General features: G+C 47.0%; 2 protein-coding genes across 5 annotated transcripts; one reads left to right on the top strand and one right to left on the bottom strand.

The window, feature by feature from the left end:
• Nucleotides 1-74,802: 74,802 nt before the first annotated feature.
• On the top strand, nt 74,803-79,765 carry LOC105493778 (TSR2 ribosome maturation factor). 2 transcript variants are annotated; one of them, XM_011761672.3, is made up of 5 exons: nt 74,803-74,946; nt 75,151-75,241; nt 77,855-77,946; nt 78,467-78,643; nt 78,874-79,765. In XM_011761672.3, the coding sequence occupies exons 1-5, from the start codon at nt 74,866-74,868 to the stop codon at nt 79,006-79,008; spliced, it is 576 nt and encodes a 191-aa protein (XP_011759974.1). In that variant the 5' UTR covers nt 74,803-74,865; the 3' UTR covers nt 79,009-79,765. The 2 variants fall into 2 exon arrangements, with proteins under 2 accessions (XP_011759974.1, XP_011759975.1); XM_011761673.3 differs by lacking the exon at nt 74,803-74,946 and adding an exon at nt 76,288-76,430 and having other exon boundaries at nt 75,157-75,241.
• A 157-nt stretch (nt 79,766-79,922) lies between these two features.
• On the bottom strand, nt 79,923-130,367 carry LOC105493779 (FYVE, RhoGEF and PH domain containing 1). 3 transcript variants are annotated; one of them, XM_011761674.3, is made up of 18 exons: nt 130,053-130,367; nt 105,589-105,762; nt 104,854-105,031; nt 104,287-104,728; nt 103,091-103,180; nt 102,086-102,234; nt 99,998-100,154; nt 99,753-99,891; nt 90,985-91,043; nt 90,696-90,842; nt 90,137-90,229; nt 89,893-89,972; nt 84,703-84,733; nt 84,098-84,199; nt 83,579-83,704; nt 83,242-83,403; nt 81,734-81,877; nt 79,923-80,864 (listed from the first exon to the last, which is right to left on the bottom strand). In XM_011761674.3, exons 1-18 carry the CDS (start codon nt 130,357-130,359, stop codon nt 80,559-80,561), a joined length of 2,886 nt encoding a protein of 961 aa, XP_011759976.1. In that variant the 5' UTR covers nt 130,360-130,367; the 3' UTR covers nt 79,923-80,558. The 3 variants fall into 3 exon arrangements, with proteins under 3 accessions (XP_011759976.1, XP_070945084.1, XP_070945085.1); XM_071088983.1 differs by lacking the exon at nt 130,053-130,367 and adding an exon at nt 115,170-115,266; XM_071088984.1 differs by lacking the exon at nt 130,053-130,367 and adding an exon at nt 109,166-109,273.
• Between the last annotated feature and the right edge of the window lie 12,466 nt (nt 130,368-142,833).

Below are 142,833 nucleotides of genomic sequence, written 5' to 3'. Positions count from 1 at the left end.
GCAATCTTTCCACATGTGCCCAGAGCATATATCAGGGGGCAATCTTTTTTTTTTTTTTTTTTGAGACGGAGTCTTGCTCTGTCGTCCAGGCTGGCGTTCAGTGGCGCAATCTTGGCTCACTGCAACTTCCGCCTCCTGGGTTCAAGCGATTCTCCTGCCTCAGCCTCCAGAGTAGCTGGGATTACAGGCACGCGCCACCACCCCCGGCTAAGTTTTGTATTAGTGGAGACGGGGTTTCACCTTGTTGGTCAGGCTGGTCTCAAATTCCTGACGATCTCGAACTGAGGCTGGGATTACAGGCTTGAGCCACCGCGCTGAGCCATCAGGGGGCAATCTTAAGGTAAATGCCTTTGCCTTGACAACTGACTCTCAGAATGCCTACAGATGACTAAGCCCACATCACTTCTCCAAAACTTGCAAAGTGTCCAAGATCTTAACTCCTCTGCAAAATTCCCATGTGGCCAGACTACAGAGCCTGAGTTGGGGTTGCTGTAACAGCCCCTCCCTCTCCAGAATAAGATCAGTTCTTTAAGAAATGTACAATCTGACATAGTATATTCTTTTGAGAATCAGAAACTTCAGTCTGCTGGGCTAACTAACCAGGCTTCATTTGCTGACCTGCCTTTCTTCCTCTCTCCCTCTCTCCATTCCTTCTACGGACTCTCTGCATCTATTCCAATAGTCTGTAATAGTCTTTCAAAACAGTCTTGTCACAAATCCCTCATGTAGCAGGTATGAATTGTAGTCTACCCACTAAGGTGTATAATAATAATAATAGTAATAATAATAATAATAATGTCAGCTAATAATCCAATAGCATTTACTATGTGCTTTATACAAGCCCATTGAATCCTATGAGGTAAGTGCCATTATTAACATCAGTTTTCAAATTAGTAAACCAAGGCACAAAGAAATTAAATAACTTGCTCACAGTAACACAGCAAGTAAGTTTCAGAGCTAGAACTAAACCAGTTAGTTTAGTTCAGAGTCCATGCTCTTAAACATTTTTTGTTGCATCTTTCTTGTCTATGATTCCATTTAACTTTTGACTCCAATATCCCCGATTCCTTGGGGTTGGAAAATAACCTGTATTATTCTTGATGTTCCTCCATCTCAGGTTCAAGCCACGGTGCTAAGACCTGGGAACAGAGGTCCATTAAATCCTTAATCATAGCCAGGCACTGTGGCTCAAGCCTGTCATCTCAGCACTTTGAGAGGCTGAGGCAGGAGGATTGCTTGAGCTCAGGTGTTCAAGACCAGGCTGCGAAATGAAAAAAAAATATTTTGGCTATGTGGCCACACAGGTTAGCAGTCAGAGGTTCATTGCCTTATCCCATAGTGTTCCTTTATGGTATGGCAGGCCCTTGTTACACTGGGTCCCTCCCAGTGGCTTGGGAATTTTTGTTAAAGTTGCCTAGAACAGCCTCTTTTCTCTCACGTTTTGCTGTCTACCCAGGGATGATGCCAGGAAGCAGGACACAGGTCCTTTCTACCTGGAACCCAAGGATCTCCCTGATAGCATTATATTATCCTCAGACCTAGCAGGTAGGAGGGGCTAGAATCTCTCTTTAGGGTGGATAAAATCATTCTCCCTTTATATTTTCTGGCCAAGACAATTTGACTACACACTAACCCTCTTCCCCTAAGGACTTGGGCTTTCGAAACACAAAAACAGAGATGGGCAAGTAAAATCTGCTCTTAGTCTCTTGCCACATCCCTTCCCCTAAAACAATAAAACCTGGGTTGGGGTTGGGGAAGAGGGTGAGGAAGATAGAGAAATTAAAAGCAATAGGCTGGGCACAGTGGTTCATGCCTGTAATCCTAGCAGTTTGGGAGGCCGAGGCCGGTGGATTACCTGAGGTTGGGAGTTCAAGACCAGCCTGGCCACCATGGTGAAACCCCGTCTCTACTAAATATACAAAAAATTAGCCAGGTGCAGTGGCACGCGGATGCGTGGCTGTAATCCCAGCTACTCAGGAGGCTGAGGCAGGAGAATTGCTTGAACCCGGGAGGCGGAGGTTGCAGTAAGCCGAGATCGCACCACTGCACTCCAGCCTGGGCTACAGAGTGACACTTCGTCAAAAATTAAATAAAAATAATAACTACAGAAAATATAAATAAATCTCAATTTCAATTATGTGCAAAAAAGACAGCTTATTTAATAAATGGTGCTTTAAAAATTGGTTATCCAGCAAGAAGTAAGCAAAACTAGGTTCCTACCTTATACTATATACAAATTAAACTCCAGATGAGGCCAGGAACAGGAGTTCAAGACCAGCCTGGGTGACATACTGAGAACCCCATCTCTACAAAAAAAAAAAAAAAAAATTAGCTGGTTGTGGTGGTGCTTGGGTGGCTGAGGTGGAAGGATTGCTTGAGCCCAGGAGGTCGAGACTGCAGTGAGCTGTATTCATGTCACTGCACTCCAGCTTGGGCAACAGAGAGGGGGGCTCTGTCTCAAAAAAAAAAAAAAAAAAATCCTGATGAATGTCCATTTTCCTGCATGCATCCATTACTGCTAGGAGTATGAATCACTATTATCTTTTTTTGTTGTTTGCAAAGTAATCTGGAAGAATCTAATAAAATTTAAAATCTATAGTATTAGTTCAGAATGGTTTGGGCTGCAAGCAACAGAAAATCTGACTAATAGTAGCTTAAACAAATAGAGGTTTGTTTTCTTTCTCACATAATAAGAAATCTAGAGGGACATTCTATGTCCCAATGCTAACATTGGATCAGCTGTTCAACAAGTTCATTAAGAACCTGGGCTTCACAAGACAATCCTAAGCAAAAAGAACAAAGCTGGAGACATCATGCTACCTGACTTCAAACTGTACTATAAGGTTGGCTGGGTGTGGTGGCTCACACCTGTAATCCCAGCACTTTGGGAGGCCCCGGGGCATGCAGATCACCTGAGGTCAAGAGTTCAAGACCAGCATGGCCAATGTAGTGAAACCTTGTCTCTACTAAAAATACAAAAATTAGTCAGGCATGGTGGTGCATGCCTGTTGTCCCAACTACTCAGGAGGCAGAGGCAGAAGAATTGCTTCTGGGAGGCAGAAGAATTGCTTGAGGGAGGCGGAGGTTGCAGTGAGCCAAGATCTCACCATTGTACTCCAGCCTGGGCAACAGAGCAACGCTCTGCCTTAAAAAAAAAAAAAAAAAAAAAAAAAAATCTATACTACAAGGCTACAGTAACCAAAACAGACATATAGACCAATGGAGCAGAACAGAGACCTCAGAAATAACACCACACATCTACAACCATCTTCAACAAGCCTGACAAAAACAAGCAATAGGGAAAGGATCTCCTATTTAGTCAATGCTGCTGGGAAAACTAGCTAGCCATATGCAGAAAACTGAAACTGGACCCCTTCCTTACACTTTACACAAAAATTAACTCAAGATGGGTTAAAGACTTAAATGTAAAACCCAAAACCATAGAACCCCTAGAAGAAAACCTAGACAATACCATTCAGGACATAGGCATGGGCAAAGACTTCATGACAAAAATGCCAAAAGCAATTGCAACAAAAGCCAAAATTGACAAATGGGATCTAATTAAACTAAAGAGCTTCTGCACAGCAAAAGAAACCATTATGAGAATGAACAGGCAACCTATGGAATGGGAGAAAATGTTTGCAATCTACCCATCTGAGAAAAGGTCTAACATCCAGAATTTACAAGGCACATAAACACATTTACAAGAAAAGAACAAAAAACCACATCAAAAAGTGGGCAAAGGATATGAATAGACACTTCTCAAAAGAAGACATTCACACAGCCAACAAACATATGAAAAAAACTCAACATCACTGATCATCAGAGAAATGCAAATCAAAACCACAATGAGATGCCATCTCACGCCAGTCAGAATGGCAATTATTAACAAGTCAGGAAACAATAGATGCTGGTGAGGCTGTGGAGAAATAGGAATGTTTTTACATTGTTGGTGGGAATGTAAATTGATTCAACCATTGTGGAAGACAGTATGGCGATTCCTCAAGGATCTAGAACCAGAAATACCATTTGACCCAGCAATCCCATTACTGGGTATATACCCAAAGGAATATAAATCATTGTACCATAAAGACACATGCATACCCAAAGGAATATAAGTCATTGTACTGTAAAGACACATGCCCTCGTATGTTTATTGCAGCACTATTTACAATAGCAAAGACATGGAACCAACCCAAATGCCTATCAGTGATAGACTGCATAAAGGAAATGTGGTACACACACACCATGGAATACTATGCAGCCATACAAAGGAATGAGATCATGTCCTTTGCAGGGACATGGATGAAGCTGGAAGCCATCATCCTCAGCAAACTAACACAGAAACAGAAAACCGAACACTTCATGTTCTCACTCATAAGTGGGAGTTAAACACTGAGAACACATGGACACAGAGAGGGGAACAACACACACCAGGGCCTGTTGCGGGGTAGGCAGTGAGGTGAGGGAACTTAGAGGACGGGTCAATAGGTGCGGCAAACCACCATGGCACACGTATACCTATGTAACAGACTTGCACGTTCTGCACATGTATCCCATTTTTTAAAATAAATAAATAAAAGAACCTAGGCTTCACCTCATACCTGTTAGAATGGCTATAATCAACAAAATGAAAGATAGCAAGTGTTGGAGAAGATGTAGAGAACAGGAACCCTTTGCACACTGTTAGTGGAAATGTAAATTAGTACAGACATTATGGAAAATGGTAGGGAGGTTTCTCAAAAAATTAAAAATAGGGCCAAGCACAGTGGCTCATGCCTGTAATTCTAGCACTTTGGGAGGCCAAAGCAGGAAGACTGCTTGAGCCTAGGAGTACAAGACCAGCCTGGGCAACATAGCAAGACCCAATCTCTTATAGAGGCAAAAAAAAAATCTTTAAAAAATTAAAAGCAGGATTATTATATGATTCTGTAATCCCATTACCAAGTATATATCCAAAGAAAATGAAATCAGTGTATCAAAGAGATATCTGCATTCCCATGTTCATTGCAGCATTATTTACAATAGTCAAGACATGGAATCAATCTAAGTGCCCATCAATGGATGAGTGGATAAAGAAAATGTAGTATATACACAATGGAATAGTATTCTTCCTTAAAAAAAACAGGAAACCCAGCCTGGTGTGGTGGCTCACGCCTGTAATCCCAGGACTTTGGGAGGCTGAGGCGGGAGGATCCCAGTTGCTCGGGTAACTGAGGCAGGAGAATCGCTTGAACCTGGTAGGCGGAGATTGCAGTGAGCTAAGATGGCACCACCGCACTCCAGCCTGGGTGACAGAGGGAGACTGTGTCAAAAAGGAAAAAAAAAAGGGATATATAATTCAAAAGATACTGCCATATTACTAGAATCTCATTCAATCATTAATAGTCAGTCTAGTTCATCATATTGTTTTTTTGTTTTTTTTGTTTTTTTTTTTTTGAGACGGAGTCTCGCTCTGTCGCCCAGGCTGGAGTGCAGTGGCACAATCTCGGCTCACTGCAAGCTCCGCTCCGCCTCCCGGGTTCACGCCATTCTCCTGCCTCAGCTTCCCAAGTAGCTGGGACTACAGGCGCACGCCACCACGCCCGGCTAATTTTTTTTTTTTGTAATTTTAGTAGAGATGGGGTTTCACCATGTTAGCCAGGATGGTCTCGAACTCCTGACCTCGTGATCCACCCGCCTCGGCCTCCCAAAGTGCTGGGATTACAGGCTTGAGCCACCGTGCCCGGCCTAGTTCATCATATTGTATAAATATGTCTTCTAGGGTGAGCTCACTCAGGTTTGCAGGCTTCCATTCGATCTTGTTAGGTTCCAAAAGCAGGAGTGGTCTTGGCAAACATAACTGTTTCAGGCATCTGGGGTAAGTGAGCTAGGAGACAATGTCATCTCTTGTCCTTCAAAGTGCTAATGTATCTCTTTTTTGTTGTTGTTGGTCTTGTATGTGACAATCAAGGTGTCAAGGTGTTAATGTAGTATTGGATTTCCCTCATTATATAACCCATTTATTTATTCTTTTAGCCCCAGCTACTATTTATCTTTCTCTTCACTTATTCCCAAATTTTTCCACCTTTGTGTTTTTTCAGTTATTTTCTTTTTTCTTTCTTTCTTTTTTTTTGAGATAGAGTCTCTGTCACCCAGGCTGGAGTGCAGTGGCACGATCTTGGCCCACTGTAACCTCCGCCTCCCAAGTTCAAGCAATTCTCATGCCTCAGCCTCCCAAGTAGCTGGGATTATAGGCGTCTGCCACCACGCCCGGCTAATTTTTTTGTATTCTTAGTAGAAATGGGGTTTCACCATGTTGGCCAGGCTGGTCTCTAACTCCTAACCTCAGGTGACCTGCCCGCCTCAGCCTCCCAAAGTGCTGGGATTACAGGCGTGAGCCACCATGCCCAGCCCAGCTATTTTCTTTTTACTTAATTTTTTTTTCTCGCTTCAGATCAACAACAGCTCATTTTTATTTATTTATTTTTGCATGACCATGGTTAATTGCAACCTCAAACTCCTGACCTCAAGTGATCCTCCTGCCTCAGCCTCCCAAAGTGCTGGGATTACAGGCATGAGCCACCATGCCTGGCCAAACATGAGGTTTCTTAGGAATCATCCCTACTTCTAGCATTTATAGTTGCAGACCTGGTCCTATGACCACTGCATCAAGGAGAGGAAATTTTTTTTTAAAGTTGAGGTGATATGCGGAAGAAAAAAAAATATATAGTTGTTATACCACTGTACTCCTCCCTTGGCAAGAATTGCATCGTCATACTGGGATCCTTTCCCATCCCCTCTTCCCCGGATCTACCAGAAAAACAGAAGAATCTCTAGTGCGGACACTCCTTTAGTTCCATTCATGCTGAGTGTGAGCACACACTCATGAAAGGCGTGTAAGTCAGCCCCTCATGCCTTTATCCCTCTCCCTTTTAGATAACCAATCTTTCGATTGCCAGTTCTCCATCTCTATGAAATTATTTTTTCTTCTAGTGACTTTGTTTTTGACTCTATCAAACTACTACTCAGAGGAGGGTGTCTCTGTGCCCATTGTTGGGCATTATGGGCTGTACAGTGTTCCTTGGGCTGAAGAAATGATGGATGGCCATCGAAATCCATGCAATATCTTCTGTCCTGGTTCTTCCATAGCACTCTGGGCATTTGCATATTCTACCAAGTAAGCAAAGTCCAACCTATCAGGATCCATTTGTAGCCCTCCAGGGCTACCAGCATTAGTCTGACTTGTCAACTATGTTCAGGGCCTTTTCACCAGGGAATCTGCCACATAGTCATTGGCAGTCTCTGTCTCTTTTGTGGCATACAGAACAGTTCTTAATTGGCATTATGTGCCTGAGAGGGTGCAAAAGGAATATGTCTCAATTCAGCCCATTTCTGCATTGCTATAGAATCCTGATATCCAATCATTTCTTGACCCAGGTGTTCGCCTTAAATGAGCACATAAGGATAGCTGCTTGATGATTCTAATCACGTTCCAAAACAAAAGGGAGTTATTGTGATGGCCATTGACATGTTCTACTTTTTAAAATCTTGTTTAAATTTAATTTAATTAATTTATTTTTTTAGACAGAGTCTCATTCTGTCGCCCAGGCTGGAGTGCAGTGGTGCGATCTCGGCTCACTACAACCTCCGCCTCCCAGGCTCAAGTGATTTTCATGCCTCAGCCTCTCAAGTAGCTGGAACTACAGGCGCCCAGTACCCCGCCCGGCTAATTTTTGTATTTTTAGTAGAGATGGGGTTTCATCATGTTGGCCAGGCGGGTCTCAAACTCCTGACCTCAAGTGATCTGCCCGCCTCAGCCTCCCAAAGTGCTGGGATTACAGGCATGAGTCACCACGCCTGGCGACATGTTCTACTTTAATGCACCCCTCAAATTTCCACAGGGCTGTGCCCCATGTGGGCATCCCCTTAATAGGCCACATTTCCATTGCCCTCCTGCCTGAGTATATAACCAGGCCATTGGACACTGCCCAGGAGTGAGTAAAAATCCAAACACAGGGGCTTTTATCAATGTTCAATTCTTCCATCACTGCTAGGAAAATAGCATGCAATTCAGCCCACATACTGGTTTGTTTTTACCTTCTTCGATCGTGGCATCCTCCCAAATAGGATGTTGTCTGTTCACCTTGGAACTGTCATCCACAAACCCAGCAGCTCTTTGTCAGTCAGTTGGGAGCTGTATATAGGGCACTGAAGAATCCATCTGCTTCTTACACAGTTCCAGAGTCTTCCCTAGGGGAAAAGAGGCCCCCTGCTCCTGAGTGTCTCCTCCTTGCATTCCCCAGGTAGCATCATCCTGTGTAAGCCATTTCCATTTCATTATGGAACTCTTCTGGATATTGCCATCCCCGTTGCAGTGTTTCTTTGACTTCACTTAAGACACCGTGGATATTTTAGGCTTCAAGATTTATGAGTGATACAGATGAAGAGATGCATAGGGTGAGGTATCAGAAGGGGCCCAGAACTTCCATGCCCTCTCCCTTTGCCACCTTCCATGAAACTCCAAGTGCTGAAGCTGTCTGGAAGCTCTCTGAATCTAGTCCGGCATGTTGCCTTTTTGTCCTTAGGCTTTTTACTTTTTATTTTTTAAAGTCCTTTTCAGGGTACTTGTCCCTAGGCTTTTTGCTTCATGCTTGCAAGATGGGCTGCTGAATCTGGAGATCATAACCACATTCAAAGGCAGTAAAGTGGGTGAAGGTATGGCAGTGGCCAGGGAAGCAAGAGAGATGCCACTCTCCTGTTTTCAGGGAAAGCCCTTTTTTCCAGGTATCCCTCAAGAAACTGGCCGGGTGCCGTGGCTCATGCCTATAATCCCAGCACTTTGGGAGGCCAAGACAGGTGGATCACCTGAGGTCAGGAGTTTGAGGCCAGCCTAGCCAACATGGTGAAACCCCGTCTCTACTAAAAATACAAAAATTAGCCAGACATGGTGGCACATGCCTGTAGTCCCAGCTACTCAGGGGACTGAGACTGGAGAATCGCTTAAACCCCGGAAGTGGAGGTTGTAGTGAGCCAAGATCGTGCCACTGCACTCTAGCCTGAGCAACAGAGTAAGAGTCTGTCAAAAAAAAAAAAAAAAAAGACACTTACCTATATATCTCCTTTGCCATAACTGATGACATTAGGCCAGGGAGTAAGACCACCTTTCTCGAGATCAGGGTTCTCTGCCTAATACCTGAACAAAATTAGCATTCTGTTTGCAGGAAAGGAGGGTGAGAATGCCAGCTGATTAGACAACCACTGTGTCTGCTACATATATTTACCCTCTGACTGAGCTGTTCGGAGTAAGGAATAAAAGTACTAAGAGGCCAGGCGTGGTGGCTCATGCCTGTGATCGCAGCACCTTGGGAGGCCGAGGCGCACGGATCACCTGAGGTCAGGAGTTCGAGACCAGCCTAGCCAAATGGTGAAACCCTGTCTCCACTAGAAATACAAAAATTAGCTGGGCGTGGTGGTGCATGCCTGTAGTCCCAGCTACTCAGGAGGCTGAAGCAGGAGAATTGCTTAAACCCAGGAGGTGGAGGTTGACGTGAGCTGAGATCATGCCACTGCATTCCAGCCTGGGCAACAGAGCAAGACTCCGTCTCAAAAAACAATAATAATAAAACAAAATGAAAAATAAAAGTACCAAGAAACCTGCATGCCCATCAAGAGGGAAATGGTTGAATAAATTGTGGTACATCCACATTAAAGCATATAAAATACGCTTAAAATTTTTTTAAATAGGCCAGGTGCGGTGGCTCACGCCTGTAATCCCAGCACTTTGGGAGGCTGAGGCAGGCAGATCACGAGGTCAGGAGATCGAGACCATCTGGCTAACACAGTGAAACCCCGTCTCTACTAAAAATACAAAAAAATTAGTCGGGCGTGGTGGCGGGCACTTGTAGTCCCAGCTACTCAGGAAGCTGAGGCAGGAGAATGGCGTGAACCAGGGAAGTGGAGCTTGCAGTGAGCCGAGATGTTGCCACTGCACTCCAGCCTGGGCGACAGAGCAAGACTCCGTCTCAAAAAAAAAAAAATTTTTTTAATAATGAGTTATATTTATACCTGTTATACCTGTTGACCTGAGGAAAATTTTGAGAGTCCACAGAATAATTTAAATAATGGTTAACTCATGGTTTGCACATGTTACTTCTGTAGCAAAAATTTTACCTAGCCAAAATGGAAATGGCATAATGAAGTCTTTTACCATAATTTCTTGAGAGAAAATTGCTTTTGATTTGCACGGTTTTAAGCCATGCATGCCTTTTCAAGAATACATCCTTGCATATGCCAAGGAATACGTGTACATTACCTCGGTAAACTATTTCTGTCAAGAATGCTGGTTAATGAGCTTCATGTTAGGGGTATGTTTAAAAAAAAAAAAGAGTGCTGGTTAAGTAATATAGTTTTTATTTTTATTTTTATTTTTTTATTTTTATTATTTTTTTTTTTTTGAGACGGAGTCTCGCTCTGTCGCCGGGGCTGGAGCGCAGTGGCCGGATCTCAGCTCACTGCAAGCTCCGCCTCCCGGGTTTACGCCATTCTCCTGCCTCAGCCTCCTGTGTAGCTGGGACTACAGGCGCCCGCCACCTCGCCCGGCTAGTTTTTTGTATTTTTTTAGTAGAGACGGGGTTTCACCGTGTTCGCCAGGATGGTCTCGATCTCCTGACCTCGTGATCCGCCCGTCTCGGCCTCCCAAAGTGCTGGGATTACAGGCTTGAGCCACCGCGCCCGGCCAAGTAATATAGTTTTTAAAAAGTATTGAACTGAGAATCAGGAAACCTGGGCAAAATAATTATACTAATGCTGCTACTTATAAGAAAGAGAAGCACACAAGCTGGGCATGGTGGCTCACACCTGTAATCCCAGCCCTTTGGGAGGCTGAGGAAGATGGATCACCTGAGGTCGGGAGCTCAAGACCAGCCTGACCAACATGGAGAAACCCCGTCTCTACCAAAAATACAAAAAAATTAGCTGGGTGTGGTGGCGCATTACTGTCATCCCAGCTACTCGGGAGGCTGAGGCAGGATAATCACTTGAACCTGGGAGGCAGAGGTTGCCATGAGCCGAGATTGTGGCATTGCACTCCAGCCTGGGCAACAAGAGCGAAACTCGGTGTCAAAAAAGAAAAAAGAGAGAGAGAGAGAGAGAGAGAGAGAGAGAGAGAGGAAGGAAGGAAGAAAGGAAGGAAGGAAGGAAGGAACGAAGGAAGGAAGGAAGGAAGGAAGGAAGGAAGGAAGGAAGGAAGGAAGGAAGGAAAGAAAGAAAGAAAGAGAGAAGCACGCAATTACAGTTTATGCCTTTGGTGGACTTAGAATGCAGATAAAGAGATAAGGAACAAATAAGTGAATAATAAATCAAGAATGATCATAAGGTACTGAACATCTAATTATCACATGCATGTTGCTGACAGTAAGTGCTACAGGCACTCAGGAATTTATTCATTCATTCATAGGGTATTAGTGCATAAGCTAAGATGTTAGACCCAGGCAGGGTCTAACATCTTTGCATCCTCCTTTCTCAAAATTGGTGTCTAAAATTTATTTCTCATCTGGTTTCCCAGTTTTGGTGATCTACTGGCTTGTTATCATCTATATAATCTGTTCTATGCATTGAACTGTGGGCTCAGCCTTTCTCTTACCTGTCCCCCTCCTTCTCAGAGACCAGTCCTGAAATCTGTTCTGGAATTAGATGAGTTTGTGCTTCTTGCTGCCAGATCTCTATGATGTTGCTTACATAGATCTAAACCACACCATAAAAGCCGGGCACCGTGGCTCACACCTGTAATCCTGGCACTTTGGGAGACTGAGATGAGTGGATCACCTGAGGTCACAAGTTCGCCACCAGCCTGGCCAACACAGCAAAACCCTGTCTCCACTAAAAATAGAAAAATTAGCCGGGCCAGGCGTGGTGGCTCATGCCTATAATCCCAGCACTTTGGGAGGCCAGGGCGGGCAGATCACCTGAGGTCGGGAGTTCGAGACCAGCCTGACCAACATGGGGAAACCTTGTCTCTACTAAAAATACAAAATTAGCTGGATGTGGTGGCACATATCTGTAATCCCAGCTACTAGGGAGGCTGAGGCAGGAGAATCGCTTGAACCTGGGAGGTGGAGGTTGCGGTGAGTGGAGATTACACCATTGCACTCCAGCCTGAGCAACAAGAACGAAATTCCGTCTCAAAAAAAACAATTACCCAGACGTGGTGGCAAGCGCCTGTAATCCCAGCTACTCAGGAGGCTGAGGCAGGAGAATCGCTTCAACCCCGGAGGTGGAGGTTGCAGTGAGCCGAGATTGTGCCACTGCACTCCAGCCTGGGCAACAGGGTGAGACTTTGTCTCAAACAACAACAACAACAACAACAACTAAATAAATAAATAAACTACACCATAAGGCTTGAGTGCTGCTTTTTTTTTTTTTTTTTTTTTTTTTGAGATGGAGTCTCACCCTGTCGCCCAGGCTGGAGTGCAGTGGCACAATCTCAGCTCACTGCAACCTCTGCCTCTCGGGTTCAAACGATTCTCCTACCGTAGCCTCCCAACTAGCTAGGATTACAGGCACTCGTGACTGCGCCCGGCTAATTTTTGTATTTTTAGTAGAGACAGGGTTTCACCATGTTGGCCAGGCTGGTCTCAAACTCGTGACCTCGTGATCTGCTCGCCTACGGCCTCCCAAAGTGCTGGGACTATAGGCGTGAGCCACCCTGCCCGGCCACAAATGAAGTAGTTCTATGATTGGCCCTGCTTACCCTTGGAGAGAGTTTACAGGCCACAGTGCAGATAGGGGGAATCCTTTTTATTTTTATTTTGTAAGACAGGGTTTTGCTCTGTCACCCAGGCTGGAGTGCAGTGGCGAAATCATGGTTCACTGCAGCCTCAACTCAAGGGTTAAGGCTTAAGCCTTAAGCCTGGGCTCAAGCAATCCTCCTGCCTCAGCCTCCTGAGTAGCTGAGATTACAAAAGTGTGTGCCACCATATCTGGCTTTTTTTTTTTCTTTGCAGAGACAGGGTCTCCCAATGTTGCCCAGGCTGGTCTAGAACTCCTGGTTTCAAATGATCTTCCCACTTCCACCTCAGCCTCCCAAAGTGCTGGGATAACAGGCGTGAGACACCACACCTGGCCAAGGGGAAATCTTAATGGAGCTCCCTAAGTTGAGGAGATGGAGCTAAGGATTCAGAGAAGCCACAATTGCTAGAATTCATAAAGTAGAATACCAAAGAAGGAAGAACTGCATGGAAAGTAGAGAGCTGAACAGAGGAAGAGCTCCAAAGACCTGCACGGAGTCTCCAGCAGTGTACTGATCAGCACATGTGTATGAGGATCTTATCCAAGGCAGAGGAAAAAGATCCCTGAAAAAAAAATTGATAAAAATTATTGGGGGTGATGCAGAGCTGGGATAATTATTATTTCCAAGAGTCAGAGTAGAAAAACCTTGTAATAACATGGGGCATCAGGAAAAGTACTCAGAGGCGGTATTGCTTCAGCAGTAAGGCAAAATTAGTCCTAAAGACTACTCTGGTCCATCTACAATGCTTGAAAACAAGGCTCAAATGGATAAATTGTTTTAAAGTACTTAATGGTATCCAAAAACAAGCTCAAAATAATTTAAAGGAATAAAAATAACTAAAAGCCAGAACCCAACATGGTAAAATTCATAATGTCTGGTGTCCAGTAAAAAATTATCAGGTCTGGCCGGGCGCGGTGGCTCACACCTGTAATCCCAGCACTTTGGGAGGCCGAGGTGGGCGGATCATGACCTCAGGAGATCGAGACCATCCTGGCTAACACAGGTGAAACCTCGACTCTACTAAAAATACAAAAAAAATTAGCTGGGCGTGGTGGCGGGCGCCTGTAGTCCCAGCTACTGGGGAGGCTGAGGCAGGAGAATGGTGTGAACCCCGGAGGTGGAGCTTGCAGTGAGCCGAGATTGCGTCACTGCACTCCAGCCTGGGCGACAGAGCGAGACTCCGTCTCAAAAAAACAAAAAACAAAAAACAAAAAAAAAGATTATCAGGTCTGGAGCCGGGCGCGGTGGCTCACACCTGTAATCCCAGCACTTTAGGAGGTTGAGGCGGGTGGATCACAAGGTCAGGAGATCAAGACCATCCTGGCCAACATGGTGAAACTCCAACTCTACTAAAAATACAAAAAATTAGCCGGGCGTGGTGGCAGGCGCCTGTAATCCCAGCTACTCCGGAGGCTAAGGCAAGAGAATCGCTTGAACCCAGGATGCGGAGGTTGCAGTGAGCCGAGATCCTGCCACTGCACTCCAGCCTGGGCAACAGAGCAAGACTCTGTCTCAAAAAAAATAAAAAATAAAAAAAAAAGAACTCAAAGCCAATATAACTAGAGGGCAAAAAAAGTAAGAAAAATGATGTGAGAGTCTTTGAATGAATAAACATTTTTTTAAAAATTATCAAGTCTGGGTTGGGGTTTTATATATGTAGCAGAGCAGCTCTCTTGTCGTGAGCTGTTGAAAGTCAGCCCTTGACACCTTTAAAATATAATAATTGGCCAGGCGCGGTGGCTCAAGCCTGTAATCCCAGCACTTTGGGAGGCCGAGACGGGCGGATCACGAGGTCAGGAGATCCAGACCATCCTGGCTAACACGGTGAAACTCCGTCTCTACTAAAAAATACAAAAAAACTAGCCAAGCGAGGTGGCGGGCGCCTGTAGTCCCAGCTACTCGGGAGGCTGAGGCAGGAGAATGGCGTAAACCCGGGAGGCAGAGCTTGCAGTGAACCGAGATCCAGCCACTGCACTCCAGCCTGGGTGACAGAGTGAGACTCTGTCTCAAAAAAAAAAAAATTAATTAATTAATTAATTAAAATAAAATAAAATATAATAATTAGGGCCAGGCGCGGTGGCTCACACCTGTAATCCCAGCACTTTGGGAGGCTGAGGCGGGCGGATCACAAGGTCAGAAGATCGAGACCATCCTGGCTAACATGGTGAAACCCTGTCTCTACTAAAAATACAAAAAGTTAGCCGGGCATGGTGGTGGGCGCCTGTAGTCCCAGCTACTCGGGAGGCTGAGGTGGGAGAATGGCGTGAACCCAGGAGGCAGAGCTTGCAGTGAGCCGAGATGGCGCCACTGTACTCCAGCCTGGGCTACAGAGCGAGACTCTGTCTCAAAAATAAGAGTAATAATAAAATAAAATATAATAATTAAATAAAAAGTATCAGGCAGCTGGGTGTGGTAGTGCATACCTATAATCTCAGCTACTCAGGAGGCTGAGATGGGAGGATTGCTTGAGCCAGGAATTCAAGACCAGCCTGGGCAACAGAATGAAACCCTGTCTCAAAAAACAACAAATTGGGCGGGCACAGTGTCTCATCCCTGTAATCCCAGCACTTTGGGAGGCCTAGGCAGGTGGATCACCTGAGGTCAGGAGTTTGAGACCAGTCAGACCAACATGATGAAACCCCGTCTCTACTAAAAATACAAAAAATTAGCCGGGTGTAGTGGCAGGTGCCTGTAATCCCAGCTATTTGGGAGGCTAAGGCAGGATAATCACTTGAACCTGGGAGGTGGAAGTTGCAGTGAGCTGATCGTGCCACTGTACTCCAGCCTGGGCAACAAGAGCAAAACTCTGTCTCAAAAAAAAAAAAAAAAATTATCAGGCATGCACAATAGCAGGAAAATGCAACCAATACTCCAGAAAAACCAATCAATATAAACAGACCAAGAAATGACACCTTAAAAAAAGTATTTAAATAGCTATTATAAATATATTTTACATGTTGAAAAAAGTAGAAGAGGAGTGAGGTGTTTTTTTGTTTTTGTTTTTGTTTTTGAGATGGAGTCTTACTCTATTGCCCAGGCTGGAGTGCAATGGCATGATCTCGGCTCACTGCAACCTCCGCCTCCCAAGTTCAAGTGATCCTCCCATCTCAGCCTCCTGAGTAGCTGGGATTACAGGTGCCCACCACCACGCCCACCTAATTTTTCTATTTTTAGTAGAGACAGGGTTTCACCATATTGGCCAGGCTGGACTCAAACCCCTACTGTCAGGTGATCCGCCCGCCTCAGCCTCCCAAAGTGCTGGGACTACAGGTGTGAGCCACCATGTCCGGTCAAAGAGTGAGCATGTTAAAGGAGAAACATGGAATATATTTTTTAAAGACCCAAACTGAACTTCTAGAGATGAAAAATTAATTGTCTGAGATGAAAAATATACTGGGGAAATTAACAGAAAATTATATGTTGCAGTAAAAAAGATTGTGAACTTGAAGACCTAGTAATAGAAACTATTGAAAGTGAAACACCCAGAGAAGAAAGGCTGAAAAAAATAAACAGAGCATCAGTGAGCTGTGAGACAATTTCATGGGGCCTAATATACATGTTATTGGAGTCCCAGAAAGATAGAAGGGATCATAAAATTATTTAAAGAACTAATGGCTGAAATTTTTTCAAATTTGTTGAAAATTTTGCCTTGCTAAGTAAAAATTGCCTTGCTAAGAAAATTAAATTTATGTTCAAGTGCTATTTCTTTGCAGCACCAGGGAGCAAGCATTCTGTTTCTAAATAAACATTTTACATATAACAGCATGGCATAATCAAATTGCCTAAAATCAATGATAAAGAGAAAAATTTGAAAGCAGTTTGTGAAAAAAGACACTTTCTGTATAGAATAATAATAAGGATGGGCCGGGCGCGGTGGCTCAAGCCTGTAATCCCAGCACTTTGGGAGGCCGAGGCGGGCGGATCACAAGGTCAGGAGATCGAGACCACAGTGAAACCCCGTCTCTACTAAAAATACAAAAAATTAGCCGGGCGCGGTGGCGGGCACCTGTAGTCCCAGCTACTCAGGAGGCTGAGGCAGGAGAATGGCGGGAACCCGGGAGGCGGAGCTTGCAGTGAGCCGAGATCGCACCACTGCACTCCAGCCTGGGCAACAGCGTGAGACTCCGTCTCAAAAAAAAAAAAAAAAATAATAATAATAATAATAAGGATGATAGCAGACTTCTTGTTGGAAACAATAATATAACCTATTGGTTACAGAAGCTGCCTTCACAAGTAAGCCTTACACTTGCCAGCCACGGTGGCTCAGGCCTATAATCCCAGCATTTCGGGAGGGCTGAGGTGGGCTGATCACCTGAGGTCGAGAGTTCCAGACCAGCCTGGCTAACATGATGAAACCCTGCTCTACTAAAAATACAAAATTAGCCGGGTGTGGTGGCGTGTGCCTGTAATCCCAGCTACTCAGGAGGCTGAGGCAGGAGAATCACTTGAACCCGGGAGGCAGAGGTTGCAGTGAACTGAGATCGCACCACCGCACTCCAGCCTGGGCAACAGAGTGAGACTCTGTCTCAAAAAAAATAACAATAAATAAATAACTGTTATTTCTCCCATGGACTTCAGCAAATATTTGTTGGATATTTGGAAAATAATAAGGTTCATTTATTCCTTAAACTTATTAATTTTTCAACTTGATATGGGAACCTAGGATAGAGGGTTAGCCCTAGTCCCAATGCTTGAACTCACAGGAGCTCAGAAAAAGATGTGTGGTTTTGTAATGTTTAACAGATTTTGAAAATTTTTGGCCAGCAGTTCTTCAAACATTTTTGGTTTTAATGTTTAGAAGAAGGACTTGGTGATAATTATTCTCAAAGGATTGAGCAGGGACTCTTCATGCGGACTTTGAGGTGTCTTTTTCACTCTCTTGACAAATTTGTCCAAATGAAATTAAACACCAGCCTTCTTTTTTGTTTGATAGCATTGTGTGTAAGAAGCTCTGCCCCAATCAATAGCTCTGTGGAGCTGTGAACTCATCTTTGATTCTGGAAGCCTGTATATATCAGCAACCTACTGATTCTCAGTCCAAAATGTAAACATTTTCTCCATTTCTTTCACCATTACATTGTACCTTTTTCTTGCTTTATTTTTTTGAGACAGAGTCTCACTCTGCCACCCAGGCTGGAGTGCAGTGGTGCGATCTCGGCTCACTGCAACCTCCACCTCCCAGGTTCAAGCAATTCTTGTGCCTCAGCCTCCTGAGTAGCTGGGATTATAGGTGTACACCACCATGCTGGGCTAATTTTTTTATTTTTTATTTTATTTTATTTTATTTTATTTTTTTGAGACAGAGTCTCACTTTGTCGCTCAGGCTGGAGTGCAGTGGGGCGATCTGGGCTCACTGCAAGCTCCACCTCCCAGGTTCCACGCCATTCTCCTGCCTCAGCCTCCTGAGTAGCTGGGACTAAGTGGAGGCAAACTTTGGAAGCTTGAACTTACTTGGGTTAGTAGGAAGAGTTCAACTTGGTTAGGTGCGGTGGCTCATGCCTGTAATCCCAGCACTTTGGGAGGATGAAAAGGGAGGATCCTTTGAGCTCAGGATCTCAAGACCAGCCTGGGCAACATAGTGAGACCTAAATTGTTTTTTAAGAATTCAAGTTTTCCTTATTCCCATCTGCTGTCAAAATGGAGGTATTGTGATAGGGTTTGAGGACGCATAATTGAACCACTTTCTTGGCAGTAGAGCTTTATCAGGTAATAACTGAGAGGTAAAAAGCTGTTGCTATGGGGATCTCTATTTTGGCATATCTGTATTTTCTTTCTTTTTTTTCATGTCACCGATTTGAAGCTCATTGGCATATCTCTATTGGCAATCTTGGCCTTCCCCTTGCTTGGACATCGTTCTCTAACTTGTTGGATTGTGCCTTTCCTCCTGTGCAGGTGGAGGAGTAGAAATGTCCACCTCTAGACCATCATTTCTTCACTGAGCAGACTAAGTGGGAACTTCAAGGGAGTCCAAAAGATTGGAAGCCTGGAATTGAGGGGTGAGAGTAAGGCATGTTCTTCTCTAAGCCCTCTAAGCCAAGCTTTCTCAACCTCAATACTATTGATATTTTTGTTGTGGGGCTTCCCTGTGCATTACAGGGTGTTTAGCAGCATCTCTGGCCTCTACCAAGTAGATGCCAATAGCACCCCCTGCAACACACACACACACACACACACAGAGTTGTGACAACAGAAAATGCCTCCAAGCATTGCCAAATGTCCTCTGGGCATAGGAGGAAGGGGACAAAATCCCTCCTGGTTGAGAACCACTGCTCTAAGCCTTATGAAAAGGAGCTCTGTTATTTGGGTTTGGTTTTCTCTATGCCTCCTACCACCATAGTCTGGGTAGTACAATCAAGAGGGACAGAACCCAGGTTATGAGCCCAGAGGGAAGTACCAAGGAGCTCAATTGTCCAGTCTCTATTTTTTAAAATCTTTTTATTTATTTATTTATTTGAGTCTGAGTCTCTCTCTATTGCCCAGGCAATAGAGTACAGTGGTGCAATCTCAGCTCACTGCAACCTCCGCCTCCCAGGTTAAAGAGATTCTCCTGCCTCAGCCTCCTGAGTAGCTGGGATTACAGGTGTCCACCACCACGCCCAGCTGATTTTTGTATTTTCAGTAGAGATGGGATTTCACCGTGTTGGCCAGGCTGATCTCAAACTCCTGACCTCAAGTGACCTGCCTGCCTCAGCCTCCCAAAGTGCTGGGATTACAGATGTGAGCCACCGCACCCTGCTGGCCAGTCTCTAGTTTAGACCTTGAGCTGGAAAGATTCATTCTTTTTAGGCTCCCTGTGGTGCATATATGCTTTAGCTCCTCTTCCTGGGTTAAGATTTGAAGATCTTCCTGATCCTGCATTGCAATGTTTTTCCTCAACACAATTAATATTTATTGTAGCTCAACAGCCTGTTATAGGCACACATAATATGGTGATGCCAATACCTCTGCTTACTATCTGAAATATGATAGTGAATGTCTCTCAATATTTCGTGGAGGTTTGGTGGCTGGGCAAAGATCATGGAAAGGGGCCTAATGATCTCTTTTGTGCTTAGGGAGATATCTGCCAGTTTGTGGATGTTGCTATCTGACACATCTCAGGGTGGGGAAAACCAAGGCAACCCTCAGCTTTATCTCAGCAAGAGCTAGGCCTCTCCCCTTCCTAAGAACTTCCCAAGGCCAAACAAAACAGCAGTGGTGGAAGATAGCCCACACCATAGCAACAGAATTAGGAATTTAGGCCACCATCAGGCAACCAGATGAGAGATAAGATGCCTGGATACATTTGGAGCTTTCATTTTCTTTTCTTTTCTTTTCTTTCTTTCTTTCTCTTTCTTTCTTTCTTTCTTTCTTTCTTTCTTTCTTTCTTTCTTTCTTTCTTTCTTTCTTTCTCTTTCTTTCTTTTCTTTTCTTTTCTGAGACAGAGTCTCGCTCTGTCACTCAGGCTGGAGTGCAGTGGCACGATCTTGGTGCCATCTCGGCTCACTGCAACCTCCACCTCCCGAGTTCAAGCAATTCTCGTGCCTCAGCCTCCTGAGTAGCTGGGACTACATGTGTGCACCAGCACACCTGGCTAATTTTTGTATTTTTAGTAGAGACGGGGTTTCACCATGTTGCCCAGGCTAGTCTTGATCCCCTGGCCTCAAGTGATCCACCTGCCTCGGCCTCCCAAAGTGCTGGGATTACAGATGTGAGCACTGGGCCCGGCCTGGAGCTTTAATTTTTTCTTGGGAAGAAAAGATTAACTTGCTCATGGAAAAGACGATATTATTAAATGTTATTGGTTTTTTTTTTTTTTTTTTTTTTTTGAGACGGAGTCTCGCTCTGTCGCCCAGGCTGGAGTACAGTGGCCGGATCTCAGCTCACTGCAAGCTCCGCCTCCCGGGTTCACGCCATTCTCCTGCCTCAGCCTCCCGAGTAGCTGGGACTACAGGCGCCTGCCACCTCGCCCGGCTAAGTTTTTGTATTTTTAGTAGAGACGGGGTTTCACTGTGTTACCCAGGATGGTCTGGATCTCCTGACCTCGTGATCCGCCCGTCTTGGCCTCCCAAAGTGCTGGGATTACAGGCTTGAGCCACCGCGCCCGGCCTTGTTATTGGTTATTGATTGTGATAAGTCATTGTAGTTACTTGAGACACATTGTGAAATCCAGTATGTAGAGCTGGGTTAGATAGCAGGTCCATTGTTTTCAATTGCCCTCCCCTATATTCACTTCTCACAGAGCCTTCGCATAACCCCACTGAGTGGGTAACGGGCCTTCGTTGTTACCTCATTCCCAGGCTACAGCTGAATGGACCAGGGTAGACACCCAACGTAAGCTGAGGAAATCATCTTCTCTTCCCTAAGAATTTGGAAGAGGACTCAGACACACTCCAGTTAGCTAGCTACAGGTACAGAACTGATAAGGATATAAAGTTGAAGTTTGGGGGACCATGTTTGGGCCACATGAACTGAATCAGCTAATAAGAAACCAAGTTTTCATCCAGTCTGTTTGATGTCTGTCTTCCCTACAAGATAGTAAGTTCAAAGAGCACAGGAATCATGTCTCTTTTGCACACCACCATAGTTCTAGAGTCTGGTACAATGCCTGATGCATATAGGCACTTAATAATATTAATTGAGTGAAATTTTGATCAGTGTCACCACTTAAGAATATAAATAATGGCTGTTTGTCTCCTTTTTTCTATTAATTGTTTAAGCATGCGTTGGCTTTTATTAATAGGAAGTTGTTTTCCTTTTGAGGCCTCTATTCCTCTTAACTTGGTAAAGAACTGTAGGTACTTATTCATTCCAGGATAATGAGTCTTATTTATAAACTCTATACAGAGTTTATAAAGTCTTGTGAGAAAGTCCAGTCATTCCACTAGCACTGCTGCTTTTCCTACAGGTCCTGCACAGTGCAAGGGTTTAGAATACCAAGGTTACAGCTCTTTAAGTTAATTCTTCATGCTCAGCTGTTGTTGATCCTCAAAATACACCACTGTACCTGCCAGGTTCTGTCCTGGTGCTTTAAACAGAAACATCCCAACCCCCCAAGAGCCCTTAGGCTCTAGTGTTGAGCTCAGATAATTAGCCCAGATTCTTGCTGCCTTCAAGGTAATCTTTTCTTTTCTTTTCTGCCTTCTTTTCTTTTCTTTTCTTTCTTTTTCTTTCTTTCTTTATTTTTCTCTCTTTCTTCTCTCTCTCTTTCTTTCAGACAGACTCTCACTCTGTCACCCAAGCTGGAGTGCAGTGGCACAGTCTTGGCTCACTGCAACCTCTGCCTCCTGGGTTCAAGCGATTCTCCTGCCTCAGCTTCCCGAGTAGCTGGGACTACTGGCTTGTGCTACCATGGCTGCCTAATTTTCGTATTTTTAGTAGAGATGGGGTTTTGCCATGTTTGCCAGGCTGGTCTCGAACTCCTGGCCTCAAGTGATCTGCCTGCCTCGGCCTCTCTCGCCACGCTGCGCCTCTTTCCTTCTTGTTTTTTTTTGAGATGGAGTTTCACTATGTCCTCCCACCTCAGCCCTCGCCTTGCCTCTTTTCCTTCTTTCTTTTCTTTTTTTGAGATGGAGTTTCACTATGTCCTCCCACCTCGGCCTCCCAAAATGCTGGGATTACAGATGTGAGTAACTGCACTCGGCCTAAGGTAATTTCTTCTTTGAGACCACTAGTGTCCTTTATTGCCACCCCAACAGATTTTCAAAACTTTATGTCTTATGGAAGAAGAGATTGGATTCTTGGCCCCTTCCTTCTCAGAAATCCTCTTGCTTTCTTACGCAAATTCACCCACTCTCTCCCCAAGACTCTCCAGAACTCTGAAAATTGCTATACAAAGGAAAAAGGGCCAGGTAAGGTGGCTCATACCTGTAATCTCGACTACTCAGGAGGCTGAGGTGGAAGGATTGCTTGAACCCAGGAGGCAGAGGTTGCAGTGAGCCGACATCACGCCACTGCACTCTAGCCTGGGCAACAGAGCGAGACTCTGTCTCAAAAATAAAAAGAAAACAAAAGAAAAAATTACAGTTATTCCTTGCCTGAGAGTGCCTTCTTGCCTTCAATTTATATAACTAAGAGAACTAGCCAAATGATTTTTCTTTTATTTTTTCTTTTCTTTTCTTTTTCTTTTTTCTTTTTTTTTTTTTTTTGAGACATACCTCTTTCAGGAATCTGCAGAGGTTATAGGCCAAGGATTTGGGTCATCTCATCTATCCCCTGAATTACCTAACAACATGTAAGGGCAAGAGAGAGGAGTATCCAGTTTGACCTCATCTTAACTTGATTACATCTGCAAAGGCCCTGTGTCCAAATAAGGTCACATTCACAGGTAAAGACAGAGAGGGGGTTAGGATTCCAACTTGTCTTTTTGCAGCGCACAATTCAACTCACAACAGAGGCCAACACTCACTAAACACCAGCATTTTGTCAAGGGTTATATCTCTTGCTGCTTTCAATGTTTGAGCTGCTAGAATTACGCCGTCTTCTGTATAGAAGTTCCACCTCCTCCACTTTTGTCCCCCTGTGCCTTATAGCGTCCCTTGTAAAATCAGCTCCTCATATTCTGCCTGAAACCTCTTTCTCTACAGGGTTCAGACACCAATCCACAAGGCTAATGAGATGACAGACAATATCTAAAGCAGATCAGGCGTGGTGGCACGTGCCTGTGATCCCAGCTACTTGGAAGGCTGAGGCATGAGACCTGCTTGAACCCAGGAGGCAGAGGTTGCAGTGAGCCAACATCGTGCCACTGCACTCCAGCGTGGGTGACAGAGTGAGACCCTGTCTCAAAACAAAACAAAACAAAAACAACAAACTCTAAAGCAGAGTGGTCAAGAGTGTGAGCTCTGCTGTTAGACCTTTTGGATCTACTAGCATATACAATATTTGTTAAACTATTTAATCTTAAGCCTTAGACTCCTTATATTGAAAGTTGAGGCAGGGCGCAGTGGCTCACACCTGTAATCCCAGCACTTTGGGAGGCCGAGGTAGGCAGATCACCTGAGGTCAGGAGTTCGAGACCAGCCTGGCCAACATGGTGAAACCCCTGTCTCTACTAAAAATACAAAAATTACCCAGGCGTGGTGGTGGGCACCTGTAATCCCAGCTACTCGGGAGGCTGAGGCAGGAGAATGGCTTGAAACCGGGAGGCAGAGGTTGCAGTGAGCCAAGATCACACCACTGCACACACTGGCCTGGACAACAGAGTGAGACTCCATCTCAAAAAAAAAAAAAAAAAAAAAGCACAAATCTTAAGTGGTGATTGATTCAGTGAACTTGAATAAATGTACCTGAATTTACCAAACCCCTATCAAGACACAGAACATTAACATCAACCCAGAAAGTTATTTCACACCTCTTCTCAATCATCCATCCCTAGCCAGGCATGGTGGCTCATGCCTGTAATCCCACCACTTTGGGAGGCGAGGTGGGAGGATTGTTTGAGCCCAGGAGTTAGAGGCCAGGCTGAGAAACATAATGAGACTTTGCCTCTACAATAATAATAATAATAATAATAATAATTGTTTTTTTAAAGACAGAGTCTAGCTCTGTTGCCCAGGCTGGAGTGCAGTGATGCAATCTCGGCTCACTGCAACCTCCATCTCCCAGGTTCAAGCAATTCTTGTGCCTCAGCCTCCCAAGTAACTGGGATTACAGGCGTACACCATCATGCCTGGCTAATTTTTGTATTTTTTTAATAGAGACGGGTTTCACTGTGTTGGCCAGGCTGGTCTTGAGTTCCTGACCTCAGGTGATCTGCCCGCCTCGGTTGCCCAGAGTGCTGGGATTACAGGCGTGAGTCACCATGCCTGGCCAAAAAAAAAAAAAAAAAGAATTATTGGGGTATGGTGGAGTATGCCTGTAGTCCTAGCTACTCAAGAGGCTGAGGTGGGAGGCCTGCTTGATCTGAGGAGCTTGAGGCTGCAATGAGGTGTTTGTGCCACTGCACTACAACCTGGGTGACAGAGCAAAATTCTGTATCAAAAAAAGAAAAATTATCCAGCCTCCGCCTCCAGCCCCCAGACACTGTGGGCAACCACTATTCTGATTTTTTTCCCACAAGAAATTAGCAGTTTTGTCTGTTATAGAACTTCGTATAAATCGAATCATATACTATGTATTATTTATTTAGTGTAAAACTTCTTGTTCTCAGTCTTTTTTTTTTTTTTTTTTTTCTTTGAGACAGGGTCTTGCTCTGTCACCCAGGCTTGAAGTATAGTGGTGTGATCTTGGCTCACTGCAACCTCCATCTCCTGGGCTTGAGTGATCGTCCTGCCTCAGCCTCCCAAGTAGCTGGGCCTACAAATGCGCCTCATGACGCCTGGCTAATTTTTGTATTTTTTGTAGAGGCGAGGTTTCGTCGTGTCACCCAGGCTGGTCTCAGACCCCTGGACTCAAGCGAATCACCTACCTTGGCCTCCCAAAGTGCTGGGATTACAGGCGTGAGCCACTGTGTCTGGCCCATTCAACCTTTATACTATTGGATAGTATTTTGTTATATGAATATACCATAGTTTGTTTATCTGTTCTCATATTGATGGACATCTAAGCTGTTTCCAGTTTGGCGCTGTTATGAATAAAGCTGTGTGGTAGGCAACCTTCAAAGTGGCCCCAAATGATTCCCGCCCCCTGGTATGTATGGCCTTGTAGATCCACCCCTTCATGCCTTCAGATCAGCCCATAATCCCAGATGATGCCTTGATTGCAACCCCGAGACACCTTGAAGCACAGGTATTCAGCTCAGTCATGTCTGGATCCACAGAAACTGTGAGATAATATAAATATTTGTTGTTTTAAGCTGCTAAGTTTTGGGGTAATTTGTTATGTAGCAGTGGATAATACAACAGCTATGAACATTCTTATAAGTCTTTTTCTGGACATGTGTTTTAATTTATCTTGCCATGGATCTAATTTTACTAGGTATTGCTGAATTAATCTCCAGAATGGTTGTACCAATTTATACTCCCAACATTAACATCTGAGTTCCCTTTTCTTCACTTTCTCACAAATACTTGGTATTAACAGAGTTAATTAATTTTTTTTTAATTTTATTAATTTTTTTTTTTTTTTTTTTTTTTTTGAGACGGAGTCTCGCTGTGTCTCCCAGGCTGGAGTGCAGTGGCGTGATCTCGGCTCACTGCAAGCTCCGCCTCCCGGGTTCACGCCATTCTCCCGCCTCAGCCTCCCAAGTAGCTGAGACTACAGGCGCCCGCCACCACGCCCGGCTAGTTTTTTGTATTTTTAGTAAAGACGGGGTTTCACCATGTTAGCCAGGATAGTCTCGATCTCCTGACCTCGTGATCCGCCCGCCTCGGCCTCCCAAAGTGCTGGGATTACAGGCTTGAGCCACCGTGCCCGGCCTAATTTTATTAATTTTGACTGGGCTCAGTGGATCGCGTCTGTAATCCCAGAGCTTTGGGAGGCCAAGGCGGGTGGATCACTTGAGGCCAGGAGTTTGAGACCAGCCAAGCCAACACAGGGAAACCCTGTATCCACCAAAAAATATGAAAATTAGCCAGGCATGGTAGCACGCGTCTGTAGTCCCAGCTACTCAGGAGGCTGAGGCAGGAGAATTGCTTGAACAGGGGAGGCGGAGGTTGCAGTGAGCCAAGATCGTGCCGCTGCGCTTCAGCCTGGGTGACAGAGTGAGACCCTGTCTCAAAAAAAAAAAAAAAAAAAAAAAATTAGGCTAGGCACAGTGGCTCATGCCTGTAATCCCAGCACTTTGGGAGGCCAAGGCGGGTGGATCATCTGAGGTCAGGAGTTTGAGACCAGCCTGACCAATATGGAGAAACCCCATCTCTACTAAAAATACAAAATTAGCTGGGTGTGGTGGCGCATGCCTGTAATCCCAGCTACCCGGGAAGCTGAGGCAGGAGAATCGTTTGAACCTGGGAGGCAGAGGTTGCAGTGAGCCAAGATTGTGCCATTGCATTCCAGCCTGGGCAACGAGAGCGAAACTCTGTCTCAAAAAAAAAAAATTAATTTTGCCAATATGATGGTTGTGAAATATTACCAATCAAATTGCTTTGAAGTGAGAATAAGTCCCATCTCCTTTACTCTGTGTCATTCTACTTTTAATTTTCCTGATTACTAGTAAGATTTACCATCTTTTCATATGTTTATTGGCTCTTTTGTGTTTCATTCTGTGTGCATTATCTGTTCATATAATTTTCCCACTCTTTTTAGACAGGGTCTTGGTCTGTTACCCAGGCTGGAGTGCAGTGACTCAATCTCAGCTCACTGCAGCCTTGGCCTTCTGGGCTTAAGTGATCCTCCCAACTCAGTCTCCCAAGTAGCTGGGACTACAGGCATATGCCACCATGCCTGGCTTTTTTTTTTTTTTGAGACGGAGTCTCACACTGTCACCCAGTCTGAGAGTGCAGTGGCGTGATCTCCACTCACTGCAAGCTCCACCTCCTGGGTTCATGCCATTCTCCTGCCTCAGCCTCCTGAGTAGCTGGGATTACAGGCACCCACCAGCCATGCCTGCGGTGGCTCACGCCTGTAATCCCAGCACTTTGGGAGGCCGAGGCAGGTGCATCACGAGGTCAGGAGATCGAGACCATCCTGGCTAACATAGTGAAACCCTGTCTCTACTAAAAATACAAAAAATTAGCCGGGCGTGGTGGTGGGCACCTGTAGTTCCAGCTACTCCAGAGGCTGAGGCAGGAGAATGGCGTGAACCCGGGAGGTGGAGCTTGCAGTGAGTGGAGATCACTCCACTGCACTCCAGCCTGGGCAACAGAGCAAGACTCTGTCTCAAAAAAAAAGAAAAAAGAAAAAAAAAAAGAAAAACAACAACAGAGGCCTTAAGACTGACAAAGCAGACTCTTTATAGCAATAAGATACCAACATGACAGATAGCAGGCTCTAAAAGAAATCAAAGTATTTCCCCACCAATATATTTATTTGACATATTTTGAAATGGCATGGCCCTGCAAAGCTGCTTCTTGTGGGGACAATCTACCTACTGTAGTGAATCCTCTACCCTTTCTAGATCTTCTCCCGCCCATCCAGGAGACAATTAACTAAGAGTATGGCACCTCTTTAAGTCTAATAAGAAACATTTATAGTCTATTATCTCCGAAGCCTGCTACCTGGAGGCTTCATCTGCATAATAAAAACCTTGGTCTCCATAACCCCTTATCATAACCCAGACACTCCCATCTATTGATTCCAGGTCTTTAGATAGACTCTTTCAAGGAATTGCCAATCAGGAAATCTTTGAATCCATCTATGACCTGGACCTTCGACTTGTCCTGCCTTTCTGGACCCAACCAATGTACATCTTACATGTATTGATTGATGTCTTATGTCTCCCTAAAATGTATAAAACCAAGTTGTGTAGCTCAACCACCTTGGGCACATGTTCTCAGGACCTCCTGAGGTTATATTATGGCATGTCCTTAACCTTAGCAAAATAAACGTCTAAATTGATTGTGACTTGTCTCAAATACTTTTTGGTTTATGCTATGTTGCCCAGGCTGGCAAACTCCTGGACTCAAGCAATCCTCCTGCCCAGACTCCCAAAGTGCTGGAATTACAAGCATGAACCACCATGCCCATCTTAATTTTTTAATAAAATTTTCCCCCATACAGCTATGATCCATCCACTCATCTATATCCTTCTGGCTATTAGAATATATCCTATATATATACTAAAAAAATATATATATATAAAATAATACATATATGTTAGAATATATCCTATAAGATCATGAACACAGATGTAAAAAAAGAAAAAAAAAGATTATATCCAATAGAAACTTCACCAAGGCCGGGCACAGTGGCTCATGCCTGTAATCCCAAAATGGGAGGCCAAGGAGGGCAGATCACCTGAGGTCAGGAGTTTGAAACCAACCTGGCCAACATGGTGAAACCCCGTCTCTACTAAAAATACAAAAAAAGTAGCCAGGCTTGATGGCGCACGCCTGTAGTCCCAGCTACTTGGGAGGCCGAGGTAGGACAATCGCTTTAACCTGGGAGGCAGAGGTTGCAGTGACCTGAGATCGCACCACTGCACTCCAGCCTGGGTGACAGAATGAGACTCCATCTCAAAAAAAATAAAAATAAACTTCACCAATTGTTAACTCTGGTTACTCCTGGATGTGGGATTTTGGGGTTCTTGTTGCTTTGTTTGTTCTTTGTTGATTGACTTTTCTATAAAAAGCATATTTGATTTTTTAAAAGCAATGAAGTCAGCATTTCCTGTTTAGTTGGAGGTGTGAATTGAGAATCTGGAGAATGAGAAAAGAAAGAAAAGAAAAAATTTATTTGCAATTTGCTTGGAGGAGGGTGGGATTCGGAATCAAGCGAAGTTTGGTAAGGAGACTGAAACCAGTTGCTGTCTCTCACTTCCAGCTGATGTAGGGATGGAGCAAGTTTCCCAGTGAGTGGCAGGCCGCCACATTTCATAAAAACCTACATATGTGGCCCGGCGCAGTGGCTCATGCCTGTAATCCCAGCATTTTGGGAGGCCGAGGCACGTGGATCACGAGGTCAGGAGCTCGGTAACAGCCGGATCAATGTGGTGAAACCCCGTCTCTACTAAAGATACAAAAATCAGCCAGGTATGGTGGTGCACGCCTGTAATCCTAGCTACTCAGGAGGCTGAGGCAGGGGAATCACTTGAACCCAGGATGCAGTGGTTGCAGTGAGCCGAGATCATGCCACGGCACTCCAGCCTGGCGACAGAGCAAGACTCTGTCTCAAAAAACAAACAAACAAACAAACAAAAAAACGAAAAAAACCTACATATGTGCTCAGAATTCCAGTTAACAACATGGATGAGTAGTGACCAATCCCCCAGAAGCCCTTCTCATCATGTGTCCTCCCAGTCACTGCTCATCTCAAAAGTAACCACTATCCTGACCAAAGCTTAATTTTCTCTCTTTTAGAATTTTATATGAACGGAATCATACAGTATGTACAGTATGTACTCTTATGTCTGGCTTTTTTTTTGAGACAGAATTTTGCTCTTGTTGCCCAGGCTGGAGTGCAATGGCATGATCTTGGCTCACCACAACCTCTGCCTCCCGGGTTCAAGCGATTCTCCTGCCTCAGCCTCTCTCGTAGCCGGGATTACAGGCATGTGCCACCACGCACAGCTAATTTTATATTTTTAGTAGAGATGGGGTTTCTCCATGTTGGTCAGGCTGGTCTTGAACTCCCGACCTCAGGTGATTTGCCCGCCTTGGCCTCCCAAAGTGCTGGGATTGCAGGCATGAGCCACTGCGCCTGGCCTGTCTGGCTTCTTTAACTCAACGTTGTGTTTGTAAGTCTTCCATGTTGTTGTGTGTTGAAATAGTTTGCTTCTCAGCCTTTCGGCTAAGATCAAGTGTAGAAATATGAAGCATTGGTTTTAAGTCGTTTTGATTGGATTATCTTCACTTTCATTTTTGTATTCTGGATACAGATCCTTCCTCGGATATATGTATTTGAAACATCTCCCTCTCTGTCTTGCCTTTTCACTCTCTTTTGTTAAATAGTGTATTTTGTTAAATAGCAGTTCTTTCTTTTAATTTATGAAGAAAGAAGGTTTAATTGGCTCACAGTTCTGTACACTGTACAGGAAGCACAACTGGGGAGGCCTCAGGAAACTTACAATCATGGTGGAAGGTGAAGAGGAAGGAGGTAGTGTGTGTGTGTGTGTTTTCTTTTTTTTTTGAGACGGAGTCTCGCTCTGTCGCCCAGGCTAGAGTGCAGTGGTGAGATCTCGGCTCACTGCAACCTCCGCCTCCCGGGTTCACACCATTCTCCTGCCTCAGCCTCCTGAGTAGCTGGGACTACAGGCGCCCGCCACCACGCCCAGCTAATTTTTGTATTTTTAGTAGAGACTGGGTTTCATCGTGTTAGCCAGGATGGTCTTGATCTCCTGACCTCATGATCCGCCCACCTCGGCCTCCCAAAGTGCTGGGATTACAGGCGTGAGCCACTGCACCTGGCCAAGGAAGGAGATATGTTTTACATGGCCAAAGCAGGAGGAAGAGCAGTTATTCATTTCAATCAAGTCCAATTTATCATTTGTTCCTTCAATGGTTAGCACTTTTTTTGTCCTGTTTAAAAAATCTTTGCCAATTTGCAGATAATATTTTTAAATATTAGGCTTTTCTCCTCCCTGTATTTTACCCTTTCTTTCTCCCTTTCTAGCAAATAGCAGGCTCTGTGTTTTATTACCTTCTAGGAAGTATGTGACCCAGCTGAAAGCAGATTAGCTTGCAGGATATTTGAGCTTTCTTTTCTTTTCTTTTCTTTTTTAATGACACAGAGTCTCGCTCTGGGAGGCTGGAGTGCAATGGCATGGTCTCGGCTCACTGCAACCTCCGCCTCCTAGGCTCAAGTAATTCTCCTGCCTCAGCCTCCCAAGTAACTGGGATTACAGGCACCTACCACCGTGCCTGGCTAATTTTTGTATTTTTATTAGAGACAGGGTTTCGCCATGTTGGCCAGGCTAGTCTTGAACTCCTGACCTCAAGTGATCCACCCACCTCGGCCTCCCAAAGTGCTGGAATTACAGGTGTGAGCCACTGTGCCCGGCCTGAGCTTTCTTTTTCTTTTCTTTTCTTTTTTTTTTTTTTTGAGACAGGGTCTTGCTCTGTCTCCCAGGCTGGAGTACAGTGGCGCAATCTCGGCTCACCACAGCCTCTGCCTCCTGGGTTCCAGCAATTCTCTCCTGCGTCAGCCTCCTGGGTAGTTGGGATTATAGGCACACACCACCAGGCGTAGCTAATTTTTGTGTTTTTAGTAGAGACAGAGTTTCACCTTGTTGCCCAGGCTGGTCTCAAACTCCTGACCTCAGGTGAACCTCCCGCCTCGGCCTTCCAAAGTGCTGGGATTACAGGCATGAGCCACCGCGCCCAGCCCAATCTCTTTTCTAAAAGCCCAAGCACTTTAAGGAGAATTGGGTTTGAAGGAGAATGGGGCTCTCATCAGATTATAAAGAGATGTCCCTTGGGTTGCTGGGTGAAGGGGAGAAATGTCAGCTGGGGAACTGGACCTGACTTCTCACAGATTCTTAGTAAGGGCTCACAGAGGAATAGCTGCTTAATGAATGTGGGGACTAGGAATGCAAGGCCCGTGTTGACATGTATTGTAAGAAATTTCTGTGTCCCAAGCATGGCGCAGAAGCCACAGAGAGCCTACCAATCTAAAAATGCCAGTGAACAATGTACCTCAGTGATAACCTGTGAGGATAAACGATCCTCCTCAACACCTTTCCAAGGTTTGGCATTACATAAGACCCCAGAACCATTTAGGGAAGCCCCAAGAATTTAACGAAGATTGATTCCAGGCTCCTGCCCCAGCAGAAGTAGCTGTGTAAACTTCTTCTTTTTTTTTTTTTTTTTTGAGATGGAGTCTCACTCTGTCACCTAGGCTAGAGTACAATGGTGCGATCTCAGCTTACTGCAACCTCCACCTCCTAGGTTCAAGCGATTCTCCTGCCTCAGCCTCCTTAGTAGCTGAAATTACAGGCGCCTGCCACCATGCCCAGCTAATTTTTGTATTTTTAGTAGAGACAGGGTTTCACTATGTTGGGCAGGCTGGTCTCGAACTCCTGACCTCAGGTGATCCGCCAGCCTCGGCCTCCCAAAGTGCTGAGATTACAGGCGTGAGCCACCGTGACCAGCCTGTATCTACTTCTTTATGTGGCAGTTTCTGGCTTTTGAGATTGAATTGAGAAAGGGGATCATTAAAAACTATTTAAAGATGTAATCATGGAACACGGATGGAAATTACTTGATGTGAACTGCAGGTGAAAGTGTAATCTTCTTAATAAATTCCAGTTTCAGCCAGCATAGCTTCCTGAATGATCTAGGATTAAAATAATAACATGGTTTAAAATGGAAGGTTTTTTTTTCCCCCTTGAATTGTATTCCTTTTCTTGATCCTCTTAGGAGCTCACCAAACTTTTCTTCCTTCTGTATTTTTCCTTTCCATTAAAACTAAATGAACTTTGTTGCTTTCATTAGATCTAAAAAATGCTCTTAATTTTTATAATATGAAGTTTAAAATACTCGTAATTTTTTTTTTTTTATTTTATTTATTTGAGACCGGGTCTCACTCTCTTGCCCAGGCTGGAGTGCAGTAGCATGAACACAGCTTACTGCAGCCTCGACCTTCCAGATTCAAATGAACCTCAGACCACCTCAGCAGTCCCACCTCAGCCTCCTGAGTAGCTGGAACTAGAAGTGTGTACCACCAAGGCCAGCTAATTAAAAACTTTTTTTTTTTTTGAGACGGAGTGTCGCTTAGCTGCCCAGGCTGGAGTGCAGTGGTACGATCTTGGCTCACTGCAACCGCCGTCTCCCCGGCTCAAGTGATTCTCCCGTCTCAGCCTCCCGAGTAGCTGGGATTACAGGCACCCAACATCATGCCTGGCTAATTTCTGTATTTTAGTAGAGATGGGGTTTCACAATGTTGGACAGGCTGGTCTTGAACTCCTGACCTCAGGTGATCCACCTGCCTTGACCTCCCGAAGTGCTAGGATTACAGGCATGAGCCACCTCGCCTGGCCTAAAACAATTTTTTCTTTATTTTTTAATTTATTTTTTTGAGATGGGGTCTCACTATGTTGCCCAGACTGGTCTTGAACTCCCAAACTCAAGCAATCCTCCTCCCACCTAGGTGTCTGGAAGTGCTGGAATTACAGGTGTGAGCCACCATGCCTGGCCTGCTTTTTTTTTGAGATGGAGCCTCATTCTATCTCCCAGGCTGGAGTGCAGTGGCCTGATCTCGGCTCACTGCAAGCTCCGCCTCCCGGGTTCACACCATTCTCCTGCCTCAGCCTCCCGAGTAGCTGGGACTACAAGCACCTGCCACCACGCCCGGCTAATTTTTTTGTATTTTTAGTAGAGACAGGGTTTCACCACGTTAGCCAGATCGTCTCGATTTCCTGACCTCGTGATCCTCCCGCCTCGGCCTCCCAAAGTGCTGGGATTACAGGCGTGAGCCACCATACCCGACCAACCTGGCCTACTTTTTAAAATGTTTAAAATAAAATAATATTTGACGTATATGAAAGAATATTTGTAATTCGTTATTTAAATTATAAAGCTTAATAATAAACACTCATTTTTTTTTTTTTTTTTTTTGAGACGGAGTCTCGCTCTGTCGCCCAGACTGGAGTGCTGTGGCCCCATCTCGGCTCATTGCAAGCTCCGCCTCCTGGATTCACGCCATCCTACTGCCTCAGCCTCCTGAGTAGCTGGGACTACAGGTGCCCGCCACCACGCCCGGCTAATTTTTTTGTTTTGTTTTGTTTTGTTTTGTATTTTTAGTAGAGACGTGATCCGCCCGCCTCTGCCTCCCAAAGTGCTGGGATTACAGGCGTGAGCCACTGCGCCCATTTAAAAACTAGAAAATTACTATTAACTTGCATCTGTCTTTTTTTTTTTTTTTTGAGATGAGGTCTCACTCTGTCGCCCAGGTTGGAGTGCAGTGGTGCGATCTCCACTCACTGTGGGTGGCACAGTGCTTAGACAAAATTATGAAGTGACCTTGATTTGTCTCATTTTTTTCATGGTCTCAGAATAAACTTGTTTGAGGTTGATATTCTGTGAGATTGTTTATGTCTAAATAGGAGAATAACATAGCCTACCTCTGAGTGTTAAGCCAGTTTCTGAATATCAGGGGCTGCTATTTTTTGTTTCTTTTTCAAAGTTTTGCCTTTATTTTTAAGTGATTAAGAAGCATGGAGTTGGATTTTTGAACGACATGATATAGTTAGTGTAAGGATGAAATCTGATTTCTCTCTTTTTTTTTTTTCCAAGATAGAGTCTCGCTCCGTCATCCAGGCTGGAGTGCAGTGGCATGATCCTGGTTCACTACAACCTCCACCTCTCGGGTTCAAGCGATTCTCATGCCTCAGCCTCCCAAGTAGCTGGGATTACAGGCGCCCACCACCAAACCTGGCTAATTTTTGTATTTTTAGTGGAGACAGGGTTTCGCCGTGTTGGCCAGGCTAGTCTCAAACTCCTGACCTCAAGTGATCCACCCTTCTCGGCCTCCCAAAGTGCTGGGATTACAAGCTAATTTTTGTATTTTTAGTAGAGATGGGGTTTCACCATGTTGGCCAGGCTGGTCTTGAATTCCTTACCTCAGGTGAGGAATTTTATCTCTACTAAAAATACAAAAATTACCCAGGCATGGTGGTGCATGCCTATAATCCCAGCTACTAGCGGGGCTGAGGCAGGAGGATCGCTTGAACCTGGGAGGTGGAGGTTGCAGTGAGCCGAGATCGTGCCACTGCACTCCAGCCTGGGCAAAAGAGAAAGACTTTGTCTCAAAAAAAAAAAAAAAAAAAAAAAAAAGAAAGAAAGATAAATGAAAACAGGAGAATGATTGAATTACCTAGATATCTGGTTCCATAATAAATGTTTACGTAGTATTTTTAATACTGAAGGACTAAATGGTGGGGAGGGAGGACAAAACATCATAGAAAGGGTTATAAGAATAGTTTTAGACAGATGTAGGTCAAATATAAAGAATCTGAATTTACTGTAAGTTGCCATTTAGATAGCTTGAAATTCAGTCTATGTTCTTAGATTTCTAAAAATCTTTCGTTTTTGACTTTTTTAAAAAATCATTTTATTTTTTAACTACTTTATTGAAGTGTAATTGACGCACAAAAAGCTATGCATATTTAATGTATACAATTTGATGAATTTGGAGGTAAGTATACACCTGTGAAGCCACTACTGCAATCTATGCCATAAACCTATCCGTCATCTCTAAAATCTTCCACTCACCCTCTTTATAATGTTTATTTATTTTTATGTATTTTATCTTGATTTTTAGTAAAGACGAGTTTTCACTATGTTGCCCAGGCTGGTCTTGAATTCCTGAGCTCAAGTGATCCTCCTGCCTTGACTTCCCAAAGTGCTGGGATTATAGGCATGAGCCACTGTGCCCGGCCTGCTTTTTTGTTAAGTAAATTACCCATGATCATTCAGGGCGTCTGTGGTAGAAGTAAGACTAGAAGCCTGCCTCCAGGACCTCAATCCAGAGACCTATCTGAAAGGTAAAAATAAAATTCTAATCAGATTTACCTTTTTAAAAAGCACATATTAAGAGCCAGGCACTGGGCCGGGAGAAGTGGCTCATGCCTGCAATCCCAGCACTTTGGGAGGCTGAGGTGGGCGGATCACGAGGTCAGGAGTTCAAGACCAACCTGGCCAATATGGTGAAACCCTGTCTCTACTAAAAAATACAAAAATTAGCTGAGCATGGTGGTGCGTGCCTGAAGTCCCAGCTACTCAGGAGGCTGAGGCAGGAGAATCGCTTCAACCTGGGAGGCAGAGGTTGCAGTGAGCTGAGATCGCACCACTGCACTTCAGCCTGGGTGAAAGAGCAAGACTCTGACTCAAAAAAAAAAAAAAAAAAAAAAAAAAGAGCCAGGCACTGTTCTAAGTATGTCATACAGACTAATTTATGTATATCTCACAATAACCTATGTTGACTTTATAAATTAAGAAACTGGTGCACAGAGAGGGGAAGTTATTTTCCCAAGATCATACTACTAAGTACATACTTACAAGTACTAAGTTAGAACTAGAACCAGACAGTCTGACTCTGAAGTCTGTGCTCTCTTGCCAGGTGTGGTGGCTCACACCCTTAATCCCAGCACTTTGGGAGGCCAAGATGGGATGTTTGAGCCCAGGAGTTTGAGACCAGCCTGGCGAACATGGCCAGACCCCATCTCTACAAAAATTAGCCAGATGCGGTGGCGTGTGTCTGTAGTCGAAGCTACTCGGGAGGCTGAGGTGGGAGGATCACTTGAGCCTGGGAGGTTGAGGCTGCAGTGAGCTAGGATCACACCCCTGCACGGAACAAGACCCTGACTTAAAAAATAAAATAAAATAAATAAAATAAAGTCTGTACTCTCAATCTGTATGATATTCTACACTGCCACCCAAGAAGAAACAAAGATCTTGGCTAATATACACTAACATACCGTAGTTCCAGGTGGGGTTGTAGGATTGATGTCACATTCCTTTTTTTCCTCAGCTCATGCTAAGTAGATGTTGGCCCCCATCCCTTCACTGCAATTTTTCTTGGCAAATTCACCAGTGATCTCTAGGTTGCCAGCTACATTCACTGCTTCTTTATCCTCATTTTACTCAACAATTTACAAACATTCAGCAGAGTTGATTATTTCAGTCTTAGAATACTTTCTTCTCTTAGTCTACATGACACTGAAAGCTCATGGGGTTTGTCTTTTTTTTTTTTTTTTTTTGAGACAGGGTCTTGCTCTGTTGCCCAGGCTGGAGTTTAGTGGTGTGATATCGGCTCACTGCAACCTCCACCTCCTGGGTTCAAGCAATTCTCCCACCACAGCCTCCCGAGTAGCTGGGACTACAGGCGTGCATACCACTATACCGGCTAATTTTTTGTATTTGTTGTAGAGATGGGGTTTTGCCATGCTGCTCAGGCTGGTCTCCAACTCCTAGGCTCAAGCAATCGGATCCTGCCTCAGCCTCCCAAAGTGCTGGGATTACAGGTACGAGCCACTGAGCCTGGCCTCATGGTGTTTGTCTTATCTCAACTGGCTGTTCCTTTACACCGTCTTATGCTGATTCTGGTTCCTTTAATCAGCCTCTGAACTTTGGAGTGTTTAGGGCTCAGTCCTTAAACATAAAATTTTCCAGGTAATCTCCTGCAATCCTAGGACTTTAACTACCATCTATATACTGATTACTCCCAAATAGGCACTCCTAGCTTTGACTGAATGCCACACATGTGTCTGTGTGTATGTATGTGTATGTATATATATGTATGTATATATACATACATATATACACACACATACATATACACACACACATACATACATTTATACACACACATACATACATATATACACACACACACACATATATATCTCTCTCTCGGCTCACTGCAATCTCTGTTTCCCAGGTTCAAGCGATTCTTGTGTGGCTAATTTTTAAAAACTTTTAGTAGGGACAGGGTTTTGGCTTTTTTATTTGTTATTTTATTTTATTTTTGTTATTTTTATGTTATTTTATTTTATTTTTTTAAATTTTATTTTATTTTCTAATCTTTTGAGACAGAGTCTAGCACTTGTTGCCCAGGCTGGAGTGCAATGGCACGATCTCGGCTCACCGCGACCTCCGCCTCCCGGGTTCAAGCAATTTTCCTGAGTAGCTGGGATTACAGGTGCCCACTACCACGCCTGACTAATTTTTGTACTTTTAGTAGAGATGGGATTTCACCATGTTGACCAGGCTGGTCTCAAAGTCCTGACCTCAGGTGATCCGCCTGCCTTGGCCTCCCGAAGGGCTGGGATTATGGGTGTGAACCACCTCACACTTGTATGTTCAACTGCCTGCTGGAACTTTCCACTTGGATGTCTCATAGGCTTTCCTAATTTAGCATGTCTAAAATAGAGTCCTGATCTTCCTACTACCACAAACCTATTCCTCCTTCAGTCTTACCCAACCAGGTTAATGGCAACTCCATCCTTTCAGTTGTTTGAACTAAAACCCTAAGAGTCATCCTTAATACTTCTCTGTCCTTTGGACTCAAGTCTGTTATTAAAGCCTCTTACCCTCATCTCCAAAATATATCCTAAGTCTGTCCGCTTCTCACCATCTACACTAAGAAATCTTGGGAATCACTACTAAGAAAAGCAAGAGGAGAAGGAACATTTGTACTTTCCCAAATCAAGAGAACAGCAAGAGCCTGGCAAGGTGGCTGATGCCTGTAATCCCTGCACTTCGGGAGGCCGAGATGAGAGGATTGCTTAAGCCCAGGAGTTCGAGACCAGCTGGGCAATATGGCGACACTGTCTTTACAAAGAGTAAAATTAGCCAGGTGTGGTGGCATGTGACTGTAGTCCCAGCTACTTAGGAGGCTGAGGTGGGAGGATTGCTTGAGGCTGGGAGGTCGAGGCTACAGTGAGCCATGATCTTGCCACTGCACTCCAGCCTGGCGACAGAGTGAGACCCTGTATCAAAAAAAAAAAAAAAAAAAAAAAATACAGCCAGGTGTGGTGGCTCATGCCTGTAATCCCAGCACTTTGGGAGGCCAGGCGGGTGGATCACAAGGTCAGAAGATCGGGACCATCTTGGCTAATATGGTGAAACCCCATCTCTACTAAAATACAAAACATTAGCTGGGCGTGGTGGCAGGCACCTGTAGTCCCAGCTACTCAGGAGGCTGAGGCAGGAGAATCACCTGAACCTGGGAGGCGGAGGTTGCAGTGAGACAAGATGGCACCACTGCACTCCAGCCTGGGTGACAGAGTGAGACTCTGTCTCCAAAAAATAAATAAAGAAAGAAATGAAACAGCACTCTTCCTGTACCCTTGGCAGATCAGACAGGGGGTTGGGAGGAAAAGTATCGCAGTACTTGTTACTATTAACCATTGAAGTCCACAGTGTGATAGACTCACAATTCACTTTTTCATCTACTTATTCAAAGTAAGATTTTAAAAACTCTTCAAGGCCAGGCACAGTGGCTCATGCCTGTAATCCCAACACTTTGGGAGGCCGAGGCAGGTGGATCACCTGAGGTTAGGAGTTCGAGACCAGCTTGGCCAACATGGTGAAACCCCGTCTCTACTAAAAATACAAAAACTAGCCAGGCATGGTGATGCGTGCCTGTAATCCCAGCTACTAGTGGGGCTGAGGCAGGAGGATCCCTTGAACCTGGGAGGCGGAGGTTGCAGTGAGCTATCATGCGACTGCACTCCAGACTGGGCAACAGAGCAAGACTCTGCCTCAAAAAAATTAAAAATTAAAAAAATAAAAATAAAAACTCCTCAAGGGCATACACACTCCTTGCCTTCCAAGGAGCTGGAGTGTGTGCTTATACCTTTGTATATTTGCACACATTGTTCTCTCACCTGCAATTCCCTCTTGTCTGTTTAGCCAACTCTTAACTCCTCCTCAAGTCTTAGTCCAGATCTACATTCCTCTGATAACTACTTATTAAATGGTACCTATAGACCAGGCTGTGGTCTGAGGTGTTAGGGAGATGAATGAGACTGTCCATTCTCAAGTAGCTTCACAGGCTGGTCTCAGAGAAAGAAATATAAAGGAACAGATGGTGCAAGAAGTTACAGGTGCTATGATAGAGGCCTCAATGGATTTCAACATGGAAATGTCTAGTTCTACCTGAGGGCATCAGATGAGTCTGGAAAAATAAATAGGTGTTCACCAGGTACAGAAAGAAGCAAGAGAAAAGATACAAAGGTGTGAAAGAAAAACAAAAACAACCTAGTGAATATAAGAATGTTGAGCTGGCTGGGCACAGTGGCTCACACCTGTAATCCCAGCATTTTGGGAGGCTGAGGCGGGCAGATCACGAGGTCAGGAGTTCGAGACCAGCCTGGCCAACATAGCAAAACCCTGCCTCTCCTAAAAATACAAAAATTAGCCGGGCATGGTGGCGCACACCTGTAGTCCCAGCTACTTGGGAGGCTGAGGCAAGAGAATCGCTTGAACTCAGGAGGCGGAGGTTGCAGTGAGCAGAGATTGCACCACTACACTCCAGCCTGGGCGACAGAGAGAGACTCAGTCTCAAACAAAACAAAACAAAACAAAACAAAAACCCAGAATGTTGAGCCATTCAAAAGTGGTGGGGCATCAGGGTGGTAGTTTGGGTGGTTTATGAGATGAGGATGGTGAAATCCATAGTGGGTAAATCCCAAAGAAATGTGAATGCCGGGCTGAACAACTTGGGTATTTATCCTGTGGGAGAGGTAGAGTCATTGAAAGGTTTTGCATTTTTTTTTTCCAGTTTCATTCCACAGATGAAAATGGAAAGGTTTTTTTGTTTTGTTTTTTTTTTGAGATGGAGTCTCGCTCTGTCGCCCAGGCTGGAGTGCAGTGGCCGGATCTCAGCTCACTGCAAGCTCCGCCTCCCGGGTTCACGCCATTCTCCTGCCTCAGCCTCCCGAGTAGCTGGGAGTACAGGCGCCCGCCACCTCGCCCGGCTAGTTTTTTGTATTTTTTAGTAGAGACGGGGTTTCACCGTGTTAGCCAGGATGGTCTCGATCTGCTGACCTTGTGATCCGCCCGTCTCGGCCTCCCAAAGTGCTGGGATTACAGGCTTGAGCCACCGCGCCCGGCCGAAAATGGAAAGGTTTTAATCAGTGGAGTGACCTGGTAAATTTGCATGCTACAATAATTCAACTGTGTCAGTGATTTTTTGGAGCTGGCTTCTACCGACTCCCAAGAAAGACATTTGTTAGAATGTCAGGAATTTTGCAAGCTAACTGACATCATGTTAGTGGCTTGAAATTGGTCATAATGGGAATATTTACACCATGGAAATCAGCAAATGCTACAAATCAGGGTTTCTTTTTTTCTAGAGAGTTTATTAAACATTTACCAGGACACAGCTGGCAGTGGCCATTGTATCAGGTGGACTGGAAGAGGAAACTGGAGAGAGGCAAATGCAATAATCAAGGAGAGGTGGAAGTCATGCACCATGGCTGACACCCATAATCCCAGCACTTTGGGAGGCCAAAGTGGAAGGATCACTTGAGCCTAGAAATGCCTGTAGTCCCATCTACTTGGGAGGCTGAGGCAGGATGTTTGAGCCCAGGAGCTCAAGGCTGCAGTGAGCTGTGATTGCACCACTGCATTCCAGCCTCAGTGACAGAGTGAGACCCTATCTCTATTACAGTAAAAAAGGAAGTAAAAAGACAACTCACAGAGTGGGAGAAAATACTTTTAAATCACATATCTGATAAGGGACTAGCATCCAGAATATATAACAAACTCCTACAGCTCAACAGCAGAAAGATAAACAATCCAACTAAAAACGGGCCGGCGCGGTAGTTCCTGCCTGTAATCCCAGCATTTTGGGAGGCTGAGGCAGGAGAATTGCTTGAGCCCAGGAGTTCAAGACCAGCCCAGGCAACATAATGAGACCTCATATCTACATTTTTTTTTAAAGCTGGGTGTGGTGGCATGCACCTGTGATCCCAACTACTCAGGAGGCTGAGGTGGGAAGATCACTTGAGTCCAGGAGGTTGAGGCTGCAGTCAGCTATGATTACACCACTGCACTCCAGTCTGGGCAACAGAGCAAGACCCTGTCTCAAATAATAATAATAATAATAATCATCATCATCATCATCATCCACCTAAAAATGGGCAACAGGTTCGAATAGACAGTTCTCCAAATAAGATATATAAATGGCCAATGAGCACATGAAAAAATGCTCAACATCATCAGTCATAGGGAAATGTAAATCAGAACCACAATGAAATATTACTTCCTACCTACTAGGATGACCATAAAAACAAACAAACAAACAAAACAGAAAGCAACAATTTTTGGTGATGATGTGGAGAAACTGGAACACTTGTACGTTGCTGGTGGGAATGTAAAATGGCGCAGCCACTGTGGAAAACAGTTTGGGTTCCTCAACAGGTTAAAAAGAATTATCATATGTCCCAGCAATTCCACTCCTAGGTACGTACCCAAAATAATTGAAAGTAAGTGTTGCGCATGAATATTCACAGCAGCACTATTCACAAAAGCCAAAAGGTAGAAACATCTCAAATGTCTATGAACGGATGAATGGATAAACAAAATTTATGTCCATACAATAGAATATAATTCAGCCATAAAAGGGAATGAAGCACTGACACATGCTACAACATGGATGAACCTTGAAAACGTGTGACATGAAAGAAACCAGCCATGAAAGGCCACGTATTATATGATTCCATTTATATGAAATATCCAGAATAGGCAAACTCATAGAGACAGAAAGCATATTTCTGGTTTTAGCAGCTGAGGGGAGGAGGGAGTGGGGAGTGATTGCTTAATGGGCATGAGGTTTCTGTTTGAGGTGATGAACATGATAACGGTTGTACATAACATCACTGACCTGAATACTTTGAAATGGTAAATTTTGTGTTATGTGTATTTTATCACAAAAAATGGAAAAAAAGAGACAGAAGTAAATAAAAGGGTCTTGCGGAAAACAGCTTAAAAACACTGATGTATGTACCACAGACTGTTCTAAGTCATTTGCAAGATTAAACTAATGGTATCGCTATAGTAGCCTTATAAGGAAGGTGCTATTATTATTCCCTTGTGGTACCATGTCTAGGTTGATGATGAGACCACTAGCTAAGGAGTATGATTGTTTTAGCTTTCTTTCTTCCTTTTTTTTTTTGAGATGGAGGCTCACTCTGTCGCCCAGGCTGGAGTGCAGTGCAGTGTTGCGAGCTCAGCTCACTGCAACCTCTGCCTCCTGGGGTCAAGTGATTCTCCTGCCTCAGCCTCCCAAGTATCTGGGATTACAGGTGTGCACCACCATGCCCGGATAATTTTAGTATTTTTAGTAGAGATGGGGTTTTGCCATGTTGGCCAGGCTGGTCTCGAACTCTTGACCTCAAGTGATCTGCCCACCTCGGCCTCCCAAAATGCTGGGATTATAGGCATGAGCCACCATACCCGGCCTAATTGTATTAGTTTTCTACAGCTGTGTAACAAACTACCATGAAGTTTGTGGCTTAAGACAACACACATTTATTGTCTGTTTCTGTGGGTCAAGTTTCTGGGCACAACTTAGCTGGATTCTCTAGAGTCTCATGAGGCTGCACTACAGGTGCTGGCTCAAGGAAGAGGTCTCTAATCCCAGTCTTCTAAGGTGGAGTCATATATAATATAATGTTATGTTTTAAGTGACATCCCATCACCTTTGCCATATTATGTTACCTAATGAAAGCAGTGACAACCCATCAGCGTTTCCTAGTTCTATTGGTGAGAAGCAAGTCTGCCTATATTCAAAAAGAAGTGATACAAAAGCACAGACGTCAGGAGGTGGGAATCTTTGGAGGTCATCCTTAGGGTCTGTCTGCCACAATGATTGAGTGAAACAATTTAATTCTGGGTCCCTGAGATTCAGGATTTTTTAAAAATTTCTTTTTTTTCTTTCTTTTCATTTTAAAAACATTTTCTGGCCGGGCATGGTGGTTCATGCCTGTAATCCCAGCACTTGGAAGGCCAAGGCAGGCAGATTGCTTGAGCTCAGGAGTTTAAGACCAGCCTTGGCAACAGGGAAAAAACCCCATCTCTACAAAAAATTCAAAAATTAGCTGGGTGTGGTGGCATGAGGCTGTGGTCCCTCAGTTATGTGGGAGGCTGAGGTGGGGGGATGGCTTGAACCTGGGAGGCAGAGGTGGCAGTGAGCCAAGATTGCACCACTGCACTCCAGATTGAGTGACAGAGCCAGCCCCTATCTCAAAAAAGAAAAAAAAAAAATCTTTCATTTTTATTGTTTTTTAAGTGCTCTGCCCAAAGAGATTCAGGATTTTAAACAATTATTTTTAAATTTTTTTTTTTTTTGAGATGGAGTCTTGCTCTATTGCCCAGGCTGGAGTGCAGTGGTGAGATCTCGGTTCACTGCAAGCTCCACCTCCCAGGTTGATGCCATTCTCCTGCCTCAGACTCCTGAGTAGTTGGGACCACAGGCGCCTGCCACCACACCCGGCTAATTTTTGTGTTTTTAGTAGAGACGGGGTTTCACCGTGTTAGCCAGGATGGTCTCGATCTCCCGATTTCGTGATCCGCCTGCCTCGGCCTCCCAAAGTGCCGGGATTACAGATGTGAGCCACTGTGCCCAGCCAGGATTTTAAACAAATCTAAAGGTTTTTTTTTTTTTTTTTGGGATGGAGTCTCACTCTGTCACCCAGGCTGGAGTGTAGTGGCACAATCTTGACTCACTATAACCTCTGCTTCCCGGGTTCAAGCGATTCTCCTGCCTCAGCCTCCCGAGTAGAGACAGAGTTTCACCGTGTTAGCCAGGATGGTCTCGAACTCCTGACCCCATGATTCGCCCGCCTCGGCCTCCCAAAGTGCTAGGATTACAGGCATGAGCCACTGCGACTGGCCTAAATGATTTTTTAAATGAAAGAGCTTTAAAGAAAAATCCCCCCAGAAGAGATTCATCTTCAACTTGGTAGCAGATGAACTCTATAGCCTTCCTGCTTCCCACAAAGGACATAAACATTACTTAACCTTACATTGTATTAGGTATTTAAGTAAAAAAATAAGTAAATAAAAGTAAATATTACTTGACCAGCTTTAACACTCAATGTGTCTTTGGCTTTGCATTTCCTGCAGAGATGGCCATACCAGCCAATACCTTTAAGCATCCCCCTTCTACTTCCTCATGGAAATTGTCAAGTCGTTGCTTCAGACTGAGGCTCCCAGTTCATCGCCTAAAAACATGACAGTTGTTCTTTTTGGGGCTATCCAATTTCATACTTTCCACTGTGTGTAGTCTTGGCAAGAGGGGAATTCCTAACACCTGCTTCCCGCTGCTGGCTCCCATTACAAAAGCTGAAGGGGCCAGATCTTTTATTTACCTGATCCCTGGTATAGACATGGTATGGGCACTTGACCCAAATTTGGCTCACTCTTAGGACTTTGATGCAATGATGGAAGAAATTTTGGAAGTAAGACTGTTCCTTGCAATTTCAATGGTATCACAAACACTTTTTCCTTCCCATTCCTACAGATAAAGAATCAAAAGAACTTGTGCTCTGGGCTCTATTGTGGGACTCATAGAACCTAGGATATCCTAAGTCTGTTCCCTAAGTATCAGCTTTATTCCCCAGTGTGTGTGAGTTTATTGTAGGGGACCCCCTAGCTGAGGTTGCACTTCTGGTTATCAGAGAAAAGTCATAGATTCATTCATTCAACAAAAACTTCTTCAGTACCTGCTTTGGGTCAGGCACTGTTCTAGATACTGTGACACAATACTCTACAAGACAGACATATTCTTGGCTCTCATGAGCTTACATTTCACTGGGCAAGACAGATAATAAATAAACACACTCAGAGAGTAATAAGTTATATGAAGAAAATAAAACATGACAAAGTAATAGAGTGGTACATTGTGGGTGGAGTGGGGAACACAGCATTAAATAAAGAAGTTGGGGAAGGCCTATTTAAAGAGATGACATTTGAGCTGAGACCTGAAGCATAAGGCATCAGTGCTGTGGATATCTGGAGGAAAATAATTCCAGGCAAAAGGAAAAGCAAGTATAAAAACCCTAGATGGGATGAGTTTAATATGTTTAAGAAACAGAAACAAGGCCGGTGTGACTGGGATAGGAAGTCGTATTGGAGAGATTGCTTAACGATGGGAACACATTAAAGAAAAAAGAAAAGTTCAGAGAGTTATTGGGAGGCCAGATCATGTGTGATCTTACAGACTACTATAAGGACTTTGATTTCTTTTCTTTTCTTTTGAAATGGAGTCTCACTCTGTCATCCAGGCTGGAGTGCAGTGGTGCAATCTCAGCTCACTGCAACCTCTGCCTCCCAGGTTCAAGCAATTCTCTTGCCTCAGCCTCCCGAGTAGCTGGGATTACAGGCGCCCACCACCACGCCTTGCTAATTTTTTTTTTTTTTTTTTTTTTGTATTTTTAATAGAGACAGGGTTTCGCCATGTTGGCCAGGCGGGTTTCAAACTCCTGACTTCAGGTGATCTGCTTGCCTCCACCTCCCAAAGTGTTGGGATGACAGGCATGAACCACTGAGTCTGGCCGGGACTTTGATTTTGACTCTGAGTGAGGTGGGAGCCATAGGAGGATTTTTAACAGGGGAGGGATTTGATCGACTTTGCTTTACACAGGACACCTTTGGTTGCCTACTAAACTATAGGGGGCAAAGGTGGAAGCGGGAGCAGGGTTGCTTTAAGTGCTGTTTGTCTATCATTGTGTGACTTTGAAAAGGTGCTTCCTCTGGGTGGACATAGCCCCATGGTACTTGGCTTGGAAAGAAGGGCCCTTGTTGCCAGGGGCAGTGGCTCACACCTGTAATCCCAGCACTTTGGGATGCCAAGGTGGGCGGATCACGAGGCCAGGAGTTCAAGACCAGCCTGACCAACATGGTGAAACCCCGTCTCTACTAAAAATACAAAAAAAAAAAAAAAAAAAAATTAGCTGGGCCTGGTGGCATGCACCTATAATCCCAGCTACTTGGGAGGCTGAGGCAGGAGAATCGCTTGAACCAGGGAGTCAGAGGTTGTGGTGAGCCAAGATCGCGCCACTGCACTCCAGCCTGGTGACAGAGCAAGATTCTGTCTCAAAAAAAAAAAAAAAAAAAAAAAAAAGAAGGGCCCTTGTCTAAAGAGAAAGATACCTCTTCCTCCTGCAGATGTAGCCCCACACCGAGGTTCATGGCTTGGCACCAGAGTGCAGACTGGATTTCAGCCCCTACTGGGGCCCTTAACCAGATATGCACAAACCACAGAACTATCTACAGCCTTGATCACAGAGACTGGTAGAAGGCTGTTGTGGCAATGCAGACGAGAGATGATGGCTTGGATCAGGGTGGTAGCGGGGTGGAGGGAGGCAAATGCACAAGGGAAATGCTGAGAATATACTTAGCCCTGGGGCTCAGTCCTAGCCCTGGGAAAATGGAGTGTTATTGCTTCTCTGAGAACAGCTGTAACGTCCACCAAACATGTGGGCTCAGACTCATTCTGGCCCTAAGCAATTCACCCAAGGGAGAAGTTGGGGTGGCTACTCTGGGAATTGTGGAGAGGGTTTCTCTTCTCCTGGAAAGATGCTATAGCCCCCAGGAAGCTTTGGCTCCCAGGAAGGTTGGCAGCCAATAGGCTGAGCTCTCAAGGGAGTCTGGGAGCAGTTGTGCTTCTGTGTAAATTGTGCAATATGAGGATATTAATTTGTCGTAATGATCGAATATATGTTCCAAGCAGCTAGATTGGGCTTGGCAGTTAGTGGACACACAGAATTCTTCAGCCCTAGCCCAAGTTCCTCCGTGGACTCACTGAGGAATCTTAGACAAATTGTTTCCTTTCTGAGACATAGTTTCTTCATTTGTACCATATGAGTAATATTCCCTGCAGATAAAAGGTTTTTGGATCAAATGGAATGAAACCGTGGATGTGAGGGAAACTGTTGGAAAGCTGGCCATATAATTGCGGGTATGGTGATGTTGCAGTGCCTTTCTCTCCTAACTGTCCCCTTAGTCCAGTTCTCATCCTTTTTGCCAGGACTTCTAGAAGAGCTCCCAGCTTGTTGCTCTGCCTTTGGTCTCCTTGTTGCCTGACCTAGTCTTCCTGAACCTTAAATTTCCTGAAAAAAAAATTTTTTTTGGTGTTTTGTGTGTGTGTGTGTTTGAGACTGAGTCTCGCTTTGTTGCCCAGGCTGGAGTGCAGTGGCGCAATCTCGGCTCACTGCAACCTCCGCCTCCCGGTTCAAGCGATTCTCCTGCCTCAGCCTCCTGAGTAGCTGGGACTACAGGCATGTACCACCACCATGTCCAGCTAATTTCTGTGTGTTTTTTTTTTTTTTTTTTTTGAGACGGAGTCTTGCTCTGTCGCCCAGGCTGGAGTGCAGTGGCGCGACTCCGCTCACTGCAAGCTCGGCCTCCCGGGTTCACGCCATTCTCCCGCCTCCAGCCTACCCAGTAGCTGGGACTACAGGTGCCCGCCACCATGCCCGGCTAATTTTTGTGTTTTTAGTAGAGACAGGGTTTCACCGTGTTAACCAGGATGGTCTCAATCTCCTGACCTAGTGATCCGCCCGCCTCGGACTCTCAAAGTGCTGGGATTACAAGTGTGAGCCACCACGCCCGGCCTCCTGAAGCTTTAAATACGTTCTTCTCTTGCTCAAAACCTGCATGGCTCCCCCAGAGCCCCCCAGAATTTTTTTTTTTTTTTTTTTGAGACAGAGTCTCGCTCTGTCACCCAGGCTCTGGAGTGCAATGGCCTGATCTCAGCTCACTGCAACCTCCACCTCTCGGGTTGAAGCGATTCTCCTGTCTCAGCCTCCCAAGTAGTTGAGACTACAGGTGTGTGCCACCACGCCCGGCTGATTTTTGTATTTTTAGTAGAGAGGGGGTTTCGCCATATTGGCCAGGCTGGTCTCGAACTCCTGACCTCAGGTGATCCAACCGCCTCAGCCTCCCGAAGTGCTGGGATTACAGACGTGAGCCACCGCGCCCGGCCGAGCCCCCCGGATTTATAGGAGGAGGCAACAGCTAGGTGCATTGCAAGGATGTGGACAGAACAGAAAAGATGTTGTCCTAAGAAAGTTCATTTGGGTGGTACTCAAACCACTGTGATCCTTCCCCAGCAGGGTTACAGGAGACTGTTCCATCCACTTTTCTTTCCCCTTTCTTTTCTTCTTTTTTCTTCTGTCTCTCCTTCCCTTTGTTTTTCTCTAACCTTTCCTCCTTCCTCGCCTCCCTCTGTGCTGTCCCCTTTCTCTCTCTGTGTGATGCAGATTACTGCTTTGCTGTCTCTCTTCTCCCTCCCTTTGATGGGTTGGTTTTTGGTTCTGCCTGCTCCTCTCCTCTCTTGTCCCCTTGCCCCCCCTGCCCTGCCTCCAGTGCCCTATGGTTCCGTGTCCTCCTCATTCCCACTGTACCTTTCCTCCCTGACCCCACGTTTAAGGATGAGCAACCTCTCAGAGTCTGGAAGTCCCGCAGCTGTTCTGAGATGCTGGGGCCTCCCACCACTGGGGCCGGAAAAAGGCCGACCCTCTGGAGGGACCGAGAGGGAGGGGTAGCAGGAAAAAGGGGCGTTACACTTGCAGCTTTCTTTTTGGCCATTCATTTTGGAGGGGAAAAGTGAAACAAAGGAATTTAAAACTTCCTCTTTTGTCCTGCCCCAGATGCAACTAATGATGGTCTAAGAGCTTGGTTTGACTTTCTAGGAATGAAAACTGTTCTAAGAAACCGCATCTTTTAAACACTTGGTTTGCTGTGGACCACAGCATCTGATAAGACAATGAAAACAGAAAAGCTTTTAAAGCCAATTTAACCCACACACAAATGTGATTCTAATGAAGAGTCAATAGTCTGGTGGATCATTTTTCCTGCAACTCCTTGGAGAAGCTTAAAGAGGCTTTCAATCAGCGGGGTAGGTGGTGAATAAAATGTTCTTTTTGAAATGAATAAAGTTGATTTAAAGATGAAGATTAAGTAAATAATAGCCAAGGTGGCACTTGGTCTTGGAAAACATTCTAAGGTGGTTCTTCGCTGGCTGCTATTTAGGAAACACTGGTCTAATGAAATCAATATGTAATGTGAGGGGGGCAAATGCCTGCACAGATTCATCAGAACTATAAACACATCTGAAGGAAGGATAGTTCCACAAACAAGTGTGGCCAGCCTTGATTTTTCAAATTATTTTTTATTTTTGATGGAGATGGTGTCTCGCTATGTTGCACAGGGTGGTCTGGAACGCCTAGACTCAAGTCAGTCTTCTACTTTGGCTTCTCAAAGTGCTGGGATTACAGGCATGAGCCTCTGCTCCCAGCTGTGCCCAGCCTTGAAAAGGAGAGACACTGAATCAGTAGAGTGTGGGTAGGCCTATCCAGGCGAAAGGGATTTGATAACATTGCTTGTTGATTGTTGTTTGCCCAGATTCACTTCTCCCTCTTCCTAACCGTACCGTGGTTGCCTTTGTAGAATTCTTTCTGACCCCACTGTAGCAGGCCTTGTAAGTTACTCCCTTCTTCTAAGCTGTCAGCATCCTGCTTTGGTTCCAGTGCCCACCCTTCCCCTGTGGGATTCAGGACTAAGTCCTAATTGATTTAAACCAGTAGTTCTCCAAGTACGATCTGGGAATCCTTGGGGATCTACAAGACTTTTTCAGACTGTGAATTCAAAACTCTTTTCATGACATTGTTTGTCTTGAATTTTCACTCTCATTCTTTCACAAGTATATGGAGTTTTTCAGAGGTTACATGACATATGATGTCATCACTCTGACATTAATAGAATGTGTGCTTTTATTCACAATAGCAAAGACATGGAATCAACCTGTGTGCCCATCAACAGTGGATTGGATTAAAAAAATGCGGTACATATACACCATGGAATACTACACAGCCATAAAAAAGAATGAAATCATATCCTTTGCAGCAATATGAATGCAACTGAAGGACATTGTCCTAAGCTAATTAATACAGGAACAGAAAAACAAATACCACACGTTCCCAGTTATAAATGGGAGCTAAATGATGGATATTCATGGACATAAAGATGGCAACAATAGACACTGGGGACTACTAGAGGGGGGAGGGAGGGGGCAAGGGTTGAAAAACTAACTATGGGATGCTATGCTCAGTACCTGGGTGACAGGATCAATCATATCCCAAATCTCAGCATCACTAAATATACCCAGGTAAGGAACCTGCACATGTACTCCCTGAATTTTTATTTGTTTGAGCTAGGGTCTTGCTCTGTCACCCAGGCTGGAATAAAGTGGTGCAATGACAGCTCACTGCAGCCTTGATCTCCCAGGGCCCAAGCAATCCTCCTACCTCAGTCTCCCAAGTAGCTGGGACTACAGGCACACACCACCATGCCTGGCTATTTTTAAATAATTTTTTTGTAGAGATAGGGTCTCACTATGTTGCCTAGGCTGGTCTCAAACTCCTGGTCCCACATGATCTTCCTGCCTCAGCCTCCAAAACTGTGGGATTACAGACATGAGCTGTTGTGCTTGGCCTAAATTTCTCATTCTTAGTTTATTACAATATAAAAACTGGCAGCTATCACTCACACACACAAAAGCTCTTTTAGGTCCTCAATAATTTTTAAGAGTATAAAGATGTCCTAAAGCCAAGAAGTTTGAGAATTATTGGCTTAAGCAAATTATGGGGGTCCCATTCCTGTGGGGGAATGTGACACTGTCCTGACTCATGAGACAGAAATAGGTTCCTCTGGGGGATGGTGTTCTGGGAAATGTGTCCTTGATGTTAAAAAGAAACACACAGGGCCAGGCACAGTGGCTCATGCCTGTAATCCCAGCACTTTGGGAGGCTGAGGCAGGCAGATCACTTGAACTCAGGATTTCAAGACCAGCCTGGGCAACATGGTGAAACCCCATCTTTACAAAAAATAGAAAAAATAGCTGGGCATAGTGGCATGTGCCTGTAGTCCCAGCTACTCGAGAGGCTGAGGCAGGAGGATTCCTTGAGCCCAGGAGATTGAGACTGCAGTGAGCCGAGATTGTGCCACTGGACTCCAGCTTGGGGCGACAGAGTCAGACCCTGTCTCAAAAAAAAAAAAAAAAAAGGAAAACCCTGAGTAGGCAAGAGGCAAGATCTTACCTCTTCTCTTCCTGGTGTGTTGAGAGGAGCAGGCATATAACCTAAGGTTAGCCAACCAGATGCTATCTTTGAATCGTGAGCAAAGGATACAAGGATGGAGGGAAAGGTGTTAAGTTGTTCACTCTTCCCTCTTTCCTTCTTTCTTTCTTTTCTTTCTTTCTTTCTTTTTCTTCCTTTCTCTTTCTTTTCCTTCTTCCTTTCCCTCCTTCCCTCCTTCTCTCTCTCTTTCTTTCTTTCCTTCCTCTCTCTCTTTCTTTCTTTCTTTCTTTCTTTATTTCTTTCTTCTCTCTCTCTCTTTCTTTCTTCTCTCTCTCTCTCTTTCACAGGGTCTTGCTCTGTCACCCAGGCTGGAGTGAAGTGGCATGATCTCAGCTCACTGCAGCCTCGATTTCCCAGGCTCAGGTGATCCTCCCACTCAGCCTCCCAAGTAGCTAAGATTACAGGCACACGCCACCACACCCAGCTGATTTTTAAAATTTTTTGTAGAGATGGGGTCTCACTATGTTGCCTAAGCTGGTCTTGAACTCCTGGGCTCAAGTGATCCACCCACTTCGGCTTCCCAGTAGTGCTGGGATTACAGGTGTGAGCCACCGTGCCACGTCCAAATTGTTCATTCTTTATTCCTGCAGCTCCCTTTATTTCCTCCCCAGTCTGAAGCCTGCTCCTCCAGCCACACATGGGTTCTACAAGCACTTAATAGCCATCCAATAATTCTCTAGCCAGAGTTGATTTCTGCTGTTCACAACCAACAACCTTAATGGAGACGCAGGGTCAGAAACAGGAATATTCCAATCACCACTGTTTCATTTTGTTTCATCAAGCAAATAGCACTCAAGACTCTCCATCTTGGTTGGGCATGGTGGCTCATGCCTGTAATACCAACACTTTGGGAGGCTGAGGTGGGAGGATTGCTTGAGCTTGGGGGTTTGAGGCTACAGTGAGCTATGAGCTCTCTCTTGGCTCTGTTCCTCTACTCAACCAGGGAGCCACTCCATAATTAATTTAATGGCATATTCTTTGTGGAGTAATCAAGTGTACAGTTTGCTTGTGTGGCCCAGCTCTGAGTTGAATCAGCTCTGTGTGTTCTTCAAAGTCAGGTTTCTGGATCCACAAGGCTGAGGCTCACAGGCTCTGGATTGTAGAATGTGAGGAGCTTGCACCAGCAATAAGTAGGTCATCTATTCAGACAGTCAGCAAATGTTTACTGAGTATCTAACTGTTCCAACAGAATATAGCAGTAAACAAAATAGACACAGTCCCTGTCTTTGTGGAACTGACATTCTAGTTGGAGATATAAACATTAAATAATCAATTGTACAAGTATTTAACTGCAATAAATGCTAGGAAGAAAAAGTACAGGATACCATGAGAATGTACAGTTGGGCCACAAGCTGGTCTTTAGTGTCAGGAAAGGTTTGCCCTGAGAAAGGGACATTTGACATTAGGCAAAAGGGTGGGAGGAACATTTGAGGCAGAAAGAACATCTTATCAAGGTCCAGAGGTGAACAGTACGCCCAGGGGAACAGATTGTTCCCTGATTGTTGGGGAACAAAGTGAGGGGGAGGAGGCCAAATGAGGCTAGAGAGGTGGCAAGGGCCAGAAGTGGCTGTGTAGGCCAGGCTTCTTTAAAACTTTTTAAAATTGTGATAAAATACACATAATATAAAAGCTACCATTTTAACAATTTTTTTCTGTAAATTTTTTTTATAGAAGCATAGATTCAAATTGTCCTGAATATATACTCCCCCGCTTAACCATTTTTAAGTGTACAGTTTAATGGCATTAAGTGCATTCACATTGTTGTGCAACCATCTCCAGAACTATCTTCCTTTTATAAAACTGAAATTTTGTGCCCATTAAACAACTCCCCATTCTTCCCTCCCCCTAGTCCCTGGTAACCACCATTCTACTTTCTATCTCTATGATTTTGATTATTCTACGTACCTCATATATGTGGAATATGCAGTCTTTGACTTTTATTTTGTTTTTTTTTTAAGAGATGAAGTCTCGGCCGGGCGTGGTGGCTCAAGCCTGTAATCCCAGCACTTTGGGAGGCCGAGACGGGCGGATCACGAGGAGAGGAGATCGAGACCATCCTGGCTAACACAATGAAACCCCGTCTCCACTAAAAATACAAAAAAATTAGCCGGGTGCGGTGGCGGCGCCTGTAGTCCCAGCTACGCGGGAGGCTGAGGCAGGAGAATGGCGGGAACCCGGGAGGCGGAGCTTGCAGTGAGCCGAGATCGCGCCACTGCACTCCAGCCTGGGCGACAGAGCGAGACTCCGCCTCAAAAAAAAAAAAAAAAAAAAAAAAGAGATGAAGTCTCTATGTTGCCCAGGCCCGTCTCGAACTCCTGGCCTCAAGGGATCCTCCCGCCTTGGCTTCCCAAAATACTGGTATTACAAGCATGAACCACCCTGCTTGACTTAGTCTTTCTCTTTTTGTTACTGGCTTATTTCATTTACCATGACGTCCTCAAAGTTCGCTCATGTTGTAGCACGTGTTAAAATTTCCTTTGGGCCACTCTTTTATTTCTTTTTTTAATTTTTTTTTAATTTGAGACAGAGTATTACTCTGTTGCCCAGACTGCAGTGCAGTGGTGTGATCATGGCTCACTGCAGCATCCACCTCCCGGGCTCAAGCAATCCTCCCACCTCAGCCTCCCGAGTAACTGGAACTACAGGCAGAAGCCACCACACTCAGCTAATGTTTGCATTTTTTTTTTGTAGAGACAGGGTTTTGCCATGTTGCCCAGGCTGGTCTCCAACTCTTGACCTCAAGCTATCCTCCCACCTCAGCCTCCCAAAATGCTGGGATTACAGGCATGAGCCACTGGGACTGGTGGGCCAGCCCTTCCTAAACTGTAATGTTGTCGCTTCCTCAGACCTACCCTGATTAACAAGGTGGTAGGCCATGCTAAGAATCTCAGGATGAGATTTTGAAATCTTAATCTTTGTGCTGTCCTTTTCTGCCTTACCTTTCCTGGTTCTTCAATAGGAAACAAGGGCATCCATGTTTGTACTCATTTCCTAGGGCTGTCATAAAAAGAAGTACACAATTCTGGGGCAGGAGTGGGCATTAAAAAAAAGGTATCACAAACTGGGTGGCTTAAAACAATAGAAATTTAGGCCTGGCACAGTGGCTCACGCCTGTAATCCCAGCACTTTGGAGGCCAAGGTGGGCGGATCACCTGAGGTCGGGAGTTCAAGACCAGCCTGACCAACATGGAGAAACCCTGTCTCTGCTAAAAACACAAAAAAATTAGCTGGGCGTGGTGGCACATGCCTGTAATCCCAGCCACTCAGGAGGCCTAGGCAGGAGAATGGCTTGAACCTGGGAGGCAGAGGTTGCAGTGAGCTGAGACCACGCTATTGCACTCCAGAGCCTGGGCAACAAGAGCGAAACTCCATCTAAAAATAATAATAATAATAATAATTTTAAAAAAAAAAACCAAAACAAACAAAAACCCAGAAATGTATTCCCCATAGTTCAGAAAACCAGAAGTCCAAAATCAAGGTGTTGGCAGAGTTTGTGACTTAAGGAGGCTCTGAGGGAGAGTCTGCTCCATACCTTTTTCCCAGCTTCTGGTGGTTTCCAGCAATCCTTGGCTTCTACATGCATTACTCCAATCATTGCCTCCATCTTCACATGGCCATCTCCCCGTGTGTCTTTTTTCTTTTATCTTTTTTTTCTTTTTCTTTTTGAGATGGAGTCTTGCTCTGTCATTCAGGCTGGAGTGCAGTGGCGTAATCTCGGCTCACTGCAACCTCTGCCTCCTGGGTTCAAGCCATTCTTCTGCCTCAGGCTCCTGAGTAAGTGGGGTTACAGGTGCGTGCCACCACACCCCGCTAATTTTGTATTTTTTAGTAGAAATGGGGTTTCACCCTGTTGGCCAGGCTGGTCTCAAACTCCTGACCTCAAGTGATCCGCCTCGGCCTCCCAAAGTGCTGGGATTACAGGCAAGAACGACCGTGCCCTGCCTGTTTTCTTGTATCTTGTCCAAAATTTACTCTTTTTTTTCTTTCTCAGTCCAGGGCAAAGCTGAACAAAATCCACTCTTCTTACAAGGACACCGATCATTGGATTTATGACTCACCCTAATCCAATGTGACCTCATCTTAACTTGAATACATATTTCCAAATGAGGTCAAATTCACAGGTTCTGGGTAGACACACATTTGGAGGGGTCACTATTCAACACAATAGTACACTGTTGCTTCTACAACAAGGATTGTTTTTTTTTTTTTTTTTTTTTTTTTTTTGAGACGGAGTCTCGCTCTGTCGCCCAGGCTGGAGTGCAGTGGCCGGATCTCAGCTCACTGCAAGCTCCGCCTCCCGGGTTTACACCATTCTCCTGCCTCAGCCTCCCGAGTAGCTGGGACTACAGGCGCCCGCCACCTCGCCCGGCTAGTTTTTTTTTTGTATTTTTTAGTAGAGACGGGGTTTCACCGTGTTCGCCAGGATGGTCTCGATCTCCTGACCTCGTGATCCGCCCGTCTCGGCCTCCCAAAGTGCTGGGATTACAGGCTTGAGCCACCGCGCCCGGCCAACAAGGATTGTTAGAAAAGGAACGTAAGAGAAAGATGTAGATAATGTTCAGCTTTTGTTTTGTTTTGCTTCTAACTTAGGCTTTTGAACAAAAGTTGTTGCACAAAACGTACTTTGTGCAAAAGAGAAATCCTGGCCGGGCACAGTGGCTCACACCTGTAATCCCAGCACTTTGGGAGGCCAAGGCAGGCAGATCATTTGAGCTCAGGGGTTCGAGATCAGCCTGGCCAACATGGTGAAACCCCATCTCTACTACAGATAGAAAAATTAGTAGGGCACGGTGGCCACCGCGCCCAGCCCAGTTACATATTTTCTAATTCTCTGAATTAAATGAAAACTGGCTTGAGCCTTCAGAGGCCAGTGTAGCAATAAGTTTAGTACCACTTTCTGCCTGGGTGAGGTGGCTCACGCCTGTAATCCCAGCACTTTGGGAGGCCGAGGCAGGCGGATCACGAGGTCAGGAGATCAAGACCATCCTGGCTAACACGGTGAAACTCCGTCTCTACTAAAAATACAAAAAACATTAGCCGGACATGGTGGCGGGCACCTGTAGTCCCAGCTACTCGGGAGGCTGAGGCGGGAGAATGGCGTGAACCGGAAGGCGAAGATTGCGTCACTGCACTCCAGCCTGGGCGACAGAGTGAGACTCCGTCTTAAAAAAAAAAAAAAGTTTAGTACCACTTTCTTTGGCTCTTCTCTTCCTCTGGTTTATCCAGGAATTTACACAATCTGCAAAGGAGGTCGCCTTGATGTCTAACCCTCAGCGCTGCACAGGGAGGTGGGGTCAGGGGTTGGGGGTGGTGGGTGGGGGGTAGGGTAAGGCTGCCACTGCCATGCCTGCCATTTTGCCCCATTGCCACAAAATGTCGCTATTGAACACCAGTCTGCTTCTATCTGGTACTGCTGGTCTACCACAGAGCAAAGCTTTGCTGACCCCCACCTTCCAGTACAGATCAGTGAGGTCCTTCACAGGTTCCCCAAGAAAGTGAAGTTCAGGGGTTTAAAACGGAAGGCCTCTAAATCTTTGGGATGAATGACCCTGAGTGACCAGTCTTTCTGGGCATACACTCAGCTCTTCTCAGAGATCTCACTGTCTCAAAGGCACTAGGTTCAGATTAAGGCAATTGTTTGCCCATCATAGAACATCCCTCTTTCCATTCCCTAGGGATTCATCAAACAAAACAAAAGCAGACTTAACATCTCTGTGAGGGTTAATCTACATGAAGGCCCTGGTTCTCAGAAATGGAACGAATGCGTGGAGACACGGGCATCATTGTGGATGAGGCCAGCAGCTGAGAATTTCAGGAACTGTTGAGCTCCTATTTCTCCCAGGCAAGGTAACAGAACACTCAAGGAGTTTCCAACTGGGGCCTTATTGGGTATGAAGCAGATTACATAGTGGAGGAAACAAAAATCTGGGTGCGCTTTGCTTGGCCCCACTGTTCTCATAATAGGTGCTCCCAGGCTGGCCAACGTGTTATCCAAATGGCTTTGTCTCCAAGGCTCCAAAAATTTTCTGATAGCAAATAGTATATTATGTCCACTCAAACTTTGGTTTACAATGGGCTTATTATTCCATATCACATAGTAATTTATTTTTTTATTTTTGGCCAGGCATGGTGGCCTACACCTGTAAATCCCAGCACTTTGGGAGGCCAAGGCAGGTGGATCACTTGAGGTCAGGAGTTTGAGACCAGCCTGGCCAACATGGTGAAACCCCATCTCTACTAAAAATACAAAAATTAGCCGGGTGTGGTGGTGGGCACCTGTAATCCCAGCTACTTGGGAGGCTGAGGCAGGAGAATCACTTGAACCCAGGAGATGGAGGTTGCAGTGAGTCGAGATTGTGCCACTGCACTCTAGCCTGGTTGACAGAGCGAGACTCCATCTTGTAGCAGGACGAGCCACAGACAAAACTCCTCAGACACCGAGTTAAAGAAGGAAGGGGTTTATTCGGCCGGGGGCATCAGCAAGACTCCTGTCTCAAGAGCCAAGCTCCCCGAGTGAGCAATTTCTGTCCCTTTTAAGGGTTCACAACTCTAAGGGGGTGCGCGTGAGAGGGTCATGATCGATTGAGCAAGAGGGGGTACGTGACTGGGGGCTGCATGCACCAGTAATTAGATCGGAACAAAATAAGTTAGGGATTTTCACAGTGCTTTTCTATACAATGTCTGTAATCTATAGATAACATAACCCATTAGGTCAGGGGTCGATCTTTAACTACCAGGCCCAGGGTGTGGCGCTGGGCTGTCTGCTTGTGGATTTCATTTCTGCCTTTTAGTTTTTACTTTTTCTTTCTTTGGAGGCAGAAATTGGGCATAAGACAATATGAGGAGTGGTCTCCTCCCTTAATCTCAAAAAATTATTATTATTATTTATTTTTTTTGAGACGGAGTTTTGCTCTTATTGCCCAGGTTGGAGTGCAATGGCACGATCTTGGCTCACCACAATCTCTGCCTCCTGGGTTCAACCGATTCTCCTGCCTCAGCCTCCTGAGTAGCTGGGATTACAGGCATGCGCCACCACGCCTGGCTAATTTTTTGTATTTTTAGTAGAGACGGGGTTTCTCCATGTTGGCCAGGCTGGTCTCAAACTCCTGACCTCAAGTGATCTTCCTGCCTCGACTTCCCAAGGTGCTGGGATTACAAGCGTGAGCCACCACGCCTGGCCAAAAAAATTATTTTTTATGTTTATTTTTTGGAGACAGGGTCTTGCTCTGTCACCCAGTTGGACTGCAGTACCACAATCATGGCTCACTGCAGCCTTGACACCCACCCACGCCCAAAGCTCAAGTGATCCTCCCACCTCAGCCTCTCAGGTAGCTGAGATTATAAGCACATGTCACCAGGCCTGGCTAATTTTATATAGAGAGAGCGATATTTCTAACTATCTATCTATCTATCTATCTATCTATCTATCTATCTATCTATTTTTTTTTTTTTTTTAGAGATGGGGTCTCGCCATGTTGCTTAGGCCTCTTCTCAAACTCCTGAGCTCAAGTGATCCGCTCACCGCGGCCTCCCGAAGTGCTGGAATTACAGGGGTGAGCTGCCATTTGCCATTTCCGGCCCACATAGTAATTTAATACATCCACTCATAGCAAAACTTGAACCTGTAACACTTCATTAATTAGAATTCAGCATGTTATTCTGGGAAGCTTCCCTCCAAATCATTCCGGCAAGCTTAGCAGAAGTCCAGCCCAGCCTCATCTCCATATTTGTAACTGTGGGGTTTAGTCAGGATTCTTTGTTTGCAAGTAACAGAAAATGGCCCTGTCTACCTTAAGGAAGAAGGGAATTATTTCAAGGCTACAAGGAGAACTCACAAGATTAAAAGGAAGGTTGGACAGACAGAAGCCATTCAACTACCAAGGGAACTTGATAATAGTGAGACTTATTAATGAGTTTTCCCAGACACCACTCCTGAAATGAATGAATGGACTTTTTTTTTTTTTTATTTCAGATGGAGTCTCGCTCTGTCGCCAGGCTGGAGTGCAGTGGCACCATCTCAGCTCACTGCAACCTCTGCCTCCTGGGTTCAAGCAATTCTCCTGCCTCAGCCTCCCGAGTAGCTGCGACTACAGGCATGCACCACCACCCCTGGCTATTTCTTTTATTTATTTATTTTTAGTAGAGGCGGGGTTTCACCATGTTGGCCAGGATGATCTCGATCTCCTGACCTCCTGATCCGCCCGCCTCAGCCTCCCAAAGTGCTGTGATTACAGGCGTGAGCCTGTAAAAGGCAGGTCCCATCACCTTTTAACTAACTGCCCCTCAGTCCCCTCATGTCCTCACTTCCCTCCTTACCCAGTATGGTGGGCAGAATTATCTGATGACCCCCATAGTATCTCTACCCCGTTATTATGCCCTGTATAATCCCCCTTCCCTTGAAGGGGGTGGGCATTGTGACTTGCTTCTAACCGATAGAATATGGCCAGGATGATAGGATTTCACTCCTCTGATTTGCCCTGCCCCTACCTCTCTCTCTGTCTCTCTCTAGATACAGCTATGGCTCCATCTTGCTAGCATGCAAAGAACTCAAACTGATGGCCTTGAAGAGCCAGAAGCTGCTATGCTATTGTGTACTACCTATGGAGATGGCCACATGGCAGGCGGCTCCTAGGGTCTGAGGGCCTTAGTTCTACAACCACGAAGAGCTAAATTCTGCCAACAACCATGTGAGTTTGAAAGAGGACCCAAACCTCATATGACGCTGTAGTCCTGGACAACATCTTGATTGCAGCCTGTGTGACCCTGAACAGAGAATTCAGTTAAGCTGTGCACGGATTTCTAACCCATGGAAACTGGGAGACAATATGTGTGTTTTTTTTACAGCTGTTAAATTTGTGGTAATTGGTTATGTGGCAATAGAAAACTAATACACTCAGCTTAGATTTCATTATTCATCATTATAATCACTCTCTTGCAAACATCCTTACTATTCTAGCCCTTGTGGCCAACAGATGCTAAAGTGACCTCCAGTAATCCCCACCACCTGGTGCTTATGTCCTATGTAATCTTATCTTCTGGAGTGTCAGCAGAACCTGTGACTTGTTTCTAGCCTTCTAGAATATGGCAGGCCAGGTGCAGTGGCTCATACCTGTAATCCCAGCGCTTTGGGAGGCTGAGGTGGGAGGATCTTTTGAGCCCAGGAGTTTAACACCAGCCTGGAAAACATAGCAAGACTCTGTTTTTACAAAATAAATAAATAAATAAAAAACAATAGAATATGGCAAAGGTGATGGGATGTCAGTTTGCTGAGACTCCATCTTGGTATACTGGAGTTACAGAGACTCTCTTTTGTCAGCTTTGAAAAAATAAGCTGCCAAGTTATCAGAGGGCCACGTGGCAAGAAACTCATTACTTGCTGTTGAGAGCAAACTCTGGATGAAAGCTAGCAAGAAAATGAGGACCTCGGTCCTATAGCTTCAAGATTAATTCTTCCTTGATATGATACAGGAGATATTAAAGAAACAAAAGATGAATTATTCCAACAGTCTGAGGGAGCTTGGAAGCAGATATTTTCCCTAGTTAAGCCTCTGATGAGACTGTAGCCCCAGTTGACACCCACGATGCAGCCTAGTTAGACCCTGAAAAAGAGGACCCAGATAATTTGTTCTCTGACTCTTGACACACAGAAACTGTGAGGTAACACATGTGTGTTGTTTTATGTCTCTAACTTTGTGGTAACTTGTTACACAGCATAGAAAACAAACACAGCCCATCTGTCTCATCTTTATACTCATCTGGCCAAACACAACCCAGGTTACTCTCTACCTCTACAAGAGAGCAGCTGAATGCTGTTAGAGAAAACGAAACAAACAAACAAACAAACAAAAAACCAACACAAGCCAATGATTTCCACTATAAAGTATTGATTGCAGACCTCAAATAAGTATTAGTACCCGGGACTCATAGCAATCCTACTATGATCACCTCTCCACTCTCAGAGATAACTATTTTTTTTTTTTGAGACAGGGTCCTGCTCTGTTGCCCAGGCTGGAGTGCAGTGGTGCAATCTGAGCTCACTGCAACCTCTGCCTCCTGGATTCAAGCGATTCTTCTGCCTCAGCCTCCCAAGATGGGATTATAGGCACCTGCCAACACGCCCGGCTAATTTTTGTATTTTTAGTAGAGATGGGATTTCACCATGTTGGCCAGGCTTGTCTCGAACTTCTGACCTCAGGTGATCCACCCCCCGCCTTGGCCTCCCAAAGTGCTGGGATTACAGGTGTGAGCCACCGGGCCTGGTCGATATACCATCTTTAAGAGCTCCCTTGAATACCATGAGCTCTTCCTACTACTGCCTATTTCTCTGCTCCTCTCATGCAAACCTTCTCCAGATGTAAGCTACATATTACTCTCTCCACTTCATCTCCCACTCTTCAACCAACTGCAGCCTAGCTTCATACCACTCCATAGAACCTATTCTTGTCAAAGTCACCAAAGATGTCATGTCAAATCCAACAGACAGGTTTTTGTTTTTTTTTTTACTCATCCTACTTGTCCTTTCAGTAGCATCTGGCAATCAACAATCCCTCCTAGAAACACGTGTTTCTTCTCAGTCTCCTTTGCTGACATCTAAATGTTGAAGTTCTCTGAGCTTGTAGAACGAACTGCCTCCTTATCATCTATCTCCACTGGATTATCTCACAAGCACCTCAAATTGAACATGTCTAAAACAGAAATCTTGATATTCTTCCCCAAGTCCTTCCCTCCTCTCACCTTCTCCCATCTGTATAACCAGTAGTTACTGAACTAGAAAACTGAGAATCATCTCTTCTATCACCTCCTTTACACTCAACTTATTATAGAGTGCTATTGGTTCTACCTCTAAAATTTATCCTGAATTTGTCCATATCTCTCTGTCTCCACTATCTCTAATCTACACCAAACCACCATTGTCTCTTGTTTGAACTTTTTTTTTTTTTTGAGATGGAGTCTCACTCTGTTGCCCAGGCTGGAGTGCAGTGGCGCAATCTCGGCTCACTGCAACCTCTGCCTCCCAGGTTCAAGCGATTCTCCTGCCTCAGGCTCCTGAGTAGCTGGGATTACAGGTGCGCACCACTACTCCTGGCTAATTTTTTTTTTTTTTTTTTTTTTTTTTGTATTTTTAGTAGAGATGGGGTTTCACCATTTTGGCCAGGCTGGTTTCAAACTCCTGACCTCAGGTGATCCACCCGCCTCAGCCTCCCGAAGTGCTGTGATTATGGGCATGAGTCACTGTGCCTGGCTTGTTTCAACTATTATAGTAGCTTCCCAGTGGTCTCTCTGCTTCTACTTACGCCCTTCTATAATTCCTTCTCCATATAATAGCCAAAGTGATCTTTCAAAAATAAAAGTCAGATGTCTTCATTCCCTGGCATAGAAGATTTTCCATTGTATTTAAAATAAAATTCAAACTTCTTGCCTGCCTGTGGCATTCGCCTCATCTCCTGTAGCTCTTTCCCTCTCATACTAAGCACTATCACCCTGGCCTTTGTGTTTGCTCTTTCCTTTTCTTGGAACCTTCTTTCTCTGGCTCTACATCTAAGCACACCTTAAATGTTTTTGTTTGTTTGTTTGTTTTGAGATGGACTCTTGTTCTGTCACCCAGGCTGGAGTGCAGTGGCTTGATCCTGGCTCACTGCAACCTCTGCCTCCCAGGTTCAAGTGATTCTCCCGCCTCAGCCTTCCCAGTAGCTGAGATTACAGGCACAGGCCACCATGCCTGGCTAATTTTTGTATTTTTAGTAGAGATGGGGTTTCACCATGTCGGCTAGGTTGGTCTCAAACTCCTGACCTCATACGATCCACCCACCTTGGCCTCCCAAAGTGTTGGGATTACAGGCGTGAGCCACTGCGCCTGGCCTACCTTAAATGTTATATCCTCAGAAGTGCCTTCCCTGACCACCCTCCCTCCACCTTTATCCTCACTCAAATATAAGTCCTATGGAAGCAGAGCCTTTGTCTGTCTTATTGGCTCCCCAGTGCTTAGCACATAGTCAGCATTCAATCAATATTTAAAGAATGAGTGAATAAATCAGGCAGTTTCTCTGAGGATCTGAGTACAACATATCTAGGTGTAAAGATGGAGTCTGGTGGTGTAAAAGGTAAAATGCAGTGGACAATTGAGATTATTTTATTCAGGCTATTGCAATAGGGAGACCATACACTATTGAGAAGCATCTCAAAGAAAAGGAAGGGGACTGGAATTTTATGGAGGCAAGTAGACAAGGGTTGACAATCTAGGAGTCTTTTGGGGCAATGAGGAAGGATAGACAGGTCTTTTCTGAGTCATTGAGGAAAGGTGAAGGTGAGTCTTATCTTGGCCTATGTGGGAGTAGAGAGGTCCTCTGTGGTGAGCCCTTTCTGGAGAGCAAAAGGGTGGGGGATTTTTCTTATTTTTTTCTTATTTTATTTTATTTTTATTTTTTGAGACAGAGTCTCACTCTGTCACCCAGGCTGGAGTGCAGTGGCATGATCTTGGCTCACTGCAGCCTCCACCTCTCTGGTTCAAGTGATTCTCCTGCCTCAGCCTTTCGAGTAGCTAGGACTGCAGGTGCATGCCACCAGGCCCAGCTAATTTTTTCTATTTTTAGTAGAGATGGGGTTTCACCATGTTGGCCAGGTTGATCTCGAACCTCAAGTGATCGCCTGCCTCAGCCTCCCAAAGTGTTGGGATTACAGGCGTCAGCCACCATGCCCAACCTATTTTTTATTTTTATTAATCATTTATCTTTGTTTTGTTTTGTTTTCAGATACAGACCTATAGAAGGGTTGGGGAATTTTTTGACCATGGCTGATTTCCAGGAATACAGGGTTCAGATAAGTTTCAACATTGTCAGTGGTTATCTCAGTTTCCCGATAGGGGCTTCTTCTAGAGATTTCAACCTGGGGTATCAGTTTGGGGGCCTATTCTAGGCACTCACTCTGGAGGCCTATACTTGGGTTCAATCTGAGCAACCTGAGTGACCACTAAGGGCTGTTATTGTAGATCAGTTAGTCTGAGGTCCTAGCCTGAAGGACTTAATTTGTGACTTCAGTTTGGCAGATCAGTTTCAGAGAACTCTACCTGGGAATTTTAGTCTGTAGAACTCAGTTTGGAGGCTCTGACTGCGAGGGGTACTCTATCTGCTAGGCACAGTCAAGGGGCTCATTCTGGATATGACAGGTTGGTGCTCCATCCAAGGTTCATTCTAAGGTTGGTAGTATGACTTTCTTCTGCAGAGCTCAGAGTATTGCTTTAGTATGGGGATCTGAAACTTAATTCTGCAAACTGAGTCTGTTATACTCAGCTTGGGGAGCTTCTTCAGGGAACTCTGGGGAAATCATTTTAGGGGTTTGGTCTAGAAACTGTTTGGGCCACCTGCTTTTTGGTAGTCTGTTCAGAGGCTCAGGCACTGGTATACCTGAGATCAATCTCATTGTATTAGTCAATCAGGAGCTCTGTCTAGATCACTCACTGTTGGATGCTCAGCATAGGCATTCAGACTTTTTTGTTTTGTTTTGTTTTGAGACGGAGTCTCGCTCTGTCGCCCAGGCTGGAGTGCAGTGGAACGATCTTGGCTCACAGCAACCCCCGCCTCCCAGGTTCAAGTGATTCTCCCGCCTCAGCCTCTTAAGTAGCTGGGATTACAGGTGCACACTACCACGCCTGGCTAATTTTTGTATTTTTAGTAGAGACGGGGTTTCACCATGCTGGCCAGGCTGGCTTGAACTCCGGACCACAAATGATCTGCCCGCCTCGGCCTCCCAAAGTGCTGGGATTACAGGCGTGAGCCACCGCGCCCAGCGGCACTCAAACTCCTCAGAGAAGTCTGGGAGTTCCGAGTGAGTTCTCAGTGAGCTCAGGCACTGACTCACTCAAGAGGGCTCAGCTGGCATCAGATGTGATGGCACATAACAAAGAGACAACAAATAATGATGGCTTAAACAAGATAGAAACCTCTATTTTTCTATTTTTCTTTTCTTTTCTTTTTTTTTTTTTTTTTTTTTTTTTTTGTTTGAGACAGAGTTTCACTCTGTTTCGATCATTGCTCTCTGCAGCCTAGATCTCCTGGGCTCAAGCAATCCTCCCACCTCAGCCTCCAGAGTAGCTGGGACTATAACCATGTGCCATGCCAGTAAATTAGTCATATCTGCTTATTATTTTTATTTTTATTTTTTGTAGAGACAGGGTCTCCCTGTTGCCCAGGCTGGTCTCAAACTCCTGGGCTCAAGTGATCCTCCCACCTTGGCCTCCCAGAGTGCTGGGATTACAGGTGTGAGCCATCGAATCTGGCTCAAACCTTTTATTTCTCTTATGTGAAAGCAGTCCTGGCCGGGCGTGGTGGCTCACACCTGTAATCCCAGCACTTTGGCAGGCCAAGGCGGGGGTGGATCACAAGGTCAAGAGATCGAGACCATCTTGGCTAATATGGTGAAACCCCGTCTCTACTACAAATACAAAAATCAGCCGGGTGTGGTGGCATGTGCCTGTAATATCAGCTACTTAGGAGGCTGAGGCAGGAGAATCACTTGAACCCAGGAGGTGGAGGTTGCAGTGAGCCCGGATTACGCCACTGCACTCCAGCCTGGCAACAGAGTGAGACTCTGTCTCGGGGAAAAGAAAAAAAAAAAAAAAAAGCAGTCCTAAGAAACTGCTCCTTTCTTCCATTAAAAAGAATTTTTTTTTCAGATAGGGTCTCATTCTGTTGCCCAGGCTGGAGTGCAGTGGCAAGATCACGACTCACTGCAGCCTCGAACTCCCTGACTCAAGCACTCCTCCCACCTCAGCCTCCCAAGTGTAGCTGGGACTATAGGAGTGCGCCACCATGCCCAGCTAATTTTTTGATTTTCTGTAGACAGGGTCCCACCACGTTGCCCAGGCTGGTTTTGAACTCCTGGGCTCAAGCAATTATCCAGGATTCTTTGAGCCAAAGTTGCCAAAGTATCCCTGCTACACTCAGTTATTGGTAGTTTTTGGCACTCAGCTGATGATGGCAAGCAATGTCTGCGCAAATACGGGGGTGGATTTCAGTACAGCAGCTGGGGCCCTTGATTAATTTCATTCCCTGTAGCTTAAGGTCTGTGAGATGAAATCTCACGGCTACCATAGGTGCATACCGGCGGTTCTCTCTGAGGATTCCGTCTAGGGCTCATTTTGGGCTTTTTTTTTTTTTTTTTTTTGAGATGGAGTCTCACTCTGTCACCCAGGCTGGAGTGCAGTGGCACGATCTCGGCTCACTGCAACCTCTGCCTCCCGGGTTCAAGCGATTCTCCTGCCTCAGCCTGCCGAGTAGCTGGGACTACAGGCAAGCGCCACCACGTCTGGATAATGTTTTCACTTTTTTTTTTTTTTTTTTTAGACAGAGTCTCGCTGTGTCGCCCAGGCTGGAGTGCAGTGGCGTGACCTCAACTCACTGCAACCTCTGCCTCCCAGGTTCAAGCAATTCTCCTGCCTCAGCCTCCCAAGTAGCTGGAACTACAGGCGCCTGCCACCACGCCTGGCTAAGTTTTGTATTTTTAGTAGAAATGGGTTTCCACCATGTTGGCCAGGCTGGTCTCGAACTCCTGACCTCAAGTGATCTGCCCGCCTCGGCCTCGCAAAGTGCTCGGATTACAGGCATGAGCCACTGCGCCCGACCTTGGGCATGTTATTTCCAGGTTCAGACATTAGGTTTTCAGTCTGAGGGAAGCTGTTTCAGAACATGGGCTCAGTCTACACTTTCAGCGGGGAGGACGAGTTTGTGGCTTTAGTATGTGATGGGTCCTTCTGGGAACTCACCCTGGGCCCACTTGCAGGATATCAGTCCCAGTCCCCATACTCCTTCAAGGAGCTAAGTTTGGGGACTCAGTCCCATGGCTCTACCTAGAGGCTCATTATGGGCATTATGGGGACATGACTTTAAGGTTGAGGGTTTGCATGTTGATGGGTCACTCTTTTTTTTTTTTTTTTTGAGACAGGGATCTGGCTCTGTCACCCATGCTGGAGTGCAGTGCTGCCACCTCTGCTCACTGCAACCTCCGCCTCCTGGGGTCAAGCTGATCCTCCAACCTCAGCCTCCAGGGTAGCTTGGAGACCGCAGGCATGTCCCACCATGTCCTGCTAATTTTTGTATTTTTTTCAGAGACAGGGTTTTGCCATGTTGCCCAGGCTCGTCTCAAACTCCTGGACTCAAGGAATCTGCCCAGATGGTTCGCTCTTGAGACACTCATTCTAGTGTTTCAGTTGGGAGAAGATTTGATATGGGAGCCTGATATTTTGTCTGACATATGACTAAGCCTCTCACTGAGTAAGTGCCAGTTTCAGAGCTCAGTCTGCTCAGGTACTAGAAGCCCAGTCTGGAGATTTTAGCCTGAGGTCAAGCCTAGGAGATATGGATGTGATGGCCTCACCTAGGGATGTCTGTCTGGTGGGCTCTGTCTTGGGATCCCAGGCTTGGTCCTAATCTGAAATTTTCTTTTCTTTTCTTTTTTGAGACAAAGTCTCACTCTGTTGCCCAAGCTAGAGTGCAGCAGTGGTGTGATCTCGGCTTACTGCAACCTCCACCTCCCGGGTTCAAGAGATTCTCCTGCCTCAGCCTCCTGAGTAGCTGGAACTACAGGCACGCACCACCACGCCCGGCTAATTTTTGTATTTTTAGTAGAGACAGGGTTTCACTATGTTGGCCAGGCTGGTCTTGAACTCCTGACCCCGTGATCTACCCGCCTTGGCCTCCCAAAGTGCTGGGATTACAGGCGTGAGCCACTGCACCCGGCTGAAATTTTCTATCTGGAAGCATCCTCTGCACATTCAATGTGGTGGTTCAACCTGCATTTTAATCTTGTAGCTCAGCCTGAGGTGTCATACTGAGAGCTGAGTTTGGGATACATGGACTTATAAAGCATTATGCATAGAATTTTGGGGTGTCTGTATCTTTCTTCCCTCCCTCCCTCCCTTCCTTCCTTATTTTGTATTTTTTAATTTTTATGGATTCTCACTCTGTTGCCCAGGCTGGAGTGCAGTGGTGCCACGTCAGCTCACTGCAACCTCTGCCTCCGAGTTCAAGAAATTCCCCTGCTTCAGCCTCCTGAGTAGAGTAGCTGGGACTACAGCTGTGCACCACCATGCCCGGCTAATTTCTGTATTTTTAGTAGAGACAGGGTTTCAGCATTTTAGTCAGGCTGGTCTCGCACTCCTGACCTCAGGTGATCGCCTGCCTTGGCCTCCTGAAGTGCTGGGAGTACAGGCGTGAGCCACCGTACCTGGCCTGATTGCAATTTTAAAATTGGGAAACAAATATGCAATTTGGAATGGTGTTTTTGTAATATTTTGATAACTGTATTTTACCATACTTGACTTCCTTTGTGAACCTATATTTTATTGTATGCATTTAGAAACATTATTCTGGGCTAGGCTCATGCCTGTATTCCCAGCACTTTCGGAGGCTGAGGGAGGATTACTTAAGCCCAGGAGTTTGAGACCAGCCTGAGCAACATAGTAAGAACCTGGTCTCTGCAAAAGAATTTTTTTTTTTTTTTTTTTTTTTTTGGAGACGGAATCTGGCTCTGTGGCCCAGGCTGGAGTGCAGTGGCACGATCTCGGCTCACTGAAACCTCCACCTCCCGAGTTCAAGCGATTCTCCTGCCTCAGAAATTTTAAAATAAAATAAAAACATTCTGTGAAGAGTTATATTGACTTTACCAGATTGCCAATGGGAGTTCAAGTCACAAAAAAGGTGAAGACGTTTGGTACTTAGGATACTCGGCCTTGGACTTCAGTCTCAAAGCTAAATCTCAGGGTTCATTCAGAGGCCTTGGTTTGTTACAACCCGGAGAGGGACTCCAAGTGTGGGGATATCTAGCAGGCCTATTCTCTCTGTGTATGTTTGAGGCCTCAGACTGTGGGAACTTGAACTGAGGTTTTCAATATCTTCGTTTGGGCCTCTCTGAACTCAATCTATGTTGCTGACTCTACAAAAATTGAGTCTCTGGAGCTACTGAGGAGGCTATGCCCCTGAGGTTCTCAGTCTGGAACTACTCTAATTATCATCACATACCATGTTGCTTCCTGCCTCTGTGTATTTGCACACATTTTTTCCCCTGCACAGAAGGCTCTTTCTTCCTTTCAGTAACACCTTCCACCCCCATACACACACACTCCCCATCACCCAGCAAAATTCTACTCAAACTTTAAAAATCAGCACATGTGTCATCTCCTCCGAGAGGCCTGCCACAACCCCCAAGGCTGGGTCAGGGACCCTCTGCTGAACTCCCATGAGTCCCTGTGCTCCTTTCTCCCTGGGCATTGCACAGAGATAGATTTATTGTAGAACTAATCAGTCTTAAGCCTCAGGGCCCCACACTTGCACAGGCCACTTCCAGGTCTTTGGTTACTGAGCCTGGTCTATTTAAAGAGCGTTTAAGAGTTGTCACTGCGCAAGAGAAGTTAAAATAACCTGAAATCTTACAGCTCACATGTAAAAGAAACTAGAAATTTTCCCAAGTTTGACAAAAAGCTTAAAATGTACATTACTAATAATGAGTTGTGAAATTGAAACTTTTCTAAAATACCAATAATAAAAAATTTTACCCAACTGAATTGAAATCAATTGAATTCTTTGTGTTCTCTCTAGAAAATATAAAATACTTGTCATATGAAGAGTCCTATAAACTCTTTGATATCAAAAAATGTAGAAAAATTAGTAGAGAGGTGAATCAGGTAATTAATAAGAGTATTTTATTTTGGCCGGGCATGGTGGCTCACGCCTGTAATCCCAGCACTTTGGGATGCTGAGGCAGGCGGCTCACCTGAGGTCAGGAGTTTGAGAACAACCTAGCCAACATGGTGAAACCTTGCCTCTACAAAACAAAAACAAAATAACATTTTATTTTTCTGGGTTAGAAGATGTTTGTGACATTTGTCAGTTTTTAAAAATTTGTAATTTGTAAATTAGATTTCTAATTTTAAGGAAATACTTTCATCAATAAATCAACAAATAAGTAAAGTGTGCAATTCAATGGCTTTTAGTATAGTTTCTTCTGATTTGCTCCTTGGCTTTCTCCTTAGCTTTCTCACTGTGTGTTCACATAGTTGTCCCAGTGTATACACCTCTCTGGTGTCCCTCTTTGCCTGTGTCCTCATCTCCTCTTATTATTATATTTTGTTGTTTTTTTGTTTTTGAGACGGGGCTTGTTCTGTCGTTCATGCTGGAGTGCAGTGGTACAATCATGGCTCACGGCAGCCTCAATCTCCTGGACTCAAGTGATCCTCCCTCCTCAGCCTCCTGAGAAACTGGGACTATAGCCATCATACCCAGCTAATTAAAAAAATTTTTTTTTTTTGTAGAGATGGGGGTCTTGCTTCGTTGCACAGGATGGTCTTGAACTCCTGGCCTCAAGCAATCTGAGCCATTGCACCGAGTTCTAATCTCCCTTTCTTTATAAGGACATCAGTCATAATGGATTAGGGTCCACCCATACAACCTCATTTTACCTTAATTACCTTTTTAAAGGCTCTATCTCCCAATACGGTCACATTCTGAGGTACTGGGGATTAGGGTTTCTACATATGAATTTGGGGGGTGGTGGACACAATTTAGCTCATAACAGCAACCATTACCTCATCTAATTTTTAGAACACTTTCAACACCCCCAAAAGTAGCCCTGAAGCCATTCAGAAGTCACACTCTATTCTTTCCCCATCCAAGCCCTGGGCAACCATTCATCTGTTTTCTGTCTCTATAGATTTACCTATTCTGTATATTTCATATAAATGGTATCATACAATATGTGGTCTTTTTTGACTGGTCAGTAATTATACGTCCTCTTTCATTCCTGATTTCAGTAATTTGAGTCTTCTTTCTTTTATTTCTTCCTCAGTCTAGCTAAAGGTTTGTAAATTTTGTTGATCTTTTCAAATAACTGACTTGGCCAGGTGCAGTTGCTCACGCCTGTAATCCCAGGATTTTGAGAGGCGAGGCAGGTGGATCGCTTGAAACCAGGAGTTCAAGACCAGCCTGGGCAACAAAGTGAGACACCTCCTCCCAACACACACACACACACACACACACACACACACACACACACACACACACTACCCAGGCAGGGTGGCCTATTCCTGTAGTCCCAGCTAATCAGGAGGCGGAGGCAGGAGGGTCCTTTGAGCCCAGGAGTTTGAGGCTGCAGTGAGCAATGTTTGTGCCATTGCATTCCAGCCTGGGCAACAAAAAAAGACTTCATCTCTAAAAAACAATAACCACCCAGGTCCGGTGACTCACGCCTCTAATCCAAACACTTGGGAAGGCTGAGGTGGGCAGATCACTTGAGGTCAGGAGTTCGAGACCAGCCTGGTCAACATGGTGTAACCCTGTCTCTACTAAAAATACAAAAATTTTTAGTAGAGGGGCATGGTGGCATGTGCCTGTAATCCCAGCGACTCTGGAGGTTGAGGCAGGAGACTCTTTTGAACGTGGGGGAGGTTGTAGTGAGCTGAGATTGCACCACTGCACTTCAGCCTGGGTGACAGTGCCAGACTCCATCTAAAAACAAACAAACAAACAAACAAAAACAACAACTGACTTTTGCTTTCACTGTTTTTTCTTTTCTCTATTGTTTTTCAATTCTCTATTTCATTTATTTCTGTTCTAATATTTATTATCTCCTTTCTTATGCTTGCCTTGGGATTACTTTGCTCTTCTTTTTCTGGTTTCGTGAAGTGGGAGCATAGGTTATTAATTTGATATCATTCTTTCATTTTTATTTTTTTGAGGCAGGGTCTTGCTCTGTCCCCCATGCTGGAGTGCAGTGGCACAATCACGGCTCACTGCAGGCTTGAACTCCCAGGCTCACCATCCTCTCACCTCAGCCTCCTGAGTGGCTGGTACTACACGCATATGCCACAATGCTCATCTAATTTTGTTTGTTTGTTTGAGACAGAGTCTCACTGTGTCACCCAGGCTGGAGTGCAGTGGAGTGATCTCAGCTCACTACAACCTCTGCCTCCCGGGTTCAAGCGATTCTCGTGCTTCAGCCTCCCAAGTAGCTGGGATTGCAGGTGTGTGTCACCATGCCCGGCTAACTTTTGCATTTTTAGTAGAGACAGGGTTTGTCCATATTGGCCATGCTGGTCTCAAACTCCTGACCTCAGGTGATCTGCCCGCGCAAAGTGTGGGAATTATAGGTGTGAGCCACCATGCCTGGCCTAGTTTTCAAATTTATTTATTTATTTATTTATTTAGAGACAGAGCCTTACTCTGTCTCCCAGGCTGCAGTGCAACAGCACCATCTCAGCTCACTGCAACCTCCACCTCCCAGGTTCAAGCCATTCTCCTGCCTCAGCCTCCCAAGTAGCTGGGATTACAGGTGCTTGCCACCACGCCCGGCTAATTGTTGTATTTTTAGTAGAGATGGGGTTTCACCATGTTGGCCAGGCTGGTCTCAAACTCCTGACCTCAAGTGATCTGCCCGCCTCGGCCTCCCAAAGTGCTGTGATTACAAGCGTGAGCCACCACACTTGGCCTAATTTTTAAAATTGTTTTTAGAGATGGGGGTCTCACTATGTTGCCCATGCTGGTCTCGAACTCCTGAGCTCAAGTCATCCTCCCACATTAACCTCCCAAAGTGCTGGGATTACAGGCATGAGCCACCATGTCCGGCTCTTCTTTTTAAATATGCATGTTTACAACTAAAGATTTCCCTCTAAGTGTTGCTTTAGCTGCATCTCATGCATTTTGTTTTCATTCATTTAAAAGTGTTTTCTAATTTTCTTTGTGATTTTTTTTCTTTGACCCATTTGTTGCTTAGCAGTGTGTTAATTTCCACATGTTTGTGAATTTTGTAAGTTTATTTTTACTGATTTTTAACTTCTTTCCATTGTGGTCAGACAACATACTTTGTATGTTCAATCCTGTTAAATCTATTGAGGCCTACTGTATGGCCTAGTGTATGATCTGTTCTGGAGAATGTTCTTGTGCACTTCAGAAAAACGTACAGTTATCCCTGGGTATCTGTGGGAGACTGGTTCCACGACCTCCGGAGAACACCAAAATTCATGGATGCTCAAGTCTCTGATATAAAATGACATAGTATTTGCGTATAACCTATGAATATCCTACTGTGTGCTTTAAATTATTTCCAGGTGTGACTCATGTCTATAAATAATCCCAGCAATTTGGGAGGCCTAGGCAAGTGGATTAAGCCCAGGAGTTCGAGACCAGCCTGGGCAACATGGCGAAACCTGTCTCTACTAAAAACACAAAAATTAGCCGGGAGTGGTGGTGGGCACCTGTAATCTCAGATACTCCGGAGGCTGAGGCACGAGAATTGCTTGAAACCGGGAGGTGGAGGTTGCAGTCAGCCGAGATGGCGCCACTGCACTCCAGCCTGGGCCACGGAGTGACACTCAAGTCTCAAAAATAAATAAATAAATAAAAATAAATAAATAAATAAATAATTTCCAGGTTACTTATAATGCCTAATAAAGTGTAAATGCTATGTATATAGTTGTTATACTGTATTGTTTAGGGGAATAATATCAAGAAAAAAGTATGTACATGTTCAGTGAAGATGCATTTTTTTTCCTGAATATTTTCCATCTGAGGTTGGTTGAATTCACGGATGTGGACCGCCCCCCATAGGGAGAGCTAATTGTATTTTACTGTTGTTTGTCGCAGTATTCTATGCAGATGTTAAGATGCTTTTTTTAAATGCAGAGTTTTAAGGCTACACTCACTGAGTCCTCTGCCCCAGGGCCTAGAATCTGTATCTGTAATAAGTTCCCCACATATTTCCTCCGCAGTACCCACGGATCCGGAAACCATAGCCCCACACGTCCTTCAGGTCTGGTGTCCTTTGATTGAAGTGAGTGACTCTGGTGGTGTCATTGATCGCTCTGACAGATTTTTCTTTTGCTCTAGTCTTGCTGCTAGGTCTGCGGAAAAGAGAATCCTGTGTTCTCAGGCTCGGCTTGCGTCTCATTCTGCCTGGGCCGAGCTACGGAGGGATTGGGCCGCCGGGACGTCACGTGGACCGGGGCCGGATAATGGCGGGCGCTGCAGAAGATGCGCGAGCTCTTTTCCGGGCTGGGGTCTGCGCGGCCCTGGAGGCCTGGCCGGCCTTGCAGGTCAGTGGGACCAGGGCAAGGTCAAGGTTGGGGCCAGGGCAAGGTCAAGGTTAGGGCCAGGGGCAGAACAGGAGTTGGTTGGGCTAGGTGCCTGAGGCTTGGCTAGGCGGCGTAAGAGGAGTTGGCTGGGCGGCGTAAGCGGCCTCCAGGCAACTCCAAGTCTGCTCCCAAGTTGACGTGATGGGCTTGGACCTGTGTTTACAGATCGCTGTGGAGAATGGCTTCGGGGGTGTGCACAGCCAGGAGAAGGCCAAGTGGCTGGGGGGTGCAGTGGAGGATTACTTCATGCGCAATGGTGAGTGAATGTGAGGCGCTGCGACCCGCCTGTGTGGGGGTGTGGAGAGGAGCCCCATCCCGCAGAGCCTGCATTTCCTCTCGAGCAGTTGTGGATTGGTACCTAAAGGCGAGGTGGAATGAATTCAGTTTTTGGAGTCAGAATCCTGAATTCCAGTGCTTTACGGGCTGTGCCACTGACTCGTGGGATTACTCTGGACAAGGCAATTTACCTCCCTGAGACTCCGTTTCCTTGTTCCTAAAATGCGTATAAAAGTATCCACCACAGCGCTGTACAGTAGAAATATTATGCTAGTCACATGTAATTTAAATTTTTTAGTAGCCACTTTAATAAAGCAAAAAGCAGATGAAACCAATATTGTATACGAAATATTTCAACATGTAATCAGTATAAAACATTGAGATATTTTACATTTTTTAGTATTGTTTTCAAAATCTGGTATTTTACAGTTTTAGCACATTTCGATTTGGCCTAGCCATATTTCAAGCCCTCAGTAACCACCTGTGGCTGTTTGGACAGCAAAGATCTTCACTGTAGGCTTGTCTTGAGGGATATACAAGAACAAGAGGCCCAGTAGAGGGCCTGTTGCATAGTATGGTTTTAAAAAAAAGCCTTCATTCAATTTCTAGCTTTGGAGATGACATTAGGCACAGTCATCTCTCTCAAGAAAGTATACTATCCAGTGAGGATCCACACACGTAAATAGTTACAACATTGATAGATTTTCTGATAAAGAGGAGCTCAGTGTGCATGGGGTAACAGGCTGGGGAGACAGGTTCTCAGTGGAGGTGGTGAATTGGGCTGGATCTTAATGAGAAGGAGTTAACTAGGTGGGGGAAGCAGAGAGACAGCAATACTCAAGTTCTGTGGCATGAGGGTATAATGTATTATATTTGGAAAGTAGCAGGGAGCTCAGTATTGGAGTATGGGTGTGTGTGCATGGGGGTGGGTGGAGGAGTGGTAGAGAATGAAGCTGGGGTATGGGAAGCCCCCCTGAAAAGCATAAGACATGGAAGCCCTTATGTGCCTTTGATTTTATCATTTAGGCCAGTGTTTGCCAAAATTCATGCTAACTAGTCCTGTTAGATGTTCAGTGAAGAAGCTTCTCCAGTCACGTTATGTAAGAAAAACTCTTTTCTTCTGCTCCCACTGAAAAGTCTCAACACTCATGAACATATTAAAGGCTTGGGTAAGAATAAGAACCACTAAAAAACCTGTTTGCTTTTGTTTCTCATTAGCTTTCTATGGATAGTGTCCCTTAAGACCCAGCAGAACAGATATTTCTCAAAGGCAAACTATGAAACACTGCAGTAGGTGGTAAAAATTTGTGGGCAGGTTCTAAGGTGAGAAATAGGGTGGGATTTGCTGGCTAGAAAGTTCAGGAAGTAATCAGTATGAAGCATAGCCTGGAGAGGGAAAGACTAATGAGAATGCTGTTTTTGTCTGGACACTGATGAGGCCTGAAGTAGGACAGTGGCAACAGGCATGGAAAAGAAGGGGTGGAATAGGGCCTTGGAGATTGGTTGGCTGTAGACAGGGAGGGAAAAAGAGGCAAGTTCCTGGTTTGAGTTGATGGGTGGATTAGGTGTCTTTTCACGGAGTAGAGGAACCCTGGAGGATGCGAAGCAGGTTCAAAGAGTAAGGTGATGAGTCTGGCTTTGGATATGGAGGATTTGCGGCATCTGTGAAATGTTCAGTCACAGAGTAGTCTCAGTTGGAGATAAATTTGGGGGATATTAAGTTTGAGTGGTAGGCAAAACCAAGAGTGTGGATGAGCTCTCCCAGGGAAAGCACATAGAGGGGAGAGGGCTAGGAGCTTTGTGGAAGACTTTCTTGAGATACTCTCTAATTCAGAAAAAGTAGAGCATAGGCCCATAGGTAACTGAAGCCCAGAGAGGAAGGTGGCTCGGTCAGAGTCACACAGTAGGATGTCAGTGTCAAGGCTATGGTGATTTCATCATTGGAATTACTATGTCCGTTTCTTCTTAACTATCCCATTGGTCTGTGGCTTCTTTTTATCAGTGGAACCACAGTTGTGAAGGTTCTCTACACTTCAAAAACTTCAGCTTTTACATGACACAAATTAACATGGATTATGGATCTTCACTGTGCTAGGCATTGTGTTGGATGGTTCCTCCTAACAGACCTTTGAGGAGGCCACCATTAGCCCCACTTTACAGATGAGAAAACTGAGGCTCAGAAAGAAGTAGCTTGCTCAAGGTCTCATAGAGGGAAGGCTAGTTAGAATAGGCCAGATGAAAGAGGGTGAGTGTAGGGCTAGGAGTTGTGGAAAGAGGCCTTGGTAGGAAGAGATTGGAAATGAGGTATTAATATTTAGTGGTTCTTTAAAAACTTATGTTAAAACCCGGAATGCAGAACACTTTAGCAGATAAAAGGCAGGATGGAAGAGATTGGAAATGAGGTATTAATATTTAGTGGTTCTTAAAAAATTATGTTAAAACCTGGAATGCAGAACACTTTAGCAGATAAAAGGCTTACTGTGCCTTTACCCACCCAAGTTGCAGATCCACCAAGTAGATATTGAAGAGCAGTGGGCAGGGGTGATGAAGTTGGCTGGTCTTTGACTCAAGGGCCCTGTCCTTTTCTACTTAGCTGACTTGGAGCTAGATGAGGTGGAAGACTTCCTTGGAGAGCTGTTGACCAATGAGTTTGATACAGTCGTGGAAGATGGGAGTCTGCCCCAGGTGAGCTTACCATGGGCACAACTGCAGTCTCCCTACCGGCAGTCTTTCTTCTCCCCAACTGTCTGTTTTGGGCCAAAACTCTTGACTGTGACTCTCTGTTGCCTAGAGGAACAAGTGTGGCCTTTCCAAACCCTGCCTTCTTTTATTTCTTTCTATACATCATTCCCATCCAGGCCTGTTCCTCACCTCCATCCCAAGGGCAGGTCAGGCCAGTCCAGATCCATTTTGGCTCCCCAATAAGATTACCTGCCCTTTTACATCTTCTTTCTTTCAAAGCCCAGTTCTAGAGCCTTCCCTGCTAGTTAGGCCCTCTTTTGCTGCTTTAGGCCCTCATGTCATGCGTTAGGCCCTCATTTGAGCCCTTCATATGTGGTTGCTTCATTGGTTAATTCCTTGGGGAGGAAAGAGCCCTGTTCTCTTCTGGAAATATCCAACCTACTCCCGACTGTTGCTTCAAAATGGGCTGTTTGTATAGTAGATTCTCTGGAAAATCCAAACTGGTTGAATATTTTCTTGGTAGGTGAGCCAGCAACTGCAGACCATGTTCCACCACTTCCAGAGGGGTGACGGGGCTGCTCTGAGGGAGATGGCCTCTCGCATCACTCAAAGAAAATGCAAGGTCACAGCCACTGCACTTAAGACAGCTAAAGAGACTGATGAGGATGAAGATGATGTGGACAGTGTGGAAGAGATGGAGGTGAAGTGGGTGCCCCCTGGGTTGGGGATGCAGATGTTTTCAATTTTCTGGGAGAGCAGCTAGATTCACAGGGAAGTGATAAGGGAATGGTGGTGGTTGGTGATAGTAGTGGTATCCAGAGAGGGCAGGGAAGTTTCCTAAAGTTACACAGCCAATCCTGGAAAAACTGGAGCAGAGCCTGGGTCTCCAGTGGCCAGTGTATTCAGCTCTCTTTTAAATCTCCCCTCCAGGTCACAGCTACGAATGATGGGGCTGCTACAGATGGGGTCTGCTCCCAGCCTGAACCCTCTGATCCAGACGCTCAGACTATTAAGGAAGAGGATATAGTGGAAGATGGCTGGACCATTGTCCGGAGAAAAAAATGAGTGGGCATGGTTGGAAATGGCTTTGGGCCCTTATTTGCTAGTTCTGAGAGTTGTCTGTAGGGTTTTTTTTTTTTTTTTGAGGATTGTAGACCTGTGGACTGGTTACCCCATCTCTACCCTCTCCCCTGTTCCCCTGTCTAGCTCCCTCCAGGGCAAGGAAACCCTAGGGTCCTTGGTCTTGGGGGTGGGGGGGACCTTGTCCAGCACATTCCCTTGGGCCTTTAGTTAACATCTGAGTGACGAAGCCGGGTTCCCCAGTACAGTGTCTTTTGGGTGCAGTCATTGTGAGGAAGGGGATGAGTGAGTGTGGGTGTGGCTGGAGGAGGATCTAGATGCCAGTGGACGGTGGGCAGGTGGATTTGGGGAGGACAGGACCAGCAGCAGCAGCAGTACTCAGTGATAGGGGGCTGGCTGGGTCAGGAATGTGAGATGAACATGCAAGTGGAAGGGAGAATAGGTGAAGATGTGAACGAAAGTAGCTCTGGAGCCTTTCCCTTACCCCACCCCCCACACACGCAACAACTCTGTACCCCTGCCCAGAACTTGGAACCTCCCAGGAATGCTGCCTTCCTGCAGCCCAGCCTCCAGCCCTGGGTTCCCTCAGGAATTCGAAGACCTTGGCTAGGTGGTGAGCTTGGAAGGGCTGGGCTTTGCTTTCTGTCTCCTGTAACCTCTTTCCTTACTCCTTATCCCATCCCATTTGAGTTCAGGAGTGAGGCTTAAGATCTTAATAAATAATACCTTACTGCTTAACCTGTGGCTTGACCTGTGAGGAGTAGCCTTCAAATCCACCTTCTGGGAGCTGAGCTTCAGAGTTTACAAGGGAGCGGTTTTCTGAGCCCACCCTAGCAGCCTGGTACTTCGGACAACCAAACAGATGGACGAACGGAGCACAGCAGTGCTATGAAAGTTACTGTAAGCCTGAAATAAACTGTATTTTTCTTTAAAAAAAAAAAAAAACAAAACGAGTATCCATTGTCTTCCCCCCGTTCCCCTGTCCTGCCCGGTGGCCCTGCCATGGGTCTGGACGATAAAATACTGGGTAGCCTTGGGGCCGGGTCGAAGCTGTAAGCCATGGGAGAGGCAGGAGAGGTCTGGTTGCCACCCCACGTGGAGTTGTACGTGTGAAGACACTGGCTGAGGAGGCAGGGGTGGGTCGGGGCCCCAGGGTCAGTGGCAGAGCTGGCAGTTGAATCCAGGTCTCCTACCTCTGGTGCTTTGTGGGGAATTGGGTGGAGGCAGGATCTGTGCTAGGGTATTGAGGGATGAGGGAGAAAAACGACCTAATTCAGGTGGGTCTAGCAATGGCTCCCACCCTCTCTGGGGACAGGGATTAATAAAAATTAACATCACTGTAGGAATATATTTTTTAAAAGCCCACGTTTTGTGAAAAGATGAATTAAAAAACCCAAGACCCAGCATTCGGGATTGAAAGTGCCCGTGATGGGAGTTCAAGTATTGACTGAGCTGGGAGGGAAGGGGCTAGAGCCCCCAATCAGACATGGGCAGCTAGAGTGTGGGGTGGGGGCTCCCAGTTTGCCCCAAACCCTCTAGGTCTTGTCTCGGGTCTGGGGGGATTCGGGGGGTTCAGCAGTGGCTCCTAAAGCAGCCACCGGTGCCTCCTCCATCTCCCTGTCCTCAGACAGTGTGGGCCCCGGGCAGAACGTGTCCCCTCGGCCTGCCCGGCCAAGCACAGCCATCCAGCGTCGCTGTAGTTCCTCTGTCTCAGGGCTGAAGTACCAGCTGAGGTGGCTCTGGGTAATCTTGAAGACATGCCTTCTGTCAGGCCGCTCCCCTGCCTCGGGTGGTCCCACCTCGAAGCCAATGAGGGGCAGGCTGCGCTGGGCTTTCACATCCTGCGGGGAGGAGGGACAGAGCTGGGGCCACCTTGGGGCTAGACCTTTCCCCCTGCCCCAGCTTCTAACTGGTTTTGCATATGCTCTTGTCTTCTTCCCCTACTCAGGAACCTTCCGTGGCTCCAGTGTTATCAACAGGAACATGTCAGAACTGGGGCTAAAATGCAGGCTGGTTTAAATACCTGTCTCCCCCCGCCCCTGCCTCTTCCCACAAAACTGCTGGGCTAATCTCTTTAGCATACCAAATAATGTTTTCAGGCCTTTGTCTATGCTATTGCCTCTATCTGCATACTTTTTATTTTATTTTTTTGAGACTCTTGCCCTGTTGCACAGGCTGGAGTGCAGTGGCATGAACTTGGCTTACTGCAACCTCCACCTCCCGGGTTCAAGCAATTCTTCTGCCTCAGTTTCCTGAGTAGCTGGGACTACAGGTACACGTCACCATGCCAGGCTAATTTTTGTATTTTTAGTACAGAAGGGATTTCACCATGTTGGCCAGGCTGTTCTTGAACTCCTGATCTCAGGTGATCCACCTGCCTCGGCCTCTCACAGTGCTGGGATTATAGGCGTAAGCCACCGTGCTTGGCCCCATCTGCATACTCTTACCCACTCCAAATTGGACCTAGCAGTTCCCCATCTCTACTCCTTCCAGGAAGCCAGGCCCACAACTCAACCTGGTTTTCCCTACATACCACAACCACTCTTTGTCTCTAGCCAGTCATTGTCTCTCAAGGGTTGGGGTTCTGATTTCCTCTTAGAGATAGTCTCACCTTATCTTCCAAAGCCAAGGAGAGGTCAATGACTGGAGGTAAGGGGGTACCCTGGCTTTGCCAGGTGGCTGAAAGGACCCAAAGGAGTAGGATGCATACCTGAGGGGCTCCGTAGATATACAGCACCAAAGGTTCATTTTCAGGGACCACGAACCATGCCTTGTGCCATCCTTTGCCACCCTTCTCCATGTAGTGCAGGAAGCTGCAGATGACACTGTTCTCCGCAGCCACCGAGGCCTGTTTCTGTGGCCAGAGACACAGGACATCGATGTTGACAGAAGGCCTAGCCTGGCTCCTCCTGGCTTTAATGCCTCCTCAGTGTAGGGACTGCTATTCCCATCTCAGATGAAGACGCTCAAGCTCAGGTGGCAGGAGTGATTTGTCCAGTGCCACCCAGTGAATCAGCTAGAGCTAAGATTCAAAGCTAGGTTTGTCTGCCTCATTTGGGCAACGGCTGCTGCCTCTACTGGCCAGTGGAAGGAGTGTGTAGATCTCAGTCAGGCATTCTTTCTTCAGTCAGGGCATTCATTCCTCAAGCCATTCACACATTTAGGCCTCATGTTTTCTTCTGTCTTTCATCACTCATCCATTTTCTACACTCAGTGAGAGGTAATCTAGCATTGTGGTTTTAAGGGGGTATGTGGGTGGTTAATGAAGTCTGGCTTAGAATCCCAGCTCTAGATGAAAATGTATTGACTTGGAAGGAGAGCAAAGAGGGCTGATGTGAGAATTAAATGAATTAATATATGCAAAGTGCTTAGAATAGTTGCTGGCACAGGGTAAGTACTCTTTTAAGTGTTAAATAAATACCTAGATTTATTTTTTAAAAACCTCCAAAATGTGTGTTTGTGCATATATGCCTAGAAAGATAGGATAAGCCCTAACAGTGGTTAACTTTTGGGTAGAAGGGATATGGTATTTTATTATTTTTTGTTTATATTGTTTTACTTACCCTACACTTTGTAGTAACAGAAGACAATTTTTAATTTTTTTTTTTTTTTTTTGAGACGGAGTTTCGCTCTTGTTGCCCAGGCTGGAGTACAATGGCGCGATCTTGGCTCACTGCAACCTCCGCTTCCCAGGTTCAAGCAATTCGCCTGCCTCAGCCTTCCCGAGTAGCTGGGATTACAGGCATGTGCCACCTTGCCTGGCTAGTTTTGTGTTTTTAGTAGAGACGGGGTTTCTCCATGTTGGTCAGGCTGGTCCTGAACTCCCAACCTCAGATGATCCGCCTGCCTCAGCCTCCCAAAGTTCTGGGATTACAGGCATGAGCCACCACGCCCGGCCAATTTTTTAATTAAAAAAAAAAAATCCAGTGCTGCCACTTATTTGCTGTGTAATTTGGGCAAATGACCCCTCTGGGCCTCAGTTTCCTCGTTTGTAAAAGAGAACAATAGCATGAGCAGATTAGTTACTGTGGGGATTAAATGTCTAAGTACTTAAAGATGACTGTCTTTCATTCGCTCTTGTCCTCATTTTACTCACTCCAAGCCTGGGTCCCTTGATCACTACTGTTTCCCAGCTACTCGGACCTCCTCAGTCTCACTGGGTAGAGTTGGAGCCCATTTGCCCACTGTGGGAGACTTAGTCAGGGGCCTGGCTCTTACCTCCAGGATGGACCTCCGGCGCTGGGGTGTGTGCTGGCTGCAGGCTGGACTGCTCCCAGGCACCCCGTGCAAGGCCACATAGCAATCAGTGCACACACGGTTGGAGCGGTTGTTGTCATAGACGAGGCGGGCCCGGAACTCGGAGCACTTCCCACAAACCACCTGGGGTGGCAAGTGGGCAAGAGCAGCCTGATTCCAGCGGGTCTTCCCTTCAGCATACCAACTCCCACAGCAGACTTGCGGCCTCCCACCACTTGGAGGGTACCCACTCTGCAGTGGGCCTTTGGGCTGCCAGGCTGTCCCCTCCCTAGCTCTGCCCCTGCCTCCCAACACTCACATGCCCGCAGGCCTTGCAGTGGTGCCTGCGTTTGGTGATAGAATTGAAGGGCTCCTGGCAGCGCATGCACATGGTGACTTCCTTTTCCCGGATGGGTGTAGGTGCCCGCTTCCCAAGATCCACGTTCTGTGGGGAGGGCCAGGTCTCAGGTCAGAGACAGCTACTCCCCAACCCAGTCCAGCCAGCCCTTGTTCCTCCTCCAAGGCTTGGATTATCATGGGGTGGGGATGGGCTGGGGGTAGGGGGAGCAGCCACATTCAGAAGACCTGCCTTTAAGTCCTGGCTCTGCTCCTAGCTACTGTGCTACTGAAGACAAGTCATTTCTATTATACTTTCTGGGCCTCAGTTTCCCCAATGATTTCTCTGTGGCCCTACCAATGGAAGACTGATTCTGAGGTCATGCATTGCCTCTCTGGTCATTACCCTCTGGGAAGGGGAGAGGATCATCTAAAGGTCAGGTGGGGATTTGAAAGTCTGGAAGGGGTCCCAGTACAGGGGAAAGAGGGCAGGGACTCTTACTGGAGAGTTGGGCGGGGTGTCCTCATCTTCCCTGTTTGTTGAGTTCAACAGTTTGAAGGTCTCCAGCGTCTGTTCATGCTTCAGGAGGGTGGAGTTGATGGCCTGGGGAGGAGGTTTAAGAAATGAGAAGTCAGATCACCCCACAAACCACCCATTTCTACCTTCACCTCACCTTCCTATACCCTAGCCTGAACTTAGAAAAGCTGGGTTTCAGACCTAGCTCTGTCGCTGGTAGGTGGATGACTGAACAAATCCCCTCCCAAATCCAGGTCTCAGTGTTACAAGTGTAAAATGGGGGAGGGGGAGTGGTGGCTGAAAAACCTCAGGTGGCTTTCTTGGCCACCTTCTGGGCTTAAGATTTTACAGAGCTTGACACCCTCACCTTACACACCCTCAGAGAAATCAGCTTCCTAAAAGAAGAGTTTGTGAGTTTCTGCTCAACCTCTGCACCTCAGTTTGCTTATCTGTAAAATGGGGATAGTAAAGTTTGTTGAAAGGTGTCTGGGACCATTCTGGTTAGATGTGAGTTTTGAGGGAGAATCCATCAACCCCTAGGAGATTGTTAATACTCTTCTAGCCCCCTACCACAGAACCTTGGATGTTACCTGGACCCAGTCTTTCTTCTCCTCCTCAGTCCTTGGGGTGGGGAATAAAAAAGAAAGATGTTTGGTTAGGCAGGCCCACAAAAAGCAATTGGAGTGGAAGAGCAGGTGTTTTGGAGTCAGAAAGACCTGGGTTTGACCCTCCTCTTCTTCACCTATTATTTATATGACCTTGGGCAAGTCACATAATCTGCCTGGGTTTATTTATTCAACGATTATTAATACTTTCCAGACCCTGTGCTAAGAACTTGAGCTTCAGAGAGGACCCTGCCCTCAAGAAGCTCATGGTCCAGTAGAGGAAATAGACAGGGACAATACAGGGAGATGATGGTGAAAATAAGGCCAAGGAGCCCAGAGGAGGGGACATGCCCCAGTCTGAAGTTTGGGTGAGGACTTTTCAAGTAGGTGCTAGGCCTCAGGTAGAGGGGTAAGGGTGAAATGTATGGGAGAGAATATAGAACATAAAAGAAACCATGTCAATAATTATCAGTTGGCCAGGTGTGGGTGGCTCACGCCTGTAGTCCCAGCACTTTGGGAGGTCAAGGCGGGTGGATCACTTGAGGTCAGGAGTTGGAGACCAGCCTGGCGAAATTCTGTCTCTACTAAAAATACAGAAATTAGCTGGGCATGATGGCTCATGCCTGTAGTCCCAGCTACTCAGGGGGCTGAGGCATGAGAATCGCTTGAGCCCAGGAGGTGGAGGTTGCAGTGAGCGGAGATCGTCCCACTGCACTCCAGCCTGGGCGACAGAGTGAGACTCTGTCTCAAAAAAGAAAAAAATATTCTCTGTTGCTGGGATGTCAAGTTTGAGAAAAGAGGGTAGTTTTTTTTTTCATTTGTAAAATGGAGATAATGATTATCACTCTCTGGGTTCTGAGCAGTAACTGAGGTAACGTGTACAGTGCTCAGCACAATGTCTGGCACACTCGATGCTCAATCAGTGTGAGTTCTCCTTCCCTTTGTCTTCCTTCCCTGACTCTTCTATCTGCTCTGCACTGCACTGCAATCACCTTATTCTGATTGTATTCTTTTTTTTTTTTTTTGAGACGGAGTCTCGCTCTGTCACTCAGGCTGGAGTGCAGTGGCATGATCTCGGCTCACTGCAACCTCAGCCTTCCAGATTCAAGCCATTCTCCAGCCTCAGCCTCCCAAGTAGCTGGGATTACGGGTGTGCGCCACCACGCCTGGCTAATTTTTGTATTTTCAGTAGAGACGGGGTTTTGCCATGTTCACCAGGCTTGTCTTGAAACTCCTGACCTCAGGTGATCCTCTCTCCTCAGCCTCCCAAAGTGTAGGGATTACAGGCATGAGCTACCGCGCCTGCCCTATTCTGATCATATTCTTTTAAAAAATTATTTTATTGGCCAGGTGCGGTGGCTTACGCCTGTAATCCCAGCACTTTGGGAGGCCGAGGCAGGTGGATCACCTGAGGTCAGCCTAGCCAACATGGCATGGCAAAACCCCGTCTCTACTGAAAATACAAAAATTGGCCGGGTGTGGTGGCGAGAGCCTATAATCCCAGCTACTTGGGAGGCTGAGGCAGGAGAATCACTTGAACCTGGGAGGCGGAGCTTGCAGTGAGCCAAGATGGCGCTACTGCTGCCACTCCAGCCTGGGCAACAAGAGAGAAACTGTGACTCAAATAAAAAATTATTTTATTTATCTATATTTTCTAATTTATAATTGCTTAGAAGTGAACAAGTGTTGCTTTTTATTTTTAAGAGCCACAATAGGCCGGGAGTGGTGGCTCATACCTGTTGTCTCAGCACTTTGGGAGGCTGAAGCGGGAGGATCGCTTGAGGCCAGGAGTTCAAGACCAGCCTGGGCAACATAGTGAGACCTCATCTCTACAAAAAATACAAAAATTAGCTGGGCATGGTGGCATATGCTTGTATTCCCAGCTACTTGGGAGGCTGAGGCAGGAGGATCACTTGAACCCAGGAGTCTCTTGAGGCTGCAGGGAGCCATGATCATGCTACTGCACTCTAGGCTGGATGACAGGGAGAGACCCTATCTCAAAAAAAAAAAAAAAAAACAAAAAAACACAAAAAACTACAGTAGTGTTTTTTTTGGCTGTTCATGCTGAGGTGTGTAGGGTCCTGATATTTGTAATTTACTTTAAAATGGTTCAGCAAAAGACATTTAATGTCAATAGTTGTTGACTCTTAAATAAGTGGTTGTACACCCTGATACACACATTAAAATCACCTGGGGACCAGGTGTGGCGGCTCATGCCTGTAATCCCAGCACTTTGGGAGGCCGAGCCGGGCAGATCACGAGGTCAGGAGTTCGAGACCAGCCTGGCCAACATGGCGAAACCCCGTCTCTACTGAAAATACAAAAAGTAGCCGGGTGCAGTGGCATGCACCTGTAGTCCCAGCTACTCAGGAGGCTAAGGCAGGAGAATTGCTTGAACCCAGGAGGCGGAGGTTGCAGTGAGCCGAGATCGCACCACTGCACTCTGGCCTGGGCGACAGAGCGAGACTCCGTCTCAAAAATAAATAAAAATTAAAAACTAAAATAAAATCAACTGGGGAGCTTTTAGAGCTCTCCATGTTCAGGCTATCCCCCAAGCCCATTAAATTAGAATCTCTGCAGATGGGTCCCAGGCATCCGTAATTTTTAAAAGCTCCCCAGCTGATTCCAATGGTTGCCAAAGTTGAGAAGCAGCTGTCTAAGTTGTGGGCATCTGGGTGCTTGTACTTATATTTTTCTGGATATTTGAAAATTTACATTAAATTTCTGTTTTCTTTTAAGGGCAGTAAAAGTGACTGCAAAGCAAAGCAAACCCTCCATGCCTTCCTGCGGCCACTAGGAGGAAATCCTACACTGCTTGGCTGCCCCTTCTGGACCCAGTGTCCCACTGCAGCCCCTTTCCTCTCTGAAGATGATGAGTCCCTGTCACGTGGCTTGTCACTCCCCTGGATGTGCAGGGCATGTGCTTTGCTCTCACTTTCCCTGCTGCAGGCCTCCTTGAGGCTCTCAATCTCCCCAAGCTTCAAGACTCACTTCATCCCCCAGGAGGACACCCTCTATCTCACATTCATCTCTCTCTCCCACCTCCTCACAGTCACAGCCAGTCATTTCTCACTTTCTCACAGCCTGTCAGAAGCAGGCCATCTACTGACATGAATCCATCCTCTGACCCTCACCATGACCCTGATACCCTTTCACCTGGGCCCTCAGAAGGCAGCATAGACACTGGTTAGGAACGTGGACTCCAGGGCTGGATGACCTGAGCTCCAGTCTCAGCTCTGCTCCTTTCTTGCTCTGGGATCTTGGGCAAGTACATAAATATTCTTTTTCTTTCTTTCTTCTTTCTTTCTTTTTTTTTTTTTAAGAGGCGAGGTCTCGTTATGTTGCCCAGGCTGGTCTCGAACTCCTGGCCTCAAGTGATCCTCCTACCTGAGCCTCCCAAAGTGCTGGGATTACAGGTGTGAGCCAGTGTGCCCTGCATGCAGAACTGTCCTACACCTAAGTTTCCCCATTTGTAAAGTAGATTTATGGTAACAGTAGCTACTTCTAGGGCTCTTGTAAGCTTTTGACTAATCAACTTAGACTTAAAATTTTAAGTTAACATTCACTCAAATCAGTACCTGGCAAAAAGCTAAGTCTTCAGGAAATATGAGCTATGATTATAATCATCCAAGTAGAAAATGGATATGAAAGGCCCCTCTGTTAAATGGCTGGCCATTATCCCATGCTATTATTTTAAAATGTTTGTTATAAAAAACTTCAAGCATACAAAAAAGTAAACAGGATAGCACAAGTACAATACATATCTATATACCCACTATAGAGATGCAAAATTTTTTTATATTTTGCCATATTTACTTCATATATATGTACATACAGTCACACGTCACTTAACCACGGGGATGTGTTCTGAGAAAGGTGTCATTAGACCATTTCATTGTTGTGCGAATATCAGAGAGTGTACTGACACTAGTACACTAGATGGTCTAGCCTATGACACACCTAGGCTATAAGGTACAGCCTATGGCTCTTAGGCTACAAACCTGTAAAGCATGTTACAGTTGTACTGAATATTGTAGCAATTTGTAGCACACTAATTATTTGGGTATGTAAACATATCTAAACCTAGAAAAGGTATAGTAAAGCCAGGCGCAGTGACTCATGCCTGTAATCTCAGCACTTTGAGAGGCCACGGCAGGCAGATCACTCGAGATCAGGAGTTTGAGACCAGCCTGGACAATATGGCAAAACCCTATCTCTACTAAAAATACAAAAATTAGATGGGCGTGGTGGCGTGCACCTGTAATCCCACTTACTCAGGAGCCTGAGGCAGGAGAATTGCCTGAACCTGGGAGGCGGAGGTTGCAGTGAGCTGAGATCACGCCACCGCACTCCTGGGTGACAGAGTGAGACTCTGTCTCAAAAAAAGAAAAGAAAAGGTATAGTAAAATATGGTACTTTAATCTTATGGGGCCACTGTGTATATATGCTCTGTCATTGACCAAAATGTTGTTATACAGTGCATGACTGTGTATGTGTATGTATGTATATGTGTGCAAATGTGTATGTATGGTTACATATGTATTTTTTGGGTGCTGAACCACTTTTAAGTAATTAACAGACATTGTGATACTAAGCCCTCAGCATGCACTGCTGCAAAACAAGGCCATTCTCCTGCATAACCACCATACCATTATCACACCTAAGACAGCAATAATTTCTCAATATCTAATGTTCGCTTTACATCCAAATTTTCTCTTATTGTCCCACAAATGTCTTTTAGGGCTCTTTATCCCAAACCAGTCTTCTGTCATGGACCAAGTACTGCATTTGATTGTTATGTCTCTTAGATCTCTGAATCTACAATAAACTGTTTGTGGTGGTATTATTCATGTTGGGTTTCACATCCCATTCTTCTCTCTCCTCTAACAAAATCCACCAGAAGAAATTCTTGCTTTAATTAGGGAGAGCTTATTCATTTTCCAAACGGTTCCCCCGGCAGGAGTGCCACATTTCCCCACATCGTGAAGTACTCACCCTGAATCTAAATGGCGTCTAACCCTTAGGGATCACCCCCACCGCTGAAGAGCAAGCCTGCATCTTTGGGGAAAGGTGCCCATCCTGTCTCTGGAACAATCTCTGGGCCTGGAATGCCTCAGCATAGCTGAAGAAAAGGGAGGTAGGCACTGGAGGAAAGGCATAGGCAAGGACAAGTACCTGGCCTGGAGCTCCAGGGAGCGCTGCTTTCCTGACACCAGGAAGGTTCGAGGCAGATTGAGGTTGGAGCTCTCCTTTAGCTGAATGGAGGGAGAAAGGGGCATGGTGAGGCCACTGAACTCCACAGGGCCCTAGCCCTCTGCACACATACACACACAGACTCGGGGTCAAAGCCAGTATCTTTGTTCCTCCCAACACCAATGCCCCACTCTAGGTTCCCATTTCCCACCTCCTGGATGCTCACCTCCATGCCATCTACATCAATGCGTGCCCGCACGCTAAACTTCTGGCCAAGGAGCCGCAGCCTGGGCACGCAGTAAAGGAGGCGGTCGTTGAACTAGGAAGGAAAAAGTTTGGGATGTATGTGCGGAGGGCCTAGTGGGGATGTGGCCCAGCTCCTTGCCCTGAAGCTTTACTGCTGAGGACTGTAGGCAATAGATGGAGAAAAGACAGCCCAAATTGGGCACAGGGGTCACAAGGAAAGAGCCTAGGCGTGGAAGACACTCCCTAGTGGGGAACCTTGGGCAAGTCACTTCTCTGCAAGGCTTAGTTACTTCATCTGTAAAATGGAGAAAAAAAATCCTAGCTAGGTAGTGAAAATACAGTTCATTACTAGAGGAGAGAATGGCTAGCAGGAGGTATAGTCTTTGTTTTTCTTTTTTTTCCTCTTTCAGGAATGAAAGGAGGTATAGTCTTGAGTGAGTACCAGGTCACTGTGTGTGTGTGTGTGTGTGTGTGTGTGTGTGTGTGTGTGTGTGTTGGGAGGGGCATGACCCACCCACAATTCCATGCCTGGCACTTACTAGTATGAGGTATCGGTCTTGAGTGGTCCCATTCTTTGCTGACAGCTTAAGGATGTGGCCTTCTTTTATGAGCTCTTTGGTGGGGCTGACAATGTCCTCCTCGCCCCCTAACAGCTCATATACTTTCAGCAGCTTATGCATTCGCTCCTGGCAGAAGACAGGGAACAAAAGGCACGGTTGGGGCGCCAGCCTCCTGTCAGATGCTCACAAGTCATGACACCCCCACCCCAGGATGGAGACACCACAGGTGGGTGGCCAAGGAAGGGCAGGGGCTAGAAGGGCCACTCACCATTTTGCGGATGGCAGCATTCGAGTGCTCTGCTGCTGTGGCTATCAGCTCCAGAGACTCTACAGGCACAGAGAGGTGAGGTCAGATGGGGGACTAGCAGAGAGGAGCCCTTCCGGGGCTCCTTTTTTTTTTTTTCTTTTGAGAGGGAGTCTCGCTCTGTTGCCCAGGCTGGATTGCAGCGGCATGATCTCGGCTCACCACAACCTCTGCCTCCCAGGTTCAAGCGATTCTCCTGCCTCAGCCTCCCAAGTAGCTGGGACTACAGGCGTGCGCCACCACGCCAGCTAATTTTTTATTTTTAGTAGAGGTGGGGTTTCACTATGTTGGCCAGGCTGGTCTCAAACTCCTGACCTTGTGATCTACCCACCTCAGCCTCCCAAAGTGCTGGGATGACAGGCGTGAACCACCGCACCCGGCCTCGGGGTTTCTTTCCTCCCTGAACACCTCCTCCTGGCTTGATCACACCCTCCCATCTCAGAAAGCTTCACTCTCAAAGAGGTCCACAGCAACATCATTTAAAATCAGATGTCCAATGTCACAATGCCAGAATCACAATAGATGGAATAGTTGGCAGCCAATAAAAAAATGCAAGCTTGCCAAGATTATTATTACCATTAATAATAACAATAAGAGTTACATATGTAACCAGAAGGAAGCATACCCATGTTGTCTCTGGACGGTGGGACTATGGGTGGTTTTTATTATCTTCTTTAGTTTTTCTGTATTTTCCATATTTTTGACAAAGAACATGTATTACTTTTATAATCAGAAAAAGCCATATAAAGAAACAATGAGATGATCCTGTTCTTTGTCTCAATGATTCTGATTCTGGGTATCTGTGCTAGGAAAATACACATTCTATACACAAACACACTTTCATCATATTGGTATTTACAACAGTTCCAAGTGGGAAACAAAAATGTCTATCTGTAGGGGAGCACACCCACCTGTACCTCTTCCCTGCCAAAAAAAAAAAAAAAAAAAGAAAGAAAGAAAGAAAAGAGGCCGTGCCTCTTCCCTGCCAAAACAAATGGCCACCTGTAGGGGTTCAGTTAAATACATTATGCTGTCTTCATATAATGGAATATTAAACAACCTTTACAAATGATCCTCATGTAGGGCTTTAAATAATCTGGGAAATGCTCAGGGTGTTTTAAGAAAAGGATACAAACATGTTTATATAGAATGATCTCACTTTTACAAGTATACATGTCTAAAAAACACCAGGAAGAATTTATGTCACAATGTTCATTGTGCTTATTCTCTGGGGGCTCAGATCACAGGTGATTTTTTCCCTACTTCATCTTTTTCTGTAATTTCCATATTTCCTATAGTGACCAGGTACTGTCAGAAAAAAAAAAAAAAAGCTGAAATAAGTCCCTGTACATCTCCACCCACTAATAAATCCCACCCATGCTTAAGGCCTGGCCACAGTCTCCGTGTACCCCGTTGGGATCTCCCCACTCAGATCAGCCTGTGCTGGAGGAGCAGAGGTGCTTCTGAAGAAGGTCCATATGGCTGGCCAACCAAGTCTTGTTTTCCTAAGAGGCTCTCTCTTCATGACCAAGTTTTGGTGCTCAAGGAGATCTATGGCCCCAGTCCCAGCTCAGGCGTCCACATGCCTTTCAGGGGCCGGGCTCTAATCTCCAACCCTTCTTCCGAAATCCTGGCTGCCAGAAGGAACTTTCTCACACCGTTTACTGCCACTCCTCTGCTCAAATCTGTCAGTGGCTCCCCTGTGCCTGCAGGGTAAAGACCTAGCCCTTTAGCCCAACACTCAAAGCCCTTGGTGAGGCCGGGCGCGGTGGCTTACGCCTGTAATCCCAATACTTTAGGAGGCCAAGGGGGACAGATCACCTGACTTCAAGACCAGCCTAGCCAACATGGCAAAACCCCGTCTCTACTAAAATTACAAAAATTCGCCAGGGATGGTGGCATGTGCCCGTAATCCCAGCTACTCGGGAGGCTGAGGCAGGACAATCACTTGAACCCTGGAGGTGGAGCTTGCAGTGAGCTGAGATCATGCCACTGCACTCCAGCTTGGGCGACAGAGCGAGACTCCGTCTCAAAAAAAAAAAGAGAAAAACTCAAAGCCCTTGGTGATGTGGCTTCTGCTGACCACTCCAGCTTCCTGCACCTCCCTAAACATGTCCCGTCTTACTTCATCTGGCCAACCGTCACTCTGTCTTCTGGATCCAGCTCACCTCCTCCAGTGAGCCTGCCCAGAGTTGCCGGGCTGGGTTAGGACCCTGTCTGGGTTCTCACATTCTCCTTTGCTCCCTTCTGTCCCACTAGTCACAGTGCTCATCGTGTATTTATACATCTGCATCCATATTCCTCAGTAGACTAGGAGCTCCCTAGGACAGGGCCAAGGTCCCAATGCCCTCTCCAGGCAGATGCTTTGGATAAATGAGCTCCTTCAACCCTCACAACAACCCTGTAACATAGGTGATTGTGCCCCATTTATCTAATGAGGAAATCAAGACTCAGGGAGAAGGTGGCCACCCTAGGTTGCCTACCTGGGTGGCAGAGTTGGCATCAGAGCTGGGAATGATCTCCCAGCTGCCTCTTTTCCTACACATCCTACATCTCCCCCACCCCAGGGCAGGGGGCAGGCTGAGTGGTAGAGGTAGGAGGTACCCAGGGAAGGGGATAGGAAGAAGACTCTGGCAAGTTGTGGGCACACAAGCTCAGGCCTGTGTAGGCTGATGGGCTCTGACTGGAGGCTTTGTTACAACGAGCTCTGCCTGGAGATGTCTCATGTGGAGTATAGACCGGCATTTCCAAGGATCCAGGGTGTACAGTCCTTATCTGGGGCCTCAGTGTGGGGATTTCAGCCTAGAATTTCACTTAGGGGTTCAGGCTAGGGACTGCAATCTGGGGGGCCTGATGTAGGGGCTTGGTTTGGAAGCTTTAGTGGGGCCTGGTCTGGGCTTGGCAGTCTAGGATCTTGGTTTGGAGTTTAGTCTTGGGCCCATTGTAGGCAACAGAGGCCAGGAGTTCCAGATGGCCTGGTCTAGGGTCCAGGCTCTAGAGTGCAGTCTGGAAAGTAGAAAGTGGGCAAGTCAGTTTGGGGAACCAGACATATGATTCTGTGAGGCTCAGCCTGGGGAATTTAGTCTGAGGGGTAAAAAATTGGGAGCTCAGCTTAGGATCTTGGGCTGAGAATCTTAGTGTGCATATCTCAGGTGGGCTCTCATTCAGAGATTCTCATTCTGAACAGCTCAGAAAACCAGACCGGGAAGTTGTTTCTGGGGACAAGTTTCATCTCTGGACTTGATGTGGGGAGTGCAATCTGGGAGGCTCCATTAGGGAAGCTCAGATGGCCAAGCTCAAGCTCTGAGGTTCATGCTGGGGCCTGAGATAGGGTTGGGATTGATACAAAACAGGAAACTCAATTTCTTCAACTCAGGCTGCTCTGCCTATGGAGTAGCCATTCTTTATTTCTTTACTTCTTCATAAACTTGCTTTCACTTAAAAAATAATAATAATAATAAAAGGCCGGGCACGGTGGCTCACGCCTGTAATCCCAGCACTTTGGGAGGCCGAGGTGGGCAGATCATGAGGTCAGGAGATTGAGAATATGCTGGCCAACATGGTGAAACCCCATCTCTACTAAAATACAAAACTTAGTCAGGCGTGGTGGTGCGTGCCTGTAGTCCCAGCTACTCGGGAGGCTGAGGCAGGGGAATTGCTTGAACCCAGGAGGCGGAGATAGAAGTGAGCCGAGATTGTGCCATTGCACTCCAGCCTGGCAAAAGAGAGAGACTCAGTCTCAAAAAAAATAAAAATAAAAATAGGCTGGGTGTGGTGGCACATGCCTGTAATCGCAGCACTTTGGGAGACCAAGGCGGGCAGATCATGAGGTCAAGAGATCAAGACCATCCTGGCCAACATGGTGAAACCCTGTCTCTACCCAAAATACAAAATTTAGCCAGGTGTGGTGGTGGGCGCCTGTAATCCCAGCTACTTGGGAGGCTGAGGCAGGAGAATTGCTTGAACTTGGGAGGCGGAGGTTGCAGTGAGCCAAGATTCCACCACTGCACTCCAGCCTGGGTGACAGAGGGAGACTCCCTCTTAAATAAATAAATAAATAAATAATAAAAAATAAATTTCTCATATTCAACCTGGGGCCAATTTTAGAGGGATGGGCATTAGCCAGCACATTTAGTAATAAAAGCAGCTAACATTTATTGAGCCTTTACCATGTACCAGGCATTGTGCTAGGAGCTTTACCCAGGTTATCTCATTACTTCTCAAAACAACCATATGAGGTAGGTATCATTGTCATCCCCATTCTACATGTGAGAAAACTTAGGCTGAGAGGCTGAGCAGCTTGCCCAAGGATACACAGTTGAGAAAATGGACTCTATCTGGAGCCCACTCTAGGTCGTTTTCATTGGTGGCTCACTTTGGGTCTAGTGCAGGGAGCTTATTTGGAGAATTTTCACCTGGGGATGTTGTGCTGGGGATCCAGTGTGAAAATAAAATTGCAGAACTGAGTCCTGGGAGCTCAATGTGGACCTGGGACTAGGCACTTAGCCTGAGTGGCTTAATTTGGGGGACAGTCTCATAATCTAGGGCATTAGTCCTGGAGCTCATCATGGGACTCTCCATCTGGTAAATGAAAAATAGGGGTCGTTGGCCGGGCATGGTGGCTCATGCCTGTAATTCCAGCACTTTTGGAGGCCGAGGCAGGTGGATCACGAGGTCAGGAGTTCGAGACCAGTTTGGCCAAGATGGTGAAACCCCGTCTCTACTAAAAATACAAAAATTAGCCGGGTGCAGTGGCGGGTGCCTGTAATCCCAGCTACTCGGGAGGCTGAGGCTGCAGAATCGCTAGAACCAGAAAGGCGGAGGTTGCAGTGAGCCGAGATCACGCCACTGCACTCTAGCCTGGGCAATGGAGCAAGACTCTGTCTCATAAAAAAAAAAAAAAAAAAAAAAGAAAAGAAAAAGAAAAAAGAAAAATAGGGGTCATCAGTCTAGGGGACTTGGGCTGGGGAGAACACAGCCTGGAATCTCTGTCTGGAGCTCAGTCTGGGCTGCTGAATTTCAGGGTTCCCCCTGGGGAACTCAAGGAATCCAGTCTGGGGGCACAGTGGGGCTTCAGTCTATAGGACAGACCTGGAGAGTCAGTCTTTTAAGTTCAGGCTGAAAGTTTCAGTCTGAGGGATACGAAATAGGAGAATTAATCTAGGGTGCTCAGTTGGCAATACTTGTCTATAGAATGGTGGCCAAGGAGATCAGACTGGGAAGCTCTTTTGGGGACCTCAGGCTGAAGGCTCTCACTGGGACCCCACTCTCAGGACGCAGGGTGGGAAGAGTATTCCAGGTGGGAAGAGGCCCAGTCTGGGGATCTTAGTTTGAGAAACCAGTGTTGGGATCTATAACTGGGACCTCAGACTGGGCTTAGTATGAAGGTTCAGTTTGGAGATGTCAGTCCATGGGGCCCATCCCAGGGAATCAGTCTGGAAGGCCCTTTCTAGAAGTTCAGGCTGGCACATCAGTGAGGGCTCTTTTTCAGCAGGAGGAATGAGGTACTTACTTATGCTGCAGATATCTGCTTGTAGAGCTTAGCTATTAAACTTTCTGGAGGCCTAGTTCTTTCTAGGGGTCCAGGCTTGGTAGTGAAGTGCCCCATCTGGCGGGGTGGAGGAGGCTTAGTATGGGAAGCAGACACAGCAGTGGACACAACTGTCCACTCCCCATTCTTTTTTTTTTTTTTTTTGAGATGGGAGTCTTACTCTGTGGCCCAGGTTGGAGTGCAGTGGCACGATCTTGGCTCACTGCAGCCTCGGCCTCCCAGGTTCCAGCGATTCTCCTGCCTCAGCCTCCAGGGTAGCTGGGATTATAGGCACAGCCACCACACTTGGCTAATTTTTGTATTTCTAGTAGAGACGGGGTTTCACCATCTTGGCCAAACGCCAGACCTCCTTTTTATTCAGGCTGGTCTCAAACTCCAGACCTCAGGTGATCTACCTGCCTCGGCCTCCCAAATTGCTAGGATTACAGGTGTGAGCCACCACACCCGGCCTCAACCCCCATTCTTATGGCTTTTAGGACCCCACACTTTCTTTGTTTTCTTCCTACCTTTAGGGCTCCTCCTTTTTTTTTTTTTTTTTTTTTTGAGATGGGGTCTCACTCTGTCACCCAGGCTGGAGTGCGGTGGCACCACCTCGGCTCACTGCAACTTCTGCCTCCCGGGTTCAAGTGGTTCTATTGCCTCAGCCTCCTGACTAGCTGGGATTACAGGCGTGCACCACCATACCTGGCTAATTTTTGTATTTTCAGTAGAGACGGGGTTTCACCATGTTGGCCAGGCTGGTCTCAAAGTCCTGACTTCGTGATCCACCTGCCTCGGCCTCCAAAAGTGCTGGGATTACAGGTGTGAGCCACCGCACCCAGCCTAGGACTGCTCCTTCTAAGTCTCCTTTGCTGATTCCACTTCCCTGAGGTTTGTCCTTGGCCCTCTTTCCCCTCCTTTTACACTTACTCCCTTTGGTGATCTCGGCCAGCCCTATGGCTTTGGAATACTATCTATGTGCAAATGACATCCAAATCTCTCCCTGGAATTCTAGATTCATCTAACTGCCTGACTAGCAGCTCACTTTGAACATGTCCAAAAACAGACTCCTAAGATCATCTTAGAAACCATCACCACCAGCCAAAAACCTACGAGTCATTCCTGACTCTTTCTCTCAAGCCCTGCATCCACTCCACCCTAGTCCTCTCAGTGCTGCTTCTGAAAAGAATATATCCTGAATCCAACCATTTCTCACAGATTCTACTGCTACTGTCCTCATCCAAGCCAACTTTTCTCACTTGGATTACTGCAAAAGCCTTCTAACTGATCTCTCAGCTCTCTCTCTTGCTCCCCAAGTGATCAACATCGAAACCTTCCCATGGCTACCCACCACACTCAGAATAAAATCCATCTCCTTATCTTGGCCTTCAGTCTTTGCTCCTCTCTCCAACCCCATTTCTACCATTCTACTCTCACTTGTCACGTTCAGAGATATGCAACCTGTCCAGCACCCCACCTCCTCTAATATCTCCCCTTGCCTTGGACACTATACTTGCTGTTGCCTCTGCCTGGAACATGCTCCACTCCAACAGGCATGTGCTTACCTTCTTTTTATTCAGGTTTTGACTCACTGTCTTCTAGTCAGACAGGCCACCCAATCTCAAGTAGGCTCTCCAGCCACTGTCATGCCACCCTCTTCTAACTCTCAGAATTACACTCAGCACCTATCTAATATTCTACTGTGTATTTAGTTACTTATTTATTTATTCTCGAGATGGAGTCTCACTCTATCACCCAGGCTGGAGTGCAGTGGCTCAATCACAGCTCAATGCAACCTCTGCCTCCCGAGTTCGAGTGATTCTCCTGCACTGGCATCCCGAGTAGCTGGAATTACAGGCACCCACCACCACGTCCAGCTATCTTTTTTTTTTTTTTTTTTGAGATGAAGTCTTGCTCTGTTGCCCAGGCTGTAGTGTAGTGACGCAATCTCGGCTCACTGCAACCTCCGCCTCCTGGGTTCAAGCAATTCTCCTGCCTCAGCCTCCCGAATAGCTGGGATTACAGGTGCCCGCCACCACGCCCAGCTAATGTTTGTATTTTTAGTAGAGACAGGGTTTCACCATGTTGGCCAGGCTGGTCTCAAACTCCTGACCTCAGGCGATCCCCTGGTCTCGGCCTCCCAAAGTGCTGGGATTACAGGCATGAGCCACTGCGCCTGGCCTCTACTGTGTGTTTATTATTTTTGTTTACTGTGTCTCTTGCTGACTAGAATATATGCTCCCTGAGATCAAGGACCTTGTCTGTTTTGTTCACCTCTATATCCCCAGTACCTAGAACAACGCACAAAAACATGGAGGTGCTCAGTAAGTAGCTGTTAAGTGAATGAATGAATGAATGAAAATAACAATCTGGGGAAGAGAAAGTGGGGTAGGCTGTGGGGAGCTCTATCTGGGGTATGGGGTTCAGGCTGATACTGGAGGAATCGGGATAGAAGACTTTTCTAGTGGTTCAATGTGTAAGGATTCAGTCTGGGGAGGAGGTATCTCAGCCTAGAGATCCAAATTTGAGAGGTGGAAAATTTGGGGTCCAGTCTAGGGTGCTCAATTTGGAGGTTCTTTTGGGAGGTTCATTCTGGGTAGTGGCTGATGGACATGGAGGAAAGCTCTAAATCTGGAGGATGGAAAATTGATGAGCCAGGGCTCTCTCTGGGTTGCTCAGCTGTGGAGATTCTGTGATGTGGGTTTGGCCTGAGAGGTCAGTCTGGCCTCTCAGCGTGGTGGCTCAGTCCCTGAAGTTTCAGGCTCAGTTTCCTTTCTCATTTGGTACAACTTCATTTGGGGGTGAGTCTAGGGGTCAGCCTTGGGGTCTCAATCTAGGAAATGGATGAGTTCCTTTAGGGGATCATAATAGGCATGCTCCTCAAACTCTGGGCTTCCAGTTGGGAAGTTCAGGTTGGGGGTCTCCTTCTGAATGTTCTCTTCGGGTATTCGGGCAGGGGTCTCAACTTGGAGGGCCCTGCCTGAATACCCAAAGAGAACATTCAGAAGGAGGATCTCATCCTGGGGTCTCACTTCAGAACCTCAATGTGGGCCTTTCAGTTTGGAGATCCTCCTCTGGGATCTCAATCATGAGGCAATGGAAGGCTGACCCTGTGAATTAAGTCTTGGGGTCCTGCCTCAGAGGTCTGGCCTAGAGTTATTAGTGTGGAGGAGTAGGAAGGGGCCTGGGTGCACACACTCACTTTGGGCATCCTTGCTGTCCGGGGAGCCATGGGGCAGCTTTAACAGATAGTCCTTGAGAAGAAGCTCATAGCGGGGGATGCGCTGCACAGGCTCCAGCATGTGGTGCTGCAATGTCAGGTTGCCACAGGCTTCCTCCTTCTGTGACAGGCAGAAGCAGAGGGGCTCAGATCTGGCTGCAGATCCCCCACCACGTCCCTGCAGACCTCTCCTCCCCCAGTCTGCTCCCTCCAGCTTGACCACTTACCTGCACCTCATGGATGATGACTTTAAACTGGGTGGAACGCTCTGTCCAGGTGTTGACCAGCTCCACAGCCCGGTCAAAGTTCTTCACATACTCACCATACATCTTGAGGAAGGGGGCCAGTTTCTGCAGGATGTCTCCAATGCGTGGGTAGCGGTCCCTGGGGTGGAATTAGGGGCTGATGTGGTCCTGCTGCTCTTTGCCCCTCAGAATCTTCCCCCACAGGTCTCCATATACCTTTCATCTCAGTCTTAGAAACCTACTTCTCAGCTAGTCTGCTCCTTCAGAAATACTGCTTACATTACAGGCCAATGAGGCCAAGAGGCTCGGCTTGACTTCAGACCACAGCCTGGGATGCCACCTGCCTCAATTCTGCCCTGCCCGAGTGCTGGTTGGAGTACCCACCCTGAGACCTTACTGCCAGGACCACTTCATATACTGATTATCAATTGTGTGCTGGGTGATGCTGGGGACACAGAAATGAGTCACACCCATTTGAGCCCTGAGAGGGTCACCATCTGGTAGGTAAGACAAAGAGACCAGGCCTGGTCTTACTCCTCATTGGTCAGTCTGGTGCAGGAGCAAAGCAAACCAGACCTGGTCCCAGCCCTCAGGGTTCACAGACTCGTGGGGAAATATAGGAACCAGGCTTCATGCTGGCCCTCTGTGGTCACAGTCTGGTGAGGGGGACACACTTGACTCTGTAGGTGTGGAGAATCTGTAGGTATGGGGAATGTGGACATGATTTTAAGCAGGGAGAGACACGGTCTGACTGTTGTTTAGAAAGACCATTCTGGCAAATTGTGTGGACTCTAAAGGCTGGATTGGAAGAAGGCCTGGAGCCTAGGAGGCTGCCTGTAAACCTTGCCCTTCTACCTGAGGACTCAGCTTAGGCATCACCTTCTCCCTGAATCCTTCTGTAATCTCCAAGCTAGGCTTGGTCCAGTTGTCTGGATTCCCACAGCCTCCCATTCTCTGCTCTATCATAGCACTGTAAAAATAAAAAAGGCTCACGTCCATTGAGCACTTATTGTATACACCTGGTACTGTTTTTTGTTTGTTTGTTTGTTTGCTTTTTTTTTTTTTTTTTTTTGAGACGGAGTCTTGCTCTGTCGCCCAGGCTGGAGTGCAGTGGCATGATCTCAGCTCACTGCAAGCTCCACCTCCCAGGTTCACACCATTCTCCTGCCTCAGCCTCCCCAGTAGCTGGGACTACAGGGGCCCACCACCACACCTGGCTAATTTTTTGTATTTTTAGTAGAGACTGGGTTTCACCGTGTTAGCCAGGATGGCCTCGATCTCCTGACCTCGTGATCCGCCCGCCTCGGCCTCCCAAAGTGCTGGGATTACGGGCGTGAGCCACCATGCCTGGCCTATACTGGTACTGTTCTAAGCTCTTTTATGTATTAAGTTATTTAATCCTTAAAACAACCCTACAAGGTAGGCCATTATTATTTTCCCCCATTTTATAGATGAGGAAACTGAGGCACAGCAACTTAAGAAACTTGCTCAAAGTTACCAATTGGCACAGCTGGAATTTGAACTCAGCCAATTTGGCTCCTAACCTAATACTCCTGCAGGCTATGCTATTCTGTTGTAATTTTCTGAGTTCTGGTCTGTGTTCCACATCAGACTGGGAGGTCCTGGAAGGCAGAGCTTGGGCCTGATTCTTTTTTCTTTTTCTTTTTTTTTTTTTTAAGAGTCTAGCTCTATCACCTAGGCTGGAGTGCAATGGTGCAATTTTGGGTCACCACATCTCTGCCTCCGGGTTCAAGTGATTCTCGTGCCTCAGCCTCCCGAGTAGCTGGGACTACAGGCACGTGCCATCAGGCCAGGGTAATTTTTAATATTTTTAGTAGAGACAGGGTTTTGCCATGTTGGCCAGGCTGTTCTCAAACTCCTGACCTCAGGTGATTCACCTGCCTCAGCTTCCCAAAGTGCTGGGATGGCACCGTGCCCGGCTCTGATTCTTTTTTCAAAAGTCACTAAGAGGAAGAGCAAGTAGCAATGAAGTCTTGTGTACACCTCTGGGTCTGGGCTCGGCAGGCAGGTGGACAGGGGAGTGGGCAGTCTAGGTCTAGGGCCCCTCACCATTCCTCCATGCGCTTCTCTAGCTCAGGCAGCAGGAACTGCTGGTGGAAGCAATAGATGGAGCAGATGTTAGAGAAGATGCCGTGGACAACGTCGGCCGGGAAGGAACTGCGGTTCCGAGCTTCTTCCAGCAGCCGGGCACAGAACACCTGTGGGGCAGGGCAGAAGCACTCAGCCCAGCTGGGCCTGGGGCTTGGCTGGTGAAGGGGCAGCTTATGGGTGAGGGCAGTATTTGTGGGGAGGCTTGTGGAGCTTTGGAATCAGCATTGGTCTTGAGACTGAGGAGACAGGGAATGGGGTTAGGGTTATATATTGGGGAGATGGATTTCAGGTTATTCCAGCAGTCCCTGGCTTTGGCCCCCACATTTGTGCTTGATCCTGGCAGAGCAAGTATTCTGGCTGAGATCTAACTCAAGTGCGAGGGTGCCTTCTGAAGAAATGTTAGGCTGCCCAGGCACAGAAAGGGGTCCCTGCTGCCAAGAGTTAGGCTTTGGAACAATTAGAAGTCAGGATCAAGGTTAGGCTTAGAATTAGATTCGGGTCAGAGAGAAAGTTGGAATTAGATCCGTTTATTTAATGAATATTTTTGAGTGTCTGTTGTGTGCGAGGCACTGTCACAGAGGGTAAGATAGAGCAGTGAACAAAGATAAAAATCTCTACTCTCAGGGATTCTAGTGGATTTGGGATCTGGAATAGGGCTAGGGTTAGAATGAAGTTCACAGCTAGGGATAAATTCAGGATCTGGGTCTGAGTCAGTACTAGTGTCAGGTCGCAGTCAGGGCTGGTATACCTGCCCAGCATTAGGAGTGAGGGTTGGTATCACGATCAAGCTTGGGGCATAATCAGAGTTGGCTTCATGGACAAGTTGACTTCAAGGTCAGAGAGGAGTCTTACCGCCTCTAAATTCTGGCCACAATGGTGGGATTGAACTCAGGCCCTATCACTTCCTCCTTGAAATGCACCTACAAGGTCCTGGGGCCCTGGTACCCGCAAGGGGTCACTCACCTGATCCAGGAGATGGAGCCTGGAAACGTAGGCCTTCTCAGTTTGCAGGAGCTCATTGGCAATGTGAAACACCTTTTGCTGCACAGTCAACTGGAAAGGAGAAACAGTAACCCCCGATCCATCATCCTCTATCCTAACCCTCATCCAAGCCCCCAGAATTCTTAAAACAGTTCCCATGCCACTCTAAGCCTAATACCACCCTAAGATAACCTTGACCCCCATCTCCAGATCTGTAAGTCCTTCAGCTTCATCCCTGACTCCCCAGTCTACCATAAGGCCTACCCCTCCATTCTGATGACATGCACTCCCTCACTCAACAATTCATTCACCTGCTCTCTCTATTCTGACTCAGCAGAGTGTAGTGGTTAAGCATTTTTGGGATGGTAAGTCAGACTTCCTGGGTTCAAATCCTAAGCTCTGCCATTCACTAGCTTGCATAACTTCTTTAACAGCTCTGTATTTAGGACGCCTCATCCATAAATACGGATAATAATAGGATCTATTTAACGTAGAGGCTGGCGAGAAACAAAAACAAAATAATAATAGGACCGAAGTCTATTGATAATGTATAAATAAAACACAGCAGACTACAGATTAAACGGCGTATAAATGTTAATTAATCATTTATTCACCTATTCAGTACACTATCAGCAAGGGCTTGCTGAGTACCTGGGGTGTGAGAAAAGCACAAAAGTATAAGAACGTATAAAACTCATTGCCTGTTGGCCCAGTTTCCTATTCGTTAGATATATTTGTTGACTACCTGCCATGCTGGCAGTCCCTGGCTTTGGCCCCCACACTTGAGCTTGGTCCTAGCAGAGCAAGTATTCTGGCTGAGATCTAACTCAAGTGCAAGGGTGCCTTCTGAAGAAATGTTAGGCTGCCCAGGCACAGAAAGGGGTCCCTGCTGCCAAGAGCCTTCATCTGCACAGCCTCAGGCCCCTGCAGGGCTCTAGCTCTTGCGCCCCTCCTCCAGCTGTGGAGAAGTCTCTATGGATGTAAGAGACTTTCCATTTTACAAATAAGGAAACTGAGGCTTATGGTAGGGGAGCGGAGGGGGAAAAGACTTGCCCAGTGTCACAGAGCTTGGAAACAAGGTCTTATTTCGAGAAATACTGAGCTAGGGGAAGAATCAAGCATAAAAGGCTCCCAGGTTCTCCACATGGTCCTGCCTCTCAGTGAACACAGGTCAGTACCTCCACAGACTCCTGTCTCTCCATCAGGGGCACTGGGATTTCTCTGTCCTTCTCTTCCTCCTCCTCCTCGTCGTCCTCCTCCTCCAGGTCACTGTCAACCTCTTGGGAGCCAGGCCGGTGGGGGTCGGCCAAGGCAACAGGCACACTAGCCAGGGCAGCGGGCCCAGGGCAGAGGCTGTGGCTGGGGGGCCCGTCATCACTGACGAAGCAGGTCTCCTCGCTGTTGGATGGCGAGCTGATGCTATCAATGCCGCTGTCCCGGTTGGGCACCTTCTCGCCGTCCCGGGGCCCAGGAGCCAGCAGGAACAGGCAGCGAGAGGCCTCACCCTCTGGGAGCTGGGGCACTGGTTGCTGCGAGGGTGGCTGTGGCAACATGGCTGGCTCTGGGGGACCTGGGCTGGGGCCAGGGGCTGGCCTATCCGAGGCGACAATCACAGGCTCTCTGAGGTGGGTGGTGGACACACATGGAGGCAGGGTATGAGCTTGACTGAGAGGCCTCTCCTGACTATCCTTTCCTGTCCCAGGCTCCCCCTTTCCCCTAGAGGGTGCCCTAGGGACCAGACTCACCTTTCAAACTTCTCAATCAGTGAGGATACTGCTGCAGAACTGGGGCTGGCCTCTGCTCTGGGGGCCAGGCCTTTGGCCACTCGGGGGTCGGCAGGCAGTGGGCGTGATGGTGGAGGGGGGATGGGCTCCAGTGGGGGTGGCATCCGGGGCATCTGCAGGTAGCTGGGCTTTGGGGGCACTGGAGAGATGAATAGGGAAGAGAGAAGGGAGACATCAGTGAGCTGGATTTGAGCCTGGCTAACATGGTGAAATCCCATCTCTACTAAAAATACAAAAATTAGCTGGACGTGGTGGCACGTGCCTGTAGTCCCAGCTACTTGGGAGGCTGAGGCAGGAGAATTGCTTGAACTCAGGAGGCAGAGGTTGCAGTGAGCCAAGATCATGCCACTGCACTCCAGCCTGGATAACAGAGTGAGATTCTGTCTCAAAAAAAAAAAAAAAAAAAAAAGCTGGATTTGGAGGTGGCTGGCTGTCATGGCCAGGCCACAACCCCCTCCACAAACCACAATCTGCACCTTTGCCTGAGGTAGACACAAAGGGGCTGAGGTGAGATCACAGTATGCACACATTAGCCTCAGGCCACAGCCCTCTGTGCACTAGGTAGGTAGCACTGCCCCCGGAGCACGGTGCCTCCCCATCCTTCTAACAAACCCTCTTCTCTGCCACTGGCTAACTTCTCCCTTCCTCTGACCCCTCCCCTGGGCCACTTCTCTGCTCTTTTCCGGGACCACTTACCCTGTGGCTTTGGGCCCGGTGCCCGCTTCAGTGGTGAAGGACGCTGGCTAGGGGTTTCGGTGGGGGGGCCTGGGTCTGAGCGAAGCCTCTGGGGACCTTCTGGATGAGGCTCTAGGCTCTGGCCAGGGTCAAGGGACAAACTTTTAACCAGGATCCGGTTTCCCTGGTGCAGCCCTGCAGGAAGAGAGAAAATGGGTGTGAAGTAACTGACTTTAACCCAAAGGGGAATGGGGTTAAAGTTAAGACTGGCATGTCTTAGCAGCTATCTGGGGTATTGGGTTTCTCTGAGCCCCTTTCCTGGCCACAGTGTTTTTCTGGGAAGCCCCTATCCTAGCCCTCAGATGGAGAGCCAGACCCAGGGCTGGGGCTGGCTGTTTTCATCAACAGATAAGAATTCTTTGTGACTAGTGCATTGATTCCATGTATGTCAGCAGGCAGTATTACTAGTGAGTTTAACCAGGCTGGGGGGTGGCTGTGAGCACCCTGAACTTTATATATGCATTTGCGGCCTTTGTTTATACAGCCACATAGGTATGCTGAGTATAAACCATTCTTCAACGTTTTTGTTAAGGTTCTGACAATATCTAGACTTTCTTGTTTACAATTTTGTGCAGCTAAGTATGCTTAAAAATGATGAAATTGTGTTTCATGAGCAAGTTTTGCTTCTTGAAATCCCAACTTCTGGCTGGGCACAGTGGCTCATGCCTGTAATCCCAGCACTTTGGGAAGCCAAGAAAGGAGGATTGCTTGAGCTCAGGAATTCGAGATGAGTTTGGGCAACAAAGTGAGACTCTGTCTCTACAAAAAATATAGAAGTTAGCTGGGCATGGTGGTGTGCACCTGTATTCCCAGCTACTTGGGAGGCTGAGGTGGGAGGATCGGTTGAGCCTGGGAGGTGGAAGTTCCAGGGAGCTGAGATCACCCCACCGCACTCCAGCCTGGGCAAAAGAGCAAGATGCCGTCTCAAGAAAAAAAAAAAAAAAGAAGAAGAAAAATGAACACAAAATCCCAACTTCTCAGCAATCTGTATTACCCTCCTCAACTTCCACATCTACACAGACCCACACGCATCTTCCACCCCTGCCACACACACACGTGCAGCATCCAGAGGTCAGGTCACAGAAATAACTTTAAATCAAGCAGCCAGTTCGGAAAAAGGGGAGGCCTTTTTGTACTGTCCCTCTTCCCTCACTGTATGTCCCCTAAAGCCACCTCTATCTTTGGCTCTAGAGGAGATGATGGTCATGCTTAGGAGAGAGGATTTGGTCTGGGAGGCAGTGAGGGATCCCCCACCCCAAAGAAAGGAATGTGGGGCTCATGTGATCCTGACTGGGCAGGGGGCTGTGGGAGTGCCTCAAATGATAGAGAGGTCAGGTGGGGCCAGAGAGGAGTGGGAAAGGCCTTGGATGCTAGGCTGACATCCATCCTGTAGCAGAAGGGAGCCACAAAAACCCCTTGCAGAGGGAGAGATGGAGGCAAACAGGTGTGAGGACAAGAGAGTAGTAGTCAAGAGCTCCCGGAGGTACCACCATCACATGGTGTAGGTTATGCTGTGCCACAGCCACATGGCCTCCCACTCAGCGCCACAGAGGGTCTGTTAGCCTATATCACACACAGTCTCATAAATGACTAGACACAAATGGGCCCACTCAGTCACAGAAACACTTGGTGTTATTTACACCATCTCACCCAACTGTAGGTGATCGCCCTCCTGAAAGCCTAGTTACACACAGTCACAAAGACCTGCGGTCACAACCTCACATACGATCACACAGCCTCGCGGTATCACACACACCTGCAAACATGGTCATGCAATCACAAAGACACACAGTCACACAATGGCAATTCTACCATCTCACACACAGCCTCATATAACCGCCCAGCCACATACGATCATATACCCAGCTAGACATTCTTCAAACATGGTTTCACTGAGTCACAAAGATGTACATTGTCATTTACACTGTGTCTCACAATTGCAGGGCCATGGAGTGTCATACACACCATAATGTCACACCTGCAAACATGGTTACACACAAACACTATAGGCACACAGAGTCAATTATACCATGTCAGACACAATCACATACAGTGGCAAAACAGCATAAAGTCACATGATACCACACACTCAGAATCACAAACTCACAATCAGACATGTGGCATACAGGTGGCCCTCCATATCCATTGGTTTTGCATCCTCGGCCTCTGCATGGAGGCTGATTGATCAAAAATGTTTGGGAAAAAAAACAAAAAATAGCAATACAACAATAAAAAGTATATAAATAAAACCCAATACAGTATAGCAACTATTTACATGGCATTTACATTGTATTAGATATTCTAAGTAATCTGGCGATGATTTAAAGTATACAGGAAGGGTCAGGTGCGGTGGCTCACACCTGTAATCCCAGCACTTTGGGAGGCCGAGGCGGGTGGTTCACAAGGTCAGGAGTTCAAGACCAGCCTGACCAACATGGCAAAACTCTGTCTCTACAAAAATACAAAAATTAGCTGGGCGTGGTGGTGGGTGCCTGTAATCCCAGCTACTCGGGAGGCTGAGGCAGGAGAATCGCTAGAACCAGGGAGGTGGAGGTTGCAGTGAGCCGAGATCACGCCACTGCACTCCAGCCTGGGTGATAGAGACTCCATCTCAAAAAAAAAAAAAAAAAAAGTATACAGGAAGATACACATAGTTTAGATGCAAATAACATGCCTCTTTTTTTTTTTTTTTTTTTTTTTTTTTTTTTTTTTTTGAGACAGAGTCTCACTCTGTCACCCAGGCTGGAGTGCAGTGGCCGGATCTCAGCTCACTGCAAGCTCCACCTCCCGGGTTCATGCCATTCTCCTGCCTCAGCCTCCCGAGTAGCTGGGACTACAGACGCCCGCCACCGCGCCCGGCTAGTTTTTTTTTGTATTTTTAGTAGAGACGGGGTTTCACCTTGTTAGCCAGGATGGTCTCGATCTCCTGACCTCGTGATCCGCCTGTCTCGGCCTCCCAAAGTGCTGGGATTACAGGCTTGAGCCACCGCGCCCGGCCAACATGCCATTTTATATAAGGGACTTGAGTGTTGGTGACTTTGGTATCTTCAGGCCGTCCTGGAACCAATTCCCCATGGAGATCAAGGGACAAATGTCATTTACTATGTCATACTCATCTAACAAACACATCCACAGTGTCCCTGGGTCTTAGCCTTAGGCCCAGGAATATACACACCTGTGGGACACTTGCCACCTCCTAAACAGTCACTATGTCACATGCAAACTGTTGTGAAAACACACACACACACACACACACACACACACACACACACACACACACACACAAAGACCTCTGCACCCTCCCCTTCCAGGGTCACACAGGCAGAAAGAGTCACAGGGGATTTTAGGTCTCCCAGTCCCGGAGGGAAGAAATAGCCCAACCCACAGGGTTCCAGCAGCTTCCCTAGGCCCCTGACCTCACCCCTGGCTACATCCAAGTCAGGTCCACCCCAGGGGACTCAGATCAGGGTCCTTTCCCAGCACTGAGGGAACAGGGTGCCCCAGGCCCCAGGCCGAGCGCCCCTCCCCAACTCTGTACCTTGCTTTGGGTGTCGTTCCTCACTTCCTTCCCCACCTAAGCTGGCAGGGCCTGGCCAGAATGGAGGAGGCGCTCCTCTCCGCTCAGCTGTGCCGCTTACCCTGCCCTGCTCAGCACATCCTGGCCTGGTCTTGCCCTGCCCTCCCCCTAGGCATGGGGGTGAGGAAGATGAATCACCTGGAGGGTGGCACAGGCGGAGACGTGGTTAGAGAGACACATGGCCAGAGCAAGGGAGAGAGATAGAGAGAAGCTGACAGGGCCAGAGATGCAGTGAGTAAAGCCAGGTACCCTGCCATGCAGAGACCCCTCCTCAGACATATACACATAGGTGCCAGGGTCCCTGGTGGCCCCTGTCTGCCTCCTTGGGCCTGGGGGAGCCCACTTATCTCCACACCTCAATGCAGGCAGGCCTCTCTGGGCAAGCCCTCCTGCCCTATCTGTAGCAAAGCAGCAGGGCCTCTGGATAAGGCTGCTCTCCTCCTGCTCCAATGCTGGTCCTCGGGATGGAGTGACCATACATGCCACTCTCCATGGCCCTGCCCTAGCCCACCCACTGCTCCCTCCTCACCCATCTCACCTGAGAGCCCACAGAAAGGCCTGCCTCTCCATTCTCTCTGCCTCCTTGCAGGCAGCCCTGCAGGAAGAGGAGGCCAAATGAAATGCAAAGATTCCCTGGAGTCCCAGGTGAGAGGAACAGAGATTATCAGCCCAGTTTCTAGTAAGGAGATAGGGTCAGAGAGAGAGGCAGTGACTTGCCCAAGGTCGCAGAGCAAGTCAATGAATGGCACACTTTCTGGCAGACTGGTCATGGACTGGATTCCTTCTTATTCACCCCACTCTCCAAGGGGAAGCTGGAAAAGAGGGGAACCAGGAGGGGCAGGGTGGACCCAAGGGCTTCAGAAAGTCACAAACTGCAGTGTAGCTAGTAAGAGGGACACCCCTCAACCCTGTCCACAGGGAATTGAACAGGGGTCCAGTTTAGGAGCCTAGGCCTGACCAAGAACCAGGCTAGGTTTCACCGAGCGGGGGAAGGTTCAAGATCCGTCCCTCTTGTTTCAGAACTCCCTCTCCCTTGTCTCTCTGCCTACATTTCCCTGTCTGCTGTTTTCCCTCAGTGGCCTCCTTGGCTCCAAGTCTTGCTCCCTCCAGGTGGCTGAATGAACTTTCTTACAGTCCAGCTCAGATCATGCCACTTACCTGCACAAGAACCTTCTGTAACTCCCCACTGTCCATGGGAAAATAGAAACTTCTCAGCTAGGCCGGGCGCGGTGGCTCACGCCTTTATTCCAATACTTTGGGAGGCTGAGGTGGGTGGATCACCTGAGGTTGGGAGTTTGAGACCAGCCTGACCAACATGGAGAAACCCGATCTCTACTAAAAATACAAAATTAGCTGGGCATGGTGGCGCATGCCTGTAATACCAGCTACTCGGGAGGCTGAGGCAGGAGAATCGCTTGAACCTGGGAGGCAGAGATTGCGGTGAGCTAAGATTGTACCATTGCACTCCAGCCTGGGCAACAAGAGTGAAACTCTGCCTCAAAAAAAAAAAAAAAAAAAAAAAAAAAAAACTTCTCAGCTAGCCCTCAGTGGCCCCTCATGACCATGCTGAACTCTATGGCTTTCCTTGGCTGAGTTTGGTCTCCAGAATATTTTTGAACCTAGCAGACCCTGTGCTTGGGGATGAGAAAATCCCATCCCTGCCCTTGGGGAGCTCCCAGGGTAGGCCCCCCTCCTCCTTCCTAGAAACCACAGCCCTTCCCACTGCCCCATCCTGTCCCTACCCAGCAAGGTCCTGGATTCATTTTCTCCAGCCCTTTTTTTTTTTCTTTTTTGGATACAGGGTATCTCTCTGTTGCTTAGGGTTAAGCACGGTAGTGTGATCAGGTCACTGTAACCTCAAATTCCTGGGCTCAAGTGATCCTCCCATCTCAGCATCCCAAGTAGCTGGGACTCCAGGTACTCACCACCATGCCTGGCTATTTTTTTTTTTGGTAGAGATAGGGACCTTCTTTGTTGCCCAGGCTGGTCTCAAACTCCTAGCTTCAAGAGATCCTCTTGCCTCTGCCTCCAAAAGTGCTGAGATTACAGGCATGAGCCAGTATGTGCCCGATTCCTGCCTATTTTTCTTGTGGTTGATAATCCACAACATTATCACACCTACACCCACACCTCCACACCTGACAAGATCCTCCACCAGCACTGCCCCTTCCATAAATGGATTTACAATTCCCCAGTAGAGCAGAGATCACCAAAGAGCCCCCCTCACACACATTTGGTCACACCACTAAATCTTTTTTATTTTTTACTTTTGAGGTGAGGTCTTACTATGTTGCCCAGGCTGGTCTTGAATTCCTGGGCTCGAGCAATCCTCCTGTCTCAGCCTCCCAAGTAGCTGGGACTACAGGTGTGTACCACCACACCCAGCGACCACCAAATCTGGTAATACTTTGTGGAAATGTATCCAGCCACACACCAACTGGGCACATCCCTCAAAGACCCAGAGAGAGAACCACAGAGCTACTTGTGTCTGTGCACCGTGCTTGGCACAACTGCACACACACAACCACCACTGCCACTTGGACATCTCTTGTCACCTACGGAAAGCATACTCTAGGTACCCCAGGAGTGCCACTGCACTGTGCCAGCTCTGCTATGGGGATGGGGGTGGGGTGTGCACCCTTCCTGCCCCACTCTCAAACCCCTGCCCCCCAGGCATTCATCAGGCCAGAAGGGCAATCTTGACTCTTACCCTCAGGGAGTTCCCAATCTCAAAGACAAAAGACTCTAACTCAGGAAAGGTAAGGAGGGTCAGCCTGTGGGGACTGGGGAAGCTCAGGGGAGGGGAACGGATAGGGTGGCCAAACTACAGGACACTCACTCAGTTAATTTTTTTGTTTTGTTTTGAGACGGAGTTTCGCTCTTGTTACCCAGGCTGGAGTGCAATGGCGCGATCTCGGCTCACTGTAACCTCCGACTCCGGGGTTCAAGCGATTCTCCTGCCTCAGCTTCCCCAATAGCTGGGATTACAGGTGCCTGCCACCACACCCAGTTAATTTTTGTATTTTTGTAGAGATGGGGTTTCACCATGTTGGCCAGGCTGGTCTCGATCTCCTGACCTCAGGTGATCCACCTGCCTCAGCCTACCAAGGTGCTGTGATTATAGGTGTAAGCCACCACACCTGCTCACTCAGTTAAATTTGAATTTCAGATAAACAAGGAATGTTTTAGTATAATATGTCTCATGAATACTTATACTAAAAATTTCTCAAGCTATACTTAAAAAATGACTTGTTGGGGTGGGCGTGGTGGCTCATGCCCGTAATCCCAGCACTTTAGGAGGCCGAGGCGGGTAGATCACGAGGTCAGAAGTTCAAGACCAGCCTGGCCAACATGGCGAAACCCCGTCTCTACTAAAAATACAAAAATTAGCTGGACGTGGTGGCAGGCGCCTGTAATCCCAGCTACTCGGGAGGCTGAGGCAGGAGAATGGCTTGAACCCGGGAGGCGGAGGCTGCAGTGAGCCGAGATCATGCCACTGCACTCCAGCCTGGGCAACAGAGTGACACCCTGTCTAAAAACAAAAAAAAAAATGACTTATTGTATATCTGAAATTCAAATCTAATTGTATTAAATAGTTTTTGAAGGCTAATTCTGGCAACCCTAGTCAGGGAAAGCTTCCAAATGAATGTGGCAGAGCCAGGCCTTCAAGACAGCACCTGGTAGCCAGAGTTCCCCCAGACTCTTGTCCACTTAAGCCTCAAGCAGGCTAGGGACTCTACCCAATTTTTTCTGCAATGGGCATCTGAATGCTCACGACAGTGCCGTTATTTCAGGGATGGCCTTGAATCTGGTCTTTTTTTTTTTTAAGTCACTAATTTAAAAAGCCATGATACTTGACTATTCCCAACAAGGGTGGTGTCATCATGATCACTGACTGGACTGCATGGATTGAACTGCTGCAGCACTTGTATTAGGAACAGCTGGCTTAGGACTTGCACAGACCTCAGTTTAGATTCCAACACTACCTTTTACTAGCTGTGTGGCCCTGGGCAAGTCTCCCCATCTACCTGAGCCTCAGTTTCTTTATCTGGAAAAAAGGACTATAATAGCAGTTCCTTGGTTTGGGGGAGCCTATGGGACAACGAAGGGAAAGAGCACAGTGACCCACCCTGCCACACACACACAGAGCGATATGGGTTAAACTTGAAAACCAACAGAATCACACATCACAAAGCCACAAAACTACACACATAGATACATAAGCCCACGGGCTGTAGGCTGCAACCCAACGTAAAACTGTGGATACACTGAGAAACACAAGCAAACTCAGCCAGAGAGACACAGAACCCAGCTCCGCTCACCAGGACAGCTCTGCAGATCAGGGCAGGATTCCTATGAGAGGTGGTAGGGCAGTGAAGACGATGGTGCCCTGTCCTCCCCATTCAAATTCAATTCAAAATACAAACCAGAAAAAAAATTGTAAAATAAGTGTCAAGAAGTGTAGCTGAGGTTTGAATTCTCCCATGACAACTTATTGTTGTTGAAATAGGAAAATCCTTCCAAAAATTGTTTCTGGTTGCTGCATGCCCCTGCGTGGCAGGTGTCCTGAGCACATGCTTCTGGGTTTACTGGCAGATAAAGTCCAGCATCTAGCTAAGTTTGAGGACAAGGGCTCCTTTTGCCCATTCCCACTGGAACTGGACCCTGCATCTCCCTCAGCCCTTCCTGGGAATTTCAGCTGCCAACTTTCCCCCTCCTTAGCTAATAGCAACCCCTCTTGCTTCTCCCAGCTACTGTAGCCTTGGCTTACTCTCAAGACAGCTATTAGGGCCCCTGACTGGACCCTGGTCATTAACTCCCTGGTGTCTTGGGGCAAGTGGTTTCAAAGCTCTGGGCCCCAATTTCCCCATTTGGGGCCCAGAGCTATGAAAGATCGCTCTGCAGAGATGCTAAAATGGGGAGAAATGTGTTCTGCTTGTTGTGAACAATCGGCGACGAGATCCTAGGGTAAGCAGAAGCCGGCCCCTAGCACACAGGCCTCCTGACAGCCCAGGCAAACTTCTCCCTACAGCCCTCAAATCTCTTCCTTTCCTGGCTGAGAGGTAGGCTCCAGGGACAGCTGGAATTCCTGGGGGTGGGGTGGGGAAAGGGAACAGAGGGAGTGGAGAACAGCAGAAAGGAAAGTGCCTTTTGGGAAGCCAATTCTGTGGGGCGAAGGGGCATCTCTCTGCTTGACAAAAAAAAAAAAAAACAAGAAAACAGCCATAACTGCCCCACCTCTTCCCAACTGCCCCTTGAATGTGAGCTGCAGGCCAGCTGCCCCACTCCACCTTCAAGGCCAGACTGCACCCAGACCTTGCCTGACCTAGCAGATGTTGTCTCTGAAAGTTCAAACTCAAAGCTCGGTCAAGTGTGAAATGTGCAGAAGGAGCTGTTTACAGGAACCCTGTAGGTAGCTCAGGGGTTCCTTCTCTGAAGTCCACTGTTCTTCTGAACATAAGGACTCTGCAGAAAAATGGAGGCACTTTCTATAGCGTGAAGACACTTTCAAGAAGTGGGGGCCATTCTGGCAAGTCAGGAGCTTCCTAACTCTTTCGAGTTTCCTAAAGAGCATTCTATCCTTCAAAATCGAGACACTTTCTGTGAAATGGAGGTCTCTTTAATAAATAGAAGGCCCTTCTGTAAAGGGAGGAAGTTTTTCCAAAAACAGGAGCCTTCTTCAAAGTGGAGGGACATTCTGTAAAGTGACAAGAGTTCTCTAAAGGCCCTTTTGTAAAATGGATGGCCTGTCTGTAACCGAAGAATTCTTAAGGATCATGACAAAACAGAAGACTGTTAAATAGGGGAACTCCTTTTTGTAAAGTGGGGCCCCTTCTTTAAAGAGAAGGATGTTTGTGTAAAGTGCGGACCCTAGTATAAACTGAGGAACTTTCTGTAGAGTGGGACAGTCTAAGGCCATAGGGAATGGTGGGGACTGGGTTAAAATGGAAAGCACATGCCTAACCTGAAGTAGAAACAGCAGCTTCTCCCCTCCACGCAGGTGTCACCTTGCAGTAATGCGGCCCTGTATTGTCAGGTCTTCCAATATTTCAAGGGAATTCAGAAATCCAGATTTTTCTTCTTCTTCTTCTTCTTTTCTTTTTTTTTAGACAGAGTCTCACTCTGTCACCCAGGTTGGAGTACAGTGGCGTGATCTCGGCTCAGTGCTACCTCTGTCTCCTGGGTTCAAGCGATTCTCCAGCCTCAGCCTCCCGAGTAGTTGGGATTACAGGTGCACGCCACTACATCTGCCTGATTTTTGTATTTTTAGTAGAGATGGGGTTTCACCACATTGGCTAGGCTGGTCTTGAACTCCTGACCTCGGGTGATTCACCTACCTTGGCCTCCCAAAGTGCTGGGATTACAGGCATGAGCCACTGTGGCCGGCCGGGAAATCCAGGTTTTTCATGTGAAATCCCTTAATTTTAAAAACTGTGGGCAGGCCAAATGAAACTTGTGAGTCAAATTTAACTTGTGGGCCATCACGTTGCACTGTCTGAGTTAGCTGATCCTGAAGGCTCATTCTACCCCTGCTGTTTATGCCTTGCCCTATCTCCCATGCTCTTGCCCTTGAGTAGAAGCCTTGCAGGTCCCATCTCCCATTCCCTGGAAGGGCCCAGTCTCCTCTGCGTCTGAGCAGGCTCAGGGAGCTGGCCCATGCATTACTTGTCAGAAGTTCCCCGAATTGGAATCTGCCTTTTGTTCTGTCTGACCCGGTTTACCTTCTGCCCTGTGCAGGATGCCTAAAGAAGAGAGAGCAGGAGATTGTAAGAACATGCAGAAATCTCTGGAACTCAAGCTGTTCACTTTTTAGCAGAGGATATAAGATATGAGGATTCAACTGCTGAACACCTACTCTGGGCCAGGTGGTGTGTTGATGCTCTCGTATGGCATCCTCCTAATGATCCGGTGAGCTATTACCCATTTTACAGATGAGGAAACTGACGCACAGAGAGGCAAAATAATTTGCCTGAGGACAGCTAAAAGTGGTTGAGCTGGGACCAGATCCCAAGTGTGTCTGTGTCCAGAGTCACAGAGCACATCTTCAGTGACTGCTGAGTTGAGAAAGAAATCACATTTGGAGCGGGGAGAAGAGAAGACTTCCTAAAGGAGGTGGTTTTTAGTTGCACCATCCAGGCTGGGGTGTGTTTTTTTAGGTATAGATGGACTGAGAATGGTTCTGCAGACAAGGGAAGAAGAGTGGGCAAAAGTGTGGATACTGGGTGGGGAGGTAGGAGTGAAGCATATATTTGGAGCACGTAATGTCCTGGGTTTGCAAGAAGGCTCCACAGCAGGAAGAAGGATTAGGAAAGGCCAAAAGATAAAAGCAAGCAGACACCCCCTTCCCTACACCACAACCACCACCATACACCTATAGGGGGCATGCAGAGACAGACACAGGCACGGGAACAGACACAGGTATAGAAACACAGACACATCCACAAGATCTAAGGAGACCCACATGCAGAAACATCTAGAAACTCCCATATGCTTAGTGCCAAGGTGACGTACAACCAGGCACAGAGGAGCACGTAACACATACAGACCCAGAGACACACATGGATCTATATACAAACACACAGATGGCCATACAGAAACAAGAACATTAAGACACACACACAAAATAGATCCACGGGGACAAAGAAGGCCAGGCACATGCACGCGCGCGCGCGCGCGCACACACACACACACACACACACACACACACACACACACAGAAACCAAGCAGCCACATGAGAGCATAAGCAGCCCATCCCTCTTCCAGTTGCTTGATTACTGTGAGGGCCCAGCCACCTCCTCCCTGCTTCTCTAGACTAGAGGCCAGAGGATAGGGGGCGGTAGCTCCACCCCCCACTCCTCCCCCCCCCCCCCCCCGGCCCCTCGCCCCGGGAGGAGCTGGGGACTTCAGAGGACAGGAAGGGAAGGGAGTGGAGCTGCAGCTGGGAGCACTGGGAGCAGTAATTACCCGATGCTGGGGCTGCCACGCTGGCTGAGATTCCCCTTCCCGTGAGGCAAAGCCGCTAGGGGGATGGTCCCTCTGACCCTTGCCTCAACCCCAGGGACCCCAACACCCACCCATCTCCCTTCCCATTCACCAGAAGCCTGACCAAATCTGAGAGTTGGAGACACAGACGGATCATGAGGGGAAAAGACAGATGATAAGAGAAAGACACTGGGACAAACACAAGGAGGGAGAGGACAGGAAAACCACAGAGACCCAGAGATGGACATAGAGGGAGATGGACAAAAGGGACAAGTCAGAAGAGAGACAAAAGACAGAAAGGTCCACACAGGGCATGGCAGTCAGCGAGGGATACAGGCCCAGGCAGAGGGGCAGGGACAAAAAGGGCAGGCCAGGGCCATCTGTTGAACGTGGTGACAATGTGCCATGCCAAGGGCTGTGGGATGGATCTGTGGCATTGAATCCTTACAACAACCCTAGAAGGTGGGAATGACAACCCCATTTTCCAGTTGAGAAAACCGAGGCTCAGAGGGGTGAGGTGACTTGCCCAAGGTCACATGACACTTCAGAAAGTGGCAGACCTGGGTGTGGGGGGCTCTCTCTGCTGCCGGCCCCTGCCAGAGACAGGGAGGCCCAAACAGAGATCCCTGAGGGAATTCTCCAGACAGAGAAGCAGTCAGCGAGCCTGGGAGATGCTCCCTAAGAGATGCGGTGAAAGCGACCCCAGCCTTCCCTGCCCCTCCCGCACCCGTGCGGTGTCTACACCTGGAATGCATTAGGTAGGGGGGCCCCGGCCTAGGGGAGCAGGGAAGGAGCCGGAGGGGAAGCAGGGAAGGCAAAGGCGAAGGCAAAGGCAGTGGTGTGGGCGGTGGCGGCCCAGGCCTAGCAGGCCCCCGGCGGGCCGGAAGGGCTTCTATGCCAGCTGCAGCTCCCAGAGGCCAGCCCTACCAGTCCCGCCTTTCCCGCTTTCCACAGGCGTCTTCCCTCCGCGATTTAACCCTTTCCCTGCAGGGGCCATGGGGAAGCGCCAAGGAGGGCTCTTACCTCTTAGTCTCAGCTACATAATTGTGCCCCTCACCCACCTGCCCTTACTCTGGGACCCAGATAGGCATGTCTGATGCCAACTGGGTGCTGTCACCTAGATGTCCTGTCTTCAGGCTCCTCAGCCTCAGCACATTGTGAACGACACTCCTACCCCAGCCCTGGTCTGCTTCTCCTCCTGCCTTCCCCATCGCAGGAAGGACAACTCCATCCGCCCAGCTGCCCAAGTCCTAGGCTTCTCCCTCTTCCTCAACCCACATGTCCAGCCAGGCCCCGAGTCCTTTAGATGCACTGTCCTCAGTTGCTCTAAAATCTCTATGCTTCATTCCCCATCCAGCCCCCTAACTGGTTTCCCTCCCATCTTCCGGGCCTCTACGAGGCATTCTCTACACCACTGCCAGCTTTTGGAAAACACAGTCCCCTGCAATCCCTTCAGCCTTGTGAAGGGCTCCCTTTGCCTTCGGGGGTGAAACTCCTGAGCACAGGGACAAGGAAGGCCTAGCTCAGGAACATTTCCCCGCCCCACGCCCCACGCTCCAGCCACAATGGCCGTTTGTCTGTTCCTCGAAAGTGCTCTCTTCCGCCTAGGGCTTTGGCACGTGTTGTTCCCATGACCCGAACTGCTAGTCTGCTTCTCCCTACCTCTGGACTCCTATTTATCCTTCAGGTCTCAACTCAAATTTATCTTCTTTGCCCTGTCCGCCCACTCCCCCCATCCTCATGTGTTCTTGCAGCATCTGCACTTGGAATTGCTTGTAGTGTGTCTTTCCTGCTAGATATCAGCTCCACCAGGACAGGGATAGTGACTGTCTTGTTGCCTACCTGGCACCTAGCACAGGGCCTAGCACACAGTAGGCACTCAACAGGTACATGTTAAAGAAAGAAATGCCCCCCTTGCTCCCCTCGTTCACTTTCCCTTCCCCTGTCACCTGTTTGCTCACCAAGTATTATTTACTGATACCACAATGACCAGGTCTGGGATATTACAAATAGGGAAACTAAGACCCTGAGAGGGGAAGGGAGGCCTGGAGGAATGGTGAACCAATAGCAGAGCCAGGAGTGCTGAGGCTCCCTCGGCTACTGCCCTGCAGCCTTGTCTCCGGAGCTGTGTGTGCTTTCAGACACTGTTTGGAGGTGTCACACCTTCCAGGTCCAAGGAACTGGGCACCAGAGCCCAGAGAGGCTGGACTCATTGCTCCAAAGATGTTTGCTCTCTCCAGATGAGGGAACTGAACTCTGTGGTGCTAGCCAATGGCAGACTGCATTTCCTGCCCTCATTCCAGACAGGTCCTAGCCCCACCCAGCCAGCGTCTGGCCAGCTCCACATCTGCCTAAGGCATTTAGCTAACTGGCCCCCAGAAGGCCATGGCTTGGGTTTGTCTGGGGCATTGTTAGCTGCCACTCCACTCTCCCTTGAGGAAGCAGGCAGCCTCACCTGGGCCCTCCCCCAGGGACAGAAGGGCCTGAAACGGCCAAGAGCGGAGTGCCAACCATCTGCAATTTGGAAGCTTCTATTCTTTTAGTCTTGTCTGGAGAAGTCCTTTTCCCAGCTACCCAGAGTCTTTACATTTTGTTGTGTTTGTCTGGAAGGCCCTAGTGGACTAGGAACCAAATCTGGTTATTTCCCCAGACTCTCCCTTGGAATCTCAAACTACTGCTCTCCAAAACTCGCCAGCAGACCCCACTACCTCCTCCTGTCCCAAGCCCTCTCTTCTCCTTTCCATAAGCAAACCCCCTCACTGCCCTCTCAGGATGCCCACAACAGAGAGAACACCGAGGGAAACCACACAAATTTACTTTACCCATGTTTGATTTGCTTTTCAGAAGTATTCCTCCCTCAATACTTTGCAATAGCCAGCTACCCTGGGTACATGAAATGGGTCTCAGTTTCATGCAAATATGCTTATTATTTTTTGAGACAGAGTCTCACTTTGTCACCCAGTCTGGAGTGCAGTGGCACAATCATACTCCACTGCAGCCTCAAACTCCTGGGCACAAGTGATCCTTCCACCTCAGCCTCTCAAGTAGCTGTGACTACAGGCATACACCACCATGCCCTGCTAATTTAAAAATATTTTTTGTAGAGATGGGGTCTCACTATGTAGCTCAGGCTGGTCATGAACTCCTGCCCTCAAGCAATCCTGCCCCATTGGCCTCCGAAAGTGGTGGGATTACAGGTGTGAGGCACCATGCCTGGCCTCAAATACGCTTTTTTTTTTTTTTTTTTTTTTTGAGACAGAGTCCCGCTCTGTCGCCAGGCTGGAGTGCAGTGGCAAGATCTCGGCTCACTGCAACCTCCGCCTCCCAGGTTCAAGCAATTCTCCTGCCTCAGTCTCCTGAGGAGCTGGGACTACAGGTGTGCGCCACCACGCCCAGCTAATTTTTGTATTTTTAGTAGAGACGGGGTTTCACCATGTTGCCAGGATGGTCTCAATCTCTTGACCTCATGATCCACCCACCTCGGCCTTCCAAAGTGCTGGGATTACATGCGTGAGCCATCGTGCCCGGCAAATTTTTATTTTATTTTATATTTTATTTTTTGTGAGACAGAGTCTCGGTCTGTCACCCAGGCTGGAGTGCAGTGGCACAATCTTGACTCACTGCAACCTCTGCCTCCTGGGTTCAAGCAATTCTCCTGCCTCAGCCTCCTGAGTAGCTGGGATTACAGGCGTGTGCCACCATACCTGGATGATTTTTTTTTTTCTTTGAGACGTTGTCTCACTCTGTCGCCAGGCTGGAGTGCAGTGGCACGATCTCGGCTCACGGCAACCTCCGCATCCCAGGTTAAAGTGAGTCTCCTGCCTCAGCCTCCCGAGTAGCTGGGACTACAGGCACGTGCCACCACACCCAGCTAATTTTTGTATTTTTAGTAGAAACAGGGTTTCACTATGTTGGCCAGGATGGTCTCAACCTCTTGACCTTGTGATCCACCCACCTCGGCCTCCTAAAGTGCTGGGATTACAGGCGTGAGCCACCACGCCTGGCTGATTTCTGTATTTTTAGTAGAGAAAACATTATGCCATGTTGGCCAGGCTGGTTTCAAACTCCTGGCCTCAAGTGATCCACCCGCCTCAGCCTCCCAAAGTGCTAGGATTACTGGCGTGAGTCACCGTGCCTGGTCGATTTTATTTTTTAAGACACAGTCTTGGCCGGGCACAGTGGCTCATGCCTGTAATCCCAGCACTTTGGGAGGCCAAGGTGGGTGGATCACAAGGTCAGGAGTTCAAGACCAGCCTGGCCAACATGGTGAAACCCTGTCTCTACTAAAAATACAAAAATTAGCTGGGCATGGTGGCTTGTGCCTGTAATCACAGCTACTGGGGAGGCTGACGCAGGAGAATTGCTTGAACGGGGACCCGGGAGGTGGAGGTTGCAGTGAGATGAGACTGCTACTGCACTCCAGCCTGAGCGACAGAGCAAGACTCTGTCTCAAAAACAACACAACACAAAACAAAACAAAGAAAACAACAACAACAAAAAACACAGTCTTGCTCTGTCACCCAGGCTGGAGTGCAGTCGTGTGATCTCGGCTCACTGCAACCTCTGCCTCCCGGGGTCAAGTGATTCTCGTGCCTCAGCCTCCCGAGTAGCTGAGATTACAGGTGTGAGCCACCGTGCCCAGCCCTCAAATATGCTTTAAAAACGGCTGGGTCTCAGCTTCATGAAAATATACTTTAAAAACTGCTTTCCCCCAAAAAAAGGCATTTCTATGGCAAAGTTCCAGCAGGTACTGAATAATTCATCTGAGTGTCACCCTGCCAACCTTACTGTCTGTCTTCAAGGATGGGACTGGCTCCCAGATCTATACATGGTATGCGTTGGTGGTGAAAACTCCCAAACATCACTGGCCCAGGCCTCTTTCCTGAGCTTTCCAATCTTACATCCAAACGTCTGCTTGCGAGATGACACAAACAAATGGGAAAACATTCCATGCTCATGGACTGGAAAAATCAATATCGCTCAAATGGCCATACTGCCCAAAGCAATTTACAGATTCAATGCTATTCCTATCAAACTACCAATGACATTCTTCACAGAATTTTAAAAAACTATTTAAAAATTAATATAGAAACAAGTGTCCAAATAGCCAAGGCAATCCGAAATAAAGAGAACAAAGCCAGTTGGGCATGGTGGCTCAAGCTTGTAATCCCAGCACTTTGGGGGGCCGAGGCGGGCGGATTACCTGAGGTCAGGAGTTCGAGACCAGTCTGGCCAACATGGAGAGACCACGTCTCTACTAAAAATACAAAAATTAGCCAGGCATGGTGGTGGGCACCTGTAATCCCAGCTACTCAGGAGGCTGAGGCAGGAGAATCACTTGAGTCCCGGAGGCAGAGGTTGCAGTGAGCTGAGATCATGCCACTGCACTCCAGCCTAGGTGACAGAGTGACACTCCATCTAAAAACAAAAACAAAACAAAAAACCCACGGTGGCTCACACCTGTAATCCCCAGCACTTTGCGAGGCCGAGGCAGGCAGATCACGAGGTCAGGAGTTCAAGACCAGCCTGGCCAACGTGGCGAAATCCTGTCTCTACTAAAAATACAAAAATTAGCTGGGCGTGGTGGTGTGTGCCTGTAATCCCAGCTACTTGGGAGGCTGAGGCAGGAGAATTGCTTGAACTGGGACCAGGGAGGAGGAGGTTGCAGTGAGCTGAGATCATGCCACTGCACTTCAGCCTGGGTTATGGGGTGAGACTCAGCCTCAAAAAGAAAAAAAAAAAAAAAAAAAAAAAGGCCGGGCGCGGTGGCTCACGCCTGTAATCCCAGCACTTTGGGAGGCCAAGGCAGGTGGATCACGAGGTCAGGAGATTGAGACCACCCTGGCTAACACGGTGAAACCCCATTTCTACTAAAAATACAAAAAATTAGCTGGGCGTGGTGGTGGGCACCTGTAGTCCCAGCTACTCTGGAGGCTGAGGCAGGAGAATGGCGTGAACCCGGGAGGCGGAGCTTGTAGTGAGCTGAGATCGCGCCACTGCACTCCTGCCTGGGCGACAGAGCGAGACTCTGTCTCAACAGCAACAACAAAACAACAACAACAACAACAACAACAAAAAACAAAACCAGAGGCATCACACTACCGACTTTATATTTACAGGGCTACAGTAACCAAAACAGCATGGTACTGGACAAAAACAGATACACAAACCAACAGAACAGAATAGAGAGCCCAGAAATAAGGCCACACACCTACAACCATCTAACCTTTGACAGAATTGACAAAAGCAGCAATGGGGAAAGGACTCCCTGGTCAATAAATGGTGCTGGGATAACTGGCTAGCCACATGCAGAAGACTGAAACTAGATCTCTTCCTTACACCATATACTAAAATCAACTCAAGATGGATTAAAGACTTAAATGTAAAACCTAAAACTATAAAAACCCTGGAAGACAACCTAGGAAATACCATTTTGGATATAGGACCTGGCAACTATTTCATAATGAAGGCACTAAAAGCAATTGCAACAAAAACAAAAATTGACAAATGGGACCTGATTAAATGAAAGAGCTTCTGCACAGCAAAAGAAGCTATCAACAGAGTAAACAACCTACAGAAATGGGAGAAAATATTTGCAAACTATGCATCTGACAAAGGTCCAATATCCAGAATCTGTAAGGAACTTAAATCAACAAGCAATAAACAAACAACCCCATTAAAAAGTGGGCAAAGGACATGAACAGATACATTTCAAAAGAACACATACATGTGGCCAATAAGCATATGAAAAAAATGTTCAACATCGGCCGGGCGTGGTGGCTCACACCTATAATCCTAGCACTTTGGGAGGCCGAGGCAGTTGGATCACCTGAGGTCAGGAGTTCTGGACCAGCCTAGCCAACATGGCGAAACCCCGTCTCTACTAAAAATACAAAAATTAGCTGGGTGTGGTGCCAAGCACCTGTAATCTTGCTACTTGGGAGGCTGAGGTGGGAGAATTGCTTCAACCTGGGAGGCGGAGGTTGAAGTGAGCTGAGACAGAGCCACTGCACTCCAGCCTGGGTGACAGAGAAAAAAAAAGAAAAGAAAAAATGCTCAACATCACTAATCATTAGAGAAATGCAAATCAAAACTGCAATGAGATACCATTTCGCACCAGTCGGAATGGCTATTACTAAAAAGTCAAAAAATAACACGCCAGGTTGCAGAGAAAAGGAAATGCTTATACACTGCTGGTGGGAATGTAAATTAGTTCAGTCATTATGGAAAGTAGTTTGGTGATTTCTCAAATAACTCAAGCAGAATTACCATTCAACTCAGTAATCTCACTATTGAGTATATACTCAAAGGAGTATAAATTGTTCTACCATAAAGACACATGCATATGTATGTTCATCACAGTGCTATTCACAATAGCAAAGACATGGAATTAACCCAAATGCCCATCAATAGTGGACTGGATAAAGAAAATGTGTTATGTATACACCATGGAATACTATGCAGCCATAAAAAAGAATGAGATCATGTCCTTTGTAGGAACACAGATGGAGTTAGAGGCCGTTATCCTTAGCAAACTAAGGCAGGAACAGAAAACCAAATACCGCATGTTCTCACTTATAAATGGGAGCTAAACATTGAGTACATATGGACACAAAGAAACAAAAAGCAGACACTGGGGCCTATTTGAGGGTGGAGGGAGGGAGGAGGGTAAGGACTGAAAAACTACCTATCAGGTACTATGCTTATTACCTGGGTGGTGAAATAATCTGTATACCAAATCCCCCTGACATGCAGTTTACCCATATAACAAACTTGCACATGTACCCCTGAACCTAAAATAAAAGTTTAAAAAAAGATTATGGTAAATCCATACAATGGCATATTATTACGCAGTCATTAAAATGTTCAAAAAAAGTTCATGAAGAGTTTTTAATGATGTTGGAAAAATACATTAAATGAAAAAGCATGATATAAAATTGAACATATAATATGATTTCAATTATGTAAAATACACACCAATATGTAGAAAAAGATCTAGCAGAAAACAGACCACAATATTAAAAGTGATCATCCTGGGTAGTAAAAAACAAAAATGAACCAAACCCACAAATGCCTGCTGGCCATCTTCACCTGCATGTACCCGCAGGCGTTTCGAATTCAACTTGTCTCAAACACAATTTACTATCTTCCCTCAAACCTCCTCCCTCTCTTGTATATAGATGGCCCCACCAACATCCACCAGGTCACTGCAGTTGGTTTCAGAAAACAACATGGAGCAATCTGGACTTTGCCTTCTGTCTCAGCCTCTACATCCAAGCTACTACCAAGGCCTGTCCATGCTAGCATCTAAATATCTCTCAGATCTTACCCTCCTTACCTGCCATCGCTCTAACCCAAGCTACTATCACCTCTCTCTGGGAAGACTGCAACACTCACCTGCCTGTCTCCCTGCTTCCACTCTTGCACCCCTTCCATCCATTCTCCCTATGCAGCTAGGGAGAGCTTCCAAACACCCCCATCTGAGCACATCATTCCCGTTAATAAACCCTTTGATGGTTTCTCTTCGTCCTCAGAAGAAAGTTCCTTCTCAGCCTTGTCACTCCACTCCTCCCAATACTAGCCCTATTCCCCAGTGCCCCATGTCTCACTGCCTTTGCTCCCACTAAACCTCTTACCTGAATTGTCCTCCATGTTCTTCTCTAGCTCTACAACCCTTTCTTGACACCCCTCTAGAGCCCTTTCTTAGGGCCAGACCCTGCACTGGGCACTGATGATGCCAGGGTTTCCTCTGCCTAGAGTCCCAGAATGGCAACTGCCTTCCAATTTGAACTGCCAAATGGCAGCCATTCACGAGAGCTGAGAATAAGGGGTAAACTGAGGCAGCCAGTGTTTGTGTGTATGAGGGCGAGAGGTTGACTCTCCCTTTGTGTTTAATCCTGTGCCTCCGTTTGGGGTTAGGAGTGAGTTAACAGAAGCCCACATGGGTCCCTGGGGAAAGGGCCTTAGAGGGGTAGGCCGATGTATTCTCCTGGCCCTAATGATGCTGACTCACTGTAGGACCATGGCTAAAAAAAATCACTACCTCTCTGAGCCTCCACTGCCCCATCTGGAAAACGGACTTAACTAGTGGTTCCCACTCTAAGCTGTGCATCACAATCACCTAAGGAGCTTTTGAAAATAGATTCCTTGGTTGTCAACCCCAAGATTCTGGAGCGCTGAGGTGGAGTGTGGAATCACATTTCTTTTTAAGGTCAACAAGAGATTCTGATGCTCACTCAGTTCGGGAAACCCAGAATGAGACAGTATCTAGGGTCTTTTCTAACTCCAATTTTTACTCTTGGAGACTCTGAAGATGCCTCAGGATCCAAATGAGAGTCAGCCCCTCCTCTTGCCCCCCTCAACTGGCTCAGTTTCCCCCATTACCCACAAAACGGCTCTAACATCAGGTACAACTCCTTTGACTTAGCTAGGGTCAGACACCAATATCCCCACAATCCCCGCATCTGGAAGGACATTCTAGGCCTCAACCCTGAGGAATAGAGCCGCCATCTCTGCAAACCCCTGCAAGCAAACCACTTTCTGACTCTCTCAAACCCCTCTCTGGCATTTCACTGGGTTTTCCCAGTGACCCTTCGGTTTAATCAACCTGCAAAATTGGCATAATAACAACTGTCCCTTTCCCCACCAAGAAGCAGACAGGATCACTAAAAGAGAAAGCACTTTGAAGCAATTCAAGGCTGTTCACATGGATAAGATACAATTATTATTTTTAAAAGCCTCCCCCCACCCCCAGGATGAGCCACTGAGCCCTGAAGATGGTGATTCAATAAAGGTCTCAGCAGTGTTAGGGAGGAAGTCAGCAGGCACACGGAAATCTTAACATGTGGACCAGAATGTTTCAACCCTTTAATTGAAGTTCAGGAAACTCTCTCTCTCTCTGGTACACACACACCCTACAACCACTAACCCTGCCCTCTTAGGGCCAATTATAGGCGAGTCCTGTGGAGAGAGAAGTCAAGTCACTTGTGCCTACCCCTGGGCCAGCTGGGCAGTGGGGGAGGCGGGCCTCTCACAACCCATGCTGCAGTGAATCACATGGCCCGGCGCCCACCTAGTCAGGGCCTGAGTAATTCCTCCGCCTCTTCTTCAGAAGGTTTTTCTCTTATTTTTTAACTCAATTTTATTTTTTTTTTAACTCCTGGTTGCTGAGGATTTATACCATGCTGCAGGCTTTACAACCATTAACTCATAGACTCCTCATTGCATTCTCTAGATGAAGAAACTGAGGTTCAGAGAAGGGAAGTCACTCATTCAGGGTCACAAAGTGAATTAGTTAGAATAGGAGGCCAGGTCCTTCCCTGACACTTGCCTTATTCGCAATCCCCATCTTGAATTAAAAAAAAAAAAAAAAAAGACACCCACTATGCAATTACAGAGGCAGGGACTTCGTTGGGGAAAAGGATCCTGGGAACTCTGTGTTGCCTTTTTGGGGAGGAGGAGAGTGGTTTAGGAAGGGTATTATGATTTGTAATTTGAATGAATTGGTGGATTGGGAAGGCATACTCAGAATCATCACCATGTATTGATTACAGAGGCCAGAGACTAGGGGTCCAGACATTGCCCAGCTACTGACTTTCAGATCAAGAGTATCCAGAGGGCAGGAATTTGGTGTCCTTTTTTTTTTTTTTTTTTTTTTGAGACGGAGTCTCGCTCTGTCTCCCAGGCTGGAGTGCAGTGGCACGATTTTGGCTCACTGCAAGCTCCGCCTCCCGGGTTCACACCATTCTCCTGCCTCAGTCTCCCGAGTAGCTGGGACTACAGGCGTCCACCACCACTCCCGGCTAATTTTTTTGTATTTTAGTAGAGAGGGGTTTCACCGTGTTAGCCAGGATGATCTTGAACTCCTGACCTCGTGATCCACCCGCCTTGGCCTCCCAAAGTGCTGGGATTACAGGCGTGAGCCACCGCGCCCGGTCTGGTGTCCTTCTTTTAGGCAGTAGTTACTGCGGGGCCTACTATATGCTTCTTTAGTATCTGTTTAGGCATTTATTTAATGAGGATTTATTGAGCAACTACCGTGTGTTAGGCACTGTGCTAGTTGCTGGGGATACAACAGTGAGCAAAAGAGATATAGTCGCCTTGCCCCCATGGAGCTCACATTCTAGTGAAGGAAGACAGGCAATAAACGAGTACACACATACAATAAGATAATTTCAGATTGTACCAAGCGCAAGGATGGAAGCACACTCACAGTCTCTGATGGAGGCTCACAAGTGGCCCTACCTAAAGTGGTCAGGGATGGTCTCTTGGAAGAGGTGACATTTGACCTGAGACATGCAAGACGAGGAGCAAGCCAGGTAGAGAGGGCTAGGGGAAGAGCTTCCAGCCAGAAGGAAAAGCCAATGCAAAGTCCTGGGGTGGGAGTGCTTGTGGCCTGTTTTGGCATCTGAAAAAAGGCACTGACTTTACACAGTGTCAAGGGGAGTTTGGAAAGCCAGCAGAAGTAACATGCAGGCCAGGGCGTTAAGGGCCTGTTGCCAGTTGGTTATCTTCAGCCCACACGGAAGGAGCCCCCTGAAATCTCCCATAGGTTCCATGCCTAGCCCAAGGTCATGACGGCAGCAAAAGGTACATCCTGCCCATGCCTTATACTTCACTACTGCTACCTGGTGCAAGGCCATGGTCCCAGAGATCTGTGGAACCTGAGGTGTGAACCCGGGAGCCCCCAAAGGCTTAATAACTCCTTCAGTCCCAGTGGAAGGCAGGGCAGATGTGCTGTGCTCTTCTTCTGTGGCTCCTGGGCTCAGGCCCATATGAGAATGTCCCCATGTGGGGGAGGTCCTGCTGGGCTCCTCAGACACTTAGGCCTGTGTAGCACAAAGGCAGTGGTCTGTGGCCTCAGCCTGACCTAGAGCTGCTCCACCTTTTCAAACCCAAGAAACCATCCTGATTTCACATCACAACCAACCTCGTGGCCCTGCAGCTCTCCAGCTCCTGCTACAACTGGCTTCTGCCTCTGTTGGCTTTTCTGCTGTCTCCCTACCTATCAGCCCCTCCAACCTTCTCCTCTAGCCTGACTCCCAAGGCCCACCTCTTCCACCTTTCTCTCTCATCAGCACCGTCTACTCCTTCCTTCCCTTGCTCTCCCGCCACACACACCTGGCAAAATCCCAACCTTGGATCAATCCACCATCCTTCTTTTTTTTTTCTGCTCATACTCCAGGGCTGCTGAATAGTACAGGAGAAAATCACATAAGCAGAAGGCTTGGCATTACTTTCATGGTCTCCAGCCTCAGTTTGGGGAAGCAGAAAGACCACAGACTTTGGACACAAATAGATCTGGTTCAAATCCTGGCTCCCTACTAGCTGTGTGACCTTGGGCAAGTAGCTTAACTTCTCTGAGCTTCAGTTTCCTTCCCTACAAAATGGGACTAATAGTATCTACTTCATGAGGGTTCCTGCAGCTGAAATGAAAATCTACGTAAAGCACCCAGTCCAGTGCCTGGTACAATGTAGGCGCTTGGCAAATGGAAGACTCCTTTTTTTTCTTCTGTTCTCCAAACTAAACCCTGGTTTCCCCAACCAAATATCCGCTGCTGCCTTGCAATCCTCCCTCTTTTTCTCGCGAGTGCTCCCTCTCCCATTAGCCTCAGCAGACAGACAAGAAGGGGGTTGGAGTGGTTGAGGGGCACAAGGGACAGAGAGAGGAGATGGGGACAGAGGTTGAAAGGACTGGACACAAGGCCAAGGGGCGTGGGGAGGGGAAGAGGGTTGAGGGGACCCAAAGGGCCGAGGTAAGGGAGCCTGTCCCGAGGTGGGGCTTAGAGGACTCGAGAACAAGAACCCGCTTCCAGTACCAGGCCCGTGGCCCGGGCTCCCATGCTCTCTCGGTCACTCACTCACCAGGCCGAGGCTGCGAGCCCTCCAGGTGGTAAGAGAAGCGTAGGGCCCGGTGGTGCTGTGGACTGGGACCGCAGGGCAAGACCCGGTGGCCTGGAGCAGCACCCAGGCTGGTGTCCGAGGGTCCGACAAACTGGGGATCCAGTGGGCCGCCAAGAGCCGAACCTGAGCCCCTGAGCGCCAGCAGTCCGGGTTCTGAGGCTCCAGGGTCCGAGTCGGCACAGGCCGGCGGAGCGGCGCCCGGCGGGTTCGCGGCCGGGTGTTCGGGCTCCGAAGGCCCGGCGCCCCCCGGGGCTCGGTGGCCATGCATGGTCCGGGCCTGGGCGCGGGGCCCGAGCTCCCCGCTTGGCTCCAGCTCCTGGGGCGGAGGCGCGGGCGGAGGAGGCCCGGCGCCCGGCGGAGCAGCGGCCTCAGGATCGGGGGGCGGGGCTGCGGGCTCAGCCCCACTGCGGAGACTCAAGCCCCCAGCCCGGGCCCGGGCCAGCAGCCGTGGCAGCGGTGGCAGTAGCAGCAGCAGCCGCGGCCACCGCCGCTGCCGTGCCAGGCATCGCCGGCCCCGGCCCCGGCCCCGTGCGGGGAGTGGGCTCGACGGGGCCGGGGGCCCGCTGGGGAGCGCTGTCTATGCGGCTGCGGTTGGGCGAGGGTTGAAGGGCTACGCTCGGCGGGGACTCTCTCGTAGACTGCGAGCCACTTCCGTGGCCCCGGGGCGAGAAGTCGGTCGGATCCAAGTGCGGGGTCTCTTCTTTCTCCCCGAATGGGAATAGATCTGGGCTCTCCTGGCTGGTTGGAAAGCGTTCTTCCTCCCGCCGCAGCCGAGGCCGGGGGCGGAGGAGAGGGGAGGGGAGAAGAGGGGAGGGAAGAGAACGGCGGTGGCCGGGGGCGCGCGTGTGCGCCGCGCTTAGGCTGCGGGGCTCGCCTTCAGCCAGTCGTCCCAGACGATGCTCCAGCCCCTGGGGCAGGAGAACGGCCTGGGCCGGGCTCCAGTGTCCTCCCCAGCCTCGGCCTGGGGCTCGGCGGCGGCGGGCGGGAAGGAGCCCTGGGAAAGGGGGTGGGGAGGCGGGAGCCTCGCAGAGGCAGCCGCAGCCACAGCGGCGCTGGGACCCAGTTACCGGGGCCCCGCCCCCTCGCCCGGGATTTGCGCCTGACCACGCCCCCTCGCTCGGGGCCGCCTCACTTCTCGCTGCTACCGCTCTCAAGGCCCTCCTGCCCCTTAAAAAATTCCCCCTCAGCCTGCTTTCCCCACAGGCAAGTCTCCGGGCTCAACCCCCCTTCCCCCATATCTGCCCTTCCATCCCATCTCAGGTCTTCTCCCCTCTTCTTGCCTTTCACTCTCTTTTCCAAAAGCCTTTCCGCATGTTCCCGAGTGTTCCTAGGGCTGAGCTCATAGAGGACCTGTCTCTGATTCTCCTTCACTGTGCTCAGACCAGATATCATGGTCCCTTACTTAGTCACTTTCTTAAATACCCTCAGTTCCCTGATTTGTCGCATCCGTCTGGCAACATCCCAATCTTGAATCAGTCCAACTGTCCGCCTTTGCCATGCCTGCGCCCAGGCAGCTAAACATTGCTGGAGAAAACTATTCAACTTCACAGATTTGTGCCACTATAAACCCATGGTTCCCAGCTTCTACCAGGCCCTCAGTTTTGACCCACAACCCTACTAGTCAGCTCTCCCTCCCGTTCTCCACAGTGGCCATTTCAGACCTCCTTTCCCCTCAAACCCCCAACTTCTCCATCTGCTCTGTAACCCTCAGCAAATAACCTGACCTACTGCAGAGAGTAAACAGAAGCCACCGTAGAGGAAGCTCTTGACTTTTTGCTACGAAGCCTAGGAATTTGTCCTTGCTCCTTCCCAACAGCATCTAAACATACTCAGGCCTGTTCCATCTAAAAACAAATAAACAATTACCAAGAATTCTCCCTCTCCAACCACCTCCTTCTCTTCTCTTCCACAAACTTCTCAAAAGAGTTGCCTACACCCAACTGTCTTCATTTTCCCACCTCCTACTTATCTTTCAACCCACTCCAATCTGCCTCCACTACTTGCTTGAAACGGCTCTCTCTCATCAGGGTCTGCCATGAAGAATCTCACTAAATCCCATAGAATCTTTTTTTTTTCTTTTTCCTTTTCTTTTCTTTTTTCTTTTTTTTTTTTTTAGACAGAGTCTCACTCTGTCGCCCAGGCTGGAATGCAGTGGCACGATCTCGGCTCACTACAATCTCCGCCTCCTGGGTTCAAGCGATTCTCCTGCCTCAGCCTCCCGAGTCGCTGGGATTACAGGCGTCCGCCACTACGCCCAGCTAATTTTTTGTATTTTTAGTAGAGACGAGGTTTCACCATATTGGCCAGGCTTGTCTCGAACTCCTAACTTTGTGATTCACCCGCCCTATTACAGGCGTGAGCCACCGCGCCCAGCCCCCATAGAATCTTTTCAGAGGTTATCCTACTTGGTTTCTTGATAGCATTTGGCACTGTTGACCACTCCCTCCTCCTTAAACCACTTCCATGACACTGCACTTTCCTTGTTTTTCTTCCGCTTCCTTAGTAATTCTTTTTTTACTTTCCAGGCTTCTCTTTGTCCAAAGCTTTATGCTGGTGCTCTTTAGGGCTTTGGTCTGAGCTCTCTCATCCTCTCTCTATATATGCTTTTTTTTTTTCTTTTTTTCTTTCTGAGACAGAGTCTTGCTCTGTCGCCCAGGCTGGAGTGCAGTGGTGCAATCTAGGCTCACTGCAACTTCCGCCTCTTGGGTTCAAGCTATTCCTCCTGCCTCAGCCTCCCAAGTAGCTGGCATTACAGGCACGCACCACCACGCCCGAATAACTTTTGTATTTTTAGTAGAGACGGGGTTTTGCCATGTTGGCCAGGCAGGTCTCCAACTACCGACCTCAAGTGATCCACTTGAGCAAACAGCAGCCTCGGATTAGAGGCCACTCTTTTCTTTATCTAATTTGCTCCCATGGCTTCAATGATCATATCTTTGCTGATGACTCCCAAATTGATACCTCAAAACCAGATATTTCTCCTGACCCATGCATTCAACTGGTTATTAGGCAGCTCTACCTGAATATCCCAGAGACACCTAAAACCTCAGCTTCTTCCCAACTCAAGGCATCCTCCTTCCAACCTGTTTGTCCTTTGTGTCTTACCTTAGTGAATGACACCAGTCAGAGCAGAAACCTGGGTTACACCCTTAATTCTTTTCTCTCCTACATCCCCATTCAGTCACCAAGTCCCATCATTTTGACCTCCTACCAGATCTATTTATGTAATCTCTACATTTCTGCTGCCACTACCCTGATTTAGACCAGAACCATTTCTAACTTGCAATACTGTCACAGCCTCCCTATTTCAGTCTTGTTCTCTGGATTCTATTTTCTACACTATAGGCAGTGTATATCTTTTGAAAACATAAATAAGGCCAGGTGCAGTGGCTCACGCCTGTAATCCCAGCACTTTGGGAGGCCGAGGTGGGCGGATCACTTTAGGTCAGGAGTTCGAGATCAGCCTGGCCAAGATGGTGAAACCCTACCTCTACTAAAAATACAAAAATTAGCCAGGCGTGGGGGCGGATGCCTGTAATCCCAGCTACTCAGGAGGCTGAGGCAGAGAATTGCTTGAACCCGGGAGGCGGTGGTTGTAGTGAGCGAAGATGGTGCCGCTGCACTCCAGCCTGGGCGACAGAGCAAGACGTGTCTCGAAAAAAATAATAATAATAAATATAAATTAATTAAATAAATGTTAAATCAAATTATATCACTCCCATGTTTAGGACCCTTCAGTGAGGGTCTCTACTGGCTCAAAAGGAAACCCACCTTCCTTAACAGGAAAGGTTACGCTGGACCCTTCATGATCTGTGCCCCTGCCAGCCTTTCCATGCTGAAATTCTTAAACTATTCCTTAGTCTCTCAAGCCTCCAAGTTTTTGCATACGCTGTTCTCCCTGAGTGAAACTTTCTCCACATCTCCCCAATTCCACTTCATTTGTTCTTCAGATCTCAGGTCATTCAACGAATATCTTTTGAACACAAACTATGGGCCAGGCACCATGTGATGCACTAGCTATGCAGCAGTGAATAAGACAGACATGAACAAGATAATGGTGAAAAAATTGTCCTCAGAGTTTACTGGCTGGTACTGGAGAGGATGTGAAGTAAACACATAATTACAACACATAAACACACATAATTATGAATTGTGATAAGGTTATAAAGGGACAGAACAGGGTGATAGGAAAGAGAATAAAGGGTAAGTGTGTGGAGGGGGAGTGATTTAGCCTGAGGGGTCAGGCAAGGGCCGCTATTTAAACTGACCCCTGAAGGAGTGGGAGTTGGCAGATGAGGAATAGAGACAAAAGTGCTCCAGGCAAAAGATACAGCAAGTGGGAAGGCCCTGGGGGGAAGATAAATGGCCTATTTAGGAGCTACAGAAGGCTAATATAGCTAAAGCACAGTGTTTGGAAGGCAAGAGGAGTGGGATATGAGATCCAAAAGGTAGGCAGGAGCTAGATTATGCAGGGCTTTTCAGGCCACGTAAAGAATAATGGGTTTTATTCTACAAGCAATGAAAAGGTATTGAAGCAGTGCTTTCAAATGTGGGTCAAACTGGAGAAGGTACTGAAATCTATTTAAGAATAGAAAATATAAGAATGGGCTGGGCGTGGTGGCTCACGCCTGTAATCCCAGCACTTTGGGAGGTCGAGGTGGGTGGATCACCTGAGGTCAGGAGTTTGAGGCCAGCCTGACCAATATGGTGAAATCCCGTCTACTAAAAAAACAAAAATTAGCCGGGTGTGGTGGAGCGTGCCTGTAATCCCAGCTACTAGGGTGGCTGAGGCAGGAGAATGGCTTGAACCCAGGAGACGGAGGTTGCAGTGAGGCGAGATCGCGCTACTGCACTCCAGCCTGGGCTACTCTGTCTCACATACACACACACACAAAATTAATTAATTAATAAAAAGAGTATATCATAGGATCATGTAGGAAGGATAAGTATGTTTCATGAAATGCTTCAGTTTGTATCATATGTGAACTGGATCCGGAGGAAATAGTATCTCTTTTGCAGATACCTCACATCCCCAAAATGCTGAAATACACATTGAAAGGTTTTAAGCTTGAGGTTCACAGGGTATATTTAACATTTTACGAAGATGACTTTGGTTGCTCTAGATTGAATTGCAGGTGGACAAGATTAGAACCTACTGCAGCCAGAGATGATGGTGAGCTGACTAAGGAGGTGGCAGTGGAGATAGAGAGAGGCAGACCGATTTGAGAGATATTTAGAATTGAGAAGGCTTGGTGTGAAGGCTTGGGAGAGGGAGGGGGAAAGGAGAATCAAGGATGACTCCAAGGGATCCGGTGATGGTAGGCCAGTCACTCATTGAGATGAAGAAGACAGAAAGAGTAACAGATTTTCAGGGGAAGATCAAGAGTTCAGTTTGGGATATGCTAAGCTGGACATGCCCTTGAGATATCCAAGTGGATAAGTCAAGTAGATAGTGGTATACACATCCCAGGGGAGAAGTCTGTTTCAGATATAAGTGAGAGTTGTCAGCATAAAGATAGCGTAAAAGCCAACAGTAGAAAAAATCACCCTGAAACAGTAAAGACTGAGAAAGGAATAGGATCCATGACTGAGCTTTGAGGAACTTCAACTTTACAGGTTGAGTGAAGGAGCAGAAGTTGGCAGAGACTGAAAAAGAAGTAAAGAGCTCTGGGAGCGGTGGCTCACGCCTGTAATCCTAGCACTTTGGGAGGCCGAGGCAGGCGGGTCACAAGGTCAGGAGATCGAGACCATCCTGGCTAACACGGTGAAACCCTGTCTCAACTAAAAATACAAAAAATTAGCTGGGCATGGTGGTGGGTGCCTGTAGTCCTAGCTACTCAGGAGGCTGAGGCAGGAGAATGGCGTGAATGCAGGAGGCGGAGCTTGCAGTGAGCCGAGATGGCACCACTGCAGTCCAGCCTGGGCGACAGAGCGAGACTCCGTCTCAAAGAAAAAAAAAAAAAAAATCTTAACAACAACAACAACAAAAAGAGGCAGGGATATAACCAGGAGTGTATCAAGGATGTTCCAAGAGTGCTGAGAAGTTGAGGATTTAAAAGGGTCCATTGGCTATGGCAACATTGATATCATTCATGACCTTGATAATAGTGGTTTTGGAGGAGTGGTGGGGGTGAACACCAGAATGGATGAAGAGTGAATGGATACCATTGGTGGGAGTGTAAATTGATACAACCATTCTAGAAAAACTTGGGCATTTTCTAGTAAAGCTGAATGATGCACATACTCTGTGACCTGGCAATTCTAGGTATATACCCCAGAGCAGCAGTTCTCACAGTGTGATCTGGGGATCCTGTGGAGGAGGGTAGTGGGGAGAACCAAAACCATAATATAGTAAGATGTTACTTGCTTTTTTACTCTCATTCTCTCAAGAATGTAGAGTGGAGTTTTCCAGAGGCTACATGACATGTGATATCACAACAGATTGAATGCAGCGGCAGATATGAGAATCCAGCTGTCTTCTATTAAGCCATAAAGAGATTTACAAAAATGTAAAACAATGCCACTCCTCACTAAATTCTTTTTGTGTTGAAAAATAGTCATTTTTCATAAAAATATATTGTGTTAATATAATTGGTTTGTTATTTTAATGTATTTAAACTTTTTCAGCTTTAATTTCGAATACAGCAAATATCAATTGATATAAACCACATAAATCAAAGCTCTTTGGGGTCTGCAATGCTTTTTAAGAATATAAAGGGGTCGGCCGGGCGCGGTGGCTCAAGCCTGTAATCCCAGCACTTTGGGAGGCCGAGACGGGCGGATCACGAGGTCAGGAGATCGAGACTATCCTGGCTAACACCGTGAAACCCCGTCTCTACTAAAAAATACAAAAAACTAGCCGGGCGAGGTGGCGGGCGCCTGTAGTCCCAGCTACTCGGGAGGCTGAGGCAGGAGAATGGCGTAAACCTGGGAGGCGGAGCTTGCAGTGAGCTGAGATCCGGCCACTGCACTCCAGCCCGGGCGACAGAGCGAGACTCCGTCTCAAAAAAAAAAAAAAAAAAAAAAAAAAAAGAATATAAAGGGGTCCTGAGACCAAAAAGTTTGAGAACTGCTCCTTAAAGCAACATGTATGTGTATTGGGAGTCATGTACAAGAATGTTGGCCGGGTGCGGTGGCTCAAGCCTGTAATCCCAGCACTTTGGGAGGCCGAGACGGGCGGATCACGAGGTCAGGAGATCGAGACCATCCTGGCTAACACGGTGAAACCCCGTCTCTACTAAAAAATACAAAAAACTAGCCGGGCGCGGTGGCGGGCGCCTGTAGTCCCAGGTACTCGGGAGGCTGAGGCAGGAGAATGGCGTGAACCCGGGAGGCGGAGCTTGCAGTGAGCTGAGATCCGGCCACTGCACTCCAGCCTGCGCGGCAGAGCGAGACTCCGTCTCAAAAAAAAAAAAAAAAAAAATTGACTAAAAAAAAAAAAGAATGTTTACGAGTCTGTTTGTAACAGCAAGAAACTGGAAACAAGAGTATAGGATAAATACACTCATACTTTTTTTTTTTTGAGATGGAGTTTCACTCTTGCTGCCCAGGCTGGAGTGCAAGGGCGCGATCTTGGCTCACTGCTACCTCCGCCTCCCGGGTTCAAGCATTTCTCTGCCTCAGCCTCCCGAGTAGATGGGATTACAGGCATCTGCCGCCACGCCTGGCTAACTTTTTGTATTTTTAGTAGAGATGGGGTTTCAACATGTTGGTCAGGCTGGTCTCCAACTCCTGACCTCAGGTGATCCACCCGCCTTTGCCTCTCAAAGTGCTGGGATCATAGGCGTGAGCCACCGCACCCAGCCCACTCATTTACACAACAGAATACTATAAGGAAATTTTAAAAATGAATGAATTGTAGCTACATGTATCCACATGGATGAGACTCAGGAGACCTAATACTGATTTTAAAAAGTCACAGCCGGGCGCGGTGGCTCAAGCCTGTAATCCCAGCACTTTGGGAGGCCGAGACGGGCGGATCACAAGGTCAGGAGATCGAGACCATCCTGGCTAACACGGTGAAACCCCGTCTCTACTAGAAAATACAAAAAACTAGCCGGGTGAGGTGGCGGGCGCCTGTGGTCCCAGCTACTCCGGAGGCTGAGGCAGGAGAATGGCCTAAACCCGGGAGGCGGAGCTTGCAGTGAGCTGAGATCCGGCCACTGCACTCCAGCCTGGGCGACAGAGCCAGACTCAGTCTCAAAAAATAAAATAAAATAAAATAAAATAAAAAAAAATAAAAAGTCACAGAAGAATATGTTTATACAAAGCTGAAAACCATGCAGAATTAAACAGTATGTGGATGCAGTCATATATTACAAAACGAGAAAAGCAAGGAGTGAAAAATGAAAAATTCAGGACAGCAGTTACCTGTCACAGAGGTGAAGGAGATGTGACTGGGGAGAGTCATACAAGGAGTTTTGTCATTAGTAAATGATCTCTTATTGAAGCTAGGTGATAGGGACACAGATTTTTAAAATTGTTAATTCAAACTGTACAGATACGTATATTATAAAATTTATAATGTATATCATGAAAAACAAATATATTAATAATTAATTAATTTTTAAAAACACGACTAATTGCCTAGAGGGCTGGAGGGAGTGTAGATTGTTATAGGATCCTCACTGAGGTTAGAGGGAACACTTCCTCCCACCCCAGTGAAGTGGGGTTACGTGTGTATGCAGTTCCCTTGAGAAACATGGCTGTGAAGGGAAATAGATCCTAGGGAGATAGCATGATCATAGGAAGAGGGTCAAATAATGATTTTATTTATTTATTTATTTATTTTTTTTTTTTTGAGACGGAGTCTCGCTCTGTCGCCCAGGCTGGAGTGCAGTGGCTGGATCTCGGCTCACTGCAAGCTCCGCCTCCCGGGTTCACGCCATTCTCCTGCCTCAGCCTCCCGAGTAGCTGGGACTACAGGCGCCCGCCACCTCGCCCGGCTAGTTTTTTTGTATTTTTAGTAGAGACGGCGTTTCACCGTGTTAGCCAGGATGGTCTCGATCTCCTGACCTCGTGATCCGCCCGTCTCGGCCTCCCAAAGTGCTGGGATTACAGGCTTGAGCCACCGCGCCCGGCTGATTTTTTTTTAAGATGAGAGATGCTGGACTATGTTTGCTTCTGGGAATGATCCAGTAGAGAGAGAGAGAGAGAGAGGGAGAGAGAGAGAGAAAGGCACTAACACAAGGGAAATGAAAGGTTGGTACCGAGCCTCAGAGGGTTCCTGGACCCTTAATTGTAACACGAAGGAATGAGAAAAAGACAAATGCAAATACAGGTAACTTTACAGATTGAGTGGAGGGCAGATAAAGGCCCTGCAAAAAATTCTCGATGGCTTCTATTTTGTCACTGATGCATGAAGTAAGGTCATTTGCCATAGAGATAATAGAGGGCCAGGCGCGATGGCTAATGCCTGTAATCCCAGCACTTTGGGAGGCTGAGGCGGGAGAATGGCTGAGCCCAGGAGTTGGAGACTAACCTGGGCAACATAGTGAGACCTGTCTCTACAAAAAATTAAAAAATTAGCCAGGCATGGTGGTGCCTGCCTATAATTCCAGCTACTTGGGAGGCTGAGGTAAGAGGATCCCTTGAGCGCAGGAGGTTGAGGCTGCAGTGAGCCATGATTGTGCCACTGCACTGCAGCCTGGGTGACAGAGCAAGATCCAGTCTCAAAAAAAAAAAAGAAAAAATTAGTCTTTCTTATTAGCATGGTTGATAGAAATTTGTTTTTTACTATTGACAGTTTAGCAAACTTTCATACTATGATAATATTTTATATATGTTTAGGACTGCTATCAAATTTGGGAAAACCCTTGTCTAGTTTCTTTCATAAATGAGTTATAAGATTTCAGGGCATTTTAATTTTTTTGTAGAATGACAAATCTCCAGTACTGTGATTGTTCACTGTTCTTTAAACAGGGCCTTGGAAGAGACCTATGCAAAGGAGGGGCCCTGAAGCTTAAGCTTCATTGACTTCTATGTAAATCTACTTCTGGCCTCTTTAAATTACCTCCTCCTCCAGGAAGCTTTCTCTGATTTATTTTCCCAGGCTGTTTTTCCCACAGGACTTTTTTTTTTTTTTTTTTTTTTTTTTTTTTTTTTTTTTTTTTTGAGACAGAGTCTCGCTCTGTCGCCCAGGCTGGAGTGCAGTGGCGCGATCTTGGCTCACTGCAACCTCCGCCCCCCAGGTTCATGCCATTCTCCTGCCTCAGCCTCCTGAGTAGCTGGGACTACAGGCACCCGCCACTGCGCCCGGCTAATTTTTTTTGTATTTTTAGTAGAGACGGGGTTTCACTGTGTTAGCCAGGATGGTCTCGATCTCCTGACCTTGTGATCCGCCCGTCTCGGCCTCCCAAAGTGCTGGGATTACAGGTGTGAGCCACCGCGCCCGGCCGTCCCACAGGACTTTATTTCTGCCGTTTCCCCAGTTTTTCTGAGCTTTCCCAGTCTCTCTAAGCTAGGTAGGTCTGCCTCCTCTACTAGAAGGAGGGAGCTCCAGAGGACAAGGAGTCAGGACACACTTACCCTAGAGACCGCAGTCTTCCATTAGTCTGTCAGCAAACCTTCAATTGAAGCAGTATGGCATGGTAGTCAAACATGTAGTCCTTGGAAGCAGGCAGACTGGAATTTGGCTTTTTATATCTTCAGTGCATGGAAAAGGATTCATCCCAATCCTTGGTTCATGATATACTCTCACCATTGGTTTGAGCTGGAGCTTCACTCACTCTTAGCTCCTCTGTGTGATGTTGGGCAAGTTGTTCATTGTTTGGAGTCTCAGTTTCCCCATGTGTAAACAGTGGATGATAATAACACCTTCTACATCAGAGCTGTGAGGTTCTGATGACATAATCCATGAAAAGGCATGCACAGGACATGGTGCCTAATGTTTAATAAATGGAGCTCTCCATGTGACTGGCACTCTATCATGAGTGTAGGATACAGTAAGGAATAACAAAGGCCTGGGCCTTGCCTTCCTGAACTCATAGTCTAGTGGGCCCCATACGGCCCAGTGCTCGCCCTGATATAGCCAAGAGACTTGCGAATGATTGTCGGATCAGAAAGGTTTAATCCTTTTGTCTCTATTTCTCTCTCTCTCTCTCTTTTTTTTTTTTTTTTTTTTTTTTTTTTGAGACAGAGTCTCACTCTGTTGCCCAGGCTGGAATGCAATGGCACAGTCTCAGCTCACTGCAACCTCTGCCTCCTGGGTTCAAACAGTTCTCCTGCCTCAGCCTCCTGAGTAGCTGGGATTACAGGTGCCCACCGCCACACCCGGCTAATTTTTGTATTTTTAGTAGAGACAGGGTTTCACCATGTTGGCCAAGCTGGTCTTGAACTCCTGACCTCAGGTGATCCACCCGCCTCTGCCTTCCAAAGTGCTGGGATTACAGGCATGAGTCACCGTGCTCGGCCACTATTTCTTTCGTGTTTTTGTCTCTCTTCCTCCCAGTTAGCCATCACTGTCACCCTCTCTCAGACATCCACTATCTCTGTCTCTATTTTGCTTTTTCTTGTCTGTTTACAATTGTCTGGCTGTTTCTTTTTCCTGTCTCTCCTATTCTCTCTCTCAAACTCTCTCCCCTCTCACTCTTTTTCTCTCATTCTATTAGTTATGTTGCCGGCTACCCTGCCATCCTGTTTGAGTCTAACTCAGGATCCTCATCTTGGTCCATGTCTCTGTCCTTTTATATATGACCACATTGTTCTCCCTCATCTGTTTTTTTTTTCTGAGACGGAGTCTCACTCTGTCACCCAGGCTGGAGTGTGGTGGTGTGATCTCAGCTCACTGCAACCTCTGCCTCCCAGGTTCAAGTGATTTTCCTGCCTCAGCCTCCTGAGTAGCTGGGATCACAGGCATGCACCACCACACCCAGCTAATTTTTGTACTTTTAGTAGAGATGAGGTTTCACCATGTTGGCCAGGCTGGTGTCGAACTCCTGACCTCAAGTGATCTGCCTGCCTCAGCCTCCAAAAGGTGCTGGGATTACAGGCGTGAGGCACCGCACCCTGCCTGTTTCTAAATTTCTATGCATTCCAGAATTTCTGTACTTTCTGTTTTCCTTTCAATTTCCATCGGTTCCTTGGCCTCTTTTATGTCTTTCCAGAGGTCTCCATCACTCTGTCCCAATTTATGCTACCTCTGGCTGTCTCTCTCAGTCCTCATTTATTTGTGTTGCTGCATTCATCTGTCTCTGCTCCCTGCTACCACTGTCTTTCTCTATTCTTACCTTTCTGTTCCGATCTCTGTATCTCTGTCTTCATTTTTTCCCTCTTAACATTTACATTCTTGTTTCTGTCTTTCCCTCTCTCACACACACCCCTATGTTGGTCTTCTTGCCTCCTTCTCCCTGATTCTCTCTCACCACTCTATATCCAATTTTTACCTCTATTTCTCTGTCACCATCTCTCTTGTTGGGCTGTTTTCCTCATGTGTCTGACTCTTGTCCCCATTTCTCTGTCGCCAGGTGTGCTTCATCTGCTATCTTGTCCCCAGCTCCATGTCCTTCTGTCTCTACCTGTGTCACTGACAAAGTAGTCAAGAGTATGGTCTCTGGTATCTGACTATTTGGATTCCAGTCCTAGATGTGCCATTGACTTGCTGTGCCTCATTGTCCTCATCTGTAAAATAGGGCTGATAATAGTACCTGTGCTTCACAGCGTTACTGTGAGGATTAAATGAGTTAATACATGTATACCTCTTAGAAGATGTTTCAGACAGAACAAATGCTCAAAGATGTAGACT

The sequence above is a fragment of the Macaca nemestrina genome, chromosome X, assembly GCF_043159975.1.
Source record: "Macaca nemestrina isolate mMacNem1 chromosome X, mMacNem.hap1, whole genome shotgun sequence".
Lineage (NCBI taxonomy): Eukaryota > Metazoa > Chordata > Mammalia > Primates > Cercopithecidae > Macaca > Macaca nemestrina.
This window is presented reverse-complemented; position numbering and strand designations above follow the sequence as displayed.

Excerpts from the sequence above, each read along its gene's own strand:
- LOC105493778 (XM_011761672.3), top strand. The coding sequence starts at position 74,866 with ATGGCGGGCGCTGCAGAAGATGCGCGAGCTCTTTTCCGGGCTGGGGTC. Across the intron at positions 77,947-78,466 it reads AAGATGGGAGTCTGCCCCAG|GTGAGCCAGCAACTGCAGAC; the intron begins GTGAGCTTACCA and ends TTTTCTTGGTAG. Across the intron at positions 78,644-78,873 it reads ACAGTGTGGAAGAGATGGAG|GTCACAGCTACGAATGATGG; the intron begins GTGAAGTGGGTG and ends TCTCCCCTCCAG.
- LOC105493779 (XM_011761674.3), bottom strand. The coding sequence starts at position 130,359 with ATGCATGGCCACCGAGCCCCGGGGGGCGCCGGGCCTTCGGAGCCCGAA. Across the intron at positions 90,230-90,695 it reads AAGACCGATACCTCATACTA|TTCAACGACCGCCTCCTTTA; the intron begins GTAAGTGCCAGG and ends TTTCCTTCCTAG. Across the intron at positions 83,404-83,578 it reads ACTGCAAGGCCTGCGGGCAT|GTGGTTTGTGGGAAGTGCTC; the intron begins GTGAGTGTTGGG and ends TTGCCACCCCAG.